Raw genomic sequence first — 144,179 nt, 5'->3', positions numbered from 1 at the left:
TATATAATATTTATATATTATATATTATATGATATTTATATATAATATAATATTTATATATAATATATTATATAATATTTAGATATAATTATATATAATTATTTATATATATAAATATTTATATATTATATATAATTATTTATATATATAAATTATATATATATAAAAATATATATAAATTATTATATATAAATATTATATAATAAAATATTTATATATAATAATTATATAATATTTATATATAATAATTATATATAATTATAATATATAATATATTATATTATATATTATATATTATTTATATATAATTATATATAATTATAATATAATATATTATATTATAATATATTTATATATAATATAATATAAATAAATATATATTTATATATAATATATTATAATATATTATAATATAATATTTATATATAATATAATATAAATAAATATATATTTATATATAATATATTATAAATATATATTTATATATAATATATTATAAATATATATTTATATATAATATATTATATAATATATAATATATTATATAATATATATAATATATTATATAATATTTATATATAATTATTATATAATATTTATATATAATTATTATATAATATTTATATATAATTATTATATAATATATTATATATAAATATTATATTATATATATTATATATAATATATTATATAATTATATATATGGATATTATATAAATAATAAGAATTAATTAATAATTAATACCCTGGGGAAGGAATGCATTCCTGGGGGGAGTCTATAAACTGCCGCTCTGGGAGTGTCTGTCTTATGCGGTTGAGATAAGGACTGAAATACGCCCTCATCTCCTGCAGTACCCTCAGGCTCACTAGGGTGGTGAAAAACCCCACCCTGGTGAATTTGAAGTCAGACCGGTTCTCTGCTCTCAAACCGTGTTTTCTGTTGTTTAAGATGTTTTTCAAGACAATACGTGCACAGCTGAACATAGACCCTCATCAGTAATTCTAATTTTGCCCTTTGCCTTGTGATCTTTATTGGCCTCAGAAGCGTGTGATCTTTGTGACCTACTCCCTGTTCATACACCCCCTCCCTTTTTAAAGTCCTTAATAAAAACCTGCTGGTTTCGCGGCTCAGGTGGGCACCACGGACTTACCAATATATGATGTCACCACCAGCGGCCCAGCTGTAAAATTCCTCTCTTTGTACTCTTTCTCTTTATTTCTCAGACTGGCTGATACTTAGGGAAAGTAGAAAGAACTTATGTTGAAATATTGGTAGCTGGTTCCCCCAATACTACTAAAAGCACAAAAACTAGCTTGGTGTGGTGGCGCTCGCCTATAGTCCCAGCTACTGGGAAGGCTGAGGCAGGAGAATCACTTGAATTCAGGAGGCAGAGATTGCAGTGAGCTGAGATTGCTCCATTGCACAACAGCCTGGGCAAAAAGAGCAAAACTCTGCCTCACAACGAAAAAAAAAAAGCAACCACAGGCCATATATAAAGGAATGTGCATGAAAAAAGCAACCACGGGCTGTATATAAAGGAGTGTGCATGGTTGTATTCTAATAAAACTTTATTTATAAAAACAGGTGGTCAGCCAAATTTGGCCTGTGGGCTTATTCCTAGGCCACACAGACTCCTCACCATTCCCCTGCACACAACCTTGCACCCCCACACCTCCATGCTAGTCTATAGCTAGCATGACTTGAGTCTATAGCTAGACTCAAGCTAGTCTATCCTCCCAGAACTGCCATCACAAACATGTTGCCTCATTTGTGAAGACTGGCTTGACTTCCCCAGGCTCTGCAGGCTCCCACAGCCTGCAGCTCTATCAGTGCATGTCTACACCATCTCATGGTGAGTGGTTTTGATACCAGTGGGCTGTGGAAGGTCCCAAACATGCCAGTGTCCAGGTTCTTAACACCATGGTGAGAAGGAATTCAAGGATGAGTCAGAAAATAGTGAAAGTACAGAGATTTATTGCAAAGCAAAAAGTACACACTCCAGAAAGAGGAGAGAAGGTGCACTCGAGAGATGTGCCAAGAGGTTTGGGGTTTCCATCTTTAGGGGTTTCTTTGACCAAGGGGTGGGATATTCATGGAAATTCCTGGAAAAAGTTGGAGATTTCTTGAAACTGTGGTGCCACCCATTTTTATACCACATATGGGTGTTCTTGGAACTGTCATGGTGCTGGTGGGTGTGTGGTTTAGGATGTTAATGCGTGTATCATGAGGTCCTGGGTAAAACCTTGGTTGAATCCAGCGCCATGTTGGGTCCATTTGGTCTCAGCCAGCTTGGCCCACAACCTGGTTTTCAGGGTCTTAGCCCATAGCCTCTAGTCATGTGAAACTGCTGCCTGAAATTTTCTATTCTCCTGCAACCTCCCTGTAGTATTCCTGTCTCAATTTACCATCTTCTCTTCCAAACTGGACAGGGAAGCCCTAGATCCTCTATGTCCCCAGGACCTAACACCACACCTAGCACATCCCAGGTGATTAATCAATGTTTATGGAAAAAAGTCAGCAGTAATCTGGCACAGGCAACACAAGGAAGGAATCTCACGTGGGATATTGATCAAAGACACCAGGCACAGAAGAGTTCCCACTGGATGATTTCAGTTATGTGGTGCTCAAGATTAGGCAAGATCCATTAGTGAAGATAGAAACCAGAACAGATGGTGACTTCAGGTGGGGAAGGAGCTGTCATGGGGGAAAGGGCCCCAGGGAGCTGTCCGGGTGCCGAAAGGTTCCACATGTGCATCTTGGCACTTGTTACATGGGCCTATTCACACAGGTAACAAAGTACTACAAGCGAGGTGGCTTAAGCCAACAGACATTTATGGTCTCACAGTTCTAGAAGCTAAAAGTCTGAAGTCAACGAATTGGCAAATGCATGCTCACTCAGAGGGCTCTAGGAGAGAAGTTCTTCCTGGCCTCTTCCAGCTTCTGGTGATGTCCAGCAACCCTTAGGGTTTCTGGACCTGTAAATGCATGACCTCTATCTCTGCCTTCATCTTCACAGGGCATTCTCCCTGTGCATGTGACTGTGTCCTACTCTCCTCTTCCTATAAGGGCACTAGTTGTACTAAGCCAAGGGCCCACCCTAATCCAGTATGATCTCATTTTTTTCTTTTTTTCTTTTTTTTTTTTTTTTTTAAAGAGACATGGTCTTGCTCTGTCATCCAGGCTGGAGTGCAGTGGCAAGATCATAGCTCACTGCAGCCTCAAACTCCTGGGATCAAGTGATCCTCCTGCCTCAGCCTCTCAAGTAGCTGGGACTACAGGTGTGCATCACCACACCTGGCTAATTTTTTGTAGAGATGGGGTCTCACTTTGTTGCCCAGGCTGGTCTCAGGAGATCATCCTGACTTAGCCTCCCAAAGTGCTGGGATTACAGGCATGAGCCACCAAGCCTGGATGACCTCATCTTAACTAATTATGTCTGCAATGATCCTATTTTAGAATAAGTCACATTCTGAAACACTGGGTTAGGACTTCAACATGTTTTGGGGGAACAAATTCCACCCACAACCACAGGTATATACATAGGTTAAAGAAAACCCCATCAAATTTCACCTTTAAAATGAATATATTTTACTGAATAAAGGTTATACCTGAATTAAAAAATAAAACAAAATGGGAGGAAAAAAATAAATAAGCAACAACCAACAAATTCCTCCTCTTTTCAGCTTCTGAAAGACAGAGCCAGAACTAATTCCCCCCACTTATTGAAGCAGGATAATGCATTTAAAAAAAATTTTTTTTCTCTCCCTTGTGGCATCCAGACACACACTCCTTCCCTCACAAAATCGGCCAGGGCTCCTGGGATCTGCTCTTTCCAGGGGTTGGGGAGAGGCTGGTAGTGAAGCAGCCATGATTTTCGGAGAAAAGCCGCCTCTAAATTAGCAGGACCGGCCAGCTGCTCATTCCCCAGCCCCATGTGCCACTCTTGGCAGACAAGAAAGAATTTTTAAAGACTGATTACACATTCTTTTTTATTGGTGCCATGTTTGTAGTATTTGTTGGCCCCAGCTGGTGCCCTAGTAGGTGATATAAAAAGACACATGAATAATGTATACAACAGCCCAACAGTCATCAGAGAACCTAACTGCCAGAACAGGGACGGCACGGCAGGCCGAGATAGTGGATTACAGGGGGAAGGGAGAGAAATGCATATTCCTGCCCAGTTTTGCCTGAAAACTGTGAGCTACGGTCAGCTTGAAGATGAGCAAGTGGGATCTTCACACCACCCTAGATAAGGCTCCCAACAAGCATATATGGGATTTTCAAACATAGCCATCCCACATCCAGAAAGTCCAACGTACCAGAGTATAGGCGTGGACGTACAAATAGTTATGGACCAGGTTGTTCATTTCAGCATTGCTGTAATTGAGCAGTGGGGACAGGGGAGGGATAAAGGATTTAATACGGTTTCTCTAGAAAGTCTCTCATGGGGTGCAACCCCTCCAAACAAACACTGCCTTGAAATGAGACTGTCCCTGGCATTAGCTGATGGACCTAGGTCTTGAATGATAAACAAGATAATGAGACTTGGCAGTGCAAGGGTTCGAATATAATGAAATGGAAGAGCATAATGGATCATTTGGGATGGACAGGGAAGAGTTGCAGGGCTATTTGTCCACGGGTTATTGAAGCCCCTTCCTCCTGAGCTCTTTCATTCTCTCTCACCTGCCTGTACAGAGGCTGAACAAAAGAGATGCTTGTTTTCCCAGCCTCCCTTGCAGCTAGGGGTGGCCATGTGACCCAGTCTTGACCAATAAGACACAAAGGAAAGACTCCTGGGAAATTGTGGGAAAGATGTCTCCTTCCTCATAGGAATCTCTCTCTTTCTGTCTCTGTCTGTCTCTCTCACACACACACCACCACCACCACCACCAATAACAACAATGACAAAAATACCCTGGCCACCCCCAGCTACTTTGGCTGGAGATGGGTAATGATTCACTGTTTAGATCTCAGCAGCCATTTTGCAACCATGAAAGAAAAACCAAGAGAATTGTAGAGTCCACAACCCAGAGCCCTGATCCCATGCAGTTACTGAACCAACCCCAGAAACACCACCCACCCTCCAGGCTTCCTGTGGGTCATCCCACTCTTCACCTGCTGAGAGTTGGGTTCCCAGTCACTTACAGGTGAATGTACTGTAACTTCTCCATGGCCTACAAGGTGACTGCGTGGCTGCCACAGCTACACACATTCAGCCTCAGAAAAAGGAGGGAAGGCCTGGCCTTTTGCCTGGGGCAACTGGAAGTACCAGGACACTCCCAGTATGGGTTGAATAGTGTCCTCCAAAAATCTATGTCCACGTAGAACCTCAGAATGTGGCCTTATTTGAAAATAGGGTCTTTGTAGGCCGGGCACAGTGGCTCACGCCTGTAATCCCAGCACTTTGGGAGGCCGAGGTGGGAGGATCATGAGGTCAGGAGATCGAGACCATCCTGGCTAGCAAGGTGAAACCCCATCTCTACTAAAAATATAAAAAAAAAATTAGCCGGGCATGGTGGCAGGCACCTGTATTCCCAGCTACTCAGGAGGCTGAGGCAGGAGAATGGTGTGAACCTGGGAAGCGGAGGTTACAGTGAGCCAAGACCATGCCACTGCACTCCAGCCTGGGCAACAGAGTGAGACTGTGTCTCAGAAAAAAAAAAAAGAAAACAGGTCTTTGTAAATGTAATTAGTTAAGGATGGAGATGGGATCATGCTGGATTAGGTGGGTCCTAAGTCCAATGACGAGTATCCTTGTAAGAGACAGAAAAGTGACCACAGAGACACAGGGCAGAAAGCCACATCAAGATGGAGGCAGAGGTTGGCATGATGCTGCCACAAGTCAAGCAATGCCAGAAGCTGGAAGGGGCAAGGAAGCTTCCTCCCCTAGAGCCATCAGGGGGTATATAACCCCACCAACATCTTGACTTCAGACTCCCAGTCTCCAAAACGATTAGAATATATTTCTATTGTTTTAAGCCATCAAGGTGTGGTCATTGTCACAACACCCCTAGGAAATGAAGTCTTCATTCCAGCCTGTTCTCTGGCCCTTATGCTTGCTGAAACCCTCCTGTAAAACAACTACACCTCCCTGACCAGACAGTCTGACTTGCCCTCCTTCTGGGGCCTCTCAGGCTATGGAGATGACCACCCCACCCCAACCCATGGACAGCAAATCCCATCCCCTTCTGCCTGGTCCAGAGACCCATCCCTTTCTTCCCACTGAGTCTGGAAGTGGCAGACAGCAGCAATGAAGCAGGCTTTCATTTCACTCAAGTCTACAGAGTTGGTGTCCTCAGTACAAAGATCTCCTTGAGGAAAAAAAAAAAATCTTAAATTTAGTTCTGGATTTACAGCTAGGAAGTGCCATCTTTACCCATATTAAACACAGCTGGAACATGGACTATCAATAGGGAACAGGATAAACAAATTGTGGTCTATTTATCAGTGGAATATTATACAATGATTAAAAAAGGATAAGGCATACTCAGAGATTTGTAAATGTAGTAATGTGATGTTTGGGATTGTCTTCAAAGTAATGTGGGAAGGGGTAAACAGATGCAGGTCGGGGGACACAGATCTAGATGAAATAAGTTTGGCCAAGAGTCAACCATTGTTGAAGTTGGGAGGATTCATTATACCATTCTCTCTACTTTTGAATATATTTTTTAAGTTTCCACCATAAGGAGTTTTTTTAAATGAGGCAGTTCATATATACTGTCATAGAAAGAGGTCCATAAAAGATGTTGAAGAGAAACAGCAAGTTGAGGAATAATATATTCAGTGTAATCCCATTTGTGTGTGCTGTATTTTTTTTTTTTTAAGACGGAGTCTTGCTCTTGTCACCCAGGCTGGAGTGCAATGATGCGATCTCAGCTCACTGCAACCTCTGCCTCCTAGGTTCAAGCGATTCTCCTGCCTCAGCTTCCTGAGTGGGAAGGAGTACAGGCACCTGCCACCATGCCCAGCTAATTTTTGTATTTTTAGTAGACACGGGGTTTCTCCATGTTGGCCAGGCTTGTCTCGAACTCCTGACTTCAAGTGATGTGCCCACCTCAGCCTCTCAAAGTGCTGGGATTACAGGCATGAGCCACCACGCCTGGCCTGACACATGTGTTTTAATTAATATATGAATGTAAGTACAGAGAATAATCTAAAAGACTGTACAGCAAACCAAAAGCATGGTTATAAGATTTGGCCTGCTGTTCTTCTCTCCTATTACTATTTCTTATACACAATACACTTCCCATGCTTCCAATCACACATTCCCAGGCCTGTGCATATTAATCACTCAAAAAATATTTGTCAGGCACACGTTGGACTTCACTTCTTCCCGCCTACAGAACCCAAGAACTCTCTGCATTTACCAAATGAACAAGTCAGAGACTGGACCTAACGAGGCTATAAAGTTATCACCATTCCAGAGTGGTTTATTACTTCTTCTTTTAAAATAGAAATTCTGCTCTTGGCAGAATGGCCTATGGGCACAAGTGCAACTTTATAATATTAAGGCAATGCAAACAAGATCACAGACTTGAATTTAATCAACGTAAAAACCCTGGAAGGCTTTCCCATCAGGAAAAGTCCAAGAAAAGGGCATTTTGCTGGGACCCAGAGGTCGGCTTACATGGGGCTTTGCTTAGGTCTGGGCCAGTTGGGGACAGGTGGTGGGGCCAGGAGGCTCCATCCAAAAGCATCTCTCTCGGCTGGGGTTCACTTTGCCAAGTTTAGCTGAGGTTGTTGTCAAAAGTCTTGTTCACAAGCCAGCCAGGCTTGGAGCTGTGCACTCTGGCTCAGCATAGAAAGCAGAGGCTAAGAACTTGGGCACTGGCACCAGCAGACCTAGGTTCTAGTCATTTTTTTTTTTTTTTTGGAGATGGAGTCTTGCTCTGTCACCCAGGCTGGAGTGCAGTGGTGCGATCTCAGCTTACCGCAATCTCCGCCTCCCAGGTTCAAGCAATTCTCTGCCTCAGCCTCCTAAGTAGCTGAGATTACAGGTGCCCACCACCATGACTGGCTAATTTTTGTATTTTTAGTAGAGATGGGGTTTCACCATCTTGGCCAGTCTGGTCTTGAACTCCTGACCTCATGATCCACCCACCTCGGCCTCCCAAACTGCTGGGATTACAGGCTTCAGCCACCACACCCAGCCCTTAGGTTCTAGTCTTTTCTTAGCTCTTAAGCTTGGCCAAGTGTCTTCTGTTCTCCAAGGCTCCCTTTGTAAATCTATACAATGGGGCTGTTGATACTTCCTACAGGGCCAGGCTGATGTGAAGACTGAATGAGATGAGCTCCAGGGAAGTTACATATTATGTCCCAGGAGACCCCCTGAGATAAGGGTTTGGGTACAAGTGGACTTGGGAGGGGATTCTAAGAGGCTCCAACAGGGGAGAGGAGCAGTGAAACAGCAACAGAAGGAACCCAGTACCAAAGACAGGATGGGGAGGTCTGTGCTCTGGGCGACTGGGGTTCAACCCCACCGGGAAACACAGAGAGATCACATAGAGCATATCTCAGCCCAGAGGCCCCAGATGAAAACGGGGGCTGTTGGCAGAACATGAGTACATGAGTGCACCATTTTCATGCTGCTGATGAAAACATACCCAAGATTGGGCAATTTACAAAAGATGTGTATAATGGACTTAACAGTTCCACATGGCTGGGGAAGCCTCACAGTCACGGCAAAGGCAAGGAGGAACAACTCATGTCTTACATGGATGGCAGCAGGCAAAGAGAGAGCTTGTGCAGGGAAACCCCCTTTATAAAACCATCAGATCTTGTGAGACTTATTCACTATCACGAGAAGAGCACAGGAAAGATCTGGCCCCATGATTCAATTACCTCTCACCAGGTCCCTCCCACAACATGTGGGAATTCAAGATGAGATTTGAGGGGGGACACAGCCAAACCATATCAATGAGGAAACATAGGTGATCAGCAAACATCACTGCACTAGGCCATGATCATCATTTAAAATGCCAGTCCGGGCCAAGTGTGTTGGCTCATACCTGTAATCCCAGCTACTTGGAAGGTGGGAGGATTGCTTGAGACCAGGGGTTCGAGAGGAGCCTAGGCAACATAGCAATACCCTCATCTCTGCAAAATGTATAAAAACTAGCCAGGTGTGGTGGGGCATACCTGTAGTCCCAGCTTCTCAGGAGGCTGAGGCAGGAGAGTTGCTTGATCCCAGGAGTTTGAGACTGCAGTGAGCTATGATTACACCACTGCACTCCAGCCTGGGCAACAGAGTGAGACCCTGTCTCTAAAAGATAAATAAATTAAAATAAAATAAAATGTCAACCAGTGGTGCTTGAGAAGCAGCAGTACTTTGTGATATAAATTCAACTAGATTCTATCAACAAGGCAACAACCCAAAGACAGGTGGGATGGCCCCACTAACAGGCAGAAAGGACCCTGTGAGCCACGTCCACAGCAATGACTCCCCACATTCCTGTGCGTCAGGGTCACCCAGGAGAGTTAATAAAAACACAGGATCCTGGGCCCCAGCTCCAGGGATTCTAATAAAGTAAGTGAATGGTGGGACCCAGAGAGCTGCATTTTAACACGTTCTCCAAGTGATTTGATGTAGGTGGCCAAAAGATGACATGTTGAAAAACATGGGTCTAACAAAACCCAAGACAATGGTTTTGCAGGTCTTTTAGCAATACTAGGTGGGTAAGAGACACCCTCAAGGAGAGGTTTTAGAACAAGTCAGCATTTAAAATGGGTATACGTGAACACTCACACAATATACACACACACACACGTAACAATACCAACAAGGAGGGCTTGGAACACCAACTATGTTTACACAATGAAATAAACGACTGTGCCCCTAACATACTCCAGAAATCATCCAAGAATAATTCATAAGCTCTACCACCACAATAACCAGCTCCCTACCCTCACCAAAAAAAAAAAAGAAAAAAAAAAACTCTTGAGAATGAGCCAAGGTTAATGAGGCTGGTGGTTATCTGCTGAGTAAGTGCTGGCCATGCAAGTTAAACTGCCTGAAGGTAGATTCAATTTATGGGTCCAATTTTTCCAGGAGTACAAAGAAAAATGTGTGCACGAGATGGGAGGCCAGATGCCGCGGGCCTGGGTGAGAAGGAGAGATGGCAGGGCTCTACCATGTGGAGCTTATAATTTGGTGGGGAGAGAGCAGCTGGTTCTTCAGAAGCCTTTGTTTCCTTTCAGTCCTTTTCCCACTCCATGCACTGAGCCAAAGACTTCAAGAGGAACCTTTCCCAAATCCTTCTGTGCCCTGGAGTGGGGCTCTGTGTTCCCAGCTTCTAAAGGTGAAGGTCAGTGGGGCTCCCAGCTCTCCTTTTTAGCTTCCCCCATCCATCCCCAGATACTGGTCAGACAGGCTAGGTGCAATCAATGTCAGCACTGGGGAAATTTTCTTCTGATGTGCTTGGAGGTATCACGGATCCTTGGATAACTTGCTGCTCCAAGTGAGGTCCTCAGGCCAGCAGCATCGGCAACTCAGGAGCTTGCTGGAAATGAGGAGGCTGGCTGGGTGTGCTGGCTCACATCTGTAATCCCAGCACTTCGGGAGGTCTCTCAGGGTGGATCACGTGAGGTCAGGAGTTCAAGACCAGCCTGGCCACATGGCGAAACCGTGTCTCTACTAAACATACAAAAATTAGTTGGGCATGGTGGCTCATGCCTGTAATCCCAGCTAATTACAGGGGAGGCTGAGGCAGGGGAATTGCTTGAATCGGGAGGCAGAGGTTGCAGTGAGCTGAGATCGCACCACTGCACTCCAGCCTGGGCGACAGAGTGAGACTCTGCCAAAAAAAAAAAGAATGATATAATGGACTTTGGGGACTAGGTGGCGGGAAGAGGTTGGGATGGGGTGAGGGATAAAAGACTACATATTGGGTACTGTGTACACTGCTTGGGTGACAGGTGCAATAAAATCTCAGAAATCCCTACTAAAGAACGTATCCATGTAGCCAAAAACCACCTGTACCCCAAACTACTGCAATTTAAATTTAAAAAAAAATCTCCCTCTTCTTTGCCTTATAAAGGCACCAGTCATCACATTTAGGGCCATCCCAATCCATGAACTTGTTTCATATGAGTATGACCTCATCTTAACTTGAGCGCATCTGCAAAGACCCTATTCCTGAATAAGGTCACATGCATGAGTACAGGGATTAGGACCTGAACATGTGTCTCAGGGGGACACAAGTTAATCCACAACATCCCCACCACTCTTACTTCAGCTTCATTTCTTCCTCTTCTCTCTGCCCCTCGCCCACTGCCCATGCCACAGACCTAGAAGCTCTACTCTTCCCCCACTGCCCTCGCAGGGATACTGTTCAGCCCGTACGGGACAGTCTTCTTCCTAGCCCCGTCTGGTTGCTGCTCATCCTTCAGTCTCAGCCCAGCCATCACTTTCCCAGGAAAGCCTCCCCTCCCCCTACCCCCACTAGGAGGTCCTTGTCTTTTGCCACATCTAACTCCATACCTTGAAGCTGCTTCATATTTTTATTTATTTATTTACTTTTTAAGAGACTGGACTCAAAGTCCTGAGCTCAAGTTATCATCCCATCTTAGCCTCCCGAGTAGCTGGGACCTCAGGCAGGCATCTCCATGCCCAGCTGAAATTACCTTTTAAAGCCTCTCTCACAGCACCACGGTAAGTAAACTCCGATAGGAAAACAATTGTGTCTAATTATGCCCCAGTTTAACTCTGGTGCCCAGCTCTGTGTGGGTATGCAGTGGGCACTCAAACATTTGGAGAATGAATGAATGAACAAATGAGTGAATGCAAGAACAAATGAGCAGAAGAATGAATGCATGGAAGGGGGAGAGGAAAGAGAGGAGAAAACAGCATGTTTCACACCTGAGATTTATTAGGACGCACACTCCGGCAAGAGATACTCAAAACACACCGCAGTCATCGCTTTGATTGTGAAGAACTGTTCAGCTCATTTTATTTCTGCTCATAATCAATACTGCCCAATCTCAATGCCTGCTCCTGTCTCATTAACATTTATCAACAACACTCAGTGGCACACAGTCTTTTACAATTGTTTACTGACTCTCCATTTCAGTTCTTCTCCCCAGCAGCCCACCGAGCCTTGGGTGAGAACAAAGGGTTCCTTCTCACTTGTATCCCATTGATGATCTGTGGGTTGACTGATATCATTCCAAACCCAGGCTGGCCAGAGCACCCCGTCCCCTTTTGGAATAAGATTGATTCTAAGAATCCTCAGTAATCCAAATGAATACTCCGGCTTATGCTCTCACGTTAGCCTTTTTGTTGCCCAAGGAGGGCTCTTCTCTCTCCTGCCTGACAGTGATGTACAGACAGGCAGTTGCTTTCCCTTCTGCAGGGCAGATGTTGAAAGGTATGGGGAGCAAAGTGCACCCACAGAATGGAGCTTCATTGCTGAGGGTGTGACCTCCCCAGGTACTTCCTCCACTGCAGTCCCATTAAGAGAGCTGTGGGCATCTGTCACAACCCCTCTGAAAGGAACCTCACAGTGACCCTCTCAGCTCACTCCCTGGGAGGGACCCTGTTATGCTCAAGGCTTTGCTGAAAGGGACCAAGAGACCTCAGGATTAGTAGCTTTATGTCTCTGGCTGACCTTAACTTCTATCTTGCTTGTTATCAAGTGTACCCAACAGCCCTGTAAATAAGAAGAGGCTATTTTCCTGCACAAGTGGTCGGTAATTTGACTCTCGGCACATCACAGCAACCTCCCTGGGCCTCCTTCTGCAGAGCCAAGGCAGCATTCGTTTTCTTTCAAAGAGCCTCTAACAGCTGGCAGATTCTGACAAAAAAACATCACCCCTTAAAATTCACTTTCTCCCTAGGGTCGATTTTATTGGAGATTTGTTTTCCTTTGCCTGCCTGCATCTGCAGAGCCACTGGAAGAATCATCCTGGGTATTGTTCTGCTCCTGTAACTCCCACCACCAACTGCTCACCTGTATCTCTGACGGTAGCACCAGGTGATTCCGACTTACAGCTGGTGGGTCTCAAGCTGGCAGAGATGGGGGCCCACAGGCACTGTCTCAGGAGACAAAGAATCCAAATGTCCTGGTCTTACCCTGGTCTTGGCTGATTGCGAAGGCACAGCCCCAACAGAAGCACAAAACGGACAAGGTTTTTTTTTGTTTTGTTTTGTTTTTGTTTTGAGACAGAGTCTTGCTCTGTCACCTGGGCTGGAGTGCAGTAGCACGATCTCGGCTAACTACAACTTCTGCCTGCCAGGTTCAAGTGATTCTCCTGTCTCAGCCTCCCGAGTAGCTGGGACTACAGGCGTAAGCCACCATGCCCAGCTAATTTTTGTATTTTTAGTAGAGATGGGGTTTCACCATGTTCGTTGGCTAGGATAGTCTTGATCTCTTGACCTCGAGATCCACCCACCTCAGCCTCCCAAAGTGCTGGGATTACAGGTGTGAGTCACTGCACCTGGCCCAGAGAAGGCTTTTCATACTTGCTTCGCAGCCTCCTGCATCCTACCCCAGCACCAGGCGCTCACGACCTGTGGGCTGCGCTCATCCCTGATCATCTCTCCCCAGGCCTGCTGTTCCTCGAGAAAGGAAGTTGTAATGGGCAGAATTCTAGGACAGCCCCCAAGAAACCCACTCCCTTATATCTGTTCCCTATATCATCTCTTCTTGAGTGTGTCCAGAGCTTGTGATCTGGCCAAGGGGAAGGAATTTTGCAAATGTGATTAAGGTCACACTTGCTTTGTTAAGCACATTTGCTCAGCTGACTTTGAGTTCATCCAAAGCAGGATGATCTTAGGTGGGCCAGACCTAATCAGGTGAGCCTTTTAAAGGTGAAGTTTCAGAGATTCAAACCTTAGCCTCCAAGGAGACACAAATGGCCATGCTGGGAGCTGTCTTTGGAGGTGGCAGCTGTAGGAGCTGAGGGCCTTTGTTCAACAATTGCAAGAAACTGGTTTTAGTCCACAAACTGAATAAGCTTAGAAGAGGACACTGAGCATCTGATGAGACCCCAGCTCCAGCTGACACTCTGGTTGCAGTATTGTGACCCTGAATAGAAGACCCAGTTAAACCCTACTCAGACCCTTGGCTCATGAAAACAGATAATAACTGGGTGGTGTTTTAAGCTGCTCAGTTTGCACTGGTAAATCCACCAACAGGAAAGTAACATAGAAGTAAAATGGGCTGGGTGTGGTGGCTCATGCCTGTAATCCCAACACTTTGGGAGGCTAAGGTGGGTGGATCACAAGGTCAAGAGATTGAGGCCATCCTAGCCAACACAGTGAAACCCTGTCTCTACTAAAAATACAAAAATTAGCCAGGCATGGTGGCACGCACCTGTAGTCCCAGCTACTCAGGAGGCTGAGGCAGGAGAATCACTTGAAACCAGGAGGTGGAGGTTGCAGTGAGCCAGGACCATGCCACTGTACTCCAACCTGGGCAACAGAGAGAGACTCCATCTCAAAAAAAAAAAAAAGTAGTTAAACGAATACTTTTGACCATTGATGGAAGTTGCTTTCATTTCCTCTTAGTCATCTTTATCTTAGCCCTGAAAGAGGGATGCTTTAACCCCATTTGTAGCAAGTGAGTCCAAGGCCCAGGAAAGTGATAGAATTTAGCAAAGTCCACCGTGCTACCTGGTGGCCCCAGCTAGAACTCAGCCCCAGGTCCATATACCTAAAGTCATTACAACATCCACTAAAATTTTGCCCCTCTCTCCATGCCTTCCTCTTTAGAAGCCTGTTCCTTCGGGGATAGATCCCAACCCAGTGTCACAAGGTATTGAACTCTGATTTTGACAAAATATAGTAACTACCCCCCAAAATTAATAATAGTATTTTTGAGCCGGGCACGGTGGCTCATGCCTGTAATCCCAGCACTTTGGGAGGCTGAGGTGGGCAGATCATGAGGTCAAGAGATCGAGAGCATCCTGGTCAACATGGTGAAACCCCATCTCTACTAAAAATACAAAAATTAGCTGAGAGTGGTGGTGGGCACCTGTAATCCCAGCTACTTGGGAGGCTGAGGCAGGAGAATCCCTTGAATCCAGGAGGTGGAAGTTGCAGTGAGCCGAGATCGCACCACTGCACTCCAGCCTGGCAACAGAGCAAGACTCCGTCTTAAAAAAAACAAAACAAAACTATTTTTGAGTCTATATGTGTCAACCACTGGGCTATCCCAACACCAATAGATATTATGATTATGATTATTTTTTCCATTTTATTGATGAGGAAACCAACACATAGAAAGGTAAAGAAACTTGCCAAAGGTGGTGGTCACACAGCCAAAGAGCTGTAGAAGCAGCACAGGAATCTCAGCAAACTCACAGCCAGGCTCTGCTTTTCACCTTCACAACATACTGTCCTCAGACTGAAACCTTAACTCTGACCTTCCGAATCAAAAATCATACTCAAGGCTGGGTGTGGCAGCTCATGCCTGTCATCTCAGCACTTTGGGACGCCGAGGCAGGTGGATCACCTGAGGTCAGGAGTTCCAGACAAGCAGGCCAACATGGTGAAACCCCATCTCTACTAAGAATACAAAATTTAGCGAGGTGTAGTGGCAGGTGTCTGTAATCCCAGTACTTTGGGAGGCTGAGGCACGAAAATCACTTGAACCCAGGAGGCGGAAGTTGCAGTGATCCATGATCATGCCACTGCACTCCAGCCTGGGCAACAGAGTGAGACCCTGTCTCAAAAAAAAATTGTGCTTAATAATAGCTTGGAAGCGCACGTATCTTCTGTGAAGGTTGATGGACTACAATTAGCTTCAAAACACAAATAAGTAACTGTTTAAATCAGGCCTTCTGTGTAATAGCTAGGGAAAATCAATGTAGCTATTCATATTTTGGTTCCCCTTCCAGGCACAGAGAAGTTGCCCATGACTCTGTGACCCATTTTGTCCAATGAACCATGAGCAGGAGCAACTTGAGTCACCTCCTGGTGGAATTGTTAAGAGGCTCTGTGATCCACCACATTCTCTTTCCATTGAAGTGGTGATCAAGGACATATGCAGAGATGGGACTTTTGTCAGCCTGGATCCCTGAGTGAACACAATGAACAGACCACCCCACAATGCCCTAACACAGCCCAGACATGCAACGTGACCAAGAATAAGCCTCACTGTGGCCAGGCACGGTGGGTCACACCCATCATCCCAGCACTTTGGGAGGCCAAGGTGGGTGGATCATTTGAGGTCAGGAGTTCAAGACCAGCCTGGCTCACGTGGTGAAATCCTGTCTCTACTAAAGTACAAAAATTAGCCAGACACTAGTGGCATGGGCCTGTAATCCCAGCTACTCAGGAGGCAGGAGAATTGCTGAGTCTGGGAGGCAGAGGTTGCAGTGAGCTCAGATTGCACCACTGCACTCTAGTCTAGGTGACAGAGTGAGACCCTGTCTCAAAAACAAACAAACAAATACCTCACTGCATGAAGCCACTGAGATTTGGGGATTGTTGTTACTGCACCAGAACCCAAATCATCCTGACCACTAGACTGTCCTAACTAGGGTTTCTTACCAAAAGCAAAGGCATTTTTAAAGCTCGTGATATTTAAACAAAAGAGCACATACCAATATCTGTCACTTTGTCAGGCTAACAAACCCAAACAAAGCCAACAGCCAGAAGTTAAAAGAAACAGATCATTAGGTTGAAAACAGAACTGTCAAAACAGGCACAGTTGACTTCATTTAGTGATTGCATAGAACATCAGGCAAGACACAGATGTGGTCATATCATTTATCACATGCTTAATTGCACATGTTTGACTAAGAAAAACACAAAGTATTTAAGCTCATCTGTAGTTCAAAGTGCCTATCGTGTATTTATCCATTCATCCTGATTTATTTATTGAGCAACTCTTTTGTACCAGGCACTGTGCTTGGTGCCGGTAATGCAATGATGAAGATGGCAGGCATGGCTCTGCCCTCCAGGAGTTTCTAGCATATGGAGGGAGACAAACAAAAAATAAGTAAATCCATGAAACAAGTATTGGTGGAAACTGCCCCCAATATTTCAACATAGGTTCTTTCTATTTTACATAAGTGTCAGCCAGCTGAGAAATAGAGAGAGACAGTACAAAGAGAGGCATTTTACAGCTGGGCCACTGGGGGTGACATTACATATTGGTAGGATCATGATGCCCCCTGAGTCTCAGACCAGCAAGTTTTTCTTAAGGGCTTCAAAAGGGGAGGGGGTGTAAGAACAGGGAATAGGTAGAAAGATCACATGCTTCAAAGGGCAAAAAGCAGAACTACTAATAAGGGTGTAACAAAGATCACATGCTTCTGAGGGAACAGGACAAAGGGCAAAAGCAGAACTACTGATAAAAGTCCAGCAAAGATCACAAGGCAAAGGGCAAAAGCAGAACCACTGATAAGGGCCTATGTTCAGTGGTGCACTCATTGTCTTGACAAACATCTTAAACAACAGAAAACCGGGTTTGAGAGCAGAGAACCAGTCTGACCACAAATTTATCAGGGTGGAGTTTTTCCCCACCCTAGTAAGCCTGAGGGTACTGCAGGAAACCAGGGCGTATCTCAGTCCTTATCTCAACTGCATAAGACAGACATTCCCAGAGCGGCCATTTATAGACCTCCCCCAGGAATGCATTCCTTTCCCAGGGTATTAATATTAATATTCCTTGCTAGGAAAAGAATTTAGCAATATCTCTCCTACTTGCATGTCCGTTTATAGGCTCTCTGCAAGAAGAAACATATGGCGCTTTTTGCCTGACCCCGCAGACAGTCAGACCTTATGGTTGTCTTCCCTTGTTCCCTAAAAATCACTGTTATTCTCTTCTTTTTCAAGGTGCACTGATTTCCTATTGTTGAAACACACATGTTTTATAATCAATTTGTACAGTTAACACAATTATCACAGTGGTCCTGAAGTGATGTACATCCTCAGCTTATGAATATAACAGTATTAAGAGATTAAAGTAAAGATAGACATAAGAAATTATGAAAGTATTATTTGGGAACAGATAAATGTCCATGAAATCTTCACAATTTATGTGCCTCTGCTGCGGCTCCAGCCAGTCCCTCCATTTGGGGTCCCTGACTTCCTGTGACAAGAAGTAATAAGAGGTTAAGGTGGAGAAGAGCAGGGAAGTCCACTTTATAAAGGGGTCAGGAAAGAGCTCTCTGTGGAAGCACCATTTTAGCTGAGACCTAAAGGATGGTCTAGTTTGGGGAGGTGCAGAGGAAAATCATTCCAGGCTGAAGCAGCAAGTGCAAAGGCCCTGTTGTAGAGTAAGGTTTGAGAGTCCAAGAAAACAAAAGGAGGCCAGAGTGGCTGAAATAGAGTATGCTAAGGGGAGGAGATAGGAGAGGGCTGGAGACGTGGTAGGAACAGGCAGAAGACGCGGGGTCTTGATTTTATTCTATGTGCCATGGGCAGGAAAGGCAGGGATGAGACTCAATGGACACCTTAAGATCACTGAAGCTGCCAGATGGGAAATGTATTGCTGAGCATGGAGAGCAGGTGCAGAGGACAAGTTAAGACCAGTTAGGAGGCTGCTGCTGTAGCCCAGCTGGGATAGCGCTGTCCTAGGCAGAGATAATGACAGTGAAGATAGAGAGTGGACAAGTTGGATAAAGTTTAGAATCACAGGACTTGCTAAATGGAGAAGAGGGCGAAAGCAGAGTTAGCACAACACATGAGTTATGACCACCTTGAGCAGCTCAGCAGGGGGTGGTGCCATCTACAGAACAGAGATGGCACAGACAGAGCCCATGGAGAAGGAGGAGGAAAAAGAGAGTTTGGCTTTGGGTTTTTTTTTTAAGACAGGGTCTGGCTCTGTTACCCAGGCTGGAGTGCATTGGTGCGATCATAACTCTTTGCAGCCTCAAACTCCTGGGCTCAAGCAATCCTCCTGCCTCAGCCTCCCAAGTAGCAGGATTACAGATCCTACAGATGCACATCACCATGCCTAGCTATTTTTTTTTTTTTTTTTTAAGATAGGGAATCTCACTGTGTTTTCCAGGCTGGCTTCAAACTCCTGGCCTCAAGTAATCTTCCCACCTCGGCCTCCCATAGCACTGGGATGACAGCCATCACCTACCCCTCCAAGCCATGAGTTTGGCTTTGGATATAATAAGGTTGAGGTGTTCATGAGTTGACAAGTGGAAAAAACAAGAAAGAAGTTGAGTGTTTAAGACTGCTGTTTGAAGGAGAAGTCTAATCTCAAGACAAAAGTTCAGGACTCATCAGCTGAGAAATGGCACTGAAAATTATGCAAATGGATGAGTTCAGCTAGCAAACAAGTCCAGAGAGAGCAGAAAGTCCAGAGAGAGCAGCACTGGGCCATGCACCTGGCCTAATGCCACCCCGCTCCTCCCAATCCCTGTGTTATGCTGGAGAGGGTTCAGCCTCTGGTGAGTTTCACCAAATCCCCACATCTCTTTCTTCTGAGACCTTCTCTAAAATCCTCTCTTTTATACTTAGTGAAATGGGATTCTCTTTTTCCCATCCAGCTTAAGCAAAAACTTTTGACTATGAGAGGAACGAGGATGCATTTAGTATCTGTTCTGCACGGCTAATTCCATCAAAGATTTCTCATTATTCATGCCTGGCAGTCTCATTTTCTGCTTTCACCCCTCAGAGCACAGTCATAGCCTTAATTAGTGACCTTTTCACCCTTCTAACACCAGCGATTTCCCCCATCTCAGTTCTCAGGATGTTCTTTTCACAGGATTATCTCCTGAATCCTCACCTGGGGATAGAAATTGTTCTCTGTGGCTGTGTCTTCCCCCTCTAATTCTTATCAAAAAACTCAGTGATCTCTGTGCATCAAATATTAAACTCAAGCTTAACAGATCATGCTCCTGGCTTCTCTCCCTCTCTGGCCTGTGGGTTAACAGGTTTGCAACCTTTGCAGAGAAGACACCAAATTCTCAGGAGGCCAGAGTTTCCAAGAGTGCTGGTCATTCTTGCTCTCTTTCTCCTGCTCAGAATTCAGCACTAGAGAGTGTTACACCATTGCACCTGCAGAAGAGTTCATCTGACTCTAGGGACTACAGAGGAGAGAGACGGACAAACTAACAGGCATTCAGAAAATGGCTACCACAATGGGGAAGAAAATGAAAGTCAAACCAAATAAGCAATGGTCAAAAAAAAAAATCTGGAGGGCAGCTGCAGTGGCTCACACCTGTAATCCCAGCACTTTGGGAGGCTGAGGCACGTGAATGGCTTGAGATCAGGAGTTCGAGACCAGCCTGGGCAACATAGTGAAATCACATCTTTACTAAAAATACAAAAATTAGCCAGGTGTGGTGGCAGGCACCTGTAATCTCAGCATTTTGGGAGGCTGAGATGGGTGGATCACCTGATGTCAGTAGTTTGAGACCAGCCTGGCCAACATGGTGAAACCCTATTTCTATTAAAAAATACAAAAATTAGCCAGGTGTGGTGGCAGGTGCCTGTAATCCCAGCTACTTGGGAGGCTGAGGCAGGAGAATTGCTTGAACCCAGGAGGCAGAGGTTGTGGTGAGCAAAGATTGCACCACTGCACTCCGGCCTGGGCAACAGTGAGGCTTTGTCTCAAAAAAAAAAAAAAAACCAAAAACAAAATAAAACAAAAAAAAAACACGTAGAGATGTCCATCCAGGCTGAAGAGAATATTCCAGAGCAGGGGTTAGGACACTATGGCCCATGGGCCAAATCTGACCTGCTTGCACATGTTTTTGTCAATGAAGTTTTATTGAAACACAACCATGCCCATTTGCTACATATTGTCTGTGGCTGCTGGATTAGGCTGTTCTCTCATGCTATAAAGAAATAGCTGAGACTGGGATATGTATAAAGAAAAGAGGTTTAATTGGCTCACAGTTTTGCAGGCTGTAGAGGGAGCATGACACTGACATCGCTGAGCTTCTGTGGAGGCCTCAGGAAACTTACAGTCATGGCAGAAGGTGAAGCGGGAGCAAGAGAGTGAGGAGGGAGGTGCTACACACTCGTAAGCAACCAGATCTTGCAAGAACTCACGATTGCAAGGACAGGACCAAAGGGATGATGATAAATCATTCATGAGAAATCCACCCCCATTATCAAATCTCTTCCCACCAGGCCCCACCTCTAACACTGGGGATTACATTGCAACATGAAATTTGGGCAGGGACACATATTCAAACTATATCAGCTGCTTTCATGCTATGGGTGGCAGAGTTGAGTAACTACTACAAGAGACTGTATGGCCCACGAAGTCTAAAATATTTACTATCTGACGCTTTCAAGAAAAAGTTTGCAAACCCTGCGCTTGAAAAGGAAGGGAAGGAAGAGGAGAGGAGGAAGGCAGGAAGGAGCAGAGAGGGACACGGGGCTGTATTCAAACATCTGTTGTTAAGAAAGAGAAATTCAATTTATTTGGCATGGCCCAAGTTGTCAAACTAGGAGCACTCCATTGAAGTTTCAGGACAAACACTGTGCTGAAAATAAGGATGCCCCATCCAGCAGGCACGTAATCCACTCTAAAAGGCTGTCCTGGGGTAGTGAAGATGACGTTGCTGGAAATATCCTTAAATGGCATGTGATTGAGTTCCCCCAGAGGCATACATGTTGAGCTAAATACTTTGCTGATGAAGGGTACAAGTTGAAGGGGTTTTGAAAGGCAGAGTGAGGCTCCTCAGAAGGCTGTTGCTACAGAAAGCCAGGAGGAGAAATTACATGGCCAGATAGAGGGGCATGACCATTGGATAAGGGGTTTTTGTTTGTTTTTGAGATGGAGTTTTGCTCTTGTTGCCCAGGCTGGAGTGCAATGGCACAATCTCAGCTCACCGCAAACTACGCCTCCCAGGTTCAAGCGATTCTCCTGCCTCAGCCTCCCTAGTAGCTGGGATTACAGGCATGTGCCACCACGCCCCACTAATTTTGTATTTTTAGTAGAGATGGGGTTTCTCCATGTTGCTCAGGCTGGTCTTGAACTCCCGACTTCAGGTGATCCGCCCGCCTTGGCCTCCCAAAGTGCTGGGATTACAGGCGTGAGCCACCGCGCCCAGCCTGGATGAGGGTCTTTAGCAAAGATGGAAGTTTTAGTACCTTGCAATATAATCTCTTCATTTATGTCCTCCTGAAATCTTCAGTAAAAGCACTGTTTTGTCAATGCTTCTGGGGTCGTACTTAGGGGGACTTAAAGGAGATGTGATGTGGCAGCCTTTGACTCAAGGGAGTATCATACTAGCTCAAAGAGATCTGGGTACATGCCAGTTGAACCAACCCTTCTGAGGATGTGATAGATCCTTGGAGGCCACCCTGATCCTGCCAACCTTGAGGCAAGATGGGTCTTTGAAAAACATGGTTTGGCTTAACACCAGCACTTATTCTAACACCCACCATGAATCTTGCTTAAGTGAAGCTATACAAATACATTTTCAAAAGATTTTTTTCATTCCAGCTCCTTCTTAGAAATTCCTAAGGCTCAATGCTGTGTGGAAGATTCTAAGAAAGAAAATAGTTTCTGATCTTTGGGATTCCCTGAGATGGTCCAATCCGTGAAAATTTCATTGCCATTTCCATCAAGGACACTGAGAAAAGGAGTCTTACCTGGATTGGATCCTGGAAACTGAGAAGCTTCAGCAGGTGGGAAATGCACCCTCCACAGGCTCACACCCTTGTGGGCTATTTCAGTTATCTATTGCACCCTAAAATTAGAAACCTTAAACCACCACAAGTCATTATTGCTCATGACCCTGTGAGTTGCATGGGGACTTCCTGGCTGGTTTAACCTGGGCTCATTTGTGTGGCTACCTGCAGCTGGACAGGCAGCTGGGCGGAACATCCAGGACAGACTCACGCATGTGCCTGGCAGTTGGTGCTGGCTGTCAGCTGGGGAAACTTGTTTTCCTCCATGTGGCCCCTTGCCCTCCAGAGCCCCTCTCCAAATGGCCCTTTAAGCAGGATAGCCAAGGCTTGCTTGGTGCCAGCATCAAAGAGGGCAAAAATATGGAAACTATGAGATGGCTCTCAAGGCCTAAGTCTATATGCACCCCAAAAATCTGAGGTGTCAGTTAATTCAGAAAGTTTATTTTGCCAAGGTTGAGGACGCACGCCTGTGACACAGCCTCAGGAGGTCCTGACAACATGTGCCTAAGGTGGTAGGGACCCAGCTTGGTTTTATACATTTTAGAGAGACATGAGACATCAATCAATATGTGTAAGATGTGCATTGGTTCAGTCTGGAAATGTGGGACAACTCCAGGTGAAGGTGAGACAACTCGAAGAAGGGAGGGGCTTCCAGGTCATACGTAGTTAAGAGACAAATGGTTGCATTCTTTTGAGTTCCTGATTAGCCTCTCCAAATGAGGCAATTAGATATACATTTATCTCAGTGAGCAAAGGGGTGACTTTGAATAGAATGGGAGGCAGGTTTGCCCTAAGTAGTTCCCAGCTTGACTTTTCTCTTTAGCTTAGTAACTTTTTTTTTGAGGCGGGGGGGCAGGGGCAGAGTCTCACTCTGTTGCCCAGGCTGGAGTGCAGTGGTGCGATCTCAGCTCACTGCAACCTCCAACTCCAGGGTTCAAGCAATTTTCCCTGCCTCAGCCTCCCGAGTAGCTGGGATTACAGGTGCCTGCCACCACGCCTGGCTAATTTTCAAATTTTTTAGTAGAGACAGGGTTTCCTCATGTTGGCCAGGCTGGTCTTGAATTCTTGATCTCAGGTGATCTGCCCGCCTCAGCTTCCCAAAGTGCTGGGAACCCCTGACCTCAGGTGATCCGCCTGCCTCAGCTTTCCAAAGTGCTGGGATTACAGGCATGAGCCACCAAGCCTGGCCTAGTTTAGTGATCTTGGGGCCCCAAGGTTTATTTTCCTTTCATGGCTAGAAGTTGGTCACTATCACTTTGGCAGCATTCCACCGGCCAAAGCAAGTCATAGGCAGCCCAGATTCATGTAGAGGAATATAAACTCTACCTCTTAAAGGAAAGATTGGTTCAATTACACTGCATGAGCATTTGCAGAAAGTTGTACCCATCTTTGGAAAGTACCACACACACACACACATATATTTACATGCAAGCCTCCCTTGAGGTGCATCTACATCCAGGCACAACATAAACTTGACAGTACTCGACAGAAGAAAAGTAGTGTCCTAAATGCCAGTTCTCTTCTTACTCAACTTCAGCCTCATTATAAGCAGATTCTAACACAGTTTGTGTGTCTTGAGAAACACTGTAATTAATCTTTGGAATTTAAGAATTTGAATTCATAGCAGTAGCCTGTGCATAGGAAATACACATATAGTAAGTTTTCTCTTTCTGATAAATCATGCTGAGGGAACCACAATGTAACTTTTTTTTTTTTTTTTGAGACGGAGTCTCACTCTGTTGCCCAGGCTGGAGGGCAGTGGCCTGATCTCAGCTTACTGCAACCTCCACCTCCTGGGTTCAAGCGATTCTCCTGCCTCAGCCTCCTGAGTAGCTGGGATTACAGGTGTGCAAGACGGGGTTTCACCATGTTGGTCAGGTTTGTCTCGAACTCCTGACCTCTGATCAGCCCACCTCGGCCTCCCAATCTGCTGGGATTATAGGCGTGAGCCACTGGCTCACGTATACTGTAACTGTATAATGAAAGTTTCTTTTTTTTTAAATAATTAACAGGTTTAACAGAATGTATCTCCTAATCTATTCCTTTCACTGCAGACAGCTATTGCTTTTTCAGCCTAGCAGCCCTCCCCTCTATGAAGACTCACACTTCCTACTCCAGTCACGTGGCTCTCATAAGGGCTGCCATGTTCTCACATGACTCCACCCCTCTGGCCTCAGTTGATTGGTCCAGGGATGAGCATCTGGCCTAAATTGGCCAATCAGAATTCTTCCCTTGAATATTTTTCCAAACTGGCACTAGACCAAGTTAATCGTTCTCTGTGATGACAGGAACTGTGTGTAGTGAGAAATACAGGAGCTTTTGTGGCCACATTTCTTGCCTTATGGAGAAAAGGCTTGAGTAAGAAGAAATTAAGCCAGTATGCAGACAAAGCTAGAGACAGAGATGGAGAGAGAGATCTGATGGTGTCTCCATCCAGAGATGGAGAGAGATCCTGTGGTAAGCCCTTTGGTATTTATCATTCTAGTACATGTTTGCTACTGCATACAACCAAGACTCACCTGAGGGCTTTCTCAAAGTTAGGCATGGAGTATGTCAGAAAAGCCACAGAAGCCAGGTGCAGTGGCTCACGCCTGTAATCCCAACACTGGGAGGCCAAGGCAGGTGGATCACGAGGTCAGGAGTTTGAGACCAGCCTGACCAACATGGCAAAACCCCATCTGTACAAAAAATAAAAAAATTAGCGGGGCATGGTGGCTGGCACCTGTAATCCCAGCTACTCAGGAAGCTGAGGCAAGAGAATCGTTTGGACCTGGGAGGCAGATGTTGCAGTGAGCCGAGATTACACCATTGCAGTCCAGCCTGGGTGACAGAGCAAGACTATGCCTCAAAAAAATAAAATGAAAAAAGAAAAGCCAGAGAGTTGATGCCCTGGGACCAGTCCTCAGCCAGTGATGGATGGGAGCCAGGCTATAAATGCTTCAATATCATTGCCCTCTGGATGGAACAACTTTGAAATGTATTCCACATCACCTCCCAGAGGTCCCCAGTGGGGTCAAATCCTAGTTGCCTGGAGTGGTAAGCTGCTCACTGAAGCCCCTGTGTGGCCTCCTGCCTTTCCATGAATCAGTTCCTCACTCCCCTATTGGTGTTCCCTGGAATCATCTCCTAAATAATCCACTTGAAATCCTGTCCCTCTTTCAGGATCTGCTTGGGGTTGGGGTTGGGGAGTGCAGACCAAAACATGATCCCTTTTCCACTCCACACTAGTAAAACGAGTTTCTGTCACTGGCAACCAACAGTTCTGACTATTACCTCATTCTGCAATAATTTCCAAAATGTATTTGGGAATTTCCCCACCTCTACGCCACTGCCTATGTCATCAATATGTAGATTTCTTAACAAAGTTTAATGGTATTCTTTGATCAACCTCAAGTTTCACAAAGCACACTGCACTTTCATAAGGGCTCCCCATGACTGACAGATCAGCCGTTCAAAAGAAGGGAAGTGTCAGAAATGGCTCTGCTAGACTCACGTATTCTTCAGTAGAATCTGGGTCAGGATGGTGTGGTTGGGAGATGCTTCTGGAGCTCTGGGACCCACAAGCCTGTGTGTCCCATGGTGGAGTATTAGGACAACTTGAAAACATAGTGGTAGGATGAGGCTTCCTCCCTCCCCTGCAGTCCATCCTCCACCACACTGAACGTGCTCAATAGATATTGGTTAAATGAATAATGGGGCCGGGAATGGTGGCTCACACCTGTAATCCCAGTACTTTGGGAGGCTGAGGCAGGTGGATCACCGGAGGTCAGGAGTTCAAGACCAGCCTGGCCAATATGGAGAAACCCCGTCTCTACTAAAAATATAAAAATTAGCCAGGTGTGGTGGTGGGTGCCTGTAATCCCAGCTACTTGGGAGGCTGAGGCAGCAGAAGCACTTGAACCTGGGAGGTGGAATTTACAGTACGCTGAGATGGCACCACTGTACTCCAGCCTGGGCAACAGAGCGAGACTCAAAAAAAAAAAAAAAAAAAGAAAAAATAATAATGGATTTATTCCTTCCAAACTGCAACTCACCAAAAGAAGACCAAGACGCATCACAATGTTGTGGCCATAATCTCCACAGTGACGATAATGAATATAATCAACTCTCGAGCCAGCCACCTCCACTAAACCTAGCGGATCGCATCTGCTGTTTCACTTTGGGGATGTTTTAGTGGTCATGGTAGATGGTTGCCTGAATGCTGGCTGTTTCTACTGTGTTTCAGGAATATAGAGATGTGTACGGATGACCCCCTAAAGTTAATTAGTGTGCAATCCTCAAAGAGCCAAACTGTACCCCAAAAGCTACTGGAATGAAAAAAAAGAGTTTTAATTCTCAAAGAGACAAACTAGACAGTAAAAGCATTTATGTTCCCTTGGAGAATCTTCCCACCAAGGACCCAAAGTTGTCTCCAGACCAGGGAATGCCTGGGGCCTTGGACATTCCCAATTCTGGTATCACCTCCCATTCTCCTTTAGGTCCAGTTTTCTCAGAGGAGCACACATTGTTCATTGCCACCAAGGGTATCCAAGGACACAAACTGAAGATAATAGTGCTTTATTGTGTCTCAGTCATCTGTCTCTCCCACATGCTGGAAGGAGAGCCAAGTCCAATTTATCCAATTACAAAATAGCAACATTGGCATCATGAGATCAGCTAACAAAACTTTCAGAGGCAATCTATCTTCCTACCAAAAGTAACCAACATCTGTGAAGCACTTACCATGACTAAGGGTCAACTTAAGTGGTTTGCATGCTGCATGTGTCAGGATGGACTAGGCTATGCTGCAGTAACAAATTAACCCCAGAGTGTCAGCAGCTTAGCAACCAAGGTTGATTTCTCACATTCCATGTCCACAATGGGTTGGCTGGGTATGGTGTGCTCCATATGGCCACTCAAAGACCTAGAGTGATGGAAATTCTACCATCTTAATACAAGGATTCTCCCATAGTTACTGCACCAGGAGATGAGAGAATGAGATAGTTATTCCCAAGCCCTCAAAAGCTGTAGACTAGAGGTGATGTCAGTGACTTCCACTTATAGAGCATTGGACGCTGGAATGGATCCATCTAACTATTGGGGGTCTGGGGAATATGGGGAGCACATGGAAATCCCATGAGGAGTAACCATTCCTGCTAGCATGCATTATTTCATCTTAACCTCACAACCCCATGGAATATATAACAGAGCTTGGAGAGTTATGGGACCTGTCCCAAGGCATCATAGATAATGAGCTGCAGAGGTGAGATATGACCCTCGGCCCGGCAGGATTCAAACCACTATACTGCATACTCATTACAAAATTCTATGAAATTACTCATACAGCGAAACACCACACCAAGAAAAAAGAAAGCCAAGTTGTGCAAATACAAAATAGAACTCCCCTGACACTTCACCTCCTCACCCACCCCATCCCCCACTGAAAGAATCAACCCACGCAAATAACTGGAATGAAATTCTGAGACAATTTCAGCAGGGGAAATGGGGTTATCTCATCTGGGTCTCACATCCGACCTCGTCAAGACAAGACCTTCCCTAAACTTCACCTGAACACCTGGACACACCGTCATGTCTTGCCACTTTTTGTTACTGGAAATCCAATGACGATGTCTTTATACAATTTATAGGTCTCTCTATAAGTGCCAAGATAAATGTCATCCCTGTACCTGCATATCATTCAGAGGTAGGCAAGCTTCTATGTAAAGTGCTAGATAGTAAATATTATAAGCTTTGCAGGACACATCTGATCTCCAGCCTATATTCTTTTTTTTTTACAATTCTTTTTTCTTTTTAGATAGTGTCTAAAAAGAAAATAAAACTTTTCCATGCTGTAATATGGATGAACGTTAAAAACATGCTGAGTGAAAGAAGCAGACATGAAAGGTCATATATTGCACAATTCCATTTATATGCAATGTTCAGACTAAGCCAATCGACAGAGATAGAAAGTAGATGAGAGGTTTCCAGGGGCTGGAGGAGGGGGTATACAGAGTGACTGCTGAATGGGTATGAGGCTTCCAATTGAGGTGTTGAAAAAGCTCTGAAACTAGGTAGTGGTGATAATTGCACAACATGATAAATGTGCAAAATGTCACTGAATTGTACACTTTCAGATGCACAAAATGGTAAATGCTGCATATATTATACCACAATTTTATTCATTTATTTTAGAGATAGAGTCTCACTCCATCACCCAGGCTATAGTGCAATGGCACAATCATAGCTCACTGCTGCCTTTACCGCCTGGGCTCAAGCAGTCCTCCCACCTAGTCTTCCAAGTAGCTGGGACTACAGGTGAACGCTACCACACCCAGGTTTTTAAATTTTTTTATAGAGTTGCATTCTCACGATATTGCCCAGAGTGGCCCAAACTCCTGGCTTCAAAGTGGTTCTCTTATCTCAGCCTCCCAAAGTGCTGGGATAACAGATGTAAGCCATCGCACCAGACAATTTTTAATTCTTATGTGAAATTCGCAACTAATAAATTCCTAGGATTAAAAAAATGTTGATCAACATGGGGATTAGAGGAAAAAATAATTTTAAACAAGAGAAAAAATTAAATGAGATGATGTATATGTATACAGTGCCTGGCCTCATGGTCACTGAGTCCACTGCAGTTTTTTTTTTTTTTTTTTTGAGACAGGGTCTCACTCTGTCACCCAGGCTGAGTACAGTGGCACAATCACGGCTTACTGCAGCCTCAATCTCCTGGGCTCAAGTGATCCTCCCACCTCAGCCTCTCAAGTAGCTGGGACTACAGGTGCACACAACCACACCTAGCTATTTTTGTTGTTGTTGTATTTTTGGTAGTGACAGGGTCTCACCATGTTGCCCAAGCTGGTCTCAAATTCCTGGGCTCAAGCGATCCTCCCATCTCAGCTTCCCAAAGTGCTGGGATTACAGGTGGGAGCCACAATGCCCATCCTGTTGTAGCTATTTTAATAGTGCTGGTGAACAATAATTTGCTCTCCCTATAAAAACAGGACATAATAAGCCAAGGAAACCACCAATCTAGTTTGTTCTCCCCAGATCTTCAAAATGTTGAAATTAGTATAAGAGTCCAAAATATTTCACATGGTTTGATTTTTTTTTTTTTTTTTTGGAGATGGAGTCTCATTCCATCATCCAGGTTGGAGTGCAGTGGCGCAATCTCTGCTCACTGCAACCTCTGCCTCCCAGGTTCAAGCAATTCTCCTGCCTCAGCCTCCCGAGTAGCTGGGATTACAGACATGTACCACCATGCCAGGCTAATTTTTGCATTTTTAGTAGAGATGGGGTTTCTCCATGTTGACCAGGCTGGTCTCGAACTCCTGACCTCAAATAATCTACCCGCCTCAGCCTTCCAAAGTGCTGGGATTACAGGTGTTAGCCACCATGCCCAGCCAGTTTGATTTTTTTATTGTGGTAAAATACATACAAAATCTATTATTTTAGCCATTTTCAAAGGAAAAATTCAGTGGTGTTAAGTGCATCCACCACGTTGTACAGCCATGTCCCCCATCCATCTCCAGAACGCTTTCATCCTGTCCTGCAAATATGCAGCACCTTGCTACACTCCAGGTTGTTTGTCCCACAACAGAGCTGGGCTGAATTATTAATGTGGACTTTTTTCAACAACGGACTAAAGAGGGAGAAGCCCATGAGCTCTGTGAGGAGTGCATGACAGGCGCTCGTGGGATGAGACGGCTTGGGGCCCTCCAGCTGCTGCTGCTGCTGCTGCCGCCTGTCCTGCTGGGCGGCCACCCCGTCCCAGGGAGAAAGAGCACTCACAGCTGCTGCTGATCTCCTTCCAGGGCTTCCACTGGGACTACAACCAAGACATGGACACCCCCAACCTGGACTGTCTGGCCTGGGAGGGCATCAAGGCCAAGTACCTCATGCCACCCTTTGTCACGATGACCTCCCCATCCCACTTCACCGCCATCCCGGGTAAGCGCCACTCTGCCCATTTCACCTGATGCCCATCAAAGCCCCAGCACCCATCATTCCCCAGAATCAGAAGCAAAAGCTCGGTCAGCTCTAGGGAGGGTGAGGCGGCTCCTGCAGCCCAGCGCCATGCCCCAGGAGCAGCACCAGGTCAGAATACACTGTGAGGTGTGGGGGAGCAGGGGCGCAGGGTTGCAGGGCCATCGCTTGGGCTTCGAGACCCAGCCTGCAGACAGGACCAGGACCGGGGTTGTAGCCACCTGAGGGGTCTCCCTGCTCACAGGCCCTTCCGCACCAGGACCAGTGGTCTTTTGTAAAAGTAAGTAATTAAAAAAATGTGGCATTTTTTTGAGATGGGGTCTGACTCTGTTGCCCAGGCTGTAGCTCAGTGGCATAATCCCAGCTCAGTGGAGCCTCAAACTCCTGGTCTCAAGCAGTCCTGCCTACCACAGCCTCCCCAGTAGCTGGGGATACAGACAAGCCACCATGCCTAATTTTCTCATTTTTTTAGAGATTGGGGCAGGTGATGTCTCACTATGTTGCCTAGGCTGGTTTTGAACTGCTGGTCTCAAGTGATCATCCCGCCTCAGCCTCCCAAAGTGCTGAGATTAGAGACATGAGCTATCGTGTCTGGCCTGATCTTTTTTAAAAAAGTAAATAAGGCCGAGCATGGTGGCTCACCCCTGTAATTCCAACACTTTGGGAGGCTGAGGCTGGTGGATCACCTGAAGTCAGGAGTTTAAGACCAGCCTGGCCAACATGGTGAAACGCCGTCTCTCCTAAAAATACAAAAATAAGCTGGACGTGGTGGCAGACGCCTATAACCCCAGCTACTCGGGAGTCGGATACAGCAGAATCACTTGAACCCAGGAGGTGGAAGTTGAAGTGAGCCGAGATCGTGCCATTGCACTCCAGTTTGGGCAACAGAGCAAGATTCCATCTCAAAAAAAAATAAAAATAATTAAAATAAAAAGGTAAATGATTAAAATCACTTTTAAAGAATTGTATAAAAATAATAAAACATTAACATTTACAGAACTCAGTTAGATGAGGTGACTCATACCCTCTAATGGTGTCCTGGTTCTCTTACATGAGAATTCAAATGTCTTTCTGTGGCCCAGAAGATCCCACGCAGCCTGGCCCCTGGCCCATCTTCTGCCAGCCTCTCTCATCTCTCTCCCTCTCCTTCACTTCCCTCTAGATCACAAAGGCCTTTTGCCTATGCCTTCTTCCCTGCTCTCTCCAGCCCCAGGGCCTTGGCCTGTGCTAGTCCAGTCCCTCCAGCTCACCAGGAGCATGCAGTCCAGTCGGGGAGACAAACACCAGACACCCTAACAGGCACATACATCCCATGACAACTCGGGAGGCACCAAGGAGGACAATGAGTTTTCCAGGCGCAGACTACAGGGGTAAACTGGCTTCAAACTAGGGAGAGAGAAAGGGGCTCTCTGAGCGTGGGGCAGCTGAGCTGAAAGAGATCTCAGGGGACCAGAGCAAGGAAAAGTGTTCCAGGCAGAGGGAACAGCATGTGTGAGGTCTCTGAGACAAAGAACTGGTCATTTCAGAATCCCAGTGGCCACTAAAATAGAGGGATTCCAACCTAAAAAGGAGGGAGAGGAGGCTGCTGAAAAGCAAAGGACTCTGTGTAAGAATCATCATAGTTTCCGTTCCTCATACACAGGCTTGGTGCCGGCACTGCGTGAAGTCCTTCACTTTCACGATCTCTGATACACGGAGACAGCAAAGTCAGTGTCCCATTCTACAGATTGGAAAACTAAGTTTCAGAGATGCTGAACAGGGTGGGTGCAGTGGCTCATGCTTGTAATCCCAGCACTTTGGGAGGCTGAGGTGGACAGATCACCTGAGGTTGGGAGTTCGAGACCACCCTGGCCAACATGGCAAAACTCTGTCTCTACTAAAAATACAAAAAGTAGCTGGTTGTGGTAGTGCATGCCTGTAATCCCAGTCACTTGGGAGGCTGAGACAGGAGAATCGCTTGAACCCAGGAGGTGGAGGTTGCAGTGAGCTGAGATCATGCCACTGCACTCCAGCCTGGGTGACAGAGCGACACTCTGTCTCAAAAACAACAAAAACAAAAACAGATGCTGAATAACTGACCAGTTGCTCTGCTGGAAAGTAGGGAAGACAGACTTGGAATTGGGACGTCCCTGGCCACATGGAACTGGTTCTACCTGGTTTTCTGAACCTGGAAGTCCATCCACAGACCCCCCATGCAGTGCACCACAAACAGAGAAAGGCGAGGCAAGGCAGAGTGACTGGCGGCATGAGCCTCACTCATATCCAGACAGCCATTTCTTCAGGGGTCCAGGAAAGCGTCTGGAACCTTGGAGATTCTAGGCAAATTGCAGGTGCGTTCTTCTGGGGAGACGGTTTATCACTTTCATCAGACTCTCAAAGGGGTCCTCGAATCAGGAACTTAAAAAATAGGCTGGGTGCAATGGCTCACACATGTACTCTCAGCACTCTGGGAGGCCAAGGCAGGCCTGAGGTCAAGAGATCGAGACCAGCCTGGCCAACATGGTGAAACTCCATCTCTACTAAAAGAAATACAAAAATTAGCAGAGTGTGTTGGCACACGCCTATAGTCTCAGCTTCTCAGGAGGCTGAGGCATGAGAATCGCTTGAACCTGGGAGGCGGAGGCTGCAGTAAGCTGAGATTGTGCCACTGCACTGTAGCCTGGGTGACAGAGTGATACCCTATCTTAAAATTTAAAAAAAAAATAGAAATTGAAAAAACAAAGCTGAACAACCACTCAGAAGAAGATTTGCTGAGGTAGATTTTTCTACATGCAAACTCTAAGAGGCAAGTCATTTGGAGGCTCTTAGTATCAGGAAGCAGGAGCCAAATATCCCTTTTCTCGAGAAAGGGGAAGCCACTTCCCAGTGACGTTAACGTCATTACACTTAAAAGATCTCCTGTGGGCAGGTCCTGGATCGATCCCTGAGTGCCGAGAATATGATGGGCACAAACTATCATAAAGCATGCCCACCTTTTATTTATTCCCAGATTTTGATGAGAAGATATAAACAGTGAGAGCACATTTTTAAAATTACAGAATCACCCCACTGCTCTTCTACAGTCACTGCTTGGGGGATAGAAATGGGTACGGCTTCAGGCCAGGCGCGGTTGCTTATGCCCATAATCCCATCACTTTTGGAGTCTGAGGAGGGTGCATCACCTGAGGGTCAGGAGTTCATGACAAGCCTGGCCAAGATGGCAAAACCCCATCCCTACTAAAAATAGAAAATTAGCTGGGTGTGATGGCATGCACCTGTAATCCCAGCTACTTGGGAGGCTGAGGCAGGAGATTTGCTTGAACCCAGGAGGCAGAGGTTGCAGTGAGCCAAGATTGTGCCATCGGAATCCGGCCTGGGAGACAAGAGCAAAACTCCGACTCAAAAAAAAAAAAAAAAAAAAGGAAAAGAAAGAAAAGAAATGTGTATGGCTTCAGTGAAGGGTAATTTGGCAAAATCAGAGAGTACACTGGACACAGGGGCTCACACCTATAATCCCAGCGCTTTGGGAGGCCAAGGGGAGAGGATCACTTCACCCCAGGAGTTTGAGACCAGCCTGGGCAATATGATGAGACCCCATCTCTACAAAAAATACAAAAATTAGCCAGGCATAGCAGTGCATATCTGTAGTCCCAGCTACTCTGGAGGCTGAGGTGGGAGAACTGTTTGAGCTTGGAAGGCTGAGGCTGCAGTGAGCTGTGATCACACCACTGCACTCTAGCTGGGGTGACAGTGCAAGATCCTGTCTCAAAAAAAAAAATTTTAATGCATGAACTTTCTTATTTGGCAATTCCACTTGTAGGACTTTGTCCTGCTGACATATTTGCTCGGCGGTAAGGGATGTACATACAAAGCCATTCATTGCCTACAAATAACAAAGTGTTGTAACATAAAATCTTTTTCGTTCACTCATTGTGGAAACATGTGCCGGTGCGTCTCTTATTTATAACCAGATATACCATTTATTGAGCTGGGGAACATTTACTCTGCTTCAACATTAAAACCGCTTTTTGGCCACACGTGGTGGCTCATGCCTATAATCCCAGCACTTTGGAAGACCAAGGCAGGAGGATTGCTTGAGCCTAGGAGTTCAAGACCAGCCTGGGCAACATAGCAAGATCCCGTCTCTACAAGAAATTAAAATAAAAAGTTAGCCAGGTGTGGTGGTGCACACCCATGGTTCCAGTTACTCAGGAGGCTGAGGTGGGAGAATCGCTTGAGCCCAGGAGGTCAAGGCTGCAGTGGGTTATGACTGTGCCACTGCACTCCAACCTGGGCAATGCAGTGAGACCCTGCCCCCACTTCCAAACCAAGAAATAGGTTTCTTAACCTCAGCACTATTGACATTTGGGGCAAGATCATTCTCTGTTGCACGCGGCTGTTCTGGGCACTGGGGGATGTTACCAGCTTTCCTGCCCTCTACTGACTAGATGGATGCCATTGGCACCCCTGCTCCCATTGTGACAACCAAACATATCTCCAGACACTGCCAAGTGCCTGCTGGGGAGCAAATTCACCCACAGCTGAGAACCAGTGCCCTGAGATAACTATACACCATGTTGAACCCAGTACCTGGCTTCAGAAAATGTCCAGCAGGTTCCACAATCATCAGCTTCCCTTCAATTCTCTAAACACTGATAGCAAGTCAGGCAGGTTCCTTCCTTACAGGTGAGAAATCAGAGGCTGAGGTCACACAGGTGGGGAGAGGCAGGGCAGGATTCCAACTCAGCCCTGGATGGTTCCAGCAACTGGGTGGCCCATCCCTGCCCCTGCCACCCCCCACTGCCCTCCTCCAGCCTCAACCCTCATATGCCTTTGGCTCTAATTAAGTCATCATTAAAAACCCCTATGAGTTTCACCCAGCTCCAAGCTTCCAGGCAACAGATATATATCCCGAATATGTTGCTTTAATGAAACAGAGGGCACCCGGGACCCGGCAAAACCACTGGCATTTGTCTTCATGTGGCTGGGCTCGAGCCGACCTCTGAGTGACTCCAATGTGGAAAGGAATTATCCGTAATAGAAAAAATAATGGATAAAAATTTGTATTGCCAGCACCCAAAGACCTCATCAGATTCCAGGGGGTAGGCTGCACATAAACTATGATAAAGGGGGCTCCCTCAGCCCAGCCAGTTATTAACTGCAGTTTAAAACAAGGGGGACTGCTGGTGACGCAGGGTGATTCCTGTTTCACATCTGGGCTGCAAGACTATGCACAGGTCCAGTTAGGGTTCAGGTCCAAGAAGCCACGTAGACAGTCCTCCAAGCTGCCTAGACAGAGTCCTGGGGGTACCAGGAGTTTGGTGGTCCCAAGCAGGAAACAAAGCCGGCAGAGTCCAATCCCCCGGTCACAAGAGCCCTTCTGGGAGAGACTCCCTAAGACAGAGAGCTGACTTCACTGCCCAGATTCTCCCTGGGGCACATGGTATCTGTGAAGCCGAGCCAGTGGTACCCGCCACGTGCCTGTGGAGGTGCACAGTGCAGACATCTCAGACCTCACCTGGGAGAAAGGATCACATGACCCTCATTAGCTTTCCCTGCTGCTGATGAAGAAAGGTCTTCCTGGAGAGTTCTTTGAGAGGGCTGATGCTGTATTCCTTCTTTCACTCGGGGAATACTCTTTGAGCATCTACTTTGGTCCAGGCAGTGGGAATGGTGGCAAACAATACAACTCGTGTGTTTCCGGAATGGTGCCATCTTCCCAGGGCTTGTCCCATGACATGGGGCTCAGGTCCCCACCACTCTGTGAGCCCATAGATCTTTCTGTGAGAATGGCTTCCTTTTCTCTGTAGTTCAGCCCAGGGAGAAGGATTAAAAAGTCCCTTTTGGGAGGATGCTTTCACTGCTTCATTTCCTTTCTCTGACATCTCAGGAAATCAGAAGACAAGGGAGATGACATTTGTTGTTGTTTTTCGTTGTTGTTGTTTTGGAGATAGGGTCTTGCTGTATTGCCCAGGCTGGAGTGCAATGGTGTGATCACAGCTCACCACAGCCTTGACCTTCTGGGCTCAAGCAATCCTCCTGCCTCAGCCTCCTGAATAGCTGAGACCACAGGTATGCACCACCATGCGCAACTAGTTTTTACTTTTTTTTTAGAAATGGGATCTCACTATGTTGCTCACGCTGGTCTCAAACCCCTGGGCTCAAGTGATCCTTCTGGCTTGGCCTCCCAAAGTGTTAGGATTACAAGCGTGAGCCCCCACACCCAGCCAAGACTGTGTTCTTCCTCACCTGGTATCCCCCAAGACTCCCAATGTCCCAGCTCCTCTGTGGCTCCTGGAAGGGGCTAAGCTTGTGAAGCTCCAGGCCAGGAGGAATCTCCGTTTTCCTCCAGCACATTCTTTCCTAGAAGCAAGGAGGCCAAGGGTGCCAGCTGCTTGAGTGAGGGAAAGGCTCAGGGAGAGAGGATTTTTAAAAACATTGGCTGTTGACTCCAAATATCCTGCCTCATCATCTCTCCACTCCAGAAACTTTTCACATGCTTACAAAGGGTGTTCATTTCTCCTCTAAGTATTTGCCCCCCAGCCCCACCTGCAAGAAGGTGGAAGTAGGGCCTCTGCCTGGGATGGTAACTCTCAAATACAAGGCAAGACACATCTCTCCTCCAATATCCCCAGGACAGAAGGACTGTGCAAGAATGCATATTGATCAAGCTTCTCCCTCCCTTATCTGAAGGAACTTACTTTCTTCAAGACACTTTTCCTCTTTCCACCTAGCTCCATGCCCCTATCCAGTCATCTTCCAACCTATCTCTCCCCAGCTCCATGCCACACAAGAGGGGCTTGACCACAGCACCTGGAAGTTCCTTAAAATTGAATGGTGTGTCAGGCTGCGTGCGGTGGCTCATGTCAGTAACCCCAGCACTTTGGGAGGCTGAGGCAGGCAGATCACTTGAGGTCAGGAGTTCAAGACCAGCCTGGCCAACATGGTGAAACTCCATCTGTACTAAAAATACAAAAATTAGCTGGGTGTGGTGGCGCATGCCTGTAATCCCAGCTACTTGGGGGGCTGAGGCAAGGGAATCACTTGAACCCGGGAGGCAAAGGTTACAGTGAGCCGAGATTGTGCCATTGCATTCCAGCCTGGGCAATAGAGTGAGACTGTCTCAAAAAACAAACAAACAAAAAATCGAATGGTGTGATTAGCTTATGATTTTTAAAAAATAGAATGATGTATTCATTTTCTAAGCTGCATAACAAATCAACACAAATTCAGCAGCTTAAAACACCCATCTATTACCTCTCCTTTCCTGTGGGTCAGGAGTCTGGGGGTGCAGCTTTAGCTGGGTCCTCTGCTCAGGTTCTTACAAGGTTGTGATCAAGGTGTCGGCTGGAATTAGTGTCTCATAGGAGGCTTGGGGTCTTCTCCCAACCTCACATGGTTGTTGGCAGAATTTATTTCCATGCAACTGTGGAACTCATGTGGCTGGTTTCTTCAAAACCAGTCGGGCATGGTGGCTCATGCCTGCAATCCCAGCACTTTCGGAGGCTGAGGCAGGTGGATCACCTGAGGTCAGGAGTTCGAGACCAGCCTGGCCAATATGGTGAAACCCCGTCTCTACTAAAAATACAAAACTTAGCCAGGCATGATGGCGCATGCCTGTAATCCCAGCTACTTGGGAGGCCGAGGCAGGAAAATCACTTGAACTCAGGAGGCAGAGGTTGCAGTAAGTTGAGATCGTGCCACTGCACTCCAGCCTGGGCAACAGAGTGAGACTCCATCTCAAAAACAAACAAACAAAAACCAAAAACCAGGAGGAAGGAGTCTGTCTCCTCCAGACCCTCATTGAAGATCTCACCTGAAGATATCAGGCCCACCCTGAATAATCTCCCTTTTGATTAAGTTAAAGCGAACGGATTAGGGGCTTACTTACATCTGCAAAATCCCTTCAACTTTTCCATAGGTATAGATTAGAAGCAAGCCATCGGTCCTGCCTACACTCTAGGGCAGAGGAGATTACACCTGGCATTTATCCAGGGCAAGAATCTAAGGGGTCATCTCAGAATTCTGCCTTCCAAATAGATCCTCGGTGGAGTTCACATGCCTGGGAGAGCACCAGCCTTTGTTTAAAGGCAACAGAGAATGGTGCCCTGGCTCAGATCTTCAGCAAGCCCCCAGAATGATGGTCCAGTCTCTGAGCCCAGGACCAAGGCAGCAGGAGCTTTGGGCGCACATGGGGGCTGGCTTCCCCCACTGTGAAGTGAGTCATCACATCCCTATTAGACCCTAGCTGTTGCTTAGGCAAAAATGATGATTTAGAAGAAGATGGAGAGAAGAGGAGAGTTAATTTAAAAGTACTTATATTTGGCCAGGAGCGGTGGCTCACGCCTCTAATCCTAGCACTTTGGGAGGCTGAGGCAGGTGGATCACGAGGTCAGGAGATCGAGAGCATCCTGGCTAACACAGTGAAACCCGGTCTCTATTAAAAATACAAAAAATTAGCTGGGCATGGTGGCGGGCGCCTGTACTCCCACCTACTCGGGAGGCTGAGGCAGGAGAATGGCGTGAACCTGGGAGGTGGAGCTTGCGGTGAGCTGAGATCACGCCACTGCACTCCAGCCTGGGCAACTGAGCGAGACTCTGTCTCAAAAAAAGAAAGAAAAAAAGGTACTTACATTCATTCCCTAAGGCTGCCACAACCAAGTACCACAAGCTGGGTGACTTGAAACAAGAGAAATTGATTGTCCTGTGGTTCTGGTGGCCAGCAGTCTGAAATGGTGGTGCCAGCAGGGCCACACTTCCTCCTGCACTTGTTGGGGAGTCCTGCCTTGCCTTGTCCTAGCTTCCTGTGGTCTCCTGGCAGTCTTCAGTGTTCCTTGGTTTGCAGACACATCAATCCAATCTTCCGTCTGATCCATGGCCTTCTTCCCTTTGTCTCTGTGACTCAGCGTGTCCTCTCCTCTTTTATAAGGACACCGGTCATTGACTTAGGGCCCTCCCTACTCCAGGATGACTTCATCCTAATCAATAGCATCTGCAATAACTCTACTTCTTTCTTTCCCTCCCTCCCTCCCTCCCTCCCTCCCTCCCTCCCTCCCTTCCTTCCTTTCTTCCTTTCTTTCTTTCTTTTTCTCTCTCTCTCTCTTTCTCTCTTTCTCTCTTTCTTTCTTGAGATGGAGTTTCACTCTTGTTGCCCAGGCTGGAGTGCAATGGTGTGATCTTGGCTCAAAGCAACATCTGCCTCCTGGGTTCAAGGGATTCTCCTGCCTCAGCCTCTCGAGTACCTGGAATTACAAGTATGCAACACCACACCCAGCTAATTTTGTATTTTTAGTAGAGATGGGGTTTCTCCATGTTGGTCAGGCTGGTCTCTAACTCCTGACCTCAGGTGATCCACCCACCTCGGACTCCCAAAGTGCTGGGATTACAGGCGTGAGCCACCACGCCCAGCCCGCAATAACTCTATTTCTAAATAAGGTCACATTGTGAGCTACTAGAACTTAGGATTTCAACATCTTTTGAGGCGACTCAATTTAACCCATAAGAATACTATGTGGGCCACACGTTGTACTTCACATCTGTTATCCCAGCACTTTGGGAGGTCGAGGCAGGAGGATCATTGCTCAGGGCCTGGGGGGACATCAGGTGCATAAGAACACAGCGTTGACTGGGTGTGGGGACTCACACCTGTAAGTTTGGGAAGCTAAGGCAGGGCGATCACTTGAGCCCAGGAGTTTGAGGCCAGCCTGGGTGACATAGAGAGATCTCATTTCTAAAAAAAAATTTAATTAGCTGGGCATGGTGGTACCACCTACAGTCCCAGCTACTCAGGAGGCTGAAGCAGGAGGGTCCCTTGAGTCCAGAAAATCAAGGCTGTGGCGAGCTGTGATTGTACCACTGCACTCCAGCCTGGGCAATAGAGCAAGCCCTGTCTCAAAAAAAAAAAAAAAAAAAGTCATCTCCCTTGTCTTCTGATTCCCTGAGCTGTCATAGAAACGATATGAAGCAGTGAAAGCATCCTCCCAAAAGGGACTTTTCAAAACCAGCCTAAGCAACATAGCAAGACCTTGCCTCTAGAAAGTATTGAAATTTGAAGGAAGAAAAAAAAGCAGTACTATGGGACAGAGTTGACAGCTACAGGTGTGGCTACATCCAGGTCCTCAAATTATATCATCAGAATGGCCCCTCACCCTCCCCCTGCTTTCCATTTTACTTTCTTAAACATGAACATGAAATTCCCAAGATTGTCTCTCCTTTGGCTAATCTGCTTCTCAGACCCAATCATTGTGGCCAGGGTGGTGGAGGGATACTGACATCCAGGCTGGGACCACATGCCCCAGCCCCAGATCAGGGTAGGGAGTGGCCAGTTGCACACATGCCGTGGGGGACTAGTGACTCGTCGGTGGAAAATCGGGGACTGTCATTGGAGAGGAGTGATGGAAGAAAGGCTGACACACTGCAATGTATCTCCTGCACCAGCCTGGGCCTCGATGTCTTGAGAATGGGGGTTTGCAGTCTGATGACCCAGCACTCAGTCCAGGTCAACCCCAACTCCATCTTTGGGGCCGCCCACAGTACATGGACCCGCACTGGATTTGCTGACCACATGTGCAAACAGCCATTTCCCAGCCCCATCCCCGCAGTCCCCCTGAACTCTGTTGAAATTCCCCTCAGTTCTCACCAAGATTAAAAGCAATTCTGAGGGTGAGAGGCTCATTCTGCTAGTTTAAATCTCTCGGTTCCTTCCCTCTCTAGAACTCTGTACTTACTGCTCCATCACTGGTAATGACAATGAACATTTTCACAATCTCAGTTTTTATTGCAAAGTGATTGAGGACCAGTTAGAATAAGTTATGCTACAGAAACTAAAGAAATACTGTCAAGAAAATGGTGTGTAATAGAAAGTCTTAGGGCAGCCGTGTATATTTTCTCCCCCAGTGAATCAATTGAAAATGAGAAGCTCTTACCACCATGTTCCGGGCAGAAGCTATCAAAAGTGTAAGCCATGATGTAATTTGATGATTTTACATCCGTCAAATGGATATGGCCCAGGGGTGAAAAGTGGATGCTCCGTAACTAGATGATGGTCAAGAGTTATAAAAATGTGGTCCTCTCTGTTCAACATTTCTGCTTTCTTGAAAGGATACTCAATGTCATGCTCAGGGCCTCTAGTGGCCAGAAATAAAGTTCCTCCTGGTTCCAGAGCACCCCAGGGCAACCCCAAAACCAGAGCAACTGCTTATAGCCACGTAGACTATGTACTGCGCAATTCCTGGGGTGGCATTTTCATAAATATGTGGGTGGCGCCCCCTGGAGGTGTGCAATGCACAACTTGCACAAATGGTAAATCATCGCATCCCAAAGTTCACAAAGAAGAGGTAAACAAAATTCCCATCGATGTTGCCATCAATCATGAGTCTGCCTTTTCTTTATGGGACAGTAGCAAAAACAATTTAGCCAAATGTGCTTGGATGATCTCTAAGACGGAATCAGGGTCTCTCACTTTCAGCACTATTGACATTTGGCGCTGGATCATTATTTTGTTTTAGTGGGAGTTGTCCGGGGCATTGTAGGATGTTCAGCAGCATCCCTGGCCTCTACCCATTAGATGCCAGTAGCACCGCCTCCTCCAGCTGCAACAACCAAAACTGTCTCCAGACATGGCAACATGTTCTCTGGGGGGCAAAATCACCCCCTACTTGAGAAGCCCTGAAGTAAAGACATAATACGCAGATCACATGTAAGTAAGAGAGCCTAAGGGCCACACAGGTGATGCTGTACCCATGACAAAGATAGAGTCTTAAAGAGGTTAGAGAGGTGAAGAAAGAGAAAGGAAATGAAGTCCCAGCTGCTGAGAGCAACAGGTGCTGACTAGATGTTGTTGGAAACTGAATTAAAAGATCCTGAGAAGCCATCAGCTCCCATCCTGCTCTCCAGGGACGATGCTGCTGAAAAAGGCCTGGAGATCAACAAAGCCTCAAATACAGGTGCACTGAGCAAAGAAACCACAGATTGAGACAAAAAAGACATTCCCTAGAAGACTAGTCATTTCCAAGAGGGGAGAAAAAGTGGAGTCACAAAAAACAGTTGAGGCTAGGCAGAGTGATTCACACCTGTAATCCCAGCACTTTGGGATTACTCCCAGGCAGAGACAGGAAGATTGCTTGAGCTCAGGAGTTCAAGACCAGCCTGGGCAACACAGCAAGACCTTGCTTCTACAAAAACTGAAAAAATTATCCAGGTGTGGTGATACATGCCTGTGGTCTCAGCTACTCAGAAGGCTGAGGTGGGAGGATCGCTTGCGCCCAGGAGGAAGAGGCGGCAGTGAGCCGGGATCACACCACTGCACTCCAGCCTGGGCTACAGAGTGAGATCCTGTCTCAAAAAAGAAACAAATTAAAGAAAATTAAGTCCGGGAACGGTGGTTCATGCCTGTAATCCCAGCACTTTGGGAGGCCAAGGTGGGCAGATCACGAGGTCAGGAGATCGAGACCATTCTAGCTAGCACGGTGAAACCCCATCTCTACTAAAAATACAAACAATTAGCTGGACATGGTGGTGGGTACCTATAGTCCCAGCTACTCTGGAGGCTGAGGCAGAAGAATGGAGTGAACTTGGGAGGTGGAGCTTGCAGTGAGCCAAGATCACGCCACTGCACTCCAGCCTGGGCAAAAGAGCAAGACTCCATCTCAAAAAAAAAAAAGAAAATTAAAATTTTTTTGAGACCCAAGTCTTACTCTGTCGCCCAGGCTGGAGTGTAATGGTGCGATCTCGGCTCACTGCAACCTCCGCCTCCTGGGTTCAAGTGATTCTCATGCCTCAACCTCATGCCTCAACGTGACTACAGGCATGTTGTCACCATGCCTGGCTAATTTTTGCATTTTTAGTAGAGACGGGCTTTTGCCATGTTGTCCAGGATTGTCTTGAACTCCTAGGTTCAAGCAATCTACCCACCTCAGCCTCCCAAAATGCTGAGATTACAGGCATGAGCCACCGTGCCCGACCTCTAACCTTTCATTATAGAAATTTCCCATATGCACAAAAAGTAGGGAGAGAATTGCACCATGAACCTCCATGCATCCATCATCCCACTGCAAGAACTTGTCAACATTTCGCCAATCTCATTCCAGTTCCCACTTTTCTTTTCCTTCTTGCTATTTTAGAATATTTTAAAGCAAATTCCAGACATTTCATTTCACCCACATCCATAACACACCAGGGTGCATTCTTGATGTAAGGATTTTGTTTTGTTTTATAACCCGCATGCCATTGCCACAGTTAAAAGATTTAACATGAAGAAACTAAGATTCTTGTAGGTGGAGAAAAGATCTAATTACCACCTTAAATCCTCTCCTACTAGCACTTCTCAGATCTGAACGTGTATGCAAATCACCCGGGCATCTTGTTAAAATGCATATTCTGGCCCAGCAGGTCCTCCCGGGTGAGCCCTGAGAGTCTTCAATTCCAAAAGCTTACAGGTGATGCAATGCTGAGGGTCCATGAATCACATAAGAGGAAGGATCGGGTCGGCCCAGCACCCACAGCAACTGGGTGCAAAGTCCTGACTGTTCCTGACTGCAGGGCCTTCAGTGAACGGGGAAGCTGGGGACCATTTGGGAAAGAAGGGAGGTTTTTTGTACCAGCTCCAGGCCCTGTAGAACTGCCAGGGAATAACAGACACAAGGTCGGCAAAGTCCAACCAACAGCACGAGTGCATTCATATTCCACAACCACTGCAGCAAAGAAACATGAAATGGGTGGCTTCAAACAATGTCTGGGCTGGGTGCCGTGGCTCACACCTAAATAATCTCAGCACTTTGGGAGGCTGAGGTAGGTGGATCACTTGAGGCCAGGAATTCGAGACCAGCCTGGCCAATATGGCAAAACCTCATCTCTACTAAAAATACAAAAATTAGCCGTGCATGGTGGCAGGCACCTGTAGCCCAGCTACTTGGGAGGCTGAGGCAAGAGAATGGCTTTAGCCCGCGAGGTGGAGGTTGCAGTGAACCGAGATTGTGCCACTGCACCCCAGACTGGGCAACAGAGCAAGGCTCTGTCTTTAAAAAAAAAAAAAAAAAGAAAAAAAAGAAAAGCCGGGAGGCCAGAAGTCCAAAACCAATCAAATGTGAGCAGGACCATGCTCCTTCAGGGGTTCTAGGGCAGAATCCATTCCTTGCCTCTTCCAGCTTGTAGAGGCTACTAGAATTCCTCAACTTGTGGCTGCATGATCCAATCTCTGCCTCTGTGATCACCTTGCCTCCTCCTCTTCTCCTCTTCTGTCTGGGTCTCCTCTGGAGGAAGAGTGTCAGGCCTCTGAGCCCAAGCTAAGCCATCATATCCCCTGTGACCTGCATGTACATATCCAGCTGGCTGGTTCCTGCCTTAACTGATGACATTATCTTGTGAAATTCCTTTTCCTGGCTCATCCTGGCTCAAAAGCTCCCCCACTGAGCACCTTGTGACCCCCACTCCTGCCTGCCAGAGAACAACCCCCCTTTTTCCTTTATCTACTCAAATCCTATAAAACGGCTCCACTCCTATCTCCCTTCACTGACTCTCTTTTAGGACTCAGCCCGCCTGCACCCAGGTAAAATAAACAGCTTTATTACTCACACAAAGCCTGTTTGGTGGTCTCTTCACACGGACGTGCATGAAAAACAGTGTCCTTCTTTTTTTTTTTTTTTTTTTTTTTTTTTTTTTTTTTTTGAGACAGAGTTTCATTCTTGTTGCCCAGGCTGGAGTGCAATGGCATGATCTCAGATCACTGCCACCTCCTCCTCCTGGGTTCAAGACACTCTCCTGCCTCAGCCTCCCCAGTAGCTGGGATTGCAGGCCTGCGCCACCATGCCCGGCTAATTTTGTATTTTTAGTACAGATGGGGTTTCTCCATTTTGGTCAGGCTGGTCTCGAACTCCTGACCTCAGGTGATCCACCCGCCTTAGCCTCCCAAAGTGCTGGGATTACATGCATGAGCCACTGCGCCCGGACAAAAGTGTTCTTTTATAAGGACACTTGTCTTTAGATGCACAGCCTACCTAAAATACTCCAGGATAATCTCATCTCAAGATCCTTAACTTAATTACATCTGCAAAGACCCTTTTTCCAAATAATGCCACCTCCACAGATTCTAGGCACAAGGATCTGGATATATCTTGTGCAATGCCACCATTCAGCTCACTACACTAGAAAGAGGAAAAACAACGAAGTAACAAAAGGCGCAGAAGAAAGAACAGATGCAGCTTGTGTGGCAGTGGCCATGAAGGCAGGCTGGGGTAAAACTGTGTTAACAGAACCCCCAGATGGAACCCAAGTGCGGCCGTCTGCTCCCAGCTACTCACAGAGAACGTTTCTGTTTCTGACAGCAGAGTAAGAGAAGAGCTGGGAAGAGAGATAGCCCATTCTCTGTTGGCCTAATTCCTAAGGAATCGTGCCTCTGCCTTTGGGCCATTCTCAAGTCTTGTTCAAGGATAAAATGATTTATTGACGGCCGTAAATAAAAAGCAATGCCAACAGAAGCAGCATCAGCATTTTTCATTTGTACTTACACATGAGCGAGAGAGCAGTTTAGGGAAACGGGTGCCTTCAGGTTCTATTTTCTCCATCTAGAAAAGGGCTGCCTTCGCGGAATGCTGGTCCTGGGGAGAAGCCTCACTTCTATAGCAGGAATTGATACAGTTTTAAATTCCGATTGGTACACGGAGCTACCCGTCCTCATTTCAAGCACTTCTTGTTTGTTCTGGGTTCAGTGGGTGAACAATGTGTAGGATTCTGGGGAGGAGAATTTGGGGCGAGCATGGTTTTGATCCCCAGAGGGAGCTGTTTTTCCATCAATGTCTTGACTGTGATTCAGAATGGGCTTCTCTGCTCAAGACGGGAGTACTGGGCTGATTTAAGGCGGGTGATTGACTTGATTTGGTGGCTATTTTTATACTAGCTGGTTAACGAGCTATTTTCTTCATTAGTTTCAGGATATGTGAGCTTAATGAAGCATTGGACCTCCCAAATTACAAGGAAAATAAAGATATAGCTTATATGGTAGGTTCAAAGGAGTTAGTGAACAAACACAGTAGGGCCACACATTATTGTTAAAGACATGAAGGCATGAAAGTGTATCTAGTCCAAATGGACTCTCTGCAGCCATACTGTTCCAGCTGAAAATTAGTAGATAGAAATTCAGCAAATGCTTGGACAGGGGATACTCTCAGAAGTATTCTGACTAAACAGCATGGTTTCTTTTCATATCACTAAAGTGATTTCTTCCCAAATTGACTCTGGACTAAATCTTATGATACCTACTTGTTCTGATTGTATTTAGCCACCTGAAAACAAGGTGGGGGCAGTGGTAAGAGGAGCTGTTGAATGAAATTAAACATTTGTTGAATGCCTACTGAGGACAAAGCCCTGTGCTTTGTGCCAGGGAGATTCCAGAATAAATGAGGCACAGACCTACCCTCAGGAAGCTTTTGCAAACTAATGGAGAAAACACATCTGCAGGCAATGACTTATGGTATAAGAGGAAATGGGGCCAGGTACGGTGACTCACATCTGTAATCCCAGCTCTTTGGAAGGCTGACATAGGTGGATCACTTGAGGTCAGGGGTTCAAGACCAGCCTGGCCAACATGGTGAAACCCTGTCTCTACTAAAAATACAAAAAAAAAAAAAAATTAGCCAGGCTTGATGGTGTGCACCAGCTACTTGGGAGGCTGAGGCACAAGAATCACTTCAACCCTGGAGGTGGAGACTGTAGTGAGCCGAGATCCCACCACTGCACTCCAGCCTAGGAGACAGAGAGAGACTCTGTCAAAAAAAAAAAAAAAAAAAGGAAATAAGACTGGTGTTGAATGGGAAATCTAAGCAGGATGGAATGGCAGGAGAGCACCCACTTGCCCAGCTCCAGTAACACTTTTGGACAGCCATGACAATATTGCAGGGACGCCCATTCCTCATGGTATCTGAATCCCCATGAAGGCTTGCATCTGGAGGCTGGTTCAGTCTTGACTTTAAGATCAGGGGATACAAGGAATGATTTTCATCTATCCCAAGCCAATAGTCTAGCCAAAAAATCTAGGTCTGAGACTACAAGTAAAAGCAAGTCATGAACCATGTCAGCCATTTCATCATCATCATCATCACCAAAAACAAAAGACAGACCTGTAACCGTCTTGTGTGCCTGGCTGTCATCTTAGTTCAAAATATAGAAGTAAATTCTATGGCCAGTGAACAATGACCAAAATAGCTCTCATCACTCTTGTCTGCCACCATGTAAGACATGGCTTTTGCCTTCCACCATGATTTTGAGGCTTCTTCAGCCACATGGAACTGTGAGCCCATTAAACCTCTTTTTCTTTATAAATTACCCAGTCTTGAGTAATAAAATAGTGGTTTGTCCACAACATCAATGAACGATGCTGTCACTTGTTCCAAGGGCATATCATTTAAGAGGTTTGGATAAACAACAACCTAAAATAAATAAGCACTAAGCAAACTCAGGGCTACATAGTCCTTGTGGTGAGGTAACTGACAATGGGTACAACTGGGATAGTTTACTGTTAAATCACCTCTATCTACACGTGCCCAAGCAGTGAGATACTTGGTTTTAATCCTAAAAAATCATGGTGCACATTTACTCCTGCCTTCCAATTGGGCTCTAACATCACCTCCTCAGAGAAGCCCTCATTTCTGTGCTTCCAATCTGCCTTTTTTCAGCATTTAGCAGAGCATCAGTCACCATCCGTACCTGGGAACAATGATTGTAAGAAACAGAAACCCATTTGCATGAGCTGGAGGGAAAGGAGCACACCTTATCTCTAACAGGCAAACTCATGGACATGGGAAACAAATGAGAGGCCATGAGAGAACGGAAACTGCAGTTACAGAAACCAAAATTCCTCTTTCTCGCTCTCAGAAGCCCATGGTCTTTTTTTTTTTTTTTTTTTTTTTTTTGAGACGCAGTCTCACTCTGTCACCCAGGCTGGAGTGCAGTGGTGCGATGATATCAGCTCACTGCACGCTCCACCTCCTGGGGTTCATGCCATCCTCCCACCTCAGCCTCCCAAGTAGCTGGGACTACAGGCACCTGCCACCACACCCGGCTAATTTTTTGTATTTTTATTAGACATGGGGGTTTCACTGTGTGAGCCAGGATGGTCTTGATCTCCTAACCTTGTGATCTGCCCGTCTTGGCCTTCCAAAGTGCTGGGATTACAGGTGTGAGCCACCACGCCTGGCCGCCCCTGGTCTTTCTTAACAGCCCTGTGCAATTTCTTATCTCTGCTTCTCTCACTCACAACCAATTTTCCCTTTTGGCTGGTGGCCCATCATGGCAGCCAGCAGAGCCCACCACCAGCTGATCTGTTAGTTACTGGATGTCTTGGTAGAATGAGAGGGAGGGAGAGAGAGAGAGAGAAAGAGAGAGACAGGGAGGGAGAATGAGAGGGAGAGAGAGAAAGAGAGAGGGAGAGAGAGAATTGGGCTTCTGGCCAACCAATTGACTGTAGGGAGTGGGGGTACCATGGCACAAATGTGGAGCCAAGACCTGCTTTCCAGCATGGCCAGTGAGTAGGGAAATTGAGGGAAGGTACCTGCAAACACAGCAGACATCTCAGAACATGTTCTCTGTTCTTAGTTCTCTCTCCTGCCTCCTAGATTGTAAATATCACAAGACAATCTAGGATAGTACCTGACTCAAAATATTTGAGAAAGAGAAAAAGGAAGGGATTGGATCAAACTCTGGACTTCATGGTTTCCTAAATTCACTCTGCTTTTTGGGCTTTTTGTTTGTTTTTGAGACAGAGTCCCGCTCTGCTGCCCAGGCTGGAGGGCAATGGCATAATCTTGGCTCACTGCAACTTCCACCACCCAGGTTCAAGCAACTCTCCTGCCTCAGCCTCCTGAGTAGCTGGGATGACAGGCACGCACCACCACACCAGTTAATTTTTGTATTTTTAGTAAAGACGGGGTTTCACCGTATTGGCCAGGCTGGTCTCGAACTCCTGACCTCATGATTCACCCACCTCAGCCTCCCCAAGTGCTGGGATTACAAGCGTGAGCCACCATGCCTGGCTGACTCTGCAAGTATTTAAGAAATGAATGAACGTCAGTCCCTGAGAATCAAAAGAAAGGCATTGAATCTCCATTAGGTTTAATCATGGTCAGCAGCTGTGGGGTGTACTGGGTTTGGGATCAGTGGGATGAGGAACAAGCAGGTTCTCCAAACCACCACGCAGGGAGGGGAGGTGTTAACTAGGCCAAAGACGATGGGCGGGGTACATGCCTGGGTTTCAAACAGCTTATGCCAGGCCTAAAAACCGATGCTGAGGCAGAAACTGTATTAAGCAAATTGATGACACAATGGAGAGGGTCAAAAAGTTTAATATTGCTAAGAAGAATACAAATATTGATCATGCAATATGTTATGGTTATCACGCCATCTCCTGCTACACGCCAGGTTTCCTTTACCATGAGATAGAAGAGATTTGTGGATCTGACCTAACCCTCCAAATTGTAACGTCCCTGAGAGTGGGCTCATGACATTCAGGTTTTATAAATGTGGCATAAAGGCTCACACTGGCTGCCATGTGGCCCAATCCCAGTTCGATGCTACATTCAAAGAACCATCATTCCAGCATCCAAGCATACTTAAAGGCAACTGAAATGTTTACCGCCGTCCCTCAAGACAAACACCAAAGAAAAATTATTTTCAAAATGCATGGCAACGCTTCTTAAAATCTTATTTTCCCATCTCTTTCTCTCTCTCTACCACATTCCCAGGAGTTTCCCAGGAGCAAAACTGTCATAAAGACCCAGGAGCAAAATGATTAACGACTTCACTATATCTGATTCTTATTTAGTTGGTTTAGAGTGGTGTCTGGGCATACGTATTTTTTAAAATCTTGCTTGGCACAGTGGCACACACCTGTAGTCTCAGCTACTCGGGAGGCTGAGGCAGAAGAATCACTTGAGTCCAGGAGTTTGAGTCCAGCCTGGGCAACACAGCAAGACCCTGTCTCTGAAAACAAAAACAAAAACAAAAACAAATCTCTCTCAGCTGCAGTCAGGGTTGATAACTAGTTGATCAAATAATTGTGGTAGCCAACCTTCGCAATGGACCTTAATATTCCCACCTCCTTGTATTATTCATTGTGGAATCTGTCTTAGCTAGTCCTCAATTGGGTCTGGTATCCAGGCACCACCTTGAGAGGCTACTCCCACCTCCTACCCCACATATGGTTTTACACTTACTTTCAAGACTGGCCTAAAAATGTAAAATGTACTTGTTTTCACCTTGTTTCCAAGGAAACAACTACTCTAAACACTCATTTAGGATGGTTAGGGAAATTTGAACACTGGCTAAATATTAGAAGATATTTGCTTCAAAATAACCCAGCTTGGTAATGAGACGATGGAAGCTGAGGCTGGTGATAGGCACAGAGGGGTTCATTATCAAATAGAAACAAGTGGAAAAAACAGAATCTTTTCCATAATAAAAATGTAAGATAAACATGAAAATGTATTGAGTGCATAAAAAAAATCTATGGTCTCACAGGCATTAGCTCCCACTGGCCACGTTAGGGATAATTTGAACCTCAAAAGTAAAAGTCACGGCCAGGTGCAGCTGCTGATGCCTGTAATCCCAGCACTTTGGGAGAATGAGGTGGGTGCATCACTTGAGCCCAGGAGTTTGAGACCAGCCTGAGCAACATAGTGAGACCCCATCTCTAAAATAAATAAATATAAATAAAAGTGACTAGAATTGATTGTAGAACATCAACTCTATTTGAGTCTATAAAGATTACTGGCGGAGGGAAGCAGTGGGGAAAAGGAGAAAGAGAATACATTTGTGACCTAAATTATTATCCTTAATTTTGATAGAATCTTCAGGTCTCTTGGGTCTTCTAGTGCACTGTTTATTTTTATTTTTTATTTATTTATTTATTTTATTTTTTTTTAGATGGAATCTCACTCTGTCACCAGACTGGAGTGCAGTGGTGTGATATCGGCCCACTGCAACTTCTGCCTCCCAGGTTCAAGCAATTCTCCTGTCTCAGCCCTCCGAGTAGCTGGGACTACAGGTACCTGCCACTGTACCTGGCTAATTTGTGTATTTTTTGTAGGGATGGTGTTTCACCATGTTGGTCCAGGCTGGTCTCGGACTCCTGAACTCAAGTGATCTGCCCACCTTGGCATCCCAAAATACAGGGATTACAGGCATGAGCCACCATACCCGGCCTATTTTCTTTAGTTTTCAGAGAACCTTTGGGTCCCCTGGGTGTTCTAGCCCAGTATATCTCAAACTTTGCTGCACTGAGGACTTTGTTGAAATGCAAGTTCTCATCTGGGAGGCTCAGTGGGCCAGCAAATCTGCATTGGTTTAGGAAGCTCACCCTGAGTAGCAAGCTTCAGTGAGGACCAGGCAGGCCCCTGCCTGCCAACCCCCTCTCAGCTGGGCTTGACTCTGGCTCTCTCCCGCCAGGGTTCCTCTCCTCAAAATAGGAGCTATTTTCAAAAAGTCTCTTGGAAAAAAGGCTCTGTTTTAAAATTGGGGTGTTTAGGATTGGCCATCTGCTCACCATGGGGTTTTAAGACCTTTGCCCAAACCCCTGCAACCAACTTAGAACTGACATTTTTACTCTTGAAGGCCCCACTCCACACCATATTAAATTCATTAAAATCAATTCCCATTACAGGCATATCTCAGGCATCATGCACTCAGAACGGAGTTGCAGCTGACCGCTTGACAGTGTTGCAAACCATTAAACATGCATTCATTTCCGCCATGCAGTTTTCACATTTAGGAGCCAATTGTCTTAGATCTAAAGCATTCATGTCCAAGCATTGTTACAGGCCCCAGACACTATGCTTCCCAGCCTTAATGGCCTCTGCAATGCTGGTTCCTACTGCCCCACCCCTGGGTTCTGGCCGGCTAGCCCACGCCACCTCACTGCTCCCCCATTCAAGTGTGCCTTAGATGTGTGGTTTCCAAACTCATCTACACTTTAGGGTCACCTGGGATTTTTTTTAAGTGTTCCAAAACCCAGACCACACCCAAGAAAAATTAAACCTCAACCTCTGGAATGGGACATAGCATCTGTTTTTTGTTTTTTTTGTTTTTGTTTTTGAGACAGAGCCTCACTCTGTTACCCAGGCTGGAGTGCAGTGGCACAATCATAGCTCACTACAGCCTCCAACTCCTGGGCTCAAGCAACCCTCCCACTTCAACCTCCAGGGTAGCTGGGATCACAAGCGGGCACCACTACGCCTGGCTAATTTTTAAATTTTTTATAGAGTCAGTATCTCCCTATGCTCTCCAGGCTGGTCTCAAACTCCTGAGCTCAAGCGATCCTCCCGCCTCAGCCTCCCAAGTTGCTGGGATCACAGATGTGAGCCACCACGCCTGGCCATCAGCATCTGTATTTTTTGAAGCACAGATGAGTTTGGGAACTACTGCCCTAGACTGAGCTCGGTTTCCTAGCCCTGTCTGACCATAGGATTCTGCTGGGCTGCTTCTGAAAACAGAGTTCCCCAGGCTCCTTCCCAGGTAATTCTGATTCATTAGGTCTGGGGTGGGCCCTGGAATGTGTATGTTTTTGCCAGGTCCCTTTGGGTGAATCAGGCTAAAGCCAGGTTGGGATCTGAGACCTTGGAGATCATTCCCCAGTTTCCCTCCTAACCCAGTTCCCAGCTTGGCCCACCTCACCCAGGCTGTGTCACGTCTGACTTCGCAGATTACACCTGAGAGGGAAGCCCCAGCCATCACGATGTGAGAACATTTTACAATGATGAGGAAATGCCAAATACATTTTAAAACTCATTCAGGATTAGCGTTCACCTTAAACTTGACAGACTCTGAGAACGGGCTGGCCATGTGCTGTGCACAACCTTTAGTGCTCTTCTGTGACTGATATTTGGATAATTGATTGTCGGAAGCTCAGGAAGCCTCCCTCTCTCTCCGAGGGGTTGAAATTAACTTCCTTATTTCTGAGGTAGGGAAGAAAATAAGAATGCCCTGGCTTTTGCTAGACTGAATACTGTCCTCCAAAAATTCACATTCACCAGGAATCCCAGAATGTGACCTTATTAGAAAATAGGGGCGGGGCATGGTGGCTCATGCCTGTAATCTTAGCACTTTGGGAGGCTGAGGCAGGAGGATCACTTGAGGTCAGGGGTTCGAGACCAGCCTGGCTAGTATGGCAAAACCCTGTCTCTACTAAAAACACAAAAATTAGCTAGGCATGGTGGCGTGCACCTGTAATCCCAGCTACTTCAGATGCTGAGGCTGAAGAATCACTTGAACCCAGGAGGCAGAGTTGCAGCGAGCTGAGATTGTGCCACTCAACTCCAGCCTGGGCAACAGAGCAACACTAGATCTCAAAAAAAGAAAAGAAAACAGGGTAACTGCAGATCTAATTACAAAGAGGTCATATTGGAATAGCGTGGACCTTAAATGGAGTAACAATGGCATCCTCATGGGAAGAGAAGAAGGGACAGAGACACCCAGGGGAGAAGGCCACATGAGAATGAACAAACAAGCAGAGTTTGGCTGGGACAGTCAGAGAAGAGTCGGGCCACTCACCTGACTCCAAGGGAAAACCATCTTACTTCTGGCTCCCCTATCTGCTGAGAGATACTTCCACTCAATAAAACCTTGCACTCTCACGCCTGTAATCCCAGCACTTTGGGAGGCTGAGGCGGGTGGATCACGAGGTCAGGAGATCGAGACCATCTTGGCTAACACGGTGAAATCCCATCTCTACTAAAAATACAAAAAAATTAGCTGGGTGTGGTGGCGGGCGCTTGTAGTCCCAGTTACTCCGGAGGCTGAAGCAGGAGAATGGCGTGAACCCGGGAGGCGGAGCTTGCAGTGAGTTGAGATCCCACCACTTCCGGTACACCAAGGCAAGAACCCCGGGACAAAGAGAGCCCTCTGTCCTCGCAATAAGGCGGTGGTCTAATTGAGGTGAGTAACACAAGCTACCTACGGATGGCTAAACTAAAAGAGCACTCTGTAACACACGCCCAGTGGGGCTTCAACTATAAACATTCACCCTTAGACACTGCCATGGGGCTCCCTGCCTGTCTGTATGCTCTCCTAGAGGTTTGAGCAGTGGGGCACTGAAGAAGCAAACCACACCCGCATAGCATGCCCTTCCAGAGGAACAAGGGAAGTTTTCCCATTTCATCTGAGAGGCCAAGGCAGGAAGATCGCTTGAGCCCACAAGTTTGAGACTAGCCTGCACAACATAGCAAGACCCCATCTCTACAAAAACAAATAAGTAAACAAAAAAAAACATTAAAAATTAGCCAGGTGTGGTGGCACACACCTGTAGTCCCAGCTACTCAGGAAGCTGATGTGGAAGGATTGCTTGAGCTCAGGAGGTTGAGGCTGCAGTGAGCCAAGATTGAACCACTGCATTCCAGCCTGGGCGACAGAGTGACACACTGTTTCAATAACAACAAAAAGAATGGAACAAAATATCTTCTCAAATAGCTAGCAGAGGCAGATCTGGTACTCTAATGCAGGTTTTCCAGGTTTCAATTCTTGTTTCTAGCAGTATTATGGAGAAACATGTTCACTAATACATGAAGGAGAGGAGGTTTCAAGCTCTGATGAAAAGATGGTAAAGAGGGGTTAGTTGACTTGGAGTGACTAGGAATGGGAAGAAAACGCATGACACTACTTACAGGAAAGAAGAAAAATAAGCATAGAGGTGACTGAGCAGACAGAAAGGACTTGGAAGAAGCGTGTTTGGCCCTGTCTCTGCATTTCTTCCCTTGCATTAGTAACTTCCCTGATGACTTGGATGAATCTTCTCTTCCAGGGCACCCAGTGTTCCCTTTCTGTCCACTTCTCCTTTCCCAGGGCCCACACAGTCTGGGAAAGCATGGTCTGCAGGCTTCTCATATCTTTCTTTCCTTAATCAGCCCCTAGCATCTCTATGTAACCCATATACACCTGGAGTTCCACATGTCCCAGTCTTTGCACTGCAGTGAATTCAAAGAAAGGTAGACTCTAGCTGGGCACAGGTGCTCACACCTGTAATCCCAGCATTTTGGGAGGCCAAGGCAGGCAGATCACTTGAGCCCAGGAGTTCAAGACCAGGCCTGGCCAACATGGTGAAATCCCATCTCTACTAAAAATACAAAAATTAGCCGGGCTTGGTGGTACATGCCCAGTAGTCCCAGCTACTGGGGAGGCTGAGGCGGGAGAATTGCTGGAAGCCAGGAGGCAGAGGTTGCAGTGAGCTGAGATCGTGCCACCACACTCCAGCAGCCTGGGTAACAGAGCAAGGCCCAGTCTCAAAAAAACACAAAGGCAAAACTACACCAAAAGAAAAAAAAAACACACACACACAAAAATACAAATGTAGACTCCAATAGGAAAAATTCAGTCAAAAGCAATTCAAATAATTACTCGGTCAACCCAGTTCTATCTCAGTTCTTTATTACATATATAAATTTATTCTGTCTAGATTCCCTAGTTTCCTTTTTCTTATCTTTTTTGTTTTCTTTTGAGACAGGACCTCACTCTGTCACCCAGGCTGGAGTGGCACAATCATGGCTCACTACAACCTCAACCTCCTGGGATGAAGTAGTTCTCCCACCTCAGCCTCCCAAGTAACTGGGACTACAGGTGCATGCCACCATGCTCGGCAACTTTTTGTATTTTTTGTAGAAAAGTGGTCCACTATGTTGGCCAGGCTGCTCTTGAACTCCTGGACTCAAGAAGTCCACCTGCTTCAGCCTCTCAAAGTGCCAAGATTACAAGCATGAGCCACTGCACCTGGCTGATTCCTTAGTTTTCTTTTTCTCTTTGCCCATTGCCTGGATTCCATAAGCAGAAGGAAAACCCCGGGGCTGACTTTGTAGGCAAGACTTTCCTCTTCAAAACGTAAGTTGGTTCAAGTGGTACCAAAACTGAAACATGTTTATAACTTAACATCTTTTCTTCCTACGCCTTCAATCTCTTGAGCAATGAGAAAAGGCACTGAACTCTTTCTTTGGTGGCATGTAGTCTGTGTCCTCAAAGAACACTGACACCCCGGCAACATCCATTTGAAGAGCTTCTCTGTACCTCCCCTCCTTTATCCCCAAGGTCACTGGGTCAGAGCTCACCGAGTCATTCACAACATGATGTTTAACACCGAGATGCTCTGGAAGTGCTTCTTCAAGACTCAGAAGAAGACCCAGTGCTGAGACAATCGTGTTCTCTCTCTCTCTGGATCACCGCCCAGAGACAAGGACTGCCGGAGACCCTGGCTTCCCTGGCTGCTGCCTCTCATTCCTGCACCTGTGGGACGACAGTTCAAAGCTGTGCGACCTTGACCAAGTTACTTACCCTCTCTAAGCATATGTTTCCCTAAATGTGAAAGAGGGATGATGGTGATGTGTTTATTTCACAGATTTGATAGAAGGATTAAATGAGAGATGCATCAAAAGCAGTGGGCACAGGGTCCATGCTCAGTGAGCTTTCTCTTTTCTTATCAATAGACAGGTCTCCATGAGGACAGAGACTGGCTTCATCTTGACTGTAGCCTCAGGGCTGGCCACAGTGTCTGCACCCAGCAGGACTTCAGTAAATATCTGTTTATACACTAACCACAGACTTAGGCATAAAAGCCCTTTGGAAGAAAGTTGACCATTTCATGCACCTTCAGACTATGAAGAGCAGTGATGACGACTTTAGCTTGAGAGGGTCTCAGTGCCCATTCATCACCACTGTGAAAAGGCAGAAACCAGAGCTGTGTGTTTAACTCCCAGCCCCAAAACCTGGCTTTGCTTTATCACTATGAGCTTCCAATGGCATCCCTTTAGAATGGGGCCTCTCTCTTCTTCCCCAAGGCACCAGCCTTCGCCCCAGACCTATCCTTATTACCTGGTTCCTCCTCTCTGTACTCAGAGCCCATGCTGTGCTCATCAGATAGCAACATGGGAGAATACAGCAGCTCAGAATGCAGGCTGCAGAGTTAAATCCCCAGAACAGGATCTCAGCCGGCTCCATCCTTCCTCAGCTGGGCGACCGTGGCCAATGACTTGCTCTCTGTGCCTGAGTTGCTCCATCTGTGAAATGAAGATTGTCATAGTCCCTGCTTCAAAGAGTCACTGGGAGGATTAACTGAGAAAGTGCAGGGAAGGTGCTTGGAACTAAATGTTCAAAAAAAGTCCATCTGGCCAGGTGCGGTGTCTCACGCCTGTAATCCCAGCACTTCGGGAGACCAAGGCAGGTGGATCACTTGAGGTCAGGAATTCAAGACCAGCCTGGTCAACATGGTGAAACCCCGACTGTACCAAAAATACAAAAATTAGCCAGGCATGGTGGCAGGCACCTGTAATCCCAGCTACTTGGGAGGCTGAGGCATGAGAATCACTTGAACCTGGGAGGCAGAGGTTGCAGTGAGTCAAGATGGTGCCACTGCACTCCAGCCTGGGCAATAAGAGTGAAAATCTGTCTCAAAAAAAAAAAAAGTCCATCATTCTTATTAATGGAGGCCAAATCATCTCAGTGCTTCTTTGGCTGATCAGTACACTCCGAGCCAGTGTTATCCAATAGACCAGAGGTACCCAGCCCCCAGACCACAGACCAGTAGTGGTGTGTGGCCTGTTAGGAACTGGGGTACACAGAAGGAGGTGAGCAGCGGGCTAGTGAGTGAAGCTTCCTCTATATTTACAGCTGATCCCCCTGGCTAGTGTTACCACCTGAGCTCTGTCTCCTGTCAGAGCAGCAGCAGCATTATATTCTCATAGGAGCACCAACCCTATTGTGAACTGCATGTGGAAGGGATCTAGGTTGTGTGCTCCTTATGAGAATCTAATGCCTGATGATCTGTCACTGTCTCCCACCACCCTGAGATGGGATTATCTACTTGCAGGAAAACAAGCTCAGGGCTCCCACCGAGTCTACATTATGGTGAGTTGTATAATGATTTCATTATATATTATAATATTAATAACAATAGAAATAAAGTACACAATAAATGTAATGCACTTGAATCATCCCAAAACTTCCCCCCACAAATCCATGGAAGCTGGTCCTTGGTGTTAATAAAAATTGGGGGCCACTGCAATAGACTATTCAGTCTCGGTCCAATCAAACATTCTGCCATGGCAGGTTGCTCTACTCTGCACTGTCCAACCTGGCAGCTGCTCGCCACCCACATGGGCTGTTGAGCCCTTGAAATGTGGCTGGTGAGAATGAAGAGCTGAATTTTCAATTTTCTCTTAACTAATTTTTTTTTTTTTTTTTTGAGACAGAGTCTCACTCTATCCCCCAGGCTGGAGTGCAGTGGCACAATCTCATCTCACTGCAACCCCCATCTCCCAGGTTCAAGCAATTCTCCTGCCTCAGCCTCCTGAGTACCTGGGATTACAGCAACCCGCCATCATGTCCAGCTAATTTTTGTATTTTTGTAGAGACTGGATTCCACCATGTTGGCCAGGCTGATCTTGAACTCCTGACCTCAGGTTGTCTGCCCACCTTGGCCTCCCAAAGTACTGGGATTACAGGCGTGAGCCACTATGCCTGGCCTTAATTCATTTCTAAATCACAAAATCTAAACAACAAGTGGCTAGGAGCTACCATAGTGTAGAAGGCAGCAGCAGAATCACAGGAAATTGTCAATGACCCTGTCCTGCTTCAAGTTGACCTTTCCCCCTCATGGTGAGACTCTAGATTCTTTCCTCTTCTCTCACATTTTTTAGATTTTCAGGCTTAGACCATGAAAATAAGTTCTGTCCTTCCAAGAAAATAACGTTCATAACACTTACTGTATACCAGGCTGATTTCAGTGCTTTACATGTATTAATTTACAGCAACTCTGAGGCAGGAGCTGTGATTATGCCCATTTAACAGATGAGAAAACTGAGGCACAAAGCGGTGCTGGAACTTCTCAAAGTCACACAGGTAGCAGGAGACAGAGCTCGGATTTGAACTCACTTTGGGTTCAGCAACTCACAGCTCTCACCTATGATATAATATTACTTCTGTGGTCAAAACACTTAGACGGGATTTCACAGGAATCTTGTGCTTGCCTGGCTGCTAGGGAGGTTTTCATCATCTTCCTTATCTCACAGTTCAAAACCCAGGGCCTCCAGGCTCTTGCTATGGTGGCCGTTCACTGGCAGGAGGCTTCTGGGAAGGTTCTCCTTTTCTGTCATTTTTCTTATTCGTGGTTTTTTGTCTCATTGGTGTTTATCTGCAGAACTTTGTTTCCTTCTGCTCAATTCATAATCAGAGTGCTTTTCCTCTTGGCTGAATTCATAAGTGTTTATGCAAAAAGAGATTGGGCGCAGAGCCAGGCGACTGACGACACCCGGCTCGTCTGGCACGTGGATATCAAATTGTTGTATGTCGTTCTGCCATTCGAGGCTCCTGCTGTGGGGCTGGGCCATCTGCCAGCTCTCCAGGGAGCTGGCAGGAAACCGCTGCAATCAGAGTGAACCCACGGCCCGGGTCAGCTCGCCTCAGCACAGCACTCCAGCTGGCCCTCAGTGCCTTTTGGGGACACATCTGCATTGCCAGGCAGGGCTGTGGGAGGGCTGCCTGCCTCCTGTCCATCACAGGGAAAACCTACCCTTGTCCTGTGTCCCTTCCAGGCAGGCTGTGTGGAGATTGCTGCATTAACCTTTAATATGGCTAAAATGTTTTCTTTCGATGACAGTAATGCTGCCAGAACCCATCAAGATACCTAGGAACTGATGTGCCTTGGCAGATGATGCTGGAAAGACAGGATTCCCGGCAGTCTTTGCATCCCTTGCTCACAGCCCACGAGTGTCTCCACCTTCCAGCAGGGCTTCTCTCACAGTCAGGGCAGAAAGAGAGAGAGTCCATCTGGAACAGGCTCGGATTTTAAATGAGTGTCCCCGATAATTCAACATGATCGATGGCTGAGGTATTTCACCAAGTTCAGGAGTCCCAGTTCTCAGAGAGAGGCAGCCAGCCATGACTGTAAGACCTGGGCAAACCATACAAACCAGATGGCAGGTCTCACCCCTCCCCAGAGAGCTCCAGAGAGTATCAAAGAGTGAAACAGCAGAGGGATGGTCTGGGTGGGGTCATCGTGGCTGGCAAGGGTCTGTGACAGCACCTTGTTAGGCTAACCCCAAGAGGAAATTTGGAGGGGTGGTGGGAGGGCAACTCTCACTGCAAGCCAAGTCTCCTGGAAAATAACCTTCAAACTTTGGAGGATTGTGAGCAAGATGGGACCAGCAACTTCTACCTAAAAGAATGTTAATAGCAAGATAACTCACCCTAACACTGGTCCAAGCTAGGTCTTTATTATGCATCATAAAGGCTCTGAGAATAACAATCTAACCTCCCAAAGGGCTGGGGCTTTGCAGAATCTCAGGCAACTCGCTTCCTTCTGCTCAGTGACTCCCCTGGAGCACAGCAAAGCAAGGAAACACTTAGAGCCAAGCTTGAGTTCTGAATTTCAAATACAGGGAGTCCATCTCTTTCTACCCAATTGTTCCCTAGAATCAGTAACTAACTCCTTCCCCTTAACTGCACATACTTCCTACCAAAGCACAAGCACGATGGGCTGTCCATGAGCCTCCCCCAAACATGTGCACCTTGTGACATAAATTCTGTCACCCAAAGAGACCAGACAAAATGCAAAACCAAAGTGCAGCCTTTCCTTGAATTATAGGTTCTAAAGAGTTTTGGACTCTCTACAAAACCCAAGAGTTAGGAATTGCCTGTAAGAAGCACCAGCCCTTGTTTAAAAGAGGCTATTTAAGAACAATAGCCATGCTGATGCCAAACTACGCTAAGGGAGAATAATGAACCTAATAAAACTAGCGATTTTCCAATTGCTTTTGCTGTTGGAAACACTGATTATGCTAATTAAAGGGTAGAATAGTAAATACTCACTCTTTTGCATCCAATTAAGTGTTCAGATTATTTCTCAGAAGTATTTGTGGAAAATAGCACTTCTGATAATCATGGGTTCCAAATAAACAGAGTCAAGTGTGGTGTGGTACCTGTGTGAGTGTGTGTGTGTGTGCATGTGCGCATGTGTCTTTCTGGAGCTCATTTTATGGATATCCCACATCGCTCCCCAAATTCCTATGAGACCAAATAAGAAAAATCACAGTTTCCTAAGAATACAGCTTGGGATATCTTTGGAAAAGGTGTGTATTGAGAACACAGCATACAGAAACTATTTCACATTGGCAATATCTGAGATTTAACATTGCAAACATCAGAAATACAACTGGTTCTTCAGAGCCACCTAAGTCCCTCATAATGGCAATATTAGCTTCTTCTAAATAATAAATTAGCCAGTCAAACTGTGTTCTACAGCATGTTAGAAGTTTCATCCTTCTAGTCAATGTCACGTTTCAAGGCAAAGTCAATTTATATGTAAGTTAAACAAAGTGCTGTCACCAAAAATTGAGAATTATGTCTAATGCCAATCAAAAATGGAATAAATAAGTATTAGAGGATTTGCAAGTTAAAGCAACCATAGAAATGCTATTATCAGGAAGGAAAATGTATTACCTGCAGAGGTTACAGATAAGAGGCTAGAACCCAGAAGAGAAAGGATCTCTGTAAATATTTCCATTAAGTTAATCAAGAGTGGCTGGGTACGGTGGCTCATGCCTGTAATCCCAGAACTTTGGGAGGCCAAAGCGGGTGGATCACGAGGTCAGGAGTTCGAGACCAGCCTGCAACATGGTGAAACCCTGTCTCTATTAAAAATACAAAAAATTAGCCTGGCATGGTGGCGTGCACCTGTAATCCCAGCTACCTGGGAGGCTGAGGCAGGAGAATTGCTTTAATCCAGAAGGCAGAGGTTGCAGTGAGCTGAGATCGCACCATTGCACTCTAGCCTGGGTGACAGATCACGGCTCCATTTTGAAAAAAAAAAGAAATAAAGTTAATCAGGAGTGAGAATAGGATGAGTTTTTCACCCACAAAAGGAGATGAGATTCATGCAGTCTTTCAACATGCATTCCATCAATAGTGAACACCTGCTCTGAGCTAGGCCTAAGTCCCAGGAAATGGGTTACCAACCAGACATACCCCCTGATTTGCAGGTCACATTTTAGAGCAGAAAAATGGACAGTAAACAAGTAAGTAAATTAAGATCATCTTAAATTGGGGGATGTTCTTTAGAGAAGCACTTCCACAAAGCTGAATAGCATCATAGACTATGACTGCCAGGTGGTAGGGAAGGTAATATCCCACATGCCTGTGGATAGCAGAGTTTCTGAGGCCTTGCGAAGTATTTAGTACTAAGATCTCTGTCTTAGGTCAAGTTGCCTAAAAGCAGAGCCTGAGGCAGGGATTGAGTGCATGTAATTCATTCAGGAAGAACCCTCAAGAGATACGAGTAAGGAAAACAGGATATGGCAGGGAAGGAGCTAAGTGAGATGTGGTCTCAGCTGGAGACGGGCTCCAGTCTGATCTCACAGGGAGCTCCAGAGAATGAACTGCACCACCATGTTATCCCAGCCTAAGGTCTTTTGTTCTCCTGTGTCAGCCAGTCCCTGGCCAAGGGCTGCAGACTCTCTCGGGGCCCCAGCAGACAGGAGGAGAAGGAGCATGGTCTGCAGTCTACTCTTTTGTGCACACCCACCCACCTCTTCCCCAGCTGACACTGCTGGAGGAGTAGAGAGAAGAGATGTCATCTCCTCCCATGGCAACATGTGGGATGGCAATGGCCCTTTTCCTGTTGGGTGTAATCTGCTGCCATCTCTTGCTGTTTGCAGCCTGACACAGAAGGGTGAAGGTCACCAGGTTCCACTGACAGGGGTCTTTGTCTCAAGCAGCAACCCTAGGACCACGGCTTCCTTTTAAGATTCAGCCACATTTCATGACTGTCTGCAACACACCCCATGCCTCTGATGGAAGGAACCCAATGCCCCATGCTACAGCCATTTCTGTCAGACTGGGGTCCCTGATCTCAATTTCCCTCTGCATTCCCCAACTCTGGGCTCTGCAGACACATTTCAGATCCATCCTTAGTACCTCCCAGGAGGCAGAAGCCAGAGGAAATAATCCTTGCCCCAATGCACCTGAGCATGTCACCTCACTGCATGCTCTTTCTCCCTCTCCAGGAAAAATCAAGCTTGTTGAATACTTACCAATGTGCCCACATGCATTTAGTCCCCACAACCAATTCATGGGGCAGCATTATCATCCCCAAGTTACAGACGAGGAAATTGAGGAGAGCATTTATATAACATGCATCTAAGTGGTGGACAAAGGATCTAACCAGGCAGTGCGGCACCAGAGCACACTTTTTTGTTCTTTAGGGAGATGGGGTCTCTCTCTATCCCTCAAACTGGAGTGCAGTGGCCTGATCATAGCTCACTGCAGCCTTGAACTCCCAGGCTCCAGCAATCTTCACGCCTCAGCCTCCCGAGTAGCTGGGACTACAGGCATTCACCACCAACCCAGCTAATTTTTAAAAAACATTTTTCTAGACATAGGGTCTGATCCCAAACTCCTGACTTCAAGTGATCCTCCTGTCTCAGCTTCCCAAAGTGCTGGGATTACAGTCGTGAGCCCCCGCGCCCAGCCCAGAGCACACTTTTTTTTTTTTTTTTTTTTTTTTGAGACGGAGTCTCACTCTGTCGCCCAGGCTGGAGTGCAGTGGCAAGATCTCGGCCCAGAGCACACTTTTAACCACCATATCATTCTGCCTCTGGGTATGTTAGTCAAGCTCTGTAGCTCATCAGATGTCTGTAGAGAGAAGGAGACATCAGTCTCCCCTTCTTCCAAACACCCCCATGAGCCCAAAGCTGAACCAGTTGCTGTAGCCATGGCATACAGCAGCCTCGGTCCTCTGGCCAGGCCAGAGCCACATCCCACCTCTGGATCCTCGGGTTGAGTCAATACATCTTGAACCAGCAGCGGACTGAAGCTCGAGGGGGAGTCAGAGTACTGTGATCCAGCCCACCAGGAAGTGGGTGCTGAGCAGGCAAGCATTCATCACCCACTGCACACACCAGGGAAGGCCTGTGGTGACTTAGTCCCACCTGCGGGCAAAGAAAAGAGTGCCTGCTCCGTGCCAAAATGTGATGCCCAACACTTTATCTTAAAGCTAGCTGACTTTGTAATCCCAGCTACTTGGGAGGCTGAGGCAGGAGAATCACATGAATCCAGGGGTCGGAGGTTGCAGTGAGCCAAGATCATGCCATTGCACTCCAGCCTGGATGACAAGAGAGAAATTCTGTCTCAACAAACAAACAAACAAACAAACCAAAAAAAAGCTAGCTGGCTTAATCCTCACAAAGATGCCATCTACTTTTTGGCATTCTACAGGTAGAAACACTGAGACACTGGGAGATTTTAAAACTCACCACCAGCCGGGTGCGGTGTCTCATGCCTGTAATCCCAGCACTTTGAGAGGCTGAGGCAGGAGAATTACTTGAACCCAGGAGTTCAGGACCAGCCTGGGCAAATTAGCAAGACCTCATCTCTACAAATTTTTTTTTTTTAAATACTTAGGGCTAGGCGCCGTGGCTTACACATGTAATCTCAGCACTTTGGGAGGCCAAGGCAGGTGGATCACTTCAGCTCAGGAGTTTGAAACCAGCCTGGCCAACACGACAAAACTCTATCTCCACTAAAAGTACAAAACTTAGCTGGGCAAAGTGGCATGTGTCTATAATCCCAGCTACTTGGGAGGCTGAGGCATGAGAATTGCTTGAACCCAGGAGTCAGAGTTTGCAGTGAGCTGAGATCGTGCCACTGCACTCCAGCCTAGGTGACAGAGTGAGACCGTGTCTCAAAAAAAAAAAAAAAAGGTATGGTGGCACATGCCTGTGGCCCCAGCTACTCAAGGGGCTGAGGTGGGAGGATCGCTTAAGCCCAGGAGTTCAAGGGTGCAATGAGCTATGATTGTACCAATGCATCACTATATATACATATATATGTGTATATATATATGTATGTATATATATGTGTGTATATATGTGTGTATATATGTGTGTGTATATATAAACATGTGTGTATATATGTGTATACATATATGTGTGTATATATGTGTATACATATATGTGTGTATATATGTGTATACATATATGTGTGTATATATGTGTATACATATATGTGTGTATATATGTGTATACATATATGTGTGTGTATATGTGTATACATATATGTGTATATATGTGTATACATATATGTGTATATATGTGTGTATACATATATGTGTATATATGTGTGTATACATATATGTGTATATATGTGTGTATACATATATGTGTATATATGTGTGTATACATATATGTGTATATATATGTGTTTATATATATATAAAAAACACACATGCACAGATTCACCACCACCAACTCAGAAATTACTGTCTCCCTCTATTCTAAGGAATTATTTTTCATTTTGCCATATCTGAAGTTGGAATACACCTTACAATCACTGGAATGTCACGGTCTCGTTGGCAGCATTTTTCTACTTAGTAGCCCATAAAATAATAGCACATCTTGTAACTAACAGTGTTGTAGATGCTATGAGATCCTGGGGAAGCCCAGAATCCTAGCTCCACCCTGTCTGACTCCAAAGACCACATATTTTTTATGCCTTTGGACTGGGGCACAGATGTAGACAACTCGAGCTTTGCTGATTGTGAGAAAGGTATGAGAAATAGCCCTGATGGAATTTTCTTCTTGTACTTGCAGGGGAACAAAGTGGCATCATTCCACTATTCCAGAGGAGGTGCTAAATACGAGGGTGAGGCTGTCAAGCGGTCCCTGGTGGAGTCCTACACTCACCCAAACAGCAATGAGAGAGAGCGGAGGGAGAACATCGATACTGTCGTGAACTGGTTCACCAAGGAAGACTTTGACTTTGTGACGCTGTACTACAGAGAGCCAGATAACGTGGGACATCGATTTGGGCCAGAGGCAGCGAACAGGAAGTTGATGATTCAGCAAATCGACAGGACCATCGGGTATCTGGTGGGAGCCACTGAGAAGCACAGCCTGCAGAGCACCTCAGTGTCATCATCACATGACACCATGGGATGACCACCGTGAAGAAGAGACCCAATGTCAACAAGATCCCCTTGTCCAACTACATCAAGTTCAGGGACTTGGTCAAGTTTGATATTGTGGGCTACGGTGGCTTTGGGATGCCCCTGCCCAAACTGGGACAAGAGGAAGACCTTTACCAGGCAATGAAGAATGTGTACGCTCACCTCCACGGCTACAAGAAGGAGGAGATTCCAGAACACTTCCATCTCTCTAAACATGACTAGGTTCTACCAATCATGATGTATGCCAACTCTGGTTACAGTATCAATGGGGTAAGTTCATTCTAAAATGAATAAAGTCACCTTGGATCTAGGAGACAACCATTAGGGAAGGGTGGTTCTGCAAAAATCAAACATAAGTACACAGCCGGGCACGGTGGCTCACGCCTATAATCCCAGTACTTTGGGAGGCTGAGGCAGGTGTATCACCTGAGGTCAGGAGTTTGACACCAGCCTGGCCAACATGGTGAAACCCCATCTCTACTAAAAATACAAAAATTAGCCGAGCCTGGTGGCACGCATCTGTAGTTCCAGCTACTCTGGAGGCTGAGGCAGGAGAATCGCTTGAATCTGGGAGGCAGAGGTTGCAGTGAGCCAAGATCATGCTACTGCACTCCAGTCTGGGCAACAGAGTGAGACCCTGTCTCAAAAAAATATAATATAATATAATATAATAAAACAAAACAAAACAAAATAAAATAAGTGCACACACTAAGAGTTGTAGCCCACAGGGTCCTAAATGTTCCCCACCCCGCGACCAACCAATGCTGCCCCAAATTACCGTTATACAAAAATAATGACCAATTCAACTTGACAAGGCTGATTTAAAAATAAAAATAAGGCTGGCCATGGTGGTTCATGCCTGTAATCTCTGTGCTTTGGGAGGCCAAGACAGGAGGATTGCTTAAGGCCAGGAGTTCAAGACCAGCCCGGGCAACATAGGGGACCCCATCTCTACAAAAAACAAACAAATAAATAAATAGCCAGACACGGCGATACATGCCTGTAGTCCCAGCTACACAGGAGACTGAGGTGGCAGGATTTCTTGAGCCCAGGAGGTCAAGGCTGCAGTAAGCTGTGATTGCACCACTGCACTCCAGCTTGAGCAACAGAGCAAGACCCCGTCTCTAAAAAATTAACAAATAATAAAAAATAAACACCAACTTCATTATTCAAAATTGTGCATAGCACTTCACTAAACATTGAATAGCAGTTCTTTCATTTTTGCCTTTCCAACAACCCTATAAAATAGATGCTATTAGTTCCACCATTTTAAAGAAGAAATCAAAACCTAGAGAGAAGTGACTTGAGATTAAAAATGTAAGGTTGGGCTGGGTGCAGTGGCTCACACCTGTAATCCTAGCACTTTAGAAGGCTAAGGTAGGTAGATTGCTTCAGCCCAGGAGTTTGAGACCAGCCTAGGCAACACAGTGAAACACCATCTCTACAAAAAATGCAAAAAAATGTAGCTGGGCGTAGTGGCACGTGCCTGTGGTCCCAGCAACTCAGGAGGCTGAGGTGGGAGAATTGCTTGAGCCCGGGGGTGTCGAGGCTGCAGTGAGCCATGATCACGCCACTGTGAGACAGGAGGCAGGACTTGACTCCACAGGCAGGGCTTGGACACCAGACCAAATTGAGGACTAGCTAAAACAGGGCTGGGGCAGAAGTAGCTTTCCATCAGACATGCCCACCAGTGTGCCATGTGAGTTTACTATTGCCATGGCAACACCCGGGAGTTACTGCCCCTTTCCATGGCAATGACCCAATGACTCAAAAGTTACTACCCATTTTCTAGAAATTCCTGCATAAATTGCCTTTTAATCTGCATGCAATTAAAAGTGGGTATAAATGTGATTGCAAACTCTCTGCCGCTACTCTCTGCCTCCAGGGTAGCCCTGCCCTACAGGAGCAATCACAGGGCTGTAACACTGCCTCTTCAATAAAGCGGTTTTCTTCTATACCTCCAGCTTGCCCTTGAATTCTTTCCTGGGCAAAGGCAAGAACCCTCAAGTGCCATTGAGAGGTGACAGCGTGCTGGCAGCCCTTGAGCTCACTCTCGGCACCTCCTTTGCCTGGGCTCCCACTTTGGCGGGACTTGAGGAGCCCTTCAGCCCGCCGCTGCACTGTGGGAGCCCCTTCCTGGGCTGGCGGAGGCTGGAGCTGGCTCCCTCAGCTTGCAGGGAGGTGTAGAGGGAGAGGTATGGGCGGGAACCGGGGCTGGGCGCAGCGCTTGCGGGCCAGTGCCAGTTCCGGGTGGGCACGGGTGGGGTGGGCCCCGCACTCGGAGCAGCCAGCCAGCCCCACCGGCCCTGGGCAGTGAGGGGCTTAGCACCTGGGCCAGCAGCTGCTGTGCTCGATTTCTCACCTGGCCTTAGCTGCCTCCCCACAGGGCAGGGCTCCGGACCTGCAGCCCGCCATGCCTGAGGCTCCTCCCCACCCGCCATGGGCTCCTGCTCAGCCCGAGCCCCCCCCCCGATGAGTGCCACCCCCTGCTCCACGGCGCCCAGTCCCATCGACCACCCAAGGGCTGAGGAGTACCAGCGTGCTGGGTGGGACTGGCAGGCAGCTCCACCTGCGCCCCTGTGCGGGATCCACTTGGTGAAGCCAGCTGGGTTCCTGAGTCTTGTGGGGACTTGGAGAACCTTTATGTCTAGCTAAGGGATTGTAAATACACCAATGGGCACTCTGTATCTAGCTCAAGGTTTGTAAACACACCAGTCAGCACCCTGTGTCTAGCTCAGGGTTTGTGAATGCACCAATGGACACTCTGTATCTAGCTAATCTAGTAGGGACTTGGAGAACTTTTGTGTCTAGCTCAGGGATTATAAATGCACCAGTCAGCACCCTGTCAAAACGGACCAATCAGCTCTCTGTAAAACAGACCAATCTGCTCTCTGTAAAATGGACCAATCAGTAGGGTGTGGGTGGTGCCAGATAAGAGAATAAAAGCAGGCTGCCCCAGCCAGCAGCGGCAACCCGTTGGGGTGCCTTTCAACAATGTGGAAGCTTTGTACTTTTGCTCTTTGCAATAAACCTTGCTGCTGATGACTCTTTGGGTCCACACTGCCTTTATGAGCTGTGACACTCACCACGAAGGTCTGCAGCTTCACTCCTGAAGCCAGCGAGACTATGAACTCACCGGGAGAAACAAACAACTCCAGACGCACAGCCTTAAGAGCTGTAACACACACCTTGAAGGTCTGCAGCTTCACTCCTGAAGCCAGCGCGACCACAAACCCACCAGAAGGAAGAAACTGAACACACCCGAGCATCAGAAGGAAGAAACTCCAGACACGCCACATTTAAGAACTGTGACTCCGCGAGAGTCCGCGGCTTCATTCTTGAAGTCAGTGAGACTAAGAACCCACCAGCTGCGGACACACTATGCTCCACTGCGGGGCTCCCCTGCCCTGCATCAACTGCACTCTGGCCTGGGTGGCAAAGAGAGACAGACCCTATCTTTAAAAAAAGAAAAATGTAAGGTTAAGTGCTGCCCCCAAGCCTGCATGGCTGATCATTATACAGAGTACACAAAGATCACCAAAAAATTCACCACAAAGACCCCCCGCCACTGGTTCTCACTTGCCCATATCAAAAAATATGCATATCAAAAAATATGCATATCAAAAAATATGCCCATATCAAAAAATATGCATATCAAAAAATATGCATGGAGTTTCACCATGTTGGCCAGGCTGGTCTCGAACTCCTGACCTCAAATGATCCGCCCACCTCACCCTCCCAAAGTGTGCTGAGATTACAGGCATGAGCCACCATGCCCGGCCCTCATTCTCTTCTTTTATAAGGACACAAGTCATTGCATCTGCCCCCTCACCACCAGCCCCCAATCCAGTATGACTCATCGTTACTTGATTACATCTACAAATACCCTATTTCCTGATAAGGTCACATTCCTGGGTATGGAGGATTAAGATTTCCAATTTTTTCCCTGACTCAATTTTTTTTGAGTCAGGGCCTCACCCTGTCACCCAGGCTGGAGTACAGTTCTGTGATTATAGCTCACTGCAGCCTCAAACTCCTGGGCTCAAGGGATCCCCTGACCTCAGCCTTCCAAGTGGCTGAGACTACATGTGCACACCACCATGCACAACTAATTATTATTATTATTTTTTTTTGTACAGGTTAGGTCTCACTCTGTTGACCAGGCTGGTCTCCTGACATCAAGCAATCCTCTTGCCTTGGCCTCCCAAAGCACTGGGATTACAGGCATTATCCCGTGCCTGGACTACTTTCTGCATCTCAATCATTGTATCATTAGCCTGAGCTGCCCATATTCCTCATTCTGCCCATCCCTGACCAATCTCCTTCTTTAACATAACTTCCATCTCGATATCATGGGGCCTGCTGGGCACTGCAAACAGCCTAAGGAAAGTGGAAACTTTACTTAACCTTAAATCCTATTACAAAGTCCACACTGAACGTAATTTATATTTGAACTATAAAATTTTCTGTAAGTTGAAACATGACCTATAAAGGTCTCTACACCCTGAAGCAACGTTTTAGAAAGAAATCAATTGGTCCTTTTCTGCACAAACCATTAACCATAGGAGAGATAAAGGAAAAACTTCAATGTACTGATTGAACTTCCATGCCCATAGCTTAACTTCTAAAAGGCAACCATTCCATACTGTTAAACTGCCTTAGGTTGTTATTGCTGTTATTAAAGAGACCCTCAAAGCCAGAAGTTGAATCTTGACTGTAGTTCTTGCATGTACACACACACTCTTGCAACTGAAACCACTCAGATTGTCCTAATGCTGCTCCCCATAGCAACACCACCTGGAATTTTACGTTTGGTTGTAAGCATCAGTCCTAATCTTCACTTGCGTCCGAACACACCGCACCTGTGAGAGCCCCGTGACATTAAAAAAAAATCCCTTCAGTGAGTCCGGGGATGGTGGCTCACACCTGTAATCCCAGCGCTTTGGGAGGCCAAGGCAGGTGGATCATGAGGTCAAGAGACTGAGACAATCCTGGCCAACATGGTGAAACCCTGTCTCTAGTAAAAATACCAAAATTAGCTGGGCATGGTGACGCATGCCTGTAGTCCCAGCTACTCAGGAGGCTGAGGCAGGAGAATAGCTTGAGCCCGGGAGGCAGAGGTTGCAGTGAGCCGAGATCGTGTCACTGCACTCCAGCCTGGCAACAGAGGGAGACTGTCTGAAACAAAAAGAAATCCCTTCAGTGCCTTGATCCTTCCAGATTCAGATCCAAGATAGATGACATTTGTCCCTCATCAGAGCCCGCGCACCAAGATAAAGATTTCTTCTGGCCAGGCGCGGTGGCTCACACCTGTAATCCCAGCACTTTGGGAGGCAAAGGTGAGTAGATCACCTGAGGTCAGGAATTTGAGACCAGCCTGGCCAACGTGTTCAAACCCTGTCTCTGCTAAAGATACAAAAATGGCCCGGCATGGTGGCTCATGCCTGTAATCCCAGCTACTCGGGAGGCTGAGGCAGGAGAATCGCTTGAACCTGGGAGATGGAGGTTGCAGTGAGCCAAGATCGCGCCGTTGCTCTCCAGCATGGGCAACAAGAGAGCAAAACTCCGTCTCAAAAAAAAAAAAAAAAAAAAAAGAATAAAAGATTTCTTCTGTGTGCATGGCTCAACTCTGTGGTCCGCTAGGGTCCTTCCTCAATCTGCTTCCAATCTATGGACTCAGGAAAGACTGAACCAACCTAGATTTATTAATATTTTAGTATAACATAATACAGTGTTACTTATTATAGCATTGACCATATATGCCCTTTTGCTGCTTGGAGGAAAGGCAATTAATAGCTATTATGTGAGTTAATAAAATAAGCCCAGGATTTATAACTAACCTGTTCCCATTGGTTTTCCTTGTCTCCTGCAGGCAGAGAGGTGATCAAAACAGCAAAAGCAAAGCAGTGTCCCTGGCCCAGTTCTGAAGCCAACCTTCCTTAATCACCCAGACCCATCCCTGGTTAGGACTTGCTGTGGATTCTCAGGCGACTCCATCTCAGGATACAGGGACTGAGAGGGTGTATGCAACATCTCAGACCCAGAAACCGTTGATTCTGTCTAAAAACACAGCAAGAACCACATCCCACCCTCTCGATTTAAATGAAAGTGTTTGGGGGAATAAAAGATGAACCCCTTTTTTTTCTCAGATCTTGCGCTCATTTGGTTCTGGTGGGGAACAACAGCTATGAGAGAACAAGTGTATTCAATTAGAATTAATGCCCCTCTCTTATTCTCACAGCTGAGCAGGGCTCAAGTGCCTCTCATCTGAAAGGGATAATAAGATTTAATCTGTCTCCTCATCTACCTTCTGCAAGTATACTTAACAAATTAGCTCTCGGGACTCTTCCAAATGGAGTTTTCTGAGGCATTTGCTAAGGTAAACGTTTTAGACTTTGAACACAGTTCAGATTTCAGGGGCAGTACTGAAATCTGAACTGTGTTGCTAACTGCCCTGCCTTCAATGTCCACTTCTTCCACGAGCCCCTGAGCCCCTGGAGGGCCTGGACCACACCTAGTTTTTCTCACCGTTACATCTCCCTTGTCAGGCACATGCTAGGCGCTTAATAAGTATTTGGTGAACGAATGGCTTGTTTGGTGACAGTCCAAAGGCTGGGAGACAGAGGGAAAGCTCCCTCCTGTTGGGCCCCAGACGGGTGGCGCTGATGGAGAGGAGGCTAGGTTAAGGCCTCCAGGACCGAAGCGCGCACCCGTAAGGCCCCTGCCAAAAACACCTTCCTGAAGGCGGAGGAACTGCGAGAGTGCCTAAGTTGGCCCAAGGCCTGACCCGACAATCCCAGGGACCCTAGCCCTAACCGGACCTGCCTCCCGGGCCCCAAACCCGGACTCGGCCCCGCCCGAAGCTCCGGATCCTGGGGCCCGCCCCTGGCCCCGCGTCGGCAGACCGTGGCGTCGCTCCTGGGCCCGCCACAAACCCTCCGCAGGTAACGCGTCCCGAACTTGAGCCACACTCCGATCCCCTCCTCAAACCCCTTCCCGTTTCCCACATCCTGGACCCGTCGCTCCATCTCGGCCCCGCCCCAAACCCAGCTCCGTCTCGGCCCCTGAGCTCAGCCCCGACCGGCCTCCGAGTCCCTGGGTCCCTCCCGACACCGGCCCCTCCCTAAGCTCCGCCTCCCAGGGCCCGCCTCCTGAGCGCAGCCCGCAGCCCGGACTCGGCCACGCCTCCCGGACCCTGGGACCCTCCCCACGACGGCGTGTACTAAGCTCCGCCTCCCAGAGTCCGAGCAGCGCCTGGCCATGTCTACGACATAGTCAACGCCCCGCCCCGGCCCCGCCCTCTGAGCCCTTCTCTGGGTCTGGCCTTAGCCCCGCCCTAAGACCTGTCTCCTGGGCTCTGCTCCGAGTCCCGCCTCCTGAACCCAATGGCGTTTATCCCCGCCCTAATGCCCGCCTCCAGGACTCATCCTGCCACCACGCAAGGCCCCGCCTCCAGGACGCCACCAACCTGGACGCTTCCGAAGCCCCGCTTCCAGGATCGCCTTATCCTGGCCCCGCCCCAGGACCCGCCAACCGGGACTCTCCCCAGGACCCTCCCCAACGACGCTTATCCTGGCCCTACTCCAGGCCTCGCCCTCATGACGCTCATCCTGGCCCAACCCCAGGCCCCGCCCTCATAACGCTCATCCTTGCCGCGCCCTAGAGTCCGCCCCCAGGACGCTCCTCCTGACCCTACCCCCGGGCCCCGCCCACTCTCTGCCCCCGCGCACTGCCCTGCGCCCGCCCCTCTTCAGTCCAGGCCCGGCTTCCGCCCGGTCTCCCGAAAACGCTGCGGTCCCGCCCACGTCATGGCGCCCGAGGAGAACGCGGGGACCGAACTCTTGCTGCAGAGTTTCGAGCGCCGCTTCCTGGCGGCGCGCGCACTGCGCTCCTTCCCCTGGCAGGTGGGCGGCGGGGCGAGCGGAGAGGCCCGCGGGGCTCGCGGGAGTCCAGGGGCTGACGGGATGGGTCTTCGTGCTGAAGCCCCGGGCGCCCCCTCCACGTGAGTTCCTGGGTTCCCGTCGGTCAGGGCCTCGCCACCCGGTCCCCATCCCTGGGGCCTGGCCAGAGTCGCTCGCACCCCTCTTGCCCCGCGAGCTGGCGGTGGAAGCTGGGGGCGTCTCCGCCGTCTTGGGGGGCAGAGGCGCTCTCGGTGTGGGGTACAGTTCACGATCATTTTCTCGACTTTTTAAAGGCAGTAATCGTTCTGGTCACTGGGAGACAGCTGCCTTCGCCCATTCGAAAAAGTCAGCGCCCTCAGGACCGCGGGTAACCACGTCCTCCTGAGGGCGGTGACCAGGTCACAGGCTGTCCCTCGTGCCTCAGTGTTCTCATCTGTATGTCGAGCACTACACAGAATGGGCTCATGTGCTGAGGCTCTCACGCCTGTGATGGAAGAGACAGAGAAGGGGGTGGCCTCTCGTCTCCCTGGGGACCTGCCATTCTCAGCACAGGCGCATGGCAGGCAGCAGCCTCCCTTCTGCCAGCAGAGGGGCTTAATGCACGCAGCCCCATTTGTAATTCATGTGGAGTGATCTCACTGGGATGAGTCAGTTTGGATATATATTCCTCCCTGGGTCTGCCCCATTTTATGGGGTGTTGCTTAATCATTTGCGTTATTCCATTGACATAAAATATTTAGCACTCAGAGATCATTTCTGGTCAGGAGAAATTTGTGCATTTTTAACCCAAAATAGAAACCTTCATAAAATCATCATAGGTCTCCATTCAATATTGACTATAATTGTTCACATGCCCACGCTGAATGCTAACTTGGGCTCACCCTCAGCACCCACGAGATGGGTACTATTATTATCACTCACATTTCACCAGAGGGATTGTTTGATTAGGGTGCAGTAGACCCAGGAGACAGCCTGCCTGGTTCGAATCCTGGCCCAACCCCTGGCCCTGTGTGACCTTAGGCAAGTGACTGCATCTCTCTCTGCTATTGTTTTCTTATTAATAAAATGGAGGATATAATGATAACTATCTCTTAGGGTTGTTGTCAGGGTTGAGTACAAAAGCCTGTGGATCAGTGCCTGGCTCAGGGTAAATGCATGTCGGTGTTAGCTACTGTTTTTATTCAGTCTCAAAATGTTTCATAAATGCCTTCCGTGAGCCAGGCAAGCAGTACCCAAGACAGATGAGGCTCTGCTTGCATGGGAGAGCCAGAGAATAAACAAATAAATGAATGAACAAGAAAAGACCAGATAAGAGTGGCTTTAAAGCCAAGAAAACAGGGAAATGGTGAATGGAGCAACTGGGGAGAAGAGTCACCAAAGTCGGGGAATCAGGGAAGCCTTCCCCAAAGAGGTGGCATTTGAACTGGGGCCAGAGTGGTGAAGCAGCCAGCCATGGCAAGGGCTTGGGGAACAGGATATGCAAAGGCCCTGTGGTGGAAACAAGCCAGCTGTGGTTGAGGAACAACAGCAAGGCAGCCAGTGTGGCTGGAGTGGAGTGAGCAGGGTGGGCCAGGGGTGAGGGAGAACAGGCCAGAGAGAGGGATTAGGACCAGGTCTTGTAGGCCTTTTACGGCATGGAAGGAGCTCTGAAGCAATGAAGTGCCTTGCACTGTGTCACATACCAGCCGAGACAGTCTGCCTAACTCCGGAGCCAAAGCTCGCTGCTGGGCTTGAGGCCCCTGTAAGAGGACAATGTAACCCAGGCTGGTACGGGCACATTCTGCATTTCCACTTAAACTCAGATGGCAAGCCCATCAAACCTTGGTGCCATGGCTGCCCTGGTAATTCCTGGCTGACCAGTGCAACCAGGGAGCTGGCCCATGACCCGGGTGGCCGCTAAGTAGCCAGGACTAATGCGGCCAAGAGTCAGTCTTCTAGCCTTCTTCCTGTCACTCATCCAGGTGCACCCTGCGACATCTGAAGGTCAGGCTTTCAGCTGCTGTGGCTTCCACTGCCAACTGACTCCACGTCCCCAGGGAGGGATCACATAGGGCTTTGCCCACACATTCTATTGCGTGTTTCATGTTCCTGTGAATGCGCCCTTGAGATTTCTCTCTTTCCCTCCACACAGAACTTAGAAGCAAAGTTCAGAGACTCATCAGATTCTGAGCTGCTGCGGGATATTTTGCAGAAGGTAAGAATCCCAGAGTCCCTGGGACTCATGACCCTGCCTCCTGAATCTCTCCGGAAGACCTGAGAGAAGAACCACAGGTGTGCTTATACCCTTTAAAAACACCCCTGTTCAAAGAACAAAACCATCGAGTCAGCACTGTAGGTGGGTGTCAGCACCTCCGACAGCTCCAGCGCTTTCATTTTCTAAGACTTAGAAAAAGACATCAGAATATACAAAAATCTGCATGAGAGGGGGGAATCTAGGGAATGTTTTTTAAGCCATCCACAGCAAAAACAGAGATGAGACCTGCAGCAGTGTGTGCACCCTGACCCCTGACCCCTGACGCACAGCTCTGCACCTGCAGCCAGCTGGTCTCGGGCTGCAAATATGGCGGGGTAAGCACTGGCCTGGCACCCGACCGCCCACTGGGTGGACCCAGCCTTTGGTCTATGTTGTGCACAGGGGACACGGGCACTCCCCCTGTCCTGGCACAGCCCACAGAGCACATGGTGCGGGTTCCAAACCACTCCTCGGAGCCTAGAGGCCAAAGGAGGGAGGAGAGCAGGACCAGCAGCTGGCCCAGACCCCACCTCTTCCCACACCGCTTCCTCTTTTCTCCCTCCTCACTGAGTCACCTTGGAAGGGCTCAGCAGCAGTAACTGTGGGACAGGGGCTCTTCCGTTTGAAAAATTGAAAGAGGCGCTCGGTTAAGGCACCAATCACATAGCTGGGCACAGTGGTTCATGCCTATAATTCGAGCATATTCGGAGGCCAAGGCGGGTGGATCACCTGAGGTCAGGAGTTCACTACCAGCCTAGCCAACATGGTGAAACCCTGTTTCTTCTAAAAATACAAAAATTAGCTGCGTGTGGTGGGCACCTGTAGTCCCAGCTACTTGGGAGGCTGAGGCACGATAATTGCTTGAATGTGAGAGGTGGAGGTTGCAGTGAGCTGAGATCGCACCACTGCACCCCAGCCTGGGCGACAGAGACTTTGTCTCAAAAAAAAAAAAAAAAAAAGACAACAATGACGTAACCACAACAACAAAAAGATGCTTAGAAACTACTGAAAAAGTAGAAAGCTTGGTATCTACAGATTCAAATCTGGGCTCCCTGCCCTGCTGTGAAACCATCTGAGCCTCAGGTTCCCCCCACATCAAGCAGTATAAGACCCTATGGCGGAGAGCTGCAGTGAGGATTAAGGAGACAAGATCATGTGAAGCACAGGGTAAAGGCTGCGTGCCTCTCCCCCTCCACCATCCCCTAACCAAACAGACACCGAGGGTCCCAGGCGGTACCTGTTATCACACAGACGAGAGAAGGAAGGTTGTGTCCATCAAGAGTCAGTTGCTCAAATTCTGTGTTTAAAAAAAGAAACAATTCTACATGGAATTTCTGATAGACTTTTTTTTTTTTTTTTCTGACAGACTCTCACTCTGTCACCCAGGCTGGAATGCAATGGCACGATCTCATCTCACTGCAAACTCTGCCTCCTGGGTTCAAGTAATTCTCATGCATCAGCTTCCCAAGTAGCTCGGATTACAGGCACCCACAACCATACCTAGCTAATTTTTGTATTTTTGGTAAAGACAGGTTTCGCCATGTTGGCCAGGTTGGTCTCGAACCCCTGACCTCTGGTGATCTGCCTGCCTCAGCCTCCCAGAGTTCTACGATTACAGCTGTGAGCCACCATGCCCATTCAGAAAATTTTTTTTAAATAAACGATAGCCAGAGTCACCTGGTCAGGTGGAGAAAGAGCACTGCTCTGGCGGGCAGGCCACCAGCCTCTGTGAGATACTCTCCTGAAGGGGGCATTTCAGCGTCAGGGCCTGGTCACTCCCCAACTGGGGATTCAAGGCGGCCCACCTCCACCACACCCGGTGTCCTGGGACAGGAACATGCTGCAGGCCAGACAAGCAGCTCACAGCTCAGTGGCCCCCGACAAGCCCAGAGCTCCTCACCACAGCCGCACACCTACTTTCTAAAGCTGCCAGCAGGATGGAGAAGTCTTCGTCCTCTATGAGAAGAGAATTGAATGTCAGGGGCCTGTTTCTGGACACCCCTCTTCCAGCTCACACGCCCTCCCCTTCTCATTGAGACCGTGGCGGGGTGGGGGTATGCAGGACTGGCGGGGGTGAGGAGAACACAGGTTGGCCAGGTGCCGTCACACCAACCCCAAGTACTCCAGGGGTCATGCAGACCTGTCTAGCTCGTGCTGCTGACCAGCAGGGCTGGCCGCTCATGGAGACATGTCACCAGCCCGCTCCCAGCATCCCGCTCCGTGAAGGCTGATCGCTCCGTGGCTGGGTCCTCAGGTTCTGAGCTGAAAGAGCAGAAAAAAAGCCTGTGAGAGGCCACAGAGCAGGCCCATGACCCAGAACGGGCATCTCCTGCCGTGGCGAGGCCTGCAGGCTCCCAACGGTTGGGGTGCCCGGCCACATCAGCAGCACCAGGCCACCCCGCCATCCGAGGCCTGGGCTTGCTTTCTCTAATATTGTTGCTGGGTGCTAAGGTTACAACAGCAAACAAGACTGACTCATTCCTTTTCTCCACGGGACTTACTGTCTTATCCCCTAGACTCAAGATGAGGGTGCAGGGATGCCCTCCCACACCACCCCAGCTTACACAGGTGCACACCTCAGGGTGTGTGGACCTGCACAAAGGTCCCCTCCTTAGCCCCATGAGACACCCCAGGGGACACACAGGTCCACAGATCCTGCCACAGGCCTGGGAACCCACTGGCTGGAGAGTAAATACTTCAGGCTTTGCGGGCCACAGGTTCTCTGTTGCAAAATGCGATTCTGCTATTGTAGCTCAAAGGCGGCTGGAGACAACTCAGAAGGCAATGAGTGTGTTGTGTCCCAAAGAAGCTTGATTTACAAAAGCAGGAGACTGGCCTGTAGCCTTAGTTTGCCAACCCCTGGATGAGTGGGTTCCCAGGTCTGCAGTGAGAAGGGCACAGGCCAGGGCAGTGGGGAGCAGGAGAGAAGGCAGCTGAGGATGGGAGGCCTACCGGGCCCTGAACGGAGAGTGCGTGCTGCCCAGCTTCATGAAGAGCCGGTGCTGCAGGTCCAGAGGTGCCTCTTTAAAGAAAGATGCCGGCTTGTCATAGATGGTCACAGCCCTGCAATGAAATCATGGCGGGGCTATTGGGAGGGCTGAAGAAAGGCCTCAGGAATAGAGGACTCAGAGGCTCCAGGAAAAGAAGGACGCTTGGGGAATCCAAGTCTCAGACACGATGACAAGAAGAAGCCTTGCAATCACTTGGGAATGCACAGAGAGACATCCTAGGACCAAAACTGCCGGGATCCCTTGGCTGGCTGGGAAAGAAACTCTGCCCCCTCCTCTCCCGGCTTCCCCAAATTTTACCATAATGTTGCCAAGCATTAGTCCAGCGTGGAGGCTACTTTCTGCTCAAACCACTCATTTGGGTCCCGTGCCCAACGTCACCCATCCTCAGCAAAACAACCTTTATTTCCTTCTTCCTGGTTTCCAGAAAGTTCCCCTAAAGCCCTGAGGAATCACCGAATGAAAGGGGCTTTTTACAAATAGGAAACTTAATTAGAGTGCCAATACACAACATGGATTGCACAAGGCTGGGTCTAAGATAAAACCAGACTGTGGACAACAGAACAGATAAGACCCACGTGGCTCTGCACTGCCTGGGTCTGTTATTGTGTGGAGGAATGTCTTAGTCTGTTGCTCCTGTGGGTGTAGCTAAAGCACGAACCAGGAGTCTTCATACTTAGAAAGCAGTTAGACACCTGAGAACCCATCCCAAACTACAGCCTTCCACAGAACCTTCTGGAACCTTCTGGAATGCAACTCATTACTGCCAGAGGGTCTTTGATGGGAGTCTACTCTCCACCATTTGTCTTCAAAGAGAATACCCACATATTCTCTTTCCGTGGAAAGGTAAGTTATTAGAGTTTATGCAGTCTGGTACATTAATTGAGAGCTTTACTTCAAAGAATGTCACGTTTACGATTCAGTCTCACAGACTGGGTTAAAAAGGCAGTGTTGACTATTAAGTTGTAAATTACTATAATGATCATTATTATTATTCAAGCAAGCTGTGAGAAATGAGCATTATCTCACGATATCTGCATTTTAGTGAACCTGAAGGAAGAGTGTATTTGCTGGAATTACAGAAGCCTGAGAACCACAGGGGAATTCTCACTGCAGGGTATTCAGGGTCAAAGGCTGATTCTATTTTGCATGCTCAATCCTTCCTCAATTTATTTTTATTTCTTTATTTATTTTTTGAGACAGGGTCTCACTCTGTCGCCCAGGCTGGAGCACCTTGGTGCAATCTCAGCTCACCGCAACCTCGCCTCCCGGGTTCAAGTGATTCTCCTGCCTCAGCCTCCGGAGTAGCTGGGATTTCAGGCACCCACCACAAAGTCCAGCTAATTTTTGTATTGTTAGTAGAGATGGGATTTCACCATGTTGGCCAGGCTGGTCTCGAACTCCTGACCTCATGTCATCCTCCTGCCTCGGCCTCCCAAAGTGCTGGGATTACAGTCATGAGCCACCGTGCCCGGCCCTCAATTTAATTTTTCTATTTATTTATTTATTTATTTATTTAGAGATGGATTTTCGCTCTTGTCCCCCAGGCTGGAGTGCAGTGGCGTGATCTCGGCTCACTGCTACTTCTGCCTCCAGGATTCAAGCGATTCTCCTACTTCAGCCTCCCACATAACTGGGATTATAGTCATGCACCCCTGCGCCCAGCTAATTTTTGTATCTTTTTTTTTCTTTTATTATTATTATTATTATTATTATTATTATACTTTAGGTTTTATGGTACATGTGCGCAATGTGCAGGTAAGTTACATATGTATACATGTGCCATGCTGGTGCGCTGCACCCACCAACTCGTCATCTAGCATTAGGTATATCTCCCAATGCTATCCCTCCCCCCTCCCCCCACCCCACAACAGTCCCCGAAGTGTGATGTTCCCCTTCCTGTGTCCATGTGTTCTCATTGTTCAATTCCCACCTATGAGTGAGAATATGCGGTGTTTGGTTTTTTGTTCTTGCGATAGTTTACTGAGAATGATGATTTCCAATTTCATCCATGTCCCTACAAAGGACATGAACTCATCATTTTTTATGGCTGCATAGTATTCCATGGTGTATATGTGCCACATTTTCTTATTTATGCAGCCAAAAAACACATGAAAAAATGCTCACCATCACTGGCCATCAGAGAAATGCAAATCAAAACCACAATGAGATACCATCTCACACCAGTTAGAATGGCAATCATTAAAAACTCAGGAAACAACAGGTGCTGGAGAGGATGTGGAGAAATAGGAACACTTTTACACTGTTGGTGGGACTGTAAACTAGTTCAACCCTTGTGGAAGTCAGTGTGGCGATTCCTCAGGGATCTAGAACTAGAAATTCCATTCGACCCAGCCATCCCATTACTGGGTATATACCCAAAGGACTATAAATCATGCTGCTATAAAGACACATGCACACGTATGTTTATTGCCGCATTATTCACAATAGCAAAGACTTGGAACCAATCCAAATGTCCAACAATGATAGACTGGATTAAGAAAATGTGGCACATAATTTTTGTATCTTTAAGTAGAGACAGGGTTTCACCATGTTGGCCAGGCTGGTCTCGAACTCCTGACCTCAGGTGATACATCTGCCTCAGCCTCCCAAAGTGCTGAGATTAGAGGTGTGAGTCACTGCACCTGGCCCCTCAATTTAATTTTAATAAAATTATCAGGGAAATAAGCCACAAAAGGACAATGTGCACACTTCAGAACAGAGCTGTCCAATAGAAATATAATGTAATCCACATGTGTAATATTAAATAATTTAGTCACCACATTAGAAAAAGTAAAAGGGGTGAAATGAATTCTCCTAGTAAACTTTATTTAACCAATATATTCAAAATATTATTATTTCAACATTAATGAATACTGAAAAATTCTTAATGAGATATTTTATGTTCTAGTGTATATTTTACACTAACAGTGTATATTTTACACTAGTGTATATTTTACACTAACAGCATATCTCAGTTGAGACGGCCACATCTCAAGTGCCCAGTAGCCACGTGTGGCCTGAGGCCATGACTCTGGGCAGTACAGCTTTAGGTGAGTCTAGGGCAGGGCAGAGGGGGGCACCTGGGATCAGATGTGGAGCCTGGGGCCTTATTTCGCACCGTTTGGTGAGGGCACATTCTTGCCATAAAACCCAGGTCAAGCATGACTCACAAAGGGGCCAGTGGAGGTGCCTCAGTTTACTTGGGAGCTTGGCCTCTCCAGCTTGCCTTCCTACTGCCTGGAAGAAGATTGGTGTCCTCTTGCCTTCTCTGGCCACTTTCCCAAGAACCCTCCCAGAATTTAGTCCTATGAAGGGCCGGGGTGCAAGGAGTCACCCACACAATGACAGGACCCACCAGCAATACCAGAAGTTGGCCAGCCCTACTCATCCAAATTCCTTTCTGCCAGCTGGACATCACAAGGATTTCAGACTGCCATCTTGTGGCAACTCCATTTTGGGGTCCAGGGATGTAAGGGTTACTCTATTAGTCCATTCTCACTCTGCTAATAAAGACATACCTGAGACTGGGTAATTGATAAAGAAAAAGAGGTTTAATGGACTCACACATCCACATGACTGGGGAGGCCTCATGATTATGGTACAAGGTGGAGGAGGAGCAAAGTCACATCTTAGATGGCAGCAGGCAAGAGACTTGTGCAGGGGAGCTCCCCTTTATAAAACCATTGGATCAGGCAGGGCACAGTGACTCACACCTCTAATCACAGCACTTTGGGAAGCCAAGGTGGGTGGATCACCTGAGATCAGGAGTTTGAGACCAGCCTGGCCAACATGTTGAAACCCCATCTCTAATAAAAATACAAAAATTAGCCAGGCGTGATGGCTCATGCCTGTTGTCCTAGATTCTCAGGAGGCTGAGGCACGAAAATTGCTTAAATCCAGGAGGTGGAGGTTGCAATGAGCTGAGATCATGCCACTGCACTCCAGCCTGGGCAATAGAGTGCGACTCGGTCTCAAAAAAAGAAAAAAAAAATTAGATCTTGTGAGACTTATTCAATGTCATGAATAATGACATTGGAATGGAAAGACCCACTCCATGATTCAGTTACCTCCCACTAGGTCCCTCCCACAACATGTGGTGATTATGGGAACTACAATTAGAGATTTGGGCGGGGACACAGCCACACCATATCAGTTACTGAGCTGGGCATCTTCTTCCTTGAATGCACATTGGCCTCTGAGGCACTTCCTGGTTAACCTCATTCCACAGCTGAGAAAACCCAGGCTTGGCACAGGCAAGGGAGCTGACCCAAAGTCTCCCATCTTATTATTGGAAGGACCAAGACTGGACCCACAACTGTGCTCTTGTTTTGAGTCACCATGCTGCCCCCAAGATCAGATCTCAAAACAAGCAGACATGGGGGGCTCAGAAGGTCCCCAGCCTAGAACTTTCCTGTCACCCAATGACACTAAAGGCTAAGCTGGTGGCTTATTATTCTGGATTCACACTAGAATGACCTTGGGGTTTGTTTCACACATGCCGATGTGTGGAGTTTCACCCCCAGCTAACTGACTATGAATCTCTGGGTTGGGGCCTGGGCACTGATATTCATGCAGAGCTTCTGGGATGATCCTATTGCATCGCCAAGGTTGACGACTGCAGAAACATTGCACACTTTTTCATTCATTTAGTTATTAAATATGTAATATTTATTATTATTTTTGCAGACACAGAAGCGTTGCAAGAATAGTACAAAGACATCCTTTATACCCTTCGCTGAGATTCCCCAGTGCTACCATTTTACCCCATTTAATTTATTATTTTCTAAGTGGCAGATGAGTTATCCTTTACCCCTAAATATTCCTCTGTATTCCTTAATAACAAGGACTTTCTCTTATATAACCAAGGCAATGATCAAAATCAGGAAACTAACCCTGCTACAATACGGTTTTCTAATGTATGGACCTCATTCAGATTTCGCCTGTTAATCCAGTGATGTATATTGTAGCAAAAGATAAGCACAGATCATGCATTATTTTCAGTTGTTGTGTCTCTGTAGGTCCCTTTTAGCCTGGAACAGCTCCTTACTTTATCTTTCATGGTATTGGTATTCTTGAAGAACACGAGACGGTTATCTGATAGATGTTCCTTACTTTGGATTTGGCTGATGTTTCTTGGCGGTGATACTCTTATGCATTTGGGGTGGGAGTATCACAGCAATGGTGTCATGTTCTCTGTATATCACATCAGGAAGGATATGCTCATGGTTTACCCCATTACACCAAAGTGAATGTTGATCGTTCAGTGAAGGTGGGCGCAGGTTCATTGCATTATATTGCAGAAGCCATCATCAGCCATACTAGCTCTGATTAACCGATCATCTTAGGTAGCCATTTATCTAACAAGGCTATAAGGGTCTTGAACTCAGGGTAAGCACGCCTTAAAGCAGAAGAGAAGAAAGGAAGGAAGGCTCTAGAACCTGGAGCTTTGGCAAACGGGACAGTTGTGGGGAACGTACAACCAAAGTTGCTCCTGGCATTAGGATGAAGAGGAAGAAGAACATTCTATCTAGAAGGGGTTTGCGGTGAGCGAGAGGGGCGTGGGAGAGTCAGAGTCTGCCCACTTGTGGTTTAGCTGAGGGCTATACTGTGGTAGACAGGTCTTTCATTGCTGCTCTTGAAAATTTTGTTTTGCAATCCTTCATCTAAAACGGAACAATTCCCTTTTTTTAGTTTTGGCCCACTTTGCTTCATCTGTCTTCTCTTATTTTTAGAGACAGGGGCTTGCTCTGTTGCCCAGGCTGGAGTGCAGTGATATGATCATAGGTCACTGCAGCCTTGACCTCCTGGGCTCAAGCAATCCTCCTGCCTTAGCCTCCTGAGTAACTGGGACTAAGTAGCTGTGCACCACTGCACCTGGCTAATTTATTTTATTTAGTTTAGTTTTTGTAGAGACGAGGTATCACTTTGTTGCCCAGGCTGATCTTGAACTCTTGGCTTCAAGGGATCCTCCCGCCTCGGCCTCCTAAACTGTTGAGATGACAGGCATGAGCCACCATGCCCACCTCTGTCTTTTCTCTTGGGATTAATGACTTCCACATTAGCTCCAGGAATAATTTCTGTTAAGGTGATGCCTGACTTGACACTTCTGGTAACTCCCGTTGTTTATCTATTGCTTATCTCCAGAACCCATGTGATGCTTCCTACTTCAAAGCACACTAGTGCCTGTCAGCTTGAAGGCATCCCCTGAGCTGCTGGCAAACAAGGCCTTTTTACCCAGAGATTAACCTCTTATTTGTTTTAATAAATGATCAAAAGTTGGTTTGCCTCCTGTGCGTATGTTGGTTGGGGCCAAGAGGGGATCTTGGTGATTTCTGTCCACCTGGGACCTCAGGCCTCCTGGTGGCCCCTGAACAAAAGTGAGGCAGGTAGAGCAATGAACAGTGTTCCCCATCTGCCTTGCTGCCATTAGTATTTTTGCCTATGGTTGTCTTTGGCGCGTGTCACTCCCTCATCATTGTTCCCTCTCCTTCTTGTATTTACCTTCACCTGGGCTGCTGAGTGCTGCGGGAGAAACATCGGGTTGTTGCGGAGATTGTGGCCACAACAAATTTAGGTTCCCCACCCTCACGTTGTCCCTCACTGTTCTCTTCCTCATACCTTTGAAGAAAACAACTCGTGGAGGTCATCTTTTTCACAAAGGTGAACATTTAACAGAGCAGGGCACTGTTGTGGGTTGAATTGCATCCCCTCTCCCACAAAAGACTTCTTGGAGTTGTGACCCCAAGTACCTCAAAATGTGACATATTTGGAGACAGTCATTACAAAGGTAGTCAAGTTCAAATGAGGTTGATAGAGTGGGCTTTATCCAGTATAATGGATGTCCTTATGGAAAGGGGAAATTGGCCAGGTGCAGTGGCTCATGGCTGTAATCCTAGCACTTTGGGAGGCTGAGGCAAGAGGATCACTTGAGACCAAGTTTCAAGACCACCCTGGCCAACATAGGGAGATTCCCATCTCTATTAAAAAGATAATAAATAAAATAGGCCGGGCATAGTGGCTCATGCCTGTAATCCTAGCACTTTTGGAGGCTGAGGCAGGAGGATCACTTGAGGCCAAGGTTCAAGACCAACCTGGCCAACACAGCAAGACCCCCATTTTTAAAAAATAATAAATAGGCCAGGCGTGGTGGCTCACACCTGTAATCTGAGCAGTTTGGGAGGCCGAGGCAGGTGGATCACTTGAGGTCAGGAGTTCAAGACCAGCCTGGCCAACATGCTGAAACCTGTCTCCAATAAAAATCCAAAAAAATTATCTGGGCATAGTGGTGGGCACCTGTAATCCCAGCTACTCGGGAGGCTGAGGGAGGATAATTGCTTGAACCCAGGAGGCGAAAGTGGCAGTGAGCCAAGATTGCACCACTGCACTCCAGCCCAGGTGACAGAGCAGGATTCTGTCTCAAAATAAGTAAATAAATAAATAAATAAATAAATAAATAAAATTATATATATCTATATATATACACACACTACATATATGTGTATGTGTGTGTAGATATAGATAAAGATATATAGATATAGATATAGATATAGATAAAGATATAGATAAAGATATAGATATAGATATAGATATAGATATAGATATGGAAAGGGGAAATTTTGGACACAGATGCACACAGGGAGAAGGCCACGTGAAGACTGGACTTCTGCTTCCACAAGCTAAGGAGCTGGCGGAAGCTGGGAGGGAGATCCTTCCCTAGTATCTTCAGAGGGAGCATGGCCCTGAGAACGCCTTCATCTCAGCCTTCTGGCCTGCAGGCGTGAGACGATGCATTTCTGTAGTTCTAAGCCACCCAGCTTGTGGTACCTTGTTACAGCAGCCCGAGGCATTTAATACAGCAGAATTCTGAGCCCTTCCCATATAAACTCTTCATTTCATCTTCACCACAACCACCCCGCCCATAAATGCTCTTGTTATTGTCTTCATTTTATCTTCGTTTTATCCATGATGTCTGCAGCACACAGAAGTTCAGTAATTTGCTCATGGTCACTTGAGATAATAAAACCCCACTCTAGGGAACCTCTCATGCCTGCTTCTGGCTGTCACCTTCCCTCTCCCCTTTTCTCCTGTCCCCTTCCTCTCTATCTCCTTTATGAGGCCTTCTTTATTGTCCCATCTCTTTTTTGTATTTTTACTTTTTATGATTTTTTTTGGTGGGGAGGAAATGGGGTCTCGCTATGTTGTACAGGCTGATCTTGAACTCCTGGCCTCGAGCTATCCTCCTGTCTCAGCCTCCTGAGTAGCTGGGATTACAGGTGTGAGCCACCATACCCAGCTGTTGTCCCATCTCCTAAATGTCTGCATTCCCCAGCATCCATGCCCACAGTTCCTGCCTCAGTAGCCCCTCCTGAGCCTCAGTCACCACCTGTGCTGATGAATTGCTGCTCGCCCTCCTCCCAGACAGGATGCCCCATGGCCACTGCAGGCTCAGCCCATCCACAACAGATTCACAAAGCCTGTCCTTCAGTGCTGGATTGCCTAGATTTCCCAGCCAACAGTACCACCAGCTTAAAACCCTGCAGCCATGCCTAAACCCTCTCTGTTCATGTACCCCACATCCCCACGACAAACCCCTGCTGATTTTATGGCTAAATCCCTCTCTTGGCAGTCAGGACCAGCTGCAGAATTTGCAAGGTCCAGTGCAAGATGAAAACATGGGCCCCCTTATTCAAAAATCCGAGGAAAAGCACTGCTGAAATATTAACATAGAAAGCATTTTCTTTCTTGTGTGGTCTCTGCGTCTCAATTTATCATGATGCTTTCAATTGTTATTTCATGTCCTTCTAAGTAAAAAAAATTAACATTTTAAATAACTAGCATGGATTATACTGTTCCTCTTTACATTGTGCAATGCCAGATTTCAACAGGAACATTGGACTCAAATGTGGAATTACAGAAATGACATAATTTGTACTTTGCATGTGGGGGTTTTTTTGCCTCACAGAAAGAGTGAGACATTGCAGGCAACTAATTCAGCTGTTTCTGTTTGTTTGTTTGTTTGTTTGTTTTCCCTGAGACAGAGTCTTGCTCTCTTGCCCAGGCTAGAGTGCAGTGGTGAGATCTCAGCTCACTGCAACCTCTGCCTCCCAGGTTCAGGCCATTCTCCTACCTTCAGCCTCCTGAGCAGCTGGGATTACAGGAACCCGCCACCATACCCGCCTAATTTTTGTATTTTTAATAGAGATGGGGTTTCGCTATGTTGGCCAGGCTGGTCTCAAACTCCTGACCTTGTGATCCACCCGCCTCAGCCTCCCAAAATGCTGGGATTACAGACATGAGCCACCACACCTGCCATTCAGCTGTTTTTATTTCACTTTTTCACACCTATACAATCTACCACCACTCTCTACCTTTGGCTTACTCATGTGTAAGGAAGAATTGAAAGGAAAAATAACTATGACCCTGCTATCTTTGCCTCTCCTATGTCATCATTTCCAGTGGAAGTGGTTGGCTACCACAGGGAATCAGATGAGTAGAAAAGGCTGGGAGAGGGTTCCTTGTTTGTTCCTGTTTCTTGGAATGCCATTGACTTGGTTTTCAATTCTGATTCTATAATAAGAGAAACCGCGACCTCTTGGTGCTATCAGCGTCTCTCGCAGACTCCGTTGTGGACATAGTAGGTTGCCCTTATTCTCACTTGGAGCCTTGCTGGGCTCCCATGCACTGCGGACCCCTCAAGATTCTATGCTCAGGGCACGGCAGACACGCCGTGGGGAGTGTGGTGGCAAGGGACGGGGGTAACTCTTATTGTTGGTGTCTCGTCTGCCCATGCACATGTTCTATTGCCCCGTTGGATTTCACTGATAAAACATGATTCAGACTGGGTGCAGAGGCTCACACCTGTAATCCCAGCACTTTGGGAGGCTGAGGTGGGCAGATCACTTGAGGTCAGGAGTTCAAGACCAGCCTGGCCAATATGGCAAAACCCACTCTCTACTAAAAATACAAAAATTAGCTGGGCGTGGTGGTGGGTGGCTGTAGTCCCAGCTACTTGGGAGGCTGAGGCAGGAGAATCACTTGAGCCTGGGAGGTGGAGGTCGCAGTGAGCCGAGATGGCACCACTGCATTTCAGCCTGGGTGACAGAGTGAGACTCTTTCTCAAAACAAAACAAAACAAAACAAAACATAGATTCAAACATAAAATGAGCAGGAATTTTAAGACAGTAACAGCAGAGCATTAAGCCAAGCTCGGGGTCCCTCTCAGCATGGGGCCCTGTGTGACTGCACAGGCCAAACACCCATGAATTTGTCTCAATTTCCATCCCTCTCACGCTCTTCCCCACTGCTGTGGTCTCAGTTGGCATCTTCCTCATTTCTCCTCCGGAGGACTTCCTGTACCCTGATTTCTTCAAGGGTCTCTCCAGTCCATCAGACGCAGGCCAACCAAGGGTTTCTCTGCATTGCAATCCAACCAGCATCACCCCCCTGCCTACCAGCCTGAAGTAGCTCCCATGTCCCTTCAGGTTAAAATGCAGGCTTCTTAGCAAGGCACTGCTTAGTTCTCCAGCCTCTGTGACAGCTTCACACCCTACAATCGAGCTCTGCTGATCCTGGAGAAGCTCCCTCTGAGCCTTTGCCCACCTGTCCCTGCTACTTGAGGGAGATTTCCACCTGGTTACCTCCTGGCATCACCTCCCACTTGGAAGCCTTCCTCATCTCTGGGGTGGGTCAGATGTAGCCGTTTTTGCCCTCTCCCTACACACTCTGCGTTTCCTCTCTCCCAGCGTTCATCCCGTGATGTACAATAAGCAATTGACTAACTTGTCCTTAAGGCCAGGGCCGTACCGGGTCTTGGTGGCAAATGAGGGAGCGGCAGCGCTTTTGCCCTCTAATGGCATCTGTGGATCACTAGCTGGAGGCCTTGGGACTCTAAGACCCAAGCTATTCAAGTGCTACAAATAACACCGCACGGCCCCCTGTCTTTCCTGTTTCCTCCCTGCGTCTATCAAGAAGGAGCAGCTGTTTTTTGAAGGCCTGCTTTCCTTCCCATGGCTTTGCTCACCCCCACGCTGCTTAGCCTCCAAACTCAGAGCCTTAACTTTCCTATGAATACAGTTTCTCTCCAGCTCAACTTGATTCATTCATGCGGGTCCTAGTTCTCTCTCTCTCTCTGCCATTCCAATTCTCCTCTTTCCATTACATTTAGGAGAACCCTGGCTGGACATGGTGGCTCACACCTGTAGTACCAGCACTTTGGGAGGCCAGGACAGGTGGATCACCTGAGGTCAGGAGTTTGAGACCAGCCTGGCCAATATGGCGAAACCCCATCTCTACTAAAAGACAAAAATTAGCTGTGTGAGGTGGCACATGCCTGTAGTCCCAGCTACACGGGAGGCTGAGGCAGGAGAATCACTTGAACCTGAGAGGCAGAGGTTGCAATCATGCCACTGCACTCCAGCTTGGGTGACAGAGTGAGACTCTGTCTCAAAAAAGCCGCAAAATGACCAAGGAAAGGGCATTTATTTATGGTATAAGAGCGGAAACCAAAAGGCAGAGGTTCCTCGATGGAGCTCTGCTGAGACGGTGCATATCAGCCATTCAACCCCTTCAGCACGCGGCGCACATCCAGGAAAGCCCCGCTGGGATTGATTTAGGGGCTATAAAGAAACATTATCAAGTAGGTGAATTTGCAGCTACAGAATCTGCAGGTAACGAGGATTGATTGTAGATACACCAATGAACTGGATGTCAGATTTTCAACTTCACCCTCCAGGAGATAGCCAGCAACCAAGAGCTAGAAAAAGGGATTCCTGGAGGGTGGTGAAGAAAATAGAAGTCTTAGAGGCTCAGAGACAGACAAATGTAATCCCTCAGCTGTCACCTGAGCTGTGGCTATAAAATGAGGCAACAGATTAAGAACAGTAAGCATAAGATTGAGGCCAGGCTTGGAAGCTCGTGCCTGTAATCCCAGCACTTTGGGAGGCCAAGGCAAGTGGATCATTTGAGGTTGGGAGTTAGGGACAAGCCTGGCCAAAATGCTGAAACTCTATCTCTACTAAAAATGCAAAAAAATTTAGCCAGGCGTGGTGGCGCATGCCTGTAATACCAGCTATTTGGGAGGCCAAGACAGGAGAATCGCTTGAACTGGGGAGGTGGAGGTTGCAGTGAGCTGAGATCTAGCCACAGCACTCCAGCCTGGGCAACGGAGCAAGACTACATCTCAAAAAAAAAAAAGAAAAGAAATAAAAGATTGGGGCAGTCCGAAGCAACCACCGTCAGCAAAGGAAGGATGAGGGGGAGTGAATGAAGGGTCCACAGGAGAATTAAGACAGTGAGGGCCCTTGGGGCCATTCGGTGAAGCGGAGCCAGGTCACTGGTGAGTGTGCCAGGGAATCAATTAAGGATGAATATGAAGCTTGAGGCCAGGCCAGCATAATCACCATGTGGGCGCCCGTATTTCTTTACATTTGCTGACTGCCAATCCAGCTTCCTCTGTTTCTGTGAAATACAAAGGAAGAAATGCTGTGACTTCCCCTCATTCCAAGGTGAAACCAAAGAAGGGGAAACTGAGAGACCTGTCTGAAATCCTCCACCGAGCCAATGGGGAGGCCGGAATAGATACAGCCGGTCACCCGACCTGTTCTCTAGGCACAGCTTTTTGGCTTTGCCGCTTACATCTGCTTCAAGTTTTAGAAATTTCCAGGCTCTGGCTTTTTTGCTGCTTTGGGGAACAAAGCATGCCCTGTCGAGTGTACAGCAAACCTGTCCTGCTCCTAAATCCAATCATCTTCAAAACAGATGTCTGAGGTTTATTGTGCTACTCTCCAAATGTCATTATCATCCCTAAAGTGAAAAAAAGCTTTAATTATTATGAGCAGTGAAATTACCATATAATCTTCCAATTAACTGAATAAGGCACCAAATAAGTGCCCTCAAGCCTTAATTTCTACCTTGAAGTTAAGGTAGGTATCATGCTTACTTGGATCATCCTACACATCCTCAAAGTGGGCAGAGTTGAAAGGCTGTCTAAACAGGTGGGGTGGAAGGCGGTGCCCTTCTCCCTCCTGTCCGTGTGTCGTGCTCTGTTGGTCCTTCTGATTGGTTAGCGACCCTGAGTGTTTCTGAGAGCATTTTGTTGTATGCCGGGGCAGAACAACTAATCTGGCCAATTCCAAGCAGAAAAGATCAAGTACAGATTTCATATCTGAGTTTTAAGTGCTAGTAAAAAGTTGCATTAAGTTATCAAATGCACTGCGATCCTGGCTTCATCGCCAAGTGGCTCTGCAGTTTGAGGATTATGCTGCATCCCGAAGAAAAGAAAATTGTTCCGTTTAGATGCTTGGGGTAAAGGGGGATTGATCCAGTTACTTTTCAACTAATCTAAGTCAGATGGAGTTCGCTGCATAACTTTCTAAGGTTGGTACTTGGTCAAAGAACAAGGTGATCATTTTTGTAGGATTGAAGGCCTTTGGTTGAAAAGGCATGAAGAAGTTTCTACCAGTCCTGTTTGAAATAAAATAGTAGTGTAATCTAAAGATTTTAATACAAGATCAACACAGCACATTTAGAGTAACTTTTGAAAATTGGTTGACGGATGTGCTTCTGTCTCTCTCTCTTTCCGTAGACGTGTGTGTGGCATATTACGTAGAGAAATCTATAAGCCCTGGGTTATGTTGGTTGCTGATGAGGATTAACCAGAAGCTACTACTCACTTATTCACCTTTGATGTGCTCTAGTTCTGGTAGTCTTCTTCACTGTGTCATTCATTCAAGAACAGTTCATTGGGCTGGATGCGGTGGTTCACACCTGTAATCCCAGCACTTTGGGAGGCTGAGGCGGGTGGATCATGAGATCTGGAGTTTGAGACCAACCTGGCCAACATGGTGAAACCCTATCTCTACTAAAAATACAAACATTAGCTGGGCCTGGTGGCATGCGCCTATAATCCCAGATACTCGGGAGGCTGAGACAGAATGGCTTGAACCCAGGAGGCAGAGGTTGCAGTGAGCTGAGATTGTGCCACTGCACTGCAGCCTGGGTGACAAAGCAAGACTCCATCTTGGGAAAAAAACAAAAAATATTGCATGGTCATGTCAGCATCCTCCCCACCCCCCCTTCCCCAGATCAACCAAAAAAATGGAGAAAAATCTGGAAGGCCACTCCTTTAGACCACTCATGCTAAGTATGAGTGCACACTCACAAAGCCTGCAAGCCAGCTGTATTAGTTCATTGTTGCATTGCTATAAAGAAATCTCTGAGACTGGGTAATTTATGCTTGATCTTAGCCAAAAGCCTGAGAAGCAATGGGATTGCGTAATTTATAAGGAAAGAGGTTGAATTGGCTCACTCTTCTGCAGACTGTACGGGAAGCATAGCAGCTTCTGCTTCTGGTGAGGCCTCAGGAAGCTTCCAATCATGGCAGAAGATGAAGGAGGAGCAGTTCTCTGACATGGCAGGAGCAGGAGCCAGAGAGAATGACCAGTGGACGCGCTGTGCACTTTTTTTTTTTTTTTTTGAGACAGAGTCTTCCTTTGTCTTCCAAGCTGGAGTGCAATGGTGTGATCTTGGCTCACTGCAACCTCTGCCTCCTGAGCTCAAGTGATTTTCCTGCCTCAGCCTCCCAAGTAGCTGGGATTACAGGTGCCCACAACCATGCTGGCTACTTTTTGTATTTTTATTAGAGACGGGGTTTTGCCATGTAGGCCAGGCTGGTCTTGAACTCCTGACCTCAGTTGATCCACCCACCTCAGCGTTTCAAAGTGCTGAGATTACAGGCCTGAGCCACCACGCCTGGCCCCACACACTTTTAAACGACCAGATGTCATGAGAACTCACTCACTATCGTGAATACAATACCAAAGAGAATGCTGCTAAACCATCCATTGGAAACCTGCCCCCATGATCCAATTGCCTCCCACCACGCCCCAGCTCCAACACTGGGGATTACAATACAACACACAATTGCATGGAGATACAGATCCAAACTCTATCACCAGCCCTTCTGCTCTCACCTCCCCCGTTTTAGACAACCAGGATTTGAATTGCCTGTTCCATTTCTGTGCCAAATTATGACTCTGAAGAGGATGCCTCTCTGCCCATTGTTGGACATTATGGGCTGTACAGAGTGCTCCTTTTTCTGAAGCAATGACGTTGGCCATCAAGATTCATGCAGTATCTCTTGTTCTGTTTTTTATTTTTCCCCTTTTCTTTCTGTTCTTTTCCTTTTTTTTTTTTTTTTTTTGTTTTTTTTTTTTTTTGAGACAGAGTCTCCCTCTGTCTCCCAGGCTGGAGTGCAATGACACGATCTTGGCTCACTGCAAACTCCGCCTGCAGGGTTCAGGTGATTCTACCGCCTCATTCTCCCAAGTAGCTGGGATTGGCTAATTTTTCTGTATTTTTGTAGTGATGGGGTGTCACCATGTTTACCAGGCTGGTCTTGAACTCCTGACCTCAGGTGATCTGTCCGCCTCAGCCTCCCAAAGTGCTGGGATTACAGGCATGAGCCACCGTGCCTGGCCTTTTTTCTTTTTTTTTAAGGGCACTCTGAGTGTTTGCATCTTCTACCACACAAACAAAGCCCAGTCCAGAGACAGTGTCTATTCCTGTCAAGACCTAGATGCAGCCCCCCAGGGCTGCCAGCATCCATCTCACTTGCCAGTTATGTTAAGAGCTTTCCCACCAGGGAATGTGCCTCGCAGCCATGCGCAGTCGCTGTTTCTCTTGCTGGCAGACAGAACAGTTCTTTTTTTTTTTTGAGATGTTGTTCCACTCTTGCTGCCCAGGTCGGAGTCCAGTGGCGTCATCTCGGCTCACGGCAACCTCCGCCTCCTGGGTACAAGGAATTCTCCTGCCTCAGCTGGGATTATAGTCATGCACCACCACGCCCTGGAAATTTTGTATTTTTAGTAGAGATGGGGTTTCTCCATGTTGGTCAGGCTGGTCTTGAACTCCCAACCTCAGGTGATCCATCCGCCTTGGCCACCCAAAATGCTGGAACTACAGGCTTGAGCCACCGCACCCAGCGACAGAACAGTTCTTATTGGCATTTTGAGCCCGAGGGGCATGGCTAGATTCAGCCCATCTCTGCACTGCTGCAGAACCACCTTGTTCACTCATTTTATGGACCCAGGGGACCGCCTCACAGGAGCACACAAAAAAAATCCACTTGGTGACTCCAGCCACCTCCTGAGCCTGGAAGGGAGTTTTCCTGATGGGTGTGAACCTGTTCTACTTCAAGGCATCTTTCACCTCTCCACAGGGCTGTGCCCCATATGGACATCCCGTTAATAAGCCAGGTGGCTATTACCCTCTTGCCTGAGTATACAGCCAAGACACTGGTCACTGCCCAGGAGTCAGTAAAAACCCAAACAGGGGGCTTCTACCACTGTTCAACTGATCAAATATCTATTTCACAATATCACACTCCTGAGGAACACTTAGACACCATGATTCTTTGAAAATCAGTTATTGGCATCATTCTGGTAAAAATCAGCAGCTAGGAAAACAGCATGCAATTCAGCTCACTGAGCTGACTGATTTTTACCGTCTTTAGCCAGAGTAGCAGCCCTCCAAACAGGATGTTGTTTGTTCACCGCGAAATTGTCATTCACAGACCAAACAGCTGGGGGTGAGTGAGTTGAGAGTTGGTTATATAGGGCACTATCAAACTGTTGATAGAATCCAGCAGCTCCTCACTGTTCTAGAGTCAGTCGTAGGAGAAAAGAGGCTCCCTGCTTGGGAATATCTCCTCCCTGCATTCCTCAGGTAGAATGATCCAGTATAAACCATTTCCATTTTATTATGTTTCTTTCTCCCTTTTTTTTTTTTTCTGAGATGGAGTCTTGCTCTTGTTGCCCAGGCTGGAGTGCAATGGTGCGATCTCGGCTCACTGCAACCTCTGCTTCCCAGATTCAAGTGATACACCTGCCTCAGCTTCCCAAGTAACTGGGATTACAAGCGCCTGCTACCACGCCTGGCTAATTTTGTATTTTTAGCAGAGATGGGGTTTTTCCATGTGAGTCAGGCTGGTCTTGAACTCTCGATCTCAAGTGATCCACCTGCCTCAGCCTCCCAAAATGCTGGGATTACAAGCATGAGCCACCGTGCCTGGCCCCTCCCCTCACTTTTCAACCTTTTCCAAACAAGCTTCTGTCCCCAACCCCGATTCCATATGGTTTCAAAATGGTTCTTCACGGCCTCCGTGTTGCTGAAACCATGGGGTTGTCTAACTCTCCTTCTTTCTGAGCTTTTGGCACTGTAGACCAAACAGCTTGAGGCATGGGCAGGCAGCCTGGAGGACCCGAGCATTTGGGCAATGGCTGGTCCTCATGAGCATGTCCTGCTGCCACCCAGCAGCCCATCCTCGTGGGACTGAGGCTGGCTACGGAAGGCATTCTGCACCCCCTTTCTCCGTGTGTTACCCAAGGCTCCATGGTGCCTAGGCTTTCTTTATTGTTTAAAAGTGCAGGTCAGATAACTGCAGGTGAAGTTTTCTTAAACAATTTTGTTTATATATCCAAAGTGGATAACTGGGTGAGCTTTCACAAAGTAAAGCACATGCACGCCATGCAGATCAAGGAACAGGGCATGGCTAGCTCACCTGAGCGTCTCATTCTCCCCTCCCTAATGCTAGCTCCTCTCCTCCCAAAGGTAATGCTATCCTGGGGATACGGATTATTTTTTTCCTTTTAAATAGACTTAATGTGTTAGCGAAGTTCTAGGTTCATAGAAAAAATGGAGCAGAGGCCAGGCACTGTGGCTCACACCTGTAATCCCAGCACTTTGAGAGGCCGAGGTGGGCAGATCACGAGGTCAGGAGTTTGAAACCAGCCTGACCAACATGATGAAACCCTGTCTCTACTAAAAATACAAAAAATTAGCCGGGCCTGGTGGTGCATGCCTGTAATCCTAGCTACTTAGGGGGCTGAGGCAGGAGAATTGCTTGAACATGGGAGGTGGAGGTTGCAGTGGGCAGAGATCTTACCACTGTATTCCAGCCTGGGTGACAAAGAAAGAAAAAAAGAAAGGAGAGAGAGAGAGAGAAAGAAAGGAGGGAGGGAGGGAAGGAAGGAAGGAAGGAAGGAAGGAAGGAAGGGAAGGAAAAGGAAAGAAACAGAAAAGAAAAGAAAGAAAGAAAAATGGAGCAGAAAGTGCAGAGTTTTCATCAACCTCTACTCCCATCTGCCACACACACACACACGCAGCTTCCCCCACTAGCAATATCAAACCTCAGTGGGATATTTGTTATAATCAATAAACCTACACTGACACATCACTGTCACCCAGAGCCCAAAGTTTACATGAGGGCTCACTCTTGGTGTTCTACATTGCATGGGTTTGGACATATGGACAATGACATGGATCCATCATTGTAGTATCACACAGAGTAGTTTCACTGCCCTAAAAATCCTCTGTCTTTCACCAATTCTTTCCTCCTTTCTCCTGACCTCTGGCAACCGTGGATATTTTCGCTGTCTCCATAGTTTTGCTTTATCCAGAATGTCATGTAGTTGGAATCATACAGTGCGCAGCCTTTTAGGATGGGCTTCGTTCACTTAGGAATATGCATTTAAGGTTTCTCCATGTCTTTTTGTGGTTTGATAGCTCATTTCATTTTAGTGCTAAATAACATTCCATTGTGTGGATGTGGGCCTAGGTTTCTTTGTTTTTGTTGTTGTTGTTGTTTTTGAGATGGGGTTTTGCTCTGTTTCCCCGGCTGGAGTGCAGTGGCACAATCTCAGCTCACTGCAGCCTCCACCTCCAGGGTTCAAGCAGTTCCCCGACCTCGGCCTCCAACGTAGCTGGAATTACAGAGGCGTGCCACCACACCCGGCTAATTTTTTGCATTTATAGTAGAGATGGCATTTCACCATGTTGGCCAGGCTGGCCTCAAACACCTGACCTCAGGTGATCCATCCGCCTCGGCCTCCCAAAGTGCTGGGATTACAGATGTGAGCCGCCACACCTGGCCGGGCCTAGGTTTTTGAAGAAGGAATTGAACTGAGTGTAAGGCAGGTTGTACTGCTGAAGCGTCTTCTTTGTACTTGGAATGTGCTAGGACGGATAGACTTCAAAGTGCAAAGCGCCTGAAGGATCTGGCATTAGTCAATTGTATGCGCTGAGCTTCTGTCCCCAGAATACCACTCTCAGAGTAAGAATATGGCAAGGCCGGTTGGATAGGTGGGGCATGGATTGGAGGCTCAGGCCACTGCACTGCACATACAGGTCTTGATGTAAACGGTCTGGTGGAGGTCAAGTTCTGTTTAGCAGGGATAGACTATGTGACAGAGTGAAGAAAGGTAATGGTCTCAACGCAGCAAAAGCTTCATTCCCACTCATGTGACAGTCTGTGGAGCAGGCAGCTCCTCTCCTCATGAACCTGGGACCCAGGTATCTTCCATCTGGTGGCTCTGCTTCTCCGGAGCCTTGTTATTTTTTCCGTCTAGCTATAGTGACAAGATCTTTTGGACGAGCCGTGAATATTAAACCAAAGGCAAACTCTGGAAATTGATTTGACGTGTGGTCAGCTGCTCATTTAGCACAGTCTGGGGAATGCTGGGGTGATGGACAAGAAAGTTTTCATGAGGAGGCTGAAGAGATCTAAGTATAGGGGTGCCAGCCTGGGGCACTTCAGCAGGGGCACTGGCCTAGGGGTAGCATCAGGGTGATCCTGATTTCCCTGGGGCAGGGTGTGGCTCACGACAGGGTGCTGAGAACCCACCAAGAAGGCTGGAACTTTCAGTACTCATTGTTTTATGAGGGCCTGCCTGTGTGCCAGGCGGGAAGACACTGACCAGAGGCCCAGGGCCACTGAAGGGTCTCGGCCTGGTCTCTTGGTGCCTGCGGGGTACACTGTACAAGCGATGATATAGTTCCAAGGGGCAGGATTCTGACACACACTCCTCGTGCCAATGTCCATTTTGCCACTCATGTTAGATTTTGTTTCTCTAAGTGAACTTACTCAGGACAGCTGGGTTCTTGGCCATTCTTCCAGTGGTTTTCAAGGGTGAAAAAAGGAGTTTCAGCAAGACAGCTCACGTCTGGATGAGCGAGGCAGGAAGTTTCTGTAGCCTTCCTCTAGTGAGCACTCTGGGCTAGTGGGCGTAAGGACCCCAGTTTCATGTGAGTCCGTGTGAAGAGACCACCAAACAGGCTTTGTGTGAGCAACATGGCTGTTTATTTCACCTGAGTGCAGGCGGGCTGAGTCTGAAAAGAGAGTCAGCGAAGGGAGATGGGGTGGGGCCGTTTTATAGGATTTGGGTAGGTAAAGGTAAATTACAAAGGGGGGTTGTTCTTTGGCGGGCAGAGTGGGGGTCACAAGGTACTCAGTGGGGTAGGTTTTGAGCCAGGATGAGCCAGGAGAAGGAATTTCACAAGACAATGTCATCAGTTAAGGCAGGAACAGGCCATTTTCACTTCTTTTGTGGTGGAATGTCATCAGTTAAGGCAGGAACCGGCCATCTGGATGTGTACGTGCACGTCACAGGGGATATGATGGCTTAGCTTGGGCTCAGAGGCCTGACATTCCTGTCTTCTTATATTAATAAGAAAAATAAAATGAAATAGTGGTAAAGTGTTGGGACAGCGAAAATTTTGGGGGATGGTATTGAGAGATAATGGACGATGTTTCTCAGCGCTGCTTCGAGCGGGATTGGGGCGGCGTGGGAACCTAGAGTGGGAGAGATTAAGCTGAAGGAAGATTTTGCGGTAAGGGGTGATATTGTGGGGTTGTTAGGAGGAACATTTGTCATTTAGAATTATTGGTGATGGCCTGGATACAGTTTTGTATGAACTAAAATACTAAACAGAGAGGAGAAAAACAGGTATTAAAGGTCTAAGAATTGGGAGGACCTAGGACATCTAATTAGAGTGCCTAAGGAAATTCAGCATAGTCCTGTCAGCAAAGATTATTTATTTACTTCAAGAGTTTAGAGTGGCAGCTTGGGAATAGCACCAGGAGATATCAGCTGTGATGGCTTGGAGAAACAGTGTAAACCGACAGTGTAAACAAGAGCAGGGCATGTATGAGTAGTTGGGAACAGTGAATAGGAGTATGACTAGATAGAAGATAGTAGGGATGACAAGTTTTTTTGGGGGCACAGTCTATGTTGGCCTGGTGTCTGGAATGAGACTGGGGCCTAATAAAAAGGAGCGTCTATACAGGAGCTCCAATGGGCTGTATTTTGTAGCATTCTGAGGACAGGTCTGACTTCTGAGAAGGGAAAGTGGTAAAAGTATTGTCCAGTCCTTTATAAGTTAGTGGCTGAGCTTGGTGAGGTGTGTTTTTAACAGACCTTCAGTCCATTCTACTTTTCCTGAAGCTGGAGGACTGTAAAGGATATAAAGGTTTCACTGAATACTAAGAGCCTGAAAAACTGCTTGGCTGATTTGACTAATAAAGGCTGGTCTGTTTTCAGACTGTATAGAGCTGGAAAGGCTAAACTGAGGAATTATGTCTGACAGAAGGGAAGAAATGACTGTGAAGGCCTTCTCAGATCCTGTAGGAAAGGCCTGTACCTATCCAGTGAAAGTGTCTGCCTATACTAAGCGGTATTTTAGTTATCTGACTCGGGGCGTGTTGAGTAAAGCTAATTTGCCAGTCCTGGGTGGGGGCAAATCCTCGAGCTTGATGTGTAAGGAAAGGCCTGAATAATCCCTGGAGAGAAGTAGAATAGCAGATGGAACACTGAGAAGTTATTTCCTTGAGGATAGATTTCCACGATGGAAAGGAAATGAGAGGTTCTAAGAGGGGGGCTAGTGGCTTGTACTATAGCATAGCCTGCCTTTGCTGGTGTGTGGCGATTAGGCCTAGTGGATGTGCCATGAATAAATCAAACGTGATCAGGGTGAGGAACAGGAAAGAAGGAAATATGGGGAAATGGGGTGAATGTCAGGTGGATCAGAGAGATACAGTCATGGGAGTCAGGTGTGGCACCAGGAATAATGTGGGAGGCCGGACTGAAGTCCGGGCCAGGAACAATGGTGACTGTGGGACTTAACAAAGAGTGAATACAGCTGAAGGACCCGGGGAGCAGAAAGTATATGCATCAGGTGTGAGGAAGAAAATAGATTTTGGAAGTTATGAGAAATGCAGAGAGTGAGTTGAGCATAGTTTGTGATTTTGAGGGCCTCTAAAAGTATTAGGGCGGCAGCAGCCGCTGCACGGAGACATGATGGCTAGGCTAAAACAGTAAGGTCAAGTTCTTTGGACAGAAAGGCTACAGGGTGCAGTCCTGGCTCTTGTGTAAGAATTCTGACCGCACTAACCATGCCTAGGAAGGAAAGGAGTTGTTGTTCTGTAAGGGATTGAGGTTTGGGAGATTAATCAGACATGATCAGCAGGGAGAGCACGTGTGTTTTTATGAGAATTATGCTGAGATAGGAAACAGATGAGGATGAAATTTGGGCTTGACTGAAGTAATGGGAGCTGTCTGTGAAGGCTTGTGGCAGTACAGCCCAGGTAATTTGCTGAGCCTGATGGGTGTCAGGGTCAGTCCAAGTGAAAGTGAAGAGAGGCTGGGATGATGGGTGCAAAGGAATAGTAAAGAAAGCATGTTTGTGATCTAGAACAGAAGAATGGATTGTGGAGGGAGGTACTGAGGATAGGAGAGTATATGTGTTTGCCACCACGGGGTGGATAGGCAAAACAACTTGATTGATAAGGCGCAGATCCTGAACTAACTTGTAAGGCTTGTCTGGTTTTAGGACAGGTAAAATGGGGGAACTGTAAGGAGAGTTTATAGGCTTTAAAAGGCCATGCTGTAGCAGGCGAGTGATAACAGGCTTTAATCTTTTTAAAGCATGCTGTTTGGTGGGATATTGGGGTTGAGTGGGGTAAGGGTGATTAGGTTTTAATGAGATGGTAAGGGGTGCATGTTGGTCGCCAAGGAGGGTGTAGAGGTATCCTATACTTGTGGGTTAAGGTGGGGAGATACAAGAGGAGGATGTGAAGGAGGCTTTGAACTGGCAGAAAAGGTGGCAATGAGGTGTGGCTGTAGCCCAGGAATAGTCAGGGAAGCAGATAATTTCGTTAAAGTGTCTTGGCCTAATAAGGGAACTGGGCAGGTGGGGATAACTAAAAAGGAGTGCTTAAAAGAGTATTGCCTAAGTTGGCATCAGAGCTGGGGAGTTTTAAGAGGTTTAGAAGCCTGGCTGTCAATACCTACAACAGTTATGGAGGCAAGGGAAACAGGCCCTTGAAAAGAAGGTAATGTGGAGTGGGTAGCCTCCGTATTGATTAAGAAGGGGACGGACTTACCCTCCACTGTGAGAGTTACCTAAAGCTCGGCGTCCATGATGGTCTACGGGGCTTCTGAGGTAATCAGGCAACATCAGGCTTCAGCTGCTAAGCTGAGAAGGAGTCAGTCAGAGAGGTTTGGGCCAGAGTTCCAGGGGCTCTGGGAGTGGCTGCCAGGTGAGTTGAACAGTCCGATTTCCAGTGGGGTCACGCACAGATGGGACGTGGCTTAGGAGGAATCCTAGGCTGCAGGCATTCCCTGGCCTGGTGGCCAGATTTCTGGCGCTTGTAGCAAGCTCCTGGGGGAGGAGGTTCTGGAGGAACGCCTGGCTGCTCTGGTTCAGGCGTTTGGAAGTTCTTGTGTGCTGGAGATGTGGCTGGGGTTTGTCTCACGGTGGAGGCAAGGAATTACAACCTTTTTCTATTATTGTACCCCTTGAAGGTGAGGTTAATTAAACCCTGTGGTGGGGTTTGAGGGCCAGAGTTTAATTTTTGGAGTTTTATTTAATGTAGGGAGCAGATTGGGAAATAAAATGTATACTGAGAATAAGACAGCCTTTTGACTTTTTAGGGTCTAGGCCTGCAAAGTGTCTCAGGGTTGCTGCCAAACAAGCCATGAACTGGGCTGGATTTTTATATTTGATGAAAAAGAGGCTAAATGCTATCTGATTTGGGATAAAGAAAAAGAATTAACATTGACTATATGTTTAGCTCCAGGCACCTTTTTAAGAGTAAATTACTGGGCAGGTTGGGGAGGGCTAGTCATGGAATGAAACTGTAAGCCGGACCGGGTGTGAGGAGGGGAGGTGATAAAAGGATTACAGGGTGGAGGAGCAGAGGCTGAGGAAGAATTGGGACCTAGCTGGGCCTGGCGAGGAGCAGCCTGGGGAGGAAGGGAGAGGTCAGAATGGTCTGTAGAAAAGGAAGATTGGAAAGACTCAGTGATGCTTGGATTTGGGACGGAGGGGACAGGCGGGAGGGAAAGGAGGAAGATTTGGGATGAGTTGCTTTGGGCACAGAGACTAGGAAGGGACCAATGTGTAAAAGAATGCCTGGAAGTCAGGCACCGCATACCGTTTGCTTATTTTATGACAAGAATTGTTTAGATCTTCCAGGATGGAAAAATTGAAAGTGCCATTTTCTGGCTATTTGGAACTACTGTTGAGTTTGTATTGGGGTCAAGCAGCATTGCAGAAGAAAATAAGACGCTGAGATTTTAGGTCAGGTGAGAATTGAAGAGGTTTTAAGTTCTTAAAAATATAGGCTAAGGGAGAAGAAGGAGGAATGGAGGGTGGAAGGTTGCCCATAGTGAAGGAAGCAAGCCCAGAGAAAAGAGACAGGGAGGGAAGGGGTTCAGGGGTTCTTACCCTCCAGAAAAGTGGGAAAGGGGTTGGGATGCAGAGATACAAGGTCCGGGCATGGAAATAAGGGATGGGGGCACAGAGATATAAGAGGTCAGGGTGTGGAAATAAGGGATAGGGGCACAGAGAAAAGGGGTCGTGGTGTGGAAATAAGGGATTGGGGTGCAGAGATATGAGGTTGGGGTGCTAGTCCCTTCCCCAGAAATGTGGGACTTGCCACTAACGGTGAAGGAGAAGGGGTTGGGGGTTTCTTGCCCCCTAGAAAGGTGGAGAAGGGGTAGAGACATGGAGAGATGGGGTTGGGGTACTTGCCCCTCTCCCAGAAAAGTGGGACTTGCCGCTAAGGGTGAAGGAGAAGGGGTTGAGGGATACTTGCCCCTCCCCCAGAAAAGCAGAGAAGGGGTAGAGACATGGAGAGAAGTGGTTGGGGTACTTGCCCCTCCCACAGAAAAGCAGAGAAGGGGTAGAGACACGGAGAGAAGGGGTTGGGGTACTTGTCCCTCCCGCAGAAAAGCGGGACTTGTCACTAAGGGTGAAGGACCAAGGCAGGCGTCCCTGGGTGGTCTGACACCTTTGAAACGTGGGTGAATAATCAGAGAGAGAGGTGTCCCTGCAATGATTAAACACCAAGGGAAGGCTGCCTTCCCTGTCCATGACCAGCACCAAAGTTTTGGGTCCATGGATAAAACGTGTCTCCTTTGTCTCTACCAGAAAATGAAAGGAACTGAAATTAAGAGAAGGGAGAGATTGAAGACTGGAAAGGAGAAAGTGGTTGACAGACAGAGAGGTTGCAGAAGAGAGTAAGAAGAGGCCACTTGCCCGATTTAAAACTGGTGAGATGTTCCTTGGGCTGGTGGGTCTGAGGACCTGAGGTTGTAGGTGGATCTTTTCATGCAGCAAAGAACAGGAGGACATGGGATTGATCTCCCAAGGGAGGTCCCCCGATCCAAGTCACAGCACCAAATTTCATACACGTCCATGTGAAGAGACCACCAAACAGGCTTTGTGTGAGCAACATGGTTGTTTATTTCACCTGGGTGCAGGCGGGCTGAGTCTGAAAGAGAGTCAGTGAAGGGAGATGGGGTGGGGCCGTTTTATAGGATTTTGTAGGTAAAGGTAAATTACAGTCAAAGGGGGGTTGTTCTCTGGTGGGCAGAGTGGGGGTCACAGTTACTCAGTGGGGGAGGTTTCGAGCCAGGATGAACAAGGAGAAGGAATTTCACAAGACAATGTCATCAGTTAAGGCAGGAACAGGCCACTTTCACTTCTTTTGTGGTGGAATGTCATCACTTAAGGCAGGAACCGGCCATCTGGATGTGTATGTGCAGGTCACAGGGGATATGGTGGCTTAGCTTGGGCTCAGAGGCCTGACACCCAGGACAGGCTGGCTCAGCCCCTTTGACTTCAGATTTCAGGGAAGGCCAGGGAGCTGGATTGGGTGCCTGAATTTTCTGAGAATTATGTTTCTGAGAGGATTTTGAAACCTAAACAGGAATACTTTACACACAGGTCATCAAGCAGGAACTGGGAAGTTCCGAAGCTGCCCTCCTTCGTGCCACCTCCTCCCTTCAGAGGCCAAGGGCTGCCAAGCTCTCTCCCACACACCTCAGTGAAAAGTCCCTGGCTCTCCTCCCAGCCACCTCACTGTGACTTTGTGAGGTGTGAGAAGGAGGAAGGGGATCTACGTTCTGGATGAACCTTCCTTCCTCCTTGCCGAGTAATAGTTTAGGCCCCTGTGTCTGCTGGGCCTCAGAACTTCTCAGAGCCCAGGGCCCACTGTGGCTCCTGCAAGCTGCCTGGGAATTCCACAGAGGCTGACGGGCTGCCTGTCTTATTCCCAGTCTGCTGCAACCCCTTTCCTAAGCTTGGGTGGCTGAAAACAACAGAAATTCATCCTCTCACAGTTCTGGAGGCCAGAGACTGAATGCAAGTGTTAGCAGGGCTGTGCTGCCTTTGAAGGTTCTAGGGCAGAATCCTTCCTGGCCTTTTCCAGTTTTGGGTGGTGGCCGGCAACGCTCAGCATTCCTTGGCTTCAGATGCATCATTCCAGCTGCACACGGCTGTCTTCCCTCTGTGTCTCTTCTTTTCTTCTTATAAGGACACCAGTCACATGGTGTGAAGGGCCCACCTTACTCCTGTATATCGCCAAGTTAATTCGTTACATCTGCAACCACCCTATTTCCAAATGTCACATTCTGAGGTTCCTGATTGAAGGGATGGATTGCCCCTCCACACCTGTGGGCGTTTCTAGTCAGGTGGAAGGGGAGACTTGGAAAAGAAAGAGACACAGAGACAAAGTATGGAGAAAGAAAATAGGGCCCAGGGGATGGGCGTTCAGCATATGGAGGACCCCTGCTGGCACCGGCCTCTGAGTTCCCTTAGTATTTATTGATCATTATCAGGCATTTCCCAGAGAGGTGGATTTGGCAGGACAATAGGGTAATAGCAGGAAGAAGGTCAGTAAGAAAACACGTGAACAAAGGTCTCTACATCTTAAACAAGGTAAAGAATTAGGTGCTGTGCTTTTGATGTGCATACACATAAACATCTTAATCCATTAAAGAGCAGTATTGCTGCCAGCATGTCCCACCTCCAGCCCTAAGGTTGTTTTCCCTCATCTCAGTAGATGGAATATACAATCGGGCTTGACACCGAGACATTCCATTGCCCAGGGACAAGCAGGAGACAGATGCCTTCCTCTTATCTCAACTGCAAAGAGGCTTTCCTCTTTCGCTAATCCTCCTCAGCACAGACCCTTTACGGTTGTCAGGCTGGGGGATGGTCAGGTCTTTACCTGCCCACGAGGCCATATCTCAGGCTATCCCATGGGGAGAAACCTTGGACAATACCTGGCTTTCCGAGGCAGAGGTCCCTGTGGCCTTCCGCAGTGTTTTGCCTCTCTGAGTACTTGAGATTAGGGAGTGGTGATGACTCTTAACAAGCATGCTGCCTTCAAGCATTCGTTTAACAAAGCACACCCTGCACAGCCCTTTATCCATTTAACCCTGAGTTGACACAGCACATGTCTCAGGGAGCACAGGGTTGGGGGTAGGGTTACAGATTAACAGCATCTCAAGGCAGAAGAATTTTTCTTAGTACAGGACAAAATGGAGTCTCTTATGTCTACTTTCTACACAGATGCAGTAACAATCTGATTTCTCTTTCTTTTCCCCACACTGATAAATGTGAATTTGAAGGGACGCCATTCAAACCACAGCAGAGCCCCACCATCACCTCTCTGCACAGGGCACCCTGCCTGTCTTTCCTCTCTAGCACCAAGACAGAGCCAAGAGTGATTTCTTGAAATGAAACTGCATCGTCTCATCCCAATAAGGCATGGCCTCACTAGTGGGAGATGAGCAAATGAAAGCCTCCCTCAGGATGGGCATCCACCCATCCAGGGGACTCTCACCCCGATTTTTTTTTCCTGGCTCATAAAGGTGCTTCAGGACTTCTTGGCTCCTGGCCAACACCTTAGTGCTTCCTGAAGGGGAAAGAGGCCTCCAAACCATTCACTGGGCCATCCCAGACCGAGGTTTCTGACCCAGACATTGAAACAGGAGGAGTTCCGTTATCCCCCATGCAGGGCATGTGACAGGGGCATGGCTCGCTTCTCAGTACCCTGCTGCTCAAACCCCTAGAGGGAGCGTGCAGACAAGCAGGTCGTTGGGAGCGTTTCTGGGCTCCGACCCCACAGCAGCGTGTGGAATTGGGTGTTTACAACTCCCGAAGCCCCAGTGGGCAGGTGTTACAGTGGTCTTCTTCAGTTTTGCCATCTGCAGGTGGCTCGTGTTAATTAGCTCAATGAGGCCCTCTGCCTTATCACAAAGACAGAGGGCTTTCTGTATCCCGGGTTCTTGCCCTAGTGTACTTGAAAAATCAGATCGCAAGTGGACTTGGAGAATGAACGCAAGATTGTATTGAGTGGAGGAGGTGGCTCTCAGATGGATGGGGAGCCAGAAGGGGGGTGGAGTGGGAAGGTGGTCTTCCCCTAGAGTCAGGCTGCCCAGCAGCCAGACTCTCCTCCGACCGCCCCTGACTGAATTCCACATCACCCTGCTCTCAAAAGCCTGCCAACATCTGCTGATGTCTGTCGGTGTGCTCTTCTGCTTCTCTGCTCCTCTCAACGTCCAGCCACTTGTGTCTGTGCCCACTAGGGTCTGAGTTTTTTATGGGCACAGGATGGGGGTCCTAGCAGGCTAGAGTAGTCTTGGAAAATGCAACATTTGGACATGAAAACAGGAGTGCCTGTTCTCACTAAGGTCCAAGGGCACAAGCCCGAGGGCAGAGCCCTCGCCAGGGACCCCACCCTTCTCCACCCAGCACTCCCCTGCCCCGCTTCCATATCAACATGAAAGCTGACATTGGCTCCTGTGCCCCACCTCTGGGCCTGGTTTGGTGACCTCTGCACCAGAGCTGCTAGGGAGGCCCCATCCCACATGTTGTTAACTCAACAGCCCTTCCCCAGGAGAACCAACATCCTCCTGTCCCCAAACCCAAGGAGGAGTGGTGGGTGCCTGGGCCTCTTGTAACCCGACTGAATATTTTCCAGGTTACCTAACCAAACTCCTGCAAAACCACACCACCTCTGCCTGTGATGGGGACTATTTGAATCTACAGTGCCCTCGGCATTCTACGATAAGTGTTTAATCGGCATTTTATGGGCAAGATTACCAAGTGTGTAGTTCCCAGAAGCCTGCCTCCCAGAGGGAAGACAGCTTAACCTGTGTGGCACCCACCACCTTCCAGGTATTGCCTTTTATAGACACGTTAAGATGATACACTTTCAACAGACGCTCTTTCTCTCTCTCTGGGTATAAATATATTTGTGATTATATAGTTCAATCCAAGCAAAACTGATCCATGAAAAATCCCAACTTATACAGATCACCAGTTTTGCAGGTGAGCTATTATTTGCTTCTGAAAGGATTTGTTACCCAACAAAACTAAATAGAATTCCTATCTATTGTAGAGACCCCTTTGTACACTTCAATATGAATTTATTTGTAGGTTTAATCCTTACTTCAGTATAGCAAAGTACAAACAGGATAGTTTCCAACCTCCAGGCCCATATCTCCCATAAATACTCCTGTAGAAAGGGAAGGTGGGTTCCTTAATGGAAACCACAAGTATCTCTTTGAGGCACACATCTGAACTCATGACCAGCTTCTTAGAAAATGTACTCAAAGGACCAGGTGCGATGGCTCATGCCTGTAATCCCAGCACGTTGGGAGGCCAAGGCTGGTGGATCACGAGGTCAGGAGATCGAGACCATCCTGGCTAACACGGTGAAACCCTGTCTCTACTAAAAATACAAAAAATTAGCCAGGTGAGTTGGTGGGTGCCTGTAGTCCCAGCTACTCCAGAGGCTGAGGCAGGAGAATGGCATGAACACGGGAGGTGGAGCTTGCAGTGAGCCGAGATCGTGCCACTGCACTCCAGCCTGGGCTACAGAGTGAGACTCCATCTCAAAAAAAAAAAAAAAATCAAATCATTATTAAACATTTTTACTAATTAAATGGTTTTGGAGTACATTCTTTAAAAAAAAACAATTATGTTTTCTTCAACAGTGCACACAAAATGCCAACCCTGTATGACATTGCAAAGAAAGATTTTACCATGATAAGCAGATTAAACAAACAAACAAACTTTTCCTTGAATTCTTTGGGAACAAAGTACAACCTGGTCCAAATCATCCTAACCTAGAATGCACCATCAGCTTGACAGTCAGTTGTTCCTGGATTTACCAGATTTGGGGCAGACGTTTCATGCTTCTCTAAAGAGGGATTCTTAACTGACACCGTGCCTTGTTTTTGCCCTTTTCCTAGTAAAGGAAATGATTTGATTTGGTATCATATCGTCTTTCTTGCTTTTTTCTTTTTTTAATTAGAGACGAGGCCTTGCTATATTTCTCAGACTGGTCTCAAACTTCCGGGCTCAAGCAATCCTCCTGCCTCAGCCTCCCTCCCAAAATGCTGGGATTACGGGTGTGAGCCACTGTGCCTGGCCTCTTTCTTGTCTTTTAAACAAATAAATGTAAGCTGGGCATGGTGTGCATTCATATATTCCCAGGTACTTGAGCAGCTGAGGTGAGAGGATCCCTTGAGACTAGGTATGAGCCCAAGAGTTCAAGGATGCAGTGAGCTATGATTGCACCACTGCACTCTAGCCTGGGTAACAGAGTGAAACCCTGTGTCTAAAAAACCAAACTAATGCCGGGCACGGTGGCTCACGCCTGTAATCTCAGCACTTTCGGAGGCTGAGGCGGGTGGATCACGAGGTCAGGAGATCGAGACCATCCTGGCTGACATGGTGAAACACCGTCTCTACTAAAAATGCAAAAAAATTAACCGGGTGTTTTGGCACATGCCTGTAATCCCAGCTACTTGGGAGGCTGAGGTAGGAGAATTGCTTGAACATGGGAGGCGGAGGTTGCGGTGAGCCGAGATCGGGCCATTGCACTCCAGCCTGGGAAACAAGAGTGAAACTCCATCTCAAAAAAAACAAAAAATAAACAAAAAAACAAAACTAAGCTAAACTAACATATAAATAATTCATACACACAAGGGGATGCCAGTTGAGGGGCTGGAGGTGAGGTTTAACTGGGCTCTCTCCAGAGAGAGAAAGAAGCTTAATGCTTCTTTCAAGTAATTTCTGGTCTGTCTTTACCTATGTGGATCCCAAGCCAACATTTGAGAAAAGACTCCCTTCAGTGAAGGAATGTGTGACCTTAAGTGGTGAGCGAGAGAAACTTCCTTTCTATCCAGGCCCTTCCTGGGACCTAACTCCATGCGTCTGCCTCCTTAATGCCAGCACGTCTCGTCCATTTGCCCCTTAGTATAATTCCCAGGGTCTTTGTACTTGTCAACAGGTTACTTCCCACCGGCTTCCTGCAGAGGGCTTTGTTTTCTGGAGTCAGAGAGAGCATGAGCTCACAGGGCCATCCCCACTGCCCCCTTCTCAGGGTGCAGCCCCAGGGAAATGAGCAGTGGACTTGGACAGAGCTCATCAATTCCTTCTGGGGGAAGCTGATGGTGCCTTCAATTTTTGTTTCTGCTTCAGATGAATTAAAAAAAAAACCGTGTGTGAAGACCAGGAGCTGAAACTGCACTGCCATGAATCCGAGTTCCTCAACATCTACTCTGCGACCTATGGCAAGAAGACCCAGGAAAGGGACATCTGCTCCTCTGAGGCAGAGCGGCTCCCCCCTTTTCGGTACGTCCTTTTGTGTGTATATTAGCCAGGGTTGTCTAGAGGGACAGAACTAATAGGCTATATGATTGTGGAAGTCAATACTTAATAACACAATCACAATCTTAAGATCATGTAAGTTAATACTTAATAAACTCCCATATGTGTGTGAGTGTGTGTGTGTGTGTGTGTGTGTGCGTGTGTGTGTGTATAAATGCTTGTAAAGAGTAATCAGCCAAAAATAAATAAGTAAAAGAACAAGAACTGGCCGGGCACAGTGGCTCACGCCTATTATCCTGTCACTTTAGGAAGCCGAGGTGGGTGGATCACGCGGTCAGGAGTTCAAGACCAGCCTGACCAACATGGTGAAACCCCACCTCTACTGAAAATACAAAATTATCTGGGCATGGTGGCGCATTGCTGTAATCCCAGCTACTTGGGAGGCTGTGACAAGGATGATCACTTGAACCTGGTAGACGGAGTTGGCAGTGAGCTGAGATCTCGCCACTGCACTCAGCTTGGGTGACAAGGGTGAAATTCTGTCTCAAAAAAAAAAAAAAGACACGGTCCTGTTTTCATGGGATGAACAGTTGAGGGAGAAAGGCAAGCATTAACCAAATAGCCAGACACATCATCATGCCCTATTGTGACAAATGCTATTTTAGAAAAGGGAAGAAGACTATAGCAGTGGAGGGGGCCTAATTTAGCTTTGGGGTGGTGGTTTAAGTCTTCCAAAGAGAACCATCCTGTAGGGTGAACACTGGGGTGTGCACACTAGCTGCACACTGGGGGCTGAGACGCTGAGGTTGCTGAGTGGGAGAGGAAAGGTGTTGATAAGGAGGAAGATTTCCCTGGTTTCAACTGCTGAGAACAGGGTCCTGCACACAGTAGGAGCTCCATGAAGAGTGGTCCCTAGTGTTTTCACCAACATATCTGAAGTGGAGCAGGACGGTGATCAATCACACCCCAGTCCCCGACCTCATTCTGAACCAATTTGAAACAAGGAGATGCAAAAATCTGACAACTGTGTTGACAAAGGTGATTTTAAAGGTCCTAAAAGATTCTCTGGATATCAGAGCCAATTTCACATAGTAGAGGGGCACATTCCCTGCCGTGGCCTGTGTCATACACAGCCAATTTAACCCTTTCACTGCCTGGTTATTCTGCAAAGTGCATCCTAGAATGCCCTTCGTCTCTGAGCTCCTCTTCAAAATTCTGATTCCTCCTCAAACTGTAAAGCCTCTGGCATTTGCCAAGAGCCAAGGCCCTCCTGAAGCCACAGTTTGAGAACAAGCCAAGAGGCAGACATGAGAAAGAAGTACCACTCCTGGCAGGGAGAGCTGACACTTCCCAGGCTACTGCATCCTTCTCGGGGCCCAGAAATGAATGAGAGGTAATTAAAGCAGAAAGCATTTTGCAGCAGCTCAGCTCAGGTCTCCAAAGCTGCCATGGTCCCAGGATCAGTGGTGTGCCCTGAGGACAGCCAAGGGACAATCCCTTGAGGCCCTGGAAATCATCAGCCACCTCCAGCAACTTCACGGGGCCTCCCTGGGAAGTCTCCCTTGCTGCTGATGGGCACGAAGGCACCAGGGCCTCCTGTACATGGAAAACTCACAATCTAGGAATGTCCTGTGGTTGTTGATCCTGGGACATCCCCAGAAGAATTTAGTTAAGCCCTCCAAGAAAGGAAACAAGGTTTTCTTGCTGCTGAAGATGTCTCACTCGTTCTTTTTTAAAAAAGCAGTCAATTGAATTTGCAGTTTGTTTTCGCTTTCTTTCCATTTCCTGTTGCTACTTCTCCAAGATCTCAGCTGAGCTGAGGAACAAAGAAAAAGAAGCAATTTTGTGCAGCAGGAATATTCGGTTTCCACTCCCTTCTCCCAGCCTGCGGCAGTGTGCTTGGCCTGCAGAATTCTTGCTCTGCCTTCTGTTTCAGCGGGTGCTGTCATGTGCCAGCTGCTATGCCTGGGGATTCTGACATCCAGGGCTTATTCTTAGCATCGGTTCAGCAGAGTCTTAAACCACCTTCAAAAGAGTCGGTCACGCTGCCATCCTCTCTGCATCTTTCTGTAGTCATTTCTGATGATATTTAGCAAATCACTTTAGCACAGAGTCTTCGAATTCTTTCCAGATTTACGATGGAAACACAGAGGCAAAGAGCTTGGGGTAGAAAGCAGAAGAGCAGGTGCTGGGAGAGTTTGGTGGTGGATTTTGAGTTGGTCAGTCATTTTGCTTTACTAAGTCCAGGGAAGCTCATCTTCAGAGTTAACCGCTATATATATATATACATTTTTTTTTTTTTTTTGAGATGGAGTCTTGCTCTGTCACCCAGGCTGGAGTGCAGTGGCACACTCTCAGCTCACTGCAACCTCCACTTCCTGGGTTCAAGTGAGCACGTCTGGCTGATTTTTGTATTTTTTAGTAGAGATGGGGTTTCACCATGTTGGCCAGGCTGGTCTTGAACTCCTGACTCAAGTGATCCACCTGCCTCAGCCTCCCAAAGTGCTAGGATTACAGGCATGAGCCACCGTGCCTGGCCCAGAGTTAACCACTCTATTGAGGTATTGTTTATTTTTCTTAAAAGTCTATTACAAGTGAATAAAATTCAATGATGTTTAGTACATTTAGAGTTGTGCAACCATCACTACCCTCCAGTTTTAAAACATTTTCACAATCCCCCAAGCTCCCTTGTGCCCATTTGCCATCACTGCCCCATTCCCAACCCCCCGGTCCCAGATAACCACACATCTACTTTCTCTCTAGATTTGCCTATTTTGAATATTTCATACAAATGGAATTATGCAATGGATGGTTTTGTGTGTGTGTGCATGGCTGACTTCTTTAACTGAATGTAATGTTTCAGAGGTTCATCCATGTTGTAGCATGTATCATATCAGTACTTCACTTTTTATTTTTTTGGAGTTGAAATCTCACGCTGTCACCCAGGCTGGAATGCAGTGGTGCGATCTTCGCTCACTGCAACCTCTGCCTCCCGGGTTCAACTAATTCTCCCTGCCTCAGCCTCCCAAGTAGCTGGGATTACAGCCTTGTGCCACCAAGCCCAGCTAACTTTGTATTTTTACTACAGATGGGGTTTCAAATATGTTGGCCAGGCTGGTCTCAAACTCCAAACTCCTGACCTCAAGTAATCTGTCCTCCTCAACCTCCCAAAGTACTGGGATTACAGGTGTAAGCCACCATGCCGACCCTTCATTCCTTTTTATTACTGAGGTATATTTTACTGGATGGATATATCATATCTTGTTTTTATTCTCCATTTTTTAAATATTGCAAGATGGGCCCAAAACCACCTCTCTGGAGCATTTGATGATCACATGGATACCATTGGGTTGTGTGTATGTATGTGTATCTAACAGGGAGAGTGAGTGACTCTTGCACTGATTTGGAAAGTGATTTTAAAATCTTATCTACATTGCATTTAAAAATACATAAAGAGTCCACATTTTAAAAATATACCACATATTTAAAATATTTCTTTTTGGCTTTTAGTTCCCAAGAACATACTGACAGTGATTGACCTAGCCATTGCTAATCTAAACCTTCTTTGAAGCAGAAAGATGGTGAATATGGTAATTTTTATGGCTTACTACCAGAATTTCTCTTTAAGTAAAGGTAAACAGCCCCTAGGTGACCACAGTTGGGCACACGTTGATTAGAATGGAAGGGGCTGTCAGGAGGTGTGTTTGAGGTACCAGTCCTGGTGATGATAGTGCTTTGGCCAATAGTTGCAGTGAACACCATTTTATTTTGTTTTGACTTTTTTAACATCAGAAGTAGGATAAACCTCCCCTTCATTCTCCTCTCACTTCCTAAAAGGAAAATCACTTTGAAAAGACACCTGCTCAGAAATAAATTTGGGCTTCCTGGGTTACACAATGAGCTTTTGCAAAGCTCAGCCCATTGGAACCGACGTAGGTGGCAGTGCCGACTAGGACCTGAGGGCCTCTGTACCTCTGTACACACCACCTTCCTCCTTAGTTTCCTTCCTTCCTTCTTTCCTTTCTTTCTTCCTTCCTTCCTTTCCTTTGCTTCGAGTTTCACTCTTGTTGCCCAGGGCCAGCTAGGACCTGAGGGCCTCAGTACCTCTGTACACTCCACCTTCCTCCTGAGTTTCCTTCGTCCCTTCCTTCCTCCCTTTCTCCCTCCCTCCCTCCCTGCCTCCCTCCCTCCCTCCCTCTCTCTCTCCCTCTTTTCTTCCTTCCTTCCTTCCTTCTTCTCCTTCTTCCTCTTCTTTCTTTCTTTCTCTCTCTCTTTCTTTCTTTTTCTCTTTCTGTCTCTTTCTTTCCCTCCCTCCCTCTCTGTCTCTCTCTTTCTTTCTCTCTCTCTCTCTCTTTCTTTCTTTCTTTCTTCCTTCCTTTCTTCTTTTTAGAGTTTTGCTTTTTCTCACCCAGGCTGGAGTGCAGTGGCGCAATCTCCACTCATTGCAACTTCTGCTTCCAGGTTCAAGTGATTCTCCTGCCTCAGCCTCCCGAGTAGCTGGGATTATAGGTGTCCACCACCACACCTTGCTAATTTTTGTGTTTTTAGAAGAGACGGGGTTTTACCATGTTAGTCAGGCTGGTCTCGAACTCCTGATCTCAGGAGTTGCCCTCACCTCAGCCTCCCAAAGTGCTGGGATTACAGGTGTGAACCACTGCACCCTGCCCCTCCTTAGTTTTCACTTGGCTTTTGTAAATGGGGTGGATGGGTTTTGGTGGGGGGGTTGATGGGATAGAGCATTTGGATTTTCTTATCAAATCTAGAATGGAATTCAAACCCATGGGGTCCCTAATAGAAATTGCAGAGATCCAGTAGAGCATCTAAGATGTTAGGCTTTGGTGAGAGTTTTGTCTTGTGTTACCTTTATTGTATGTATTAGGTCTTTCCCCCCTGAGTATAAAAGTAAAGTATGTTTGATATGAAAACCTATGAAAGCACCCCTAGTCCAAAAGCTCAGAGAGAACTATGGTAATGTTCTTCTGAGTCCTTCTAGCTGGCCACATTGGATTTCTGGCAGGCTCTGTGTTCCTTAGCTCCACTTCTCTTTCTTTAAAAAAAAAAAATTAACTTAGTAATTAACTATTATTATTATTTTTCTAAAGATAGGGCTTTGCCAAGTTGCCCTGGCTGGTCTTGAACTCCCAGGCCCAAGCGATCCACCCACTTCATCCTCTAAAGGTGCTGGGATTACAGGCATAAGCCACCACACCCAGCCTCCTCTTATTTTTCTAACAGGGTTCCCACCCGATCCATAAACAGCCTGGTCCCACTGCAGTGGGGACCTGAGAGCCAGAGCTGTGCCATCTCTCCTCAAAGGCATCTGTCCTGTCTGACATGGCTAGGAGTCCCCCAATCCATCACCAGGCTACCCTGTCACAGGCTTGCTAAGCTCCATCCAGCAGTGTAACCAGGATCTAAAAGCGGATTTACCTCACATTTTGCTGTTGTTTCCAAAAAAATGTAGCCCAATACCACCTCCCTCTGTAATGGAGGATTATTTTATCTGTGGCCACACAGCGGACAGCAACTCCATGCTTAACATGAGATATTATTGGCCAGGGGCGGTGGCTCACGCCTGTTATCCCAGCACTTTGGGAGGCTGAGGCAGGCAGATCGCCTGAGGTCAGGAGTTCGAGACCAAACTGGCCAAAGTGGTGAAGCCCCATCTCTAATAAAAATACAAAAATTTGCTGGTCATGGTAGCACGTGCCTGTAATCCCAGCTACTCAGGAAGCTGAGGCAGGAGAATCGCTTGAACCCAGGAGATAGAGGTTGCAGTGAGCCGAGATCGCACCATTGCACTCCAGCCTGGGCAACAAGAGTGAAACTCCATCTCAAAAATAAATAAATAAATAAATAATTAAAATAAAACAAAGTGAGATGTTATTAAGCTTCCAAGGGGCGTGATGAATGTCACTGTCTTTAGGTTGGGAAAATCCATTTGTTCCCTTCCGCAGTGGAGTGGAAGACCAGCACCTGAAGTTGGAACCAACACTTAAAACAATCTCTAATCCTTTTTGTACTTTAATATTTTTGGGGACTGCTTACTATTTAATAAGTGCTCTTCCTGGGTTAATCTTCTATAATTTAGCCAGAGGCCCATTTGTTTGATTTCTGTGATGTTTAATTATTCTGGCGGTCCCTGGGTAGGAACAGCAGAGGTCTCTTAGAATAGGCATACTATGAACAGCTGTGATTAATTTGTTTTACATTTTTCATGAAACAGGTATAAACTTCGACCCAATTGAATCGAAGGTTCTGAGGAAAGATGGAATTCTTGTTAGCAACTCTCTGGCCACCTTTGCTTACATTAGAGTTAGGTCAATGATTCAAAGTTTCCTAGAATGCTGATGGATTTACTAAAATCTTGTTAATAAATGTGCTGTGCAATTATAACACTCAGATAAGTAAAGGACAATGACTTCAAGTTTGACATGCCAACCACCGCTTCTCAGATTCAGAAACACAGAGGCCTGAGTTCAGGCACAGTCGCAACCAGGCAGTCAGCAAGAGAACCATATAAACAGACAAAGTCACACTATTTAGGAGTTGAGCTCCACAGATATTGTTCGCTTTTGAAAAGTAGAAACCCGAGGAATGCATTTCCCAGCTCTAAAATTTGGGAAGGAACTGGGATTATTGAATTCCAACACTGGCTGGAAGAAAAATGAGCCAGAAGGTCACTTAGTAAACAAGACAGATGATACCCCATGAGACAGAACCACTTTCTGGGTCATGGGAGTTATTCCTAATGGTTACCAAGGTTTCCCTTGTTAGTCTTCCCCACGAGGATCAATCAGATTCAGCCCTCATGAATTAGCAGAGCCAAAAGGCTTATACCAAGGCCTGCCACACAGCGGGGACCTCATCACTGAGGGGAAGGTATGTACAATTTTTCCTCACCACCCTCTCTGCTTATCTTAAGATAGAATGCATTTTGGAATGTCATCTGCAAGTTTCAGCAATGCCTGCCTATGTTCAGAGAGACCAAAACCAGAGACCTTCAGTAAAATACATGTTAATATAACACATAACAGTATTACTATTCAAGGCCTGCAAAGATGGGGCTATTCGGGGTAAGCCTGTCTCAGGAAAATAGAGGCTTAGGGAATGTATTTGTCTCTTCTCATGCTGCTAATAAAGACATACCTGAGGCTGGGTAATTTATAAAGGAAAGAGGTTGAATGGACTCACAGCTCCACATGGTTAAGGAGGCCTCACAGTCTCGGTGGAAGGTGAATGAGGAGCAAAGTCAGGTCTTACTTAGTAGCAGGAAAGAGAGCTTGTGCAGGGGAACTCCCCTTTATAAAACCATCAGATCTCGTGAGACTTATTCACTATCATGAGAACAGCATGGGAAAGATCCACACAATGATTCAATTACCTCCTACCACGTCCCTCCATGACACATGCGGATTAGGGGAGCTACAATTCAAGATGAGATTTGGGTGGGGACACAGCCAAACCATATCAGGGAATGATCTCAATACGTGAGATGCAGAGTTCAGTCTCGGGGTCCCCTGCTGTCCTATTCTCCTCCTGCATTAGGATTCCTCCTGTGTGTGTGTTGTGTGGTTGTTGGTTTCTTCTGCGAGTCCTCTCTTTTCTAGCCACCTTCTCATTTTCATGTCTTGCTGTTCCTGATCATTGCCAATGTTAAGAACCATAAGGATTTTTCTTGGCAGAAATATCCCCATATTTACAAAGACCCCAGGGAGCTTCTTGGAGAAAAGCCGTCATGAAAATCCTCCAGACAGAGAACAACAATTGAAGTTGAATGAGACCGACATTGGGCTCAGTGAGCTGTGGCCGTGCTGTGTGCTTTACCCCAACTACCTTGTCGGTTCCTCTCAACAACTGCCTCAGCCAGCCCAGCTGCCATAACAAAGTTCCCGTGACTGGATGGCCTAAATAACAGACATTGATTTTCTCAGTGTTCTGGAGGTCAGAAGTTCAGGATCAAAGTATCCACCGATGACTTTCTGGTAAGGGCTGTCTTCCTGGCTTGCAGACAGCAGCCTTCTTGCTTGTCCTCACATGACAGAGAGGGGGAAGAGACAGAGACAGAGACATCTCTTCTTTTTATAAAACCACCAATCCTATCACATTAGGATTCCACCCTTATGACTTCCTTTAACCTTAATTAGCTCCTAATGAGTGAATTGGGGGGAACACAATTCAGTCCATAGCAACAACCCTGAGAGATGGGACTCTGGTCCCCTGTTCTGCACTTGAAGCCAGTGGTCAGAAGAGTTGAGTCATTTGCCTGAGGACACCATGGACAACGGCAGGGCCAGGATTCAGGCTCAGCTAATATAAGGCTTGCACTCCAGCTACTCTGAATTTTGAGGGATGCAACCACCTCCCCACTCTGATCCTGAGTTGTCTAAATTAGCTTTCCTCCATCCCTTTCTATCCTTTTATGTGATTGTCATTCCCAGAAACCACAGGATGGAGATATTCGTTTAGTGACTGTCTCTGCTGCCAGTGGCTCAGCTCCACAGGGGCAGGTGCTTTGTCATCTTATTTCATGTGGTGTCCCTGCATCTAGGATGCGGTGCTGGTACAGTACAGGTGCAGTCAGTAGTTAAGTAACAACTGAATGATGACTGCTGATCTGGACTTATGAGTTTTTTCCTGTGCCTTATTGTCAACCAATATTTGCTATTTATAAGATGTCAGGTTTTTTTGTTTAAATGTGAGGAGTCGATGAGCTGTTATTTGGTTTTATTGAGGGGTGTTTTGGGACATTTATCTCAGCAAACCATTGCCACGCCTCCATATCATGTCCAAGAGAAAGTCTCTAAATGCACTGTGTTGGATGTTAGCTAAATGAAATCACCACAAGAAGTTCGCGACTCAAATCACAGAGGCTCACAAAGCCCTAGTAGAACGGGCGACTCTGGGCTTGCCTGTGGGTTTTCTTGGTGTGTCTGTATCGCTGTCTGGGTGGCCACTCTAGAGGTGAGAAGCATGCAGCGCATGCTCGGGTGTCTGCAGGCCAGTGTGCCACGGAGGTACATGTGGACATCAGGCTGGGCCATTTGGACCTAAACAGGCAGTGGCCACCAGCCAGCGTCACACAGTGCTGAGCTCCATCCTCAATGCTGCTGGAGAGAGGTGCCCAGACAACTCTCAGTCGCATCCCCGGCCCCACTGTGGGGATGTGACCCACGGGATGAGTTGGGGTCTCTAGGCACCCCAAAAGCAGGAGCAGCTGGGAGCCAAGAGTGTGAGCAGCGCAGTTTCCAGCCCAAGCCACCCAAATAGGTGGCAAATCGAGTGAATCCAAAAGTGCATTTCCCAGGTCAGGCTGCAAGTAGCTTTGACACAGTAGTGCAGTCCAGTGTACACGGGGACAAAGAGATGAGAAACCAAAATCGAGAGGTTTGTCACCTGATATTAAAGCACAGAGGTTGGCAGAAGGGAGAGGGAGATGAACAAGGGTCCCTGGTGAAGTGTCTCCTGGGGTCATATGAATAATCTGTGAGATGGTTTCCCCAACATTCAAAAAGCTTCTCAGGCATGTTTGAATTTACTGTCATTTCAATAATACAGACTACTCCCGGAATTCATTCTAGAATCAAGATCACGAGTCTGAGGAAGCTCATAGAAAAAAATTGGAAATTAGAGAAATGGAAAAGGAGTGGTGTGTGCGTGTGTGTGCGTGTGTGTGCACGTGTGCACGTGTGCATGTGTGTGCGCGTGTGTGCATGTGTATGCGTGTGCACGTGTGCATGTACATGTGTGTGCATATGTGTGAGCGTGTGTGCATGTGGATGTGTGCATGTGTGTGCCTCTGTGTGTGCATGTTTGTATCTGTGTGCATGTGTCTGTGCATGTGTGTGCAACTGTGTGTGTGTATGTGTGCATGTGCGTTCACGTGTTTTTTGCATCTGTATGTGTGTGCATGTGTGAGTACATGTGTGTACATGCATATCTGCGTGTGCATGTTTGCATGTGTGTGTCTGTATGTGCATGCATGGGTACCTGTGTGCATGTGTGTATGTGTGTGTGCATGTGTGTGTGTGCATGTGTGTGTGCATGTGTGTGTTCATGTGTGTCTGCATGTGCGTGTGTTTGCATGTGTGTGCATGCATGTGTATCCCTGTGCATGTGTATCTGTGTGTGCATGTATTTGTGTGCATGTGTGTGCATGTGTCTATGTGCATGTGTGTGCCTTCGTGTGTTTGTGTGCATGTGTGTATCTGTGTGTGCATGTGTGTGTATCTGTGTGTGTGCATGTGTGTGCCTGTATGTATATCTGTATGTGTGTTTGTGCGTGTGCGTGTATCTGTATGTGTGCTTGCATGTGTGTGGGGGTGCATGTGTGCATGCATGTGTGTGCATGCATATGTGCGTGTGTATCTGTGTGTGTAAGTGTGTGTTGGAAGTTCTTAGCAAGGCAGTGTAATAGCTAGCTTGGCACGAACCATTGTCCCCTGGCAGATTGTGCCCAAGGAGACTTACGTATTTAGATAGTCTTGCATGAGAATATGACCTCTCCTATTCCACCGAATTACTGTTTCATTGACATCTGGCTTTGGGTGTTTACCTCATATGTGCCTGCAGGCATGCCTTTTGTGGCCTAATGTTTCCGTCCCTGCCCCTGCCCCCTTGGGACAGTGACAGATATGTCATCAGCCTCTGGCAGGCCCTGCTGTGGGCTTTTGGGGCACAGGGGTAAGGAAGCTGGGCAGAAGGGACAGGCTTGCAGCCTGGGATGTCCTGTGTTGGGAGGCATCATTGTTTCATCAGGGAGGAACTCCAGGGCCACAGACAAGCTCATACGGAAAGAGAAACACAACAACACGCTCCAGAGTCAGAGCTACGAGATTCCCCCACCAGGGAGGACCCCTGGAAATTAGCACCGCCTTGTCACCGAGATGTGGATTCAGATGTGTTCCCACGGTCTCCAATCTCCAGTTCCATGACAGAAGGTTTCTGTCACACCCCTAAGTGCTGTCAGACCAGCGCTCGGTACGCTTTGTGCTTTCTTCTGGACAACCCTCGGGCCCTGACTGCTGCCTTGATCCTCTCAACAGCAATAGGGCCCCGACAGGGGGAACCCTCTCCATGGCCTCTGGGTGTCTTATCTGGACATGAACGAGCTGGAGTGTGTGTTTGCCCCAAGTCAGGATCTAAGAGTGGAAAGGAGCCTTAAAGCCCATAGGACCCCCTTCGGAGGCTCCCAAGGGCAGACAACAGCTGATCAAATTAAAGTCATTCACTCCAGCTGGGAATGAACCAAGGCTAAATTTAGAACAATGCCGGCATTAACACAGTGTGAAGATTCTGTTCAATCACAAGGAAAACTTTGTTTTTCCAGAATACAGAATAGGAAAAGGAGACCCAAAAGTATAAAGTAGTCCAAGAGATTCTAGAGAACAGTTGACATTCCCTTAGTGTAAAGCCTGGGACCACGGAGAGAGCCCTGGCCTGAGCTTGGTGTCCCAGCCAAGTGGCGGCTTTGCACAAGTGACTTGACTACAACAAGAGGGGTTGGACCAGCTCATCACTAAGATTCCAGCTGACCAACATCTGGTGAGTTTGCAACTTCAAACTAGTTGATTCAGATGACTAGGAAGCCTCGTTCCCAGGGACTTGCCAAGCATTGCCCATGTTATCCATCTCTGGTGGCTGCATCTCAGCAGAGTTGATGCAGACTTGCCCTAAAGAGTGCTCACTTAGCAGGAGGCAGGCCTAGGCCAAGAAGCACCTGGAGTCTTATGAGAGAGAAGCTCTCCTGGCAGGAGAACTCAGACACCCACCTCCCAGGAGAAGAGGAGAGAGAAAAAATGGGAACTGATTTTATGGAGCCCCATCCCCAGGGCGCCAAGCCGAGTGCTTAAATCCACGATTCCCTCCCTTTATGCACTCAGCAAATATTTTCATAATGCCCACTCTGTGCCAGAGACGGCACTGGGGATTTGTCAAAGAACAAGACGGTTCCAGCTCCTGCCCTCAGGGAGCTTGCATTCTAGGTGGAGAGAAAGGATGGCACCCACTCAGCGAGTGAGTTAGGATTGTAACTTGGGCTGTGAAGAAGACAATCAAGATACTCTGAGACTAAATGACAGGGGACCTGGCTAGGCTAAGGCAGGGGGACGTATGTAGTAGTGCTGGATAAAGAAGGAGGAAAGAATTTTCCAGGCTAACAGAAGAGCACATGCAGAAACACCAGGGTGCGCAGGCATCTGATGCAACACGAGTGAGGAATGGGAGGCCGGAGCGGGGAGCAGAGAAGAAACGGAAGGTCTCGGGAGTTGAACTTGGGGAGGGTGAAAAGGGCCAAGTCATAGCCAGCCTTCTAGGCTGTGGTCAGGACTTGACTTTTATTAGGTTGGTGCAAAAGTAATTGTGATTTACGCCATTACTTTTTTTTTTTTTTTGTCAGAGTCTGCCTCGGTCACCCAGGTTGGAGTGCAGTGGTGTGATCTTGGATCACTGCAACCTCCACCTCCCAGGTTCAAGCCATTTTCCTATCTCATCCTCCCAAGTAGCTGGGACTACAGGCGCACGCCACCACCCCCAGCTAATTTTAATTTTTGTATTTTCAGAAGAGATGGGGTTTCACCATGTTGCCCAGGCTGATCTCAAACTGCTGACCTGAAGTGATCCACCCGCCTCGGTCTCCCAAACTTCTGGAATTACAGGTGTGAGCCAACATGCCCAGCCAATTTCCGCCATTACTTTTAATGGTGGAAACAGCAATTACTTTTACGCCAACCTAATAGCTTCGGAGACGGAAGAGGTCATCTATACGTTTTAAGTCAGGCAGCGATGTGACCCAACGTGTATTTCTAAAAGGTTATAGAGGCCATGCAGGAAAGATGGTTTACATATGGTCTGTGGTTCCTTTTGCACTACAAAAGCAGAGTTGTTATTTTGACAACAGAGACCATATGGCCCATAAAACCTGCAATAGTTCCTGTCTGGCCATTCACTAGAAAAGGGGGGCAAGAGAGGAGGATGGGGACCAAGTGCCTGCAGGGAAGATGCAGCAGAACAGTGCTTCATCCCTGTTTTTCAGATAATTTCACGAGGTCGAAAGACATCCTAATGAAAGTGAAAGTACAAGGTACTTACCAGGAGATATTCACACCAGACGCCATGTCTCACACCTGCAATCCCAGCTTCACACCAGATGCAATGGCTCACACCTGTAATCCCAGCACTTCGGGAGGCCAAGGCAGTAGGAAGACTTTCAGCCAGGAGTTTAAGACCAGCCCGGGCAACAAAGTCAGACCTCATCTCTACAAAAAAATATAATAAAAAGTTAGCCGGACATGGTAGTACATGCCTGTAGTCCCAGATACTCAGGAGGCTGAGGTGAGAGGATTGTTTGAGCCCAGAAATTCAAGGCCACAGCACGCTATGATTGTGCCACTGCACTCCAGCCTGGGTGACAAAGGGAGACTCTCTCTCTTTCTCTCTCTCTCTCTCTCTCTCTCACACGCCCTCTCTCTCTATATATATATATATACACGTATATATATATATATACGTGTATATATATATATACGTATATATATATATTCACAAATTATTTGCTGTCAAAGGATTATCATCAAAAGTCTATAGAAATTATACACGTCCTTGGGCTGGGCACAGTGGCTCACGCCTGTAATCCTACCACTTTGGGAAGTTGAGGCGGGTGGATCACCTGAGGTCAGGAGTTCAAGACCAGCTTGGCCAACATGGCAAACCCCATCTCTACTAAAAACACCAAAATTAGCAGGTATGGTGGCATGCACCTGTAATCTCAGCTGCTCAGGAGGCTGAGGCACAAGAATCGCTCGAACCCGGGAGGCGGAGTTTGCAGTGAGCCCAGATTGTGCCACTGCACTCCAGCCTGTGAGACAGAGTGAGACTCCATGGAAACGCAAAACAAAACAAAATAAAACCAAACCAAAAAAAAAAAACCAAAAACAAACAAGCACTTCTGGCGCAGGCTGCAACATGGATGAACCCTGAGGACATTATCATCAGTGAAATAAATAAATCCAAAAACATAAACACGCCCAGGAGCAGAGGCTCGCACCTCTACCCCAGCAATTTGGGAGGCTGAGGCAGGTGGATCGCTTAAGATCAGGAGTTCGAGAACAGCCTGGCCAATATAGTGAAAGCTCATCTCTATTAAAAATACAAAAATTAGCTGGGCGTAGTGGCGCACGCCTGTAATCCCAGCTACTCGGGAGACTGAGACACAAGAATCGCTCGAACCCACGATGTACAGGTTGCAGTGAGCCGAGATCACACCACCGCACTCCAGCCTGAACGACAGAAAAAGACTCTGTCTCCAAACCAAAAAAATTAAACACGGTATGATTCCACTTATCTATCAAGTGTCTAGAGTCGTTAAACTCATAGAGTTGCAAACTAGAAAGGTGGCCCCCAGGGGTGGGCGAGAGAGAGGAGTGGAGAGCTTGCTAAATGGGTGCAATTTCCATTTTGAAAGATAAAACTGTTCCGGAGACGGTGGCGGTGATGGCTGCTGAACAATGTGAACGTACTTAATGTCATTAAACTGTAAACTGAAAAAGAGAGGAAATTGTAAATGTTTATACTGGCCATTCTCTATGAACTAATATATATTCACAATTTTTAATATTTATACGTGGTATATTTGCCCATAATTAAAGATGAAAATTAAAGCAGTTGGATCTTTCAAAAGAAAAGAAAGAAGCGAAGAATACACACCAGCTTTCTCCTGATGAGAGGAAGAGCCCCAAAGCGTCTATGGACACTCACTGTTCTCCTATCCTTCTTGAATTATTATGAGGAAATCCTTAGAGGCTGGGGAACTTGGGCGACTCTGGCTAATGTGGAGCTCTGTGCCTTGAGCTCCCCAGACCACAGAATAGTAAATAGTCTGTGCCTCCAGCCCTGCAGTGTGAGGTTCCAGTCCTGTGGGTTCCACACCCGTCACCTGTATCAGGAGGCTCGTGTCTCACCCTGTCTTCTTGCCAGCCTCGAGGACGGAGTCTGAGCCTCCACCGTGCTACACACAGGGAGGACACTGGACCTGTTCTCCGCGGTCATGGCCCAGCAGAGGGGAAGGGCAGTTCAGTGAGTGTAGGCAAAAGAAAGAGAGATCAGACTGTTCCTGTGTCTATGTAGAAAGGAAAGACAAAAGAGACTTCATTTTGAAAAAGACCTGTATTTTCAACAATTGCTTTCCTGAGATGTTTTTAATGTGTAGCTTTGCCCCAGCCACTTTGACCCAACCTGAAGCTCAAAAAAACATGTGTTGTATGAAATCAAGGTTTAAGGGATCTAGGGCTGTGCAGGACGTGCCTTGTTAACAAGATGTTTCCATGAAGTATACTTGGTAGAAATCATCGCCATTCTCTAGTCTCAATAAACCAGGGGCACAATACACTGTGGAAAGCCGCAGGGACCTCTGCCCTTGAAAGCGGCGTGTTGTCCAAGGATTCTCCCCATGTGATAGTCTGAAATGTGGCCTCGTGGGATGAGAAAGACCTGACCGTCTCCGAGCCCTACACCCGTAAAGGGTCTGTGCTGAGGTGGATTAGTCAAAGAGGAAAGCCTCTTGCAGTTGAGAGAGAGGAAGTCCACTGTCTCCTGCCTGCCCCTGGGAACTGAATGTCTTGGTAAAAACCCGATTGTACATTTGTTCAATTCTGAGATGGGGGAAAAACCGCCCTATGGTGGGAGACGAGACATGTATGCAGCAATGCTGCCTTGTTATTCTTTACTCCACTGAGATGTTTGGGTGGAGAGAAACATAAATCTGGCTTACGTGCATCTCCAGTCACAGTAGCTTCCCTGGAACTTCCTTATGACATAGATTCTATTGCTCACCTGTTCGTTGCTGACCTTCTCCTTCTTATCACCCTGCCCTCCTACTACATTTTTTTTTTTGCTAAAATAATAAAACTAATAATAAAAACTGAGGGAACTCAGAGGCCGGTGCCTCTGCAGATCCTTGGTATGCTGAGCGCCGCTCCCCTGGGCTCACTGTTGTTTCTCTCTACTTTGTCCCTGTGTCTTATTTCTTTCCTCAGTCTCTCATCCCACCCGACTAGAAATACCCACAGGTGTGGAGGGGCAGGCCACCCCTTCAAGTGAGTGCTGAGGGATGGTCCGGAGCCTTTGTTTCCTTCCTCCTCCTCAGCACAAACAGAAGAGGGCGGTGGGCAGATGGGAGGAGACCAATATGCAAACTGTCCGCTCAGCAGACTGTGGAGTTTCTGTTCTTGGTTGTGCTGGGGGTCTCAGACATCTTATTCAAAATTTTGCTTTCCTCCCCCACTGGTTGTCCTTTTCATAGACATCTCACCCATGATAGCAGGGAATCAGTCCCTCTAAACTATTCCCTAAGAACGACAAAAAGATTATGAAGGTGATGATGAGGACAAAGAGGATGACGACAGACACCATGGCATCATGAACCGTTATTGAGGGCTTCCTGAAGGCCAGGCTCTGAGCTCTATGCTCTATGCAGTTTGTTTCATGTCATCTGCGTAGTCTCCACTTTATTAGTGCACATTTCATGATGATTTTACAGACTAGAAAAGGATCAATGCCTTTTCATAGAACTCGTACTAGATCATGAAGTCAAAAAGGGTGAAGTCCAATTTGAACCGGGCAGTCTAAGTCCAGACACATGGCATTTGGCCAGTCCTCTCCCTGCAACCAACCTGCCCTCTCAAATCCTTGTCACTCAGGTGGGTGCCCCTGCTCACTGTGCCCTTCCCTTTGGGGGCTCCTTGTAAGACCACAGCTAGACCAGTGGGTGCCACAATCACTGTGTCAAGTATAGAAAGGGCAGCTGAGATCACATCAAGGATTCCAGAAAGAATGGGCACAGGATCATTCGGGATACATCTCTCCCTTTCCCCTGTTCCTGGCTTTCCTTACAGCTCTCGACTTCCTCAAAGGAGTCATCAATTCAGAGTTTGGCTTCCATTCCTATTGAGGAAGCTGGAAAGCGTTTCAAAAATGCTCCTCCGATGTGCCTGTGGTTAAGAACTCTGAGCTCTGCTGAAAACTTTTGGAAGCTGGGTGCGGTGGCTCACGCCTGTAATCCCAACCCTTTGGGAGGCTGAGGCAGGTGAATCACAAGGTCAGGAGTTCAAGACCAGCCTGGCCAACATGGTGAAACCCCGTCTCTATTCAAAATAGAAAAAAATTAGCCGGGTGTAGTGGCGGGCGCCTGTCATCTCAGCTACTCGGCAGGTTGAGACAGGAGAATAGCTTGAACCCGGGATGCAGAAGTTGCAGTGAGCCGAGATCCCTCCACCGCACTCCAGCCTGGGCAACAGAATGAGACTCTGTCTCAAAACAACAAAAACAAAACCAAAACCCAAAAAACCCACAATTTTTGGGAGTTAGAAGACCAGGAAGTATAGTACCCGGGACTTAGAGTCTGGCCATGAATTTTGAATACCGCCCTTTCTACTTCTCTGTGTGGCAAGGGGTGAGATGTCCGTCCTCTGAGACTCAGCACTCTCATCTGACTTGATTTCCAGTTGATCCAATGGAAGTGAGCGATGATTAAGCCGATCGTGGGTGCCCGCTGCGTGATCTCTAGCTGACGGATGCATAAAGTAAAGGCAAAGTGGATTTTAGATACATTCCTTAAGATTTTCAGCTTCAACTCCACACAATTCAACGTAAATATCCCCTGACCTGAAGTTCTGGTTTCCCTGCATTCCAGACAGGACATTTTGTTTCGTCCTTCTCTCAGTAAGTACTGAGTACTGTGAGAGGAACAAGTGAGTCTCTTTGGTTTCTGATTCCCCAGAGCCGGTATCTTGCTTGGCACATAGGAGGCAGCAAAAGCAAACATCTATGTTGATGATTGAACTGACACTTCCTTGCTTCACCAAAATTGGCTGTCATCAGCGTGACTTTGACTTACTTCTTTTTGTTTTTTGTTTTTTGAGACGGAGTTTTGCTCTCGTTGCCCACGCTGGCGGGCAGGGGTGTGATCTCGGCTCACTGTAGTCTCTGCCTCCCAGGTTCAAGCCATTCTCCTGCCTCAGCCTCCCGAGTAGCTGGGACTACAGGCGCGTGCCGCCATACCGGGAGAAGTTTTTGTACTTTTAGCAGAGGCGGGGTTTCACCATGTTGGCCAGGATGGTCTTGATCTCCTGACCCCGTGATCCGCCCTCCTCGGCCTCCCAAAGTGCTGGGATTACAGGCGTGAGCCACCGCATCCAGCCAAACTTTCTGATGAATACTCTTAAGTCCACCTAAGCTAAGGACAGGAGTTAGAGCTTCCATGAATTTTAAAACAAGACCCACCGATTTGAGGAAGCAATTACTCTCTTGAAGGAGAAAAGTCAGAAAACACAATGATGAAATCACTAGGACCTAACTGGCCTGTGGAACTATTTCCTGCTTATGAACTCTCAACTATCATTTCATTTCCAGATGGCATGGTCTCAGCTGTTATACAGTGTTTACGAATGGTCTACATCAAGGGAATTTATATCAATCTAGAAGAATAAACAAAATATTTGAGTTCCTAATTTCCTTTACTTAGGATAACCTTTTCCTTAAAGTGAAGACAATGGTTTTATTACATCTCTTTCTTCGGAAAACATAGGCTGTATTTTCTAGCAATAACGAATTTGTTATATACGATGATCTGGTTCCTGGAATGTTCTTGAAGCTAGTGTCTCTAAGGCAGGTGTGTACAGCAAGACGTGAATAACACAGCAATCGATGTTGAAAGCATTATATGGCAATTGAGTTTGTCAGAACTACCAAATGTTGCTGAGTGTGGATTGCTCTGAAATCTGCAAACATTACTTCTGAATTCCTTGTATCCAAAATGCAGACGCAATGCCGGCTGTTGGTTTACTTGTTTCCGATTTTTCAACCCTCTTTTCTAGGCAAAAGATGTCCAAACGATACAGACCCACAGAATCTAACAGATGTCTCTATATTCCTCCTCCTCGAACTCTCAGAGGATCCAGAACTGCAGCCGGTCGTCGCTGGGCTGTTCCTGTCCATGTGCCTGGTCATGGTGCTGGGGAACCGACTCATCATCCTGGCCGTCAGCCCTGACTCCCACCTCCACACCCCCATGTACTTCTTCCTCTCCAACCTGTCCTTGCCTGACATCGGTTTCACCTCCACCACGGTCCCCAAGATGATTGTGGACATCCAATCTCACAGCAGAGTCATCTCCTATGCAGGCTGCCTGACTCAGATGTGTCTCCTGGCCATTTTTGGAGGCATGGAAGAGAGACATGCTCCTGAGTGTGATGGCCTATGAGCGGTTTGTAGCCCTCTGTCACCCTCTATATTGTTCAGCCATCTTGAACCCGTGTTTCTGTGGCTTCCTAGATTTGTGGTCTTTGTTTTCTTTTTCCTCAGTCTTTTAGACTCCCAGCTGCACAACTTGATTGCCTTACGCATGACCTGCTTCAAGGATGTGGAAATTCCTAATTTCTTCTGGGAACCTTCTCAACTCCCCCATCTTACATTTTGTGACACCTTCACCAGTAACATCCACATGTATTTCCCTGCTGCCGTATTTGGTTTTCTTCCCATCTCGGGGGCCCTTTTCTCTTACGGTAAAATTGTTTCCTCCATTCTGAGGGTTTCATCATCAGGTGGGAAGTATCAACCTTCTCCACCTGTGGGTCTCACCTGTCAGTTGTTTGCTGATTTTACGGAACAGGCGTTGGAGGGTAGCTGGGTTCAGATGTGTCATCCTCCCCGAGAAAGGGTGCAGTGGCCTCAGTGATGTACACGGTGGTCACCCCCATGCTGAACCCCTTCATCTACAGCCTGAGAAACAGGGATATGAAAGGTGTCCTGCGGCGGCCGCACGGCAGCACAGTCTAATCTCAATATCTTCTTATCTGTTCCATTCCTTTTGTAGGTGGGTTAAAAAAGACAGCAAGGTCAAATAAGAATGATATCACAGGGTGCACACCCACTGTCACATTACGAGTAATACCTCCCTAGGATAGAAAAAATACTGTCACAGAGTACACACACATGGGGTACACCCGTGGTGATATTAGAAGCAGTATCTCCCTGAAATATGATGAAAAATAGCACAGGGTGTGCACACTGTGTGATACGAGGAGTCATATTTACCCTGAATATTATGACTCATATCACGGGTGTACACACACAGGCTACACGCACTGTGATATCGGGAGTTGCATCTCCCTAGGATATTACAAATAATATCACAGGGTATACACTATGTGTGAACATCCACTGTGATGTTTGATATCATATCTCTCTACGAGATTACAAATAATATGAAAGTGTGTGCACCCATGTGACATATTAGGAGTAACATCCTTCTAGGGTATTACAGATAACATCACAAGGTGTACACCTTCTGTGGCCTTTTGCACACACTTTGTGCCATTCAAGGAAACATCCCCCTAGGATATTACGAATAATAACACAGGCGGTTGACACCCATGGTGTACATCTCCTGTGCCATCAGGAGTAATATTCCCCTAGGATATTACGAATACTATCACAGCAGGTGTACACATATGGTATTCACCCCATGTGATATTAGGAGGAACATGCCCCTAGGATATTAGGAATAGTATCACAGGCGTTGAAAACGCATGATATACACCCCCGATGACATGAAAAGTAACATCCCCCTAAGATATTATGAATAATATCACAGGGAGTACACCCCGTGTGACATTGGGAGTAACATCCCCCGAGGATATAACGAATAATATCAGGGGGCGTACATGCATTGTGACCCTAGCGGTAACATCTCTTTAGGATATTACAAATAATATCACAGGATGTACACTGACCATGATATTAGGAGTCCCATTTTCCTAGGATATTATGGATAATATCACAGGAGGTGTTCACACACAACGTGTACACCATGTGTGTACACCCAATGTGATATTTGAAGTCATACGTCCCTAGGATCTTACGAATATTATCAAAGGGTGTACACCCCATGTGACATTAAAAGTGACATCCCTTTTAGATATTCCGAATGCTATCACCTCTTCCTAGGATAACCCATGTGATATTAGGAGTAACCCCTTCCTAGGATATTACGAATAACATCACAGGGTTTACACCCCTGTGACATTAAAAGTAACAACCCCTCCTAGGGATATTATGAATAACATCACAGGGTGTACACCCCTGTGACTTTAAAAGTAACACCCCCCTAGAATATTACAATAATATAACAGGGTGTACACCCCCTGTGACTTTAGGAGAAACACCTCCCTAGGATATTTCAAATGATGTCACTGGGGGCACACCCTCTGTGATATTAGCAGCAACATCTTTCTAGGAGATTACGAATGATATCACAGGGTGTACACTCACTGTGATATTAGAAGGAATACCTCCCTAGGACATAAGCTATCACATCACAGAGTGTACACACATGGTGTACACCCACTGTGTTATTAGAAGCAATATCTCCCTATGATATTAGGAAAAATATCACAGGGTGTACCCTCTGTGGGATACTAGAAGTAATGTTTACCATGGATGTTACAAATAATATCACAGGGTGTACACACATGGGGTACACCCACTGTGACATTAGGAGTTATATCTCCCTAAGATATTGCAAAGAATATCCCAGTGGGTGTACCCCATGTGTGTACACCCACTGTCATCATTAAAGTAGTATCTCTCTATAAGATTACAAATAATATCGGAGGCTATACACCCCCTGTGACATCAGGAGTAACATCCCCTTACAATATTGGGAGCAATATTGCACGAGGTACACCCCTGTAACTTTAGGGGTAACATTCCCACAGAATATTACTAATAATATCACAAGGTGTACACGCATTGTGACATTAGGAGTAATATTCAGGTAGCATATTTTCCATACTATCACAGAAGGAACACACCTGTGACATTAAGAGTGACATCCCCCTAGAATAGTAAGAATACTATCACACGGTGTACACCTCCTGTGATATTAGGAGAATCATCTCACCAGAATATTACGAATAATGCCACAAGGTGTTATCTTCTGTGACATGAGGGGTATAGACCCCCGGGAAATTATGACTACTATCAAAGGGCGTACACCCCTGTGACATTAGGAGTAACATCCTTCTAGAATATCATGAATAATATCACAATGTGTACACCCCTTGTGTCATTAAGAGTAAAATTGCCCTAGGATATTAGGAAATAGAACACAGGGAGTACACGCCGTGTGATATTAGAAGTAACATCCCCCAAGGATATAACGAACAATATCAGAGAATGTACATGCCCTGGGACATGACTAGTAACATCTCTTTAGGATAATACGAACAATATCAAAGGGTGTACATGCAATGTGAAATTAGGAGTGAACTCCCGCTGGGATATTACGAATTTTATGACAGGGTCTACACGCCCTGTGACAATAGTAGTCACGTTGTCCTAAAATATGACGAAGAATATTAAAGTGTGTACAGGACCTGTGATTTACGAGTAACATTTCTAGAGAAGATTACACGTAATATCACTGTGTGTACACCCCGTGTGAGGATAGGAGTCCCATCCAACAAAACTATAATGAATAATTTCACAAGGTTTGCAACATCTGTGACATTGAAAGTAACATTTCCCGAGAATATGACGATAATATCACACAGTGTACACCCTCGGTGATATGAGGAGTGACGTCTTATAAGGGTAATACGAGTAATTTGACAAGGTGTACAAACCCTGTGACATAAGGAGTGACATCCCTCCAGGATATTCCGAATCATAGAAAAGGGAAAATACCCCGTGTGACAATAAAATCAACGTCCCCTTAGGAGACTAAGAATAATAGCACCAGCTGTACACACATTGTGACATTATTATTAACGTCTCGCTATGGTATTGCGAATAATATCAGAGTGTGTAGAGACTTGTGACATCAGGATTCACATTTCGCTACAATATCACGAATAATATCACAGGGTGTATACCCCCTGGGACTTAAGCAGTGGCATCCTCCTACAATATGGAAAATAATGTCCCAGGGTGTTAACAAAGTGCGGCAGCAGAGAAAACACCCGAGGAGAAAGGGAGAAATATCATGCCGTCTTCCCGCCTGGATATTGCGAGCCACATCGCAGGGAGGTGAGGGCGCCCCCAGCGATGCGGGGAGTAATATCACCACAGACTCCCCCACGGGCTATTACGAGCCACATCGCAAGGGCACGGACGAACCCCCTCGAAGAGAAGAGTAATGTCACCCGCTATTCCCACCCTGGATACGACGACCCACAGGGCAGGGGGGCGGGGGACCCACGCAGGCGGGGAGTAATACCACCCCTCACTCCCCAGCTGCATATGACGATCCAGATCGCAGGGGGGAGAAGCAGGCACACGCCGCGAGGGGGGGAATGAGAGCCAGCCCCTCTTGCCCCCCTGGGCTCTCAGGACCCCCCTCGCAGGGGGGTGAGGCACCCCCCGCGAGGCGGGGGCTGAGAGCCAGCCCCTCTTGCCCCCCTGGGCTCTCAGGACCCCCCTCGCAGGGGGGTGAGGCACCCCCCGCGAGGCGGGGGCTGAGAGCCAGCCCCTCTTGCCCCCCTGGGCTCTCAGGACCCCCCTCGCAGGGGGGTGAGGCACCCCCCGCGAGGCGGGGGCTGAGAGCCAGCCCCTCTTGCCCCCCTGGGCTCTCAGGACCCCCCTCGCAGGGGGGTGAGGCACCCCCCGCGAGGCGGGGGCTGAGAGCCAGCCCCTCTTGCCCCCCTGGGCTCTCAGGACCCCCCTCGCAGGGGGGTGCGGCACCCCCCGCGAGGCGGGGGCTGAGAGCCAGCCCCTCTTGCCCCCCTGGGCTCTCAGGACCCCCCTCGCAGGGGGGTGCGGCACCCCCCGCGAGGCGGGGGCTGAGAGCCAGCCCCTCTTGCCCCCCTGGGCTCTCAGGACCCCCCTCGCAGGGGGGTGCGGCACCCCCCGCGAGGCGGGGGCTGAGAGCCAGCCCCTCTTGCCCCCCTGGGCTCTCAGGACCCCCCTCGCAGGGGGGTGCGGCACCCCCCGCGAGGCGGGGGCTGAGAGCCAGCCCCTCTTGCCCCCCTGGGCTCTCAGGACCCCCCTCGCAGGGGGGTGCGGCACCCCCCGCGAGGCGGGGGCTGAGAGCCAGCCCCTCTTGCCCCCCTGGGCTCTCAGGACCCCCCTCGCAGGGGGGTGCGGCACCCCCCGCGAGGCGGGGGCTGAGAGCCAGCCCCTCTTGCCCCCCTGGGCTCTCAGGACCCCCCTCGCAGGGGGGTGCGGCACCCCCCGCGAGGCGGGGGCTGAGAGCCAGCCCCTCTTGCCCCCCTGGGCTCTCAGGACCCCCCTCGCAGGGGGGTGCGGCACCCCCCGCGAGGCGGGGGCTGAGAGCCAGCCCCTCTTGCCCCCCTGGGCTCTCAGGACCCCCCTCGCAGGGGGGTGCGGCACCCCCCGCGAGGCGGGGGCTGAGAGCCAGCCCCTCTTGCCCCCCTGGGCTCTCAGGACCCCCCTCGCAGGGGGGTGCGGCACCCCCCGCGAGGCGGGGGCTGAGAGCCAGCCCCTCTTGCCCCCCTGGGCTCTCAGGACCCCCCTCGCAGGGGGGTGCGGCACCCCCCGCGAGGCGGGGGCTGAGAGCCAGCCCCTCTTGCCCCCCTGGGCTCTCAGGACCCCCCTCGCAGGGGGGTGCGGCACCCCCCGCGAGGCGGGGGCTGAGAGCCAGCCCCTCTTGCCCCCCTGGGCTCTCAGGACCCCCCTCGCAGGGGGGTGCGGCACCCCCCGCGAGGCGGGGGCTGAGAGCCAGCCCCTCTTGCCCCCCTGGGCTCTCAGGACCCCCCTCGCAGGGGGGTGCGGCACCCCCCGCGAGGCGGGGGCTGAGAGCCAGCCCCTCTTGCCCCCCTGGGCTCTCAGGACCCCCCTCGCAGGGGGGTGCGGCACCCCCCGCGAGGCGGGGGCTGAGAGCCAGCCCCTCTTGCCCCCCTGGGCTCTCAGGACCCCCCTCGCAGGGGGGTGCGGCACCCCCCGCGAGGCGGGGGCTGAGAGCCAGCCCCTCTTGCCCCCCTGGGCTCTCAGGACCCCCCTCGCAGGGGGGTGCGGCACCCCCCGCGAGGCGGGGGCTGAGAGCCAGCCCCTCTTGCCCCCTGGGCTCTCAGGACCCCCCTCGCAGGGGGGTGCGGCACCCCCCGCGAGGCGGGGGCTGAGAGCCAGCCCCTCTTGCCCCCCTGGGCTCTCAGGACCCCCCTCGCAGGGGGGTGCGGCACCCCCCGCGAGGCGGGGGCTGAGAGCCAGCCCCTCTTGCCCCCCTGGGCTCTCAGGACCCCCCTCGCAGGGGGGTGCGGCACCCCCCGCGAGGCGGGGGCTGAGAGCCAGCCCCTCTTGCCCCCCTGGGCTCTCAGGACCCCCCTCGCAGGGGGGTGCGGCACCCCCCGCGAGGCGGGGGCTGAGAGCCAGCCCCTCTTGCCCCCCTGGGCTCTCAGGACCCCCCTCGCAGGGGGGTGCGGCACCCCCCGCGAGGCGGGGGCTGAGAGCCAGCCCCTCTTGCCCCCCTGGGCTCTCAGGACCCCCCTCGCAGGGGGGTGCGGCACCCCCCGCGAGGCGGGGGCTGAGAGCCAGCCCCTCTTGCCCCCCTGGGCTCTCAGGACCCCCCTCGCAGGGGGGTGCGGCACCCCCCGCGAGGCGGGGGCTGAGAGCCAGCCCCTCTTGCCCCCCTGGGCTCTCAGGACCCCCCTCGCAGGGGGGTGCGGCACCCCCCGCGAGGCGGGGGCTGAGAGCCAGCCCCTCTTGCCCCCCTGGGCTCTCAGGACCCCCCTCGCAGGGGGGTGCGGCACCCCCCGCGAGGCGGGGGCTGAGAGCCAGCCCCTCTTGCCCCCCTGGGCTCTCAGGACCCCCTCGCAGGGGGGTGCGGCACCCCCCGCGAGGCGGGGGCTGAGAGCCAGCCCCTCTTGCCCCCCTGGGCTCTCAGGACCCCCCTCGCAGGGGGGTGCGGCACCCCCCGCGAGGCGGGGGCTGAGAGCCAGCCCCTCTTGCCCCCCTGGGCTCTCAGGACCCCCCTCGCAGGGGGGTGCGGCACCCCCCGCGAGGCGGGGGCTGAGAGCCAGCCCCTCTTGCCCCCCTGGGCTCTCAGGACCCCCCTCGCAGGGGGGTGCGGCACCCCCCGCGAGGCGGGGGCTGAGAGCCAGCCCCTCTTGCCCCCCTGGGCTCTCAGGACCCCCCTCGCAGGGGGGTGCGGCACCCCCCGCGAGGCGGGGGCTGAGAGCCAGCCCCTCTTGCCCCCCTGGGCTCTCAGGACCCCCCTCGCAGGGGGGTGCGGCACCCCCCGCGAGGCGGGGGCTGAGAGCCAGCCCCTCTTGCCCCCCTGGGCTCTCAGGACCCCCCTCGCAGGGGGGTGCGGCACCCCCCGCGAGGCGGGGGCTGAGAGCCAGCCCCTCTTGCCCCCCTGGGCTCTCAGGACCCCCCTCGCAGGGGGGTGCGGCACCCCCCGCGAGGCGGGGGCTGAGAGCCAGCCCCTCTTGCCCCCCTGGGCTCTCAGGACCCCCCTCGCAGGGGGGTGCGGCACCCCCCGCGAGGCGGGGGCTGAGAGCCAGCCCCTCTTGCCCCCCTGGGCTCTCAGGACCCCCCTCGCAGGGGGGTGCGGCACCCCCCGCGAGGCGGGGGCTGAGAGCCAGCCCCTCTTGCCCCCCTGGGCTCTCAGGACCCCCCTCGCAGGGGGGTGCGGCACCCCCCGCGAGGCGGGGGCTGAGAGCCAGCCCCTCTTGCCCCCCTGGGCTCTCAGGACCCCCCTCGCAGGGGGGTGCGGCACCCCCCGCGAGGCGGGGGCTGAGAGCCAGCCCCTCTTGCCCCCCTGGGCTCTCAGGACCCCCCTCGCAGGGGGGTGCGGCACCCCCCGCGAGGCGGGGGCTGAGAGCCAGCCCCTCTTGCCCCCCTGGGCTCTCAGGACCCCCCTCGCAGGGGGGTGCGGCACCCCCCGCGAGGCGGGGGCTGAGAGCCAGCCCCTCTTGCCCCCCTGGGCTCTCAGGACCCCCCTCGCAGGGGGGTGCGGCACCCCCCGCGAGGCGGGGGCTGAGAGCCAGCCCCTCTTGCCCCCCTGGGCTCTCAGGACCCCCCTCGCAGGGGGGTGCGGCACCCCCCGCGAGGCGGGGGCTGAGAGCCAGCCCCTCTTGCCCCCCTGGGCTCTCAGGACCCCCCTCGCAGGGGGGTGAGGCACCCCCCGCGAGGCGGGGGCTGAGAGCCAGCCCCTCTTGCCCCCCTGGGCTCTCAGGACCCCCCTCGCAGGGGGGTGAGGCACCCCCCGCGAGGCGGGGGCTGAGAGCCAGCCCCTCTTGCCCCCCTGGGCTCTCAGGACCCCCCTCGCAGGGGGGTGAGGCACCCCCCGCGAGGCGGGGGCTGAGAGCCAGCCCCTCTTGCCCCCCTGGGCTCTCAGGACCCCCCTCGCAGGGGGGTGAGGCACCCCCCGCGAGGCGGGGGCTGAGAGCCAGCCCCTCTTGCCCCCCTGGGCTCTCAGGACCCCCCTCGCAGGGGGGTGAGGCACCCCCCGCGAGGCGGGGGCTGAGAGCCAGCCCCTCTTGCCCCCCTGGGCTCTCAGGACCCCCCTCGCAGGGGGGTGAGGCACCCCCCGCGAGGCGGGGGCTGAGAGCCAGCCCCTCTTGCCCCCCTGGGCTCTCAGGACCCCCCTCGCAGGGGGGTGAGGCACCCCCCGCGAGGCGGGGGCTGAGAGCCAGCCCCTCTTGCCCCCCTGGGCTCTCAGGACCCCCCTCGCAGGGGGGTGAGGCACCCCCCGCGAGGCGGGGGCTGAGAGCCAGCCCCTCTTGCCCCCCTGGGCTCTCAGGACCCCCCTCGCAGGGGGGTGAGGCACCCCCCGCGAGGCGGGGGCTGAGAGCCAGCCCCTCTTGCCCCCCTGGGCTCTCAGGACCCCCCTCGCAGGGGGGTGAGGCACCCCCCGCGAGGCGGGGGCTGAGAGCCAGCCCCTCTTGCCCCCCTGGGCTCTCAGGACCCCCCTCGCAGGGGGGTGAGGCACCCCCCGCGAGGCGGGGGCTGAGAGCCAGCCCCTCTTGCCCCCCTGGGCTCTCAGGACCCCCCTCGCAGGGGGGTGAGGCACCCCCCGCGAGGCGGGGGCTGAGAGCCAGCCCCTCTTGCCCCCCTGGGCTCTCAGGACCCCCCTCGCAGGGGGGTGAGGCACCCCCCGCGAGGCGGGGGCTGAGAGCCAGCCCCTCTTGCCCCCCTGGGCTCTCAGGACCCCCCTCGCAGGGGGGTGAGGCACCCCCCGCGAGGCGGGGGCTGAGAGCCAGCCCCTCTTGCCCCCCTGGGCTCTCAGGACCCCCCTCGCAGGGGGGTGAGGCACCCCCCGCGAGGCGGGGGCTGAGAGCCAGCCCCTCTTGCCCCCCTGGGCTCTCAGGACCCCCCTCGCAGGGGGGTGAGGCACCCCCCGCGAGGCGGGGGCTGAGAGCCAGCCCCTCTTGCCCCCCTGGGCTCTCAGGACCCCCCTCGCAGGGGGGTGAGGCACCCCCCGCGAGGCGGGGGCTGAGAGCCAGCCCCTCTTGCCCCCCTGGGCTCTCAGGACCCCCCTCGCAGGGGGGTGAGGCACCCCCCGCGAGGCGGGGGCTGAGAGCCAGCCCCTCTTGCCCCCCTGGGCTCTCAGGACCCCCCTCGCAGGGGGGTGAGGCACCCCCCGCGAGGCGGGGGCTGAGAGCCAGCCCCTCTTGCCCCCCTGGGCTCTCAGGACCCCCCTCGCAGGGGGGTGAGGCACCCCCCGCGAGGCGGGGGCTGAGAGCCAGCCCCTCTTGCCCCCCTGGGCTCTCAGGACCCCCCTCGCAGGGGGGTGAGGCACCCCCCGCGAGGCGGGGGCTGAGAGCCAGCCCCTCTTGCCCCCCTGGGCTCTCAGGACCCCCCTCGCAGGGGGGTGAGGCACCCCCCGCGAGGCGGGGGCTGAGAGCCAGCCCCTCTTGCCCCCCTGGGCTCTCAGGACCCCCCTCGCAGGGGGGTGAGGCACCCCCCGCGAGGCGGGGGCTGAGAGCCAGCCCCTCTTGCCCCCCTGGGCTCTCAGGACCCCCCTCGCAGGGGGGTGAGGCACCCCCCGCGAGGCGGGGGCTGAGAGCCAGCCCCTCTTGCCCCCCTGGGCTCTCAGGACCCCCCTCGCAGGGGGGTGAGGCACCCCCCGCGAGGCGGGGGCTGAGAGCCAGCCCCTCTTGCCCCCCTGGGCTCTCAGGACCCCCCTCGCAGGGGGGTGAGGCACCCCCCGCGAGGCGGGGGCTGAGAGCCAGCCCCTCTTGCCCCCCTGGGCTCTCAGGACCCCCCTCGCAGGGGGGTGAGGCACCCCCCGCGAGGCGGGGGCTGAGAGCCAGCCCCTCTTGCCCCCCTGGGCTCTCAGGACCCCCCTCGCAGGGGGGTGAGGCACCCCCCGCGAGGCGGGGGCTGAGAGCCAGCCCCTCTTGCCCCCCTGGGCTCTTAGGATCCGCGGTGGCCTCACAGCCTGTTTACCATATTGTCAGTAATATCATCTCCCCCTCCAGAGATTATGAACTGTTTCACAGACGTGTGCACTCCCACGATGTACAGAGGGTGTGCATCCGTCTCTATTGGGAGTAATATCATCCTCTTCCTCCTTGAATGTTAAGAACGGTATCACACGGGTGTTTCTACTCCCTGAGATATCGCGTGTCATATCCTCCTCCCCCACGTTGCCATTGGAAACAATATCAGTGGGGGCGTGTCCACCTTCTGTGACATTTAAAGTAATATCATCCTCTTCCCTCCAGGATCATGGGAACAATGTCCCTGCGGGGTGTCCACTTTCTGCCATATGTGTAGTCATATCACCTCCTCCGCCTTGGAGTATTGTTACGGACCATCTCACACGGGCGTGTACACTTCCTGCGATTCTGGGAGTAATGGCATTCCCTTCTTCCGTGAATATTAGGAGCAAAATCACCAGGTGGATGCACAGCCAGTGCTATATTGGGAGTAACGTCATACTCCACCCCCTGGAGATTATATTCGGGTCAATATCACCGTCTGGGTGTACACCTAGTGCGATATTGAACGTAACATCATGCTTTCTCCCTCCCTGGACATTAGGAGCAATATCAGCGGTGGGTGTACACCCACTGAGGTATTAGGCGTAATAGTAGTAGGAATTATTCCTCATTGATTCTTAACATAAATATGAATAACCGATATTGATATTAATATTAAAAAATAATGGCTAATAATTTTCAGATTATTAATATTAATATTAATTATTAGGAGCTAGTATTACTGTTTTCTAACGAATAAGATCAATATCAGCTATTAATATCAGGCGTCATTAATCATTAATATTAATCATTTATTGTTATCGTTAGTATAACTATTGAATATTCATTATCCTTGTTATCGGTATTGATTTAAAAATTATATTATCAATCATTAATATTGATAATTATTAGTGTCAATTAATAATTGAGATGATTAATTGCGGTAAGTCACATTGCGCCCTTCCACCCCTTCCTCGGCAGCTCGTGTACGACCCAAAACGTGGGTACAAATGCCCCTGAGAGAGCAGCGGTATACTGGGATAGATGAGGATGGTCACGTGTCGGGGAGGCGTGTTTTTGGATACCAGCCCTTCACCTCCGTCGACCTTCTCAACTGGAAAAACAATACACCGCCCTATAGCGAAAAGCCGCCAGCCCTAATTGATTTGCTCCAAACTGTTATCCAGACCCACAACCACACCTGGGCTGATTGGCACCAGTTGCTCATGTTCCTCTTTAACAGCGAAGAAAGGCGGAGAGTCCTCCAAGCAGCAACTAAGTGGCTAGAGGAGCATGCACCTGCTGATTATCAAAACCCCAAAGAATATGGAAGGACCCAGTTGCCAGGAACCGACCCCCAGTTGGACCCACATGAAAGAGAGAATATGCAAAGGCTAAACCGAGACGGGGAAGCTCTCTTGGAAGGATTAATGAGGGGAGCTCAGAAGGCCACAAACGTTAACAAGGTCTCTGAGGTCATTCAGGGAAAAGAAGAAAGTCCGGCACAATTCTACCAGAGACTGTGTGAGGCCTATGCTATGTATACTCCCTTTCATCCCGATAGCCCTGAAAATCAGCGCATGATTCACATGGCTTTAGTCCGTCAAAGCGCAGAAGACATGAGAAGAAAACTGCAGAAACACGCTGGACTTGCAGGGATGAACACATCACAATTACTAGAAATAGCTAGCCAGGTGTTTGTAATCAGGGATGCAGTAAGCCGTCAGGAAAACGGCGAAGACAATGGAGGTCAGGCCCGGCGAAACACCGACCTGTTTGCTAGCTGCAGCAATCACAGGGGCCCCCACAAAGAGGCAAGGGAAGGGGGGCCCTGGGAAAGGAACTCAGCTTGGCTGTCAGAGTTTGCAGCGTAACCAGTGTGCTGATGGTAAAGAAATAGGACGGTGGAAGAACAAATGCCCTCAACTCAAAAGAAAACAAGATGACTCAGAGCAGGAGGCCCCGGACAAGGAGGAAGGGGCCCTGCTCAACCCGGCAGGAGGGTTCTTGGACTGAGGGAGACCGGGCTCAAGTGTCCCCAAAGAGCCACTGGTCAGAATGACAGTCGGGGGTGGAGACATTGACTTTCTTGGAGATAGCGGTGCTGAACATTCGCTAGTAACCGCCCCGGTCGCCCCCTTATCCAAAAAGACTATTGACGTCATCGGAGCCACGGGGGTTTCAGCAAAGCAAGCTGTAGGCTTGCCTCGGACTTGTACTGTAGGAGGACATAAAGTCATTCATCAGTTATGGTACATGCCTGACTGTCCCTTGACCTTTTGGGGAAGGGACTTGCTCAGCAAGCTGAGAGCCACGATCTCTCTGACAGAGCACGGCTCTTTGCTGCTAAAGTTACCCGGAACGGGAGTCATTGTGACCCTTATGGAACCCCGAGAGGAGGAATGGAGACTTTTCTGAACTGAGCCGGGCCAAGAGAGAAGGCCAGCTCTGGCTAAGCGGTGGCCAAGAGTACGGGCAGAAGACAACCCTCCGGGATTGGCCAGTTAAGACTGGGGCCCAGCGGGTTAGGCAAAAACAGGACCCGGTCTCCAGAGAAGCTCTTCAAGGTATCCAGGTCCGTCTCAAGCACCTAAGAACTGTTGCAATTCTTGTTCCTTGTCAGTCTCCATGGAACACTCCCCTCCTGCCTGTTCCCAAGCCACGGACCAAGGACTACCGGCCGGTACAGGATTTGCGCTTGCTTCATCAAGCTACACTGACTTGACATCCAACAGTACCTAACCCGTCCACATTGTTGGGGTTGCTGCCAGCTGAGGACAGCTGCTTCACCTGCTTGGACCTGAAAGATGCTTTCTTTCCTATCAGATTAGCCCCTGAGAGGCAGAGGCTGTTTGCCTTTCAGTGGGAAGATCCGGAGTCAGGTGTCACTACTCAGTACACTTGGACCGGGCTTCCCCAAGGGTTCAAGAACTCCCCCACCACCTTCGGGGAGGCGTTGCCTCGAGACCTCCAGAAGTTTCCCACCAGAGACCTAGGCTGTGTGTTGCTCCAGTAGGTTGATGACCTTCTGCTGGGACACCCCACGGCAGTCGGGTGTGCCAAGGGAACAGATGCCCTACACCGGCACCTGGAGGACTGTGGGTATAAGATGTCCAAGAAGAAAGCTCAGATCTGCCGACAGCAGGTACGTGACTTGGGATTTACTATCTGACAGGGCTCGGAACGCAGCCCGGGATCAGAAAGAAAGCAGGTCATTTGCAATCTAGTGGAGCCCAAGAGCAGAAAGCAGGTGAGACAATTCTTAGGAGCTGTGGGGTTTTGTAGACTGTGGATCCCAAACTTTGCAGTATTAGCCAAGCCTTTGTATGAGGTCCCAAAGGGGGCGGGGACCGGGAACCTTTGGAATGCAGATCCCAACAACAGCAAGTCTTTC

At 48.4% G+C, this 144,179-nt stretch overlaps 1 long non-coding RNA gene and 2 pseudogenes across 2 annotated transcripts; 2 read left to right on the top strand and 1 right to left on the bottom strand.

Moving 5' to 3' along the window:
- Nucleotides 1–44,554: 44,554 nt before the first annotated feature.
- LOC129050679 (uncharacterized) lies at nt 44,555–73,994 on the bottom strand. 2 transcript variants are annotated; one of them, XR_008514389.2, is made up of 3 exons: nt 72,294–73,994; nt 54,030–57,514; nt 44,555–50,465 (listed from the first exon to the last, which is right to left on the bottom strand). It is a non-coding gene; the product is annotated as an uncharacterized LOC129050679 (long non-coding RNA). The 2 variants fall into 2 exon arrangements; XR_008514388.2 differs by having other exon boundaries at nt 44,555–56,744; nt 57,330–57,514.
- A 3,960-nt stretch (nt 73,995–77,954) lies between these two features.
- Nucleotides 77,955–132,891, top strand: LOC129047380 (olfactory receptor 7E24-like; annotated as a pseudogene).
- Nucleotides 132,892–141,881: 8,990 nt separating this feature from the next.
- The window catches only part of LOC129050678 (olfactory receptor 7E24-like), a 16,118-nt pseudogene continuing 13,820 nt past the window's right edge, over nt 141,882–144,179 (top strand).

This window comes from Pongo abelii, chromosome 18 (assembly GCF_028885655.2).
Source record: "Pongo abelii isolate AG06213 chromosome 18, NHGRI_mPonAbe1-v2.0_pri, whole genome shotgun sequence".
In the NCBI taxonomy this organism is placed as follows: Eukaryota; Metazoa; Chordata; class Mammalia; order Primates; family Hominidae; genus Pongo; species Pongo abelii.
Note: the sequence above shows the minus strand (reverse complement) of the source record. Positions and strands in the feature narration are given on the sequence as shown.